Genomic DNA, 121896 nt, shown 5'->3' with positions numbered 1-121896 from the left:
CTTATTTATTTATTTTTTTAAATATAAAATGAGCTATGGTTTCTCTAGATAAGACTCTTATTCCTCGTCTGGGATCATGTAGAGCTCTTTGAAGCTGCACTGAAACTGACATTTGGACCTTCAACCCGTTGGTAACTGTTGAAGTCCACTATATGGAGAAAAATCCTGGAATGTTTTCCTCAAAAACATTCATTTCTTTTCGACTGAAGAAAGACAGGCATGAACATCTTGGATGAAATGGGGGTGAGTAAATGATCAGGAAATTTAATTCGAAAGTGAACTAATCCTTTAAAGCTCTATAATTATAGTTAAAAGCCACCCATATCAATTTATTAATCATTAAAAACTGATAAAGTCTCTTTATATTCTTTTAATTGTTTAAGTGCATTATGTTTGTGTAACACTGCCATCTACTGGCATTGCATATCAAGAGTGCACGTGCAAATCAGTATCTATCAATCTTCAGAAGTGTTACAAACTTGATGTACAATCAGTCGATACAAACATTCAGGCAAATATCAGCTGGCTTCAGTGAACAAGGTTTTGTTTTTAATGCACATTAGGATTAATAAAGTTCCTGATCAATTACAAAATACTGTACATATCTACAGTCACATTTATATTATACCTAATATAAACACAGCTGATGTTTATTCAATACATATCTTTCTGTATTTCAGGTTCATTAAAGCCCGTTTTAGGGATTCAATGTTTGTCTATGTGAAGATGTGTAAATCAACACGAATGGATCACATTTTCATGACTCAGCAAAAGCTTTCTCCCCCTCGGGGGTCTGATGAGACCAAAAGGGGAGGGAAGGGAACCTCCCTTGGTCCATATGTCCCGCTCCAGCCGTCTCTCCATCGACAAAGAACCAGCTCAACCCTGAAACAAACACCATGTCCTCCTGTGGAAACCTCTTCATCAGCCTCATGCTGCTCGCTGCTGGATTCACCATTCTGTGTTCAGCAGGTGGGTGATAAAATGCTTGATGAACTTTGAGAGATCTGCTTTATGTCAGTTTTTCATTATTTAAGCTCTTTTATCAAATGCATATGGGTGGATGATTAATATTTTGGGTCTAGAAACAACAAAGCTAAACCAAGAGACCCTAAATAAATCCGTTCTTATATTTTTAAACTAAAACACAGTGTTCCTACACTGATAGTTACTCTGCACATTTATGTGTTAAACACTTGTGAGACTGATGAAAGCATCATGATAATGATCAACATTAATGCATCATCACTTCTTAAATCACATTATTATCTGAAATTACTTCTTTATGATATTAATTGTGTTTAAAAGCCAGAAACAGGACAGTTTTCTTGGTTTCTAAGGCGTGAATGTTCAGTCGTTTCACCACTTTACATGTTATTCCGGCTACTTCCACTAGAGGGACAGTTGGGAAAGTTCTTGCTTCCAGTCATTAGTGTCAGATGAATGCAGTGGTATGGGACACAATGGATTTGCATGAGAATGGAGTTGCTGAAAGGTCCTGTAACAGAGGTGTTTTCCATCTCTGTCACGCCATTTGCTTTGCTCTGAGCCCTGCTGACTGATTCCACTGAAATCTGTCCCTCTTCCATTTTCTCACCCTGTCCCTCCTCTTCCTCCTCCTAGTCCCTCTGCCCTCTGAAGCCTCAACCATGGACAACAGCACTGACCACAAGAACGGATCCACCTTCCTGTACTTTGCTTACGGCAGTAACCTGCTGAAGGAGCGACTGCAGCTGAAGAACCCATCAGCAACTGTTCACTGTGTGGCCAAACTGAAGGTATCTATCTATCTACTCTTTTTTATTTATCTATCTATCCACATTTTTTATAAATCTATCCACCATTCTTATCTATCCATCCATCCATCATCCATCCATCATCCATCTATCTATCTATCTATCTATCTATCTATCTATCTATCTATCTATCTATCTATCTATCTATCTATCTATCTATCTATCTATCTATCTATCTATCTATCTATCTATCTACTTATTTAACCTATCTATCTACTCTTTTTTTATCTATCCACCATTCATATCTATCTATCTATCTATCTATCTATCTATCTATCTATCTATCTATCTATCTATCTATCTATCTATCTATCCATCCACATTTTTTATCTATCTATTCACCATTCTTATCCATCTATCCATCCTTTTGTCTATCTACTCTTTTTTTATCTATCCACATTTTTATCTATCTATCTATCTATCTATCTATCTATCTATCTATCTATCTATCTATCTATCTATCTATCTATCTATCTATCCACATTTTTTATCTATCTATCTACCCTTTTTTCTATCTACCTATCCACCCTTTTTCTATCTATCTACCATTTTTATCTATCCACCCTTTTTTCTATCTACCTATCTATCTACCCTTTTTCTATCTTATCTATCCTTTTTTTATCTATCCACTTTTTTATCTATCTATCCACATTTTTTATCTATCTATCTACCCTTTTTCTATCTATCTACACTTTTTTTATCTATCCACTTTATCTTTCTATCCACATTTTTATCTATCTATCTATCCACATTTTTTATCTATCTATCTACCCTTTTTTCTATCTACCTATCCAACCTTTTTCTATCTATCTACCATTTTTATCTATCTATCCACCCTTTTTTCTATCTACCTATCTATCTACCCTTTTTCTATCTATCTATCTATCTATCTATCTATCCTTTTTCTATCTATCTATCCATCCATCCATCCATCCATCCATCCATCCATCCATCCATCCATCCACAATTTTTATCTACCCTTTTTTATCTATCTACTATTTTTTTATCTATTCACAATCTATCTGTCTGTCTGTCTATTCATCCTTTTTTCTTTCTATCTATCCATCCATTACTAACTCGTCAACTTCTCTAGGACTATAAACTGGTCTTTGGCAACCACAAAGGGTTAGCGAGTCAGCGCTGGCGTGGTGGTGTTGCGACCATTGAGCACAGCCCAGGTGATGAGGTGTGGGGGGTCGTGTGGAGGATGAACATGTCGGACCTTGAGTCCTTGGACAGGTAGGAGCTTTCAGACCCACAACCCACACTTATAAAGACAAATGAATACCTAATTAGCAGAAGAAATGAATGTTGGAGGTCCTCATATGTTCTTCTGCAGGCAGGAGAATGTGAAAATGGGGACTTACAGCCCAATGGAGGTGTCCGTGTCCACCAGTGACCAGGATTTCAACTGTCGGACATACATCATGAACAGCTGCGTGTATGCGCCACCTTCACCACAGTATCTACAGGTACAGTCTCCTGCTTCCTGAAATAAGTCACAACATGAGGCTTTTATGAGGACTTTAGCTTAGTGGTTTTCAACCAAGAGTCCGGGGGCCACTAGGGGGCCTCAGTAAACTTCCACGCAGGCCTCTAAATGACTATAAATAAGACAAACAAGCATTAAATCAATCTATAAATCAATCTATCTATCTATCTATCTTTCAGAGTAACTTTATAATCTCATGAAAAATATATCTGATCTTTGGCTGCATTTACACTGCGAGTCCTAATGAAATTACTGAATTAAGAAAGGCTTTAAATAACAAATCAATTAAGCCGATTCTGTTTTCCCTGCATCTATTGTGTGTCGAAGCAATTAAAACAACAAAAACAGAAACTTGTGCTTCTCTAAACAGAGTAATCTGATATCATTCTTCAAAACAGAGTTTGTTATTTGTGCTGCTGGCAAAAGGACAATGTTGTGGTGTTTTTTCTGGCGTTTACCCCAGCGCGCTTTGTGCAGTATAAGACAATAGAGCACCACCAGCAACTGGGTCAGTGAGACCACCCTTCACAACAAAAACACATTAAACTGAAGCATCTGGAATATGCACTATAATTTTCATACAAGTGTCTCTGCCACAAAATAATACTTCTATATTTATCCACTGGACATGCCACTTTTAGCAGACGAACTAGGCAACTAGAACATGTGCTTGTTATGGCTTTCAAATAAATCTCTGCTGTCCTGAGCATTTACAGCCTCTTTGTGGAAACACTGTTCTTGTCACATGCACAAAACAATTTGTGCATGTAAAAAATTGTTTGTGACACTGCAGGATCATAATGTCAATTTAGAAAAAAAAAAAATGCTGTTTTATTTCTGTTTCTCAAAAAATCTAAAAAAAAAAAAAAAATGTATCAGTTTCCCTAAATATATGAAGAAGCACAACTGTTTTCAACACTGATAATAAATAGAAATGTTTCTTGAGGCTGAAAATTGATTTCTGAAGGATCATGTGACACTGATCGATGATGCTGAAAATTGAGCTTTACAGGAAAAAATTAAATTTTATACTAAATACACTGCCCTCCAAAAGTTTGGAAACACCCTAGAAAAGTGGGGTTTTGGACAATATTGGCATGAATCCTTTTTAATTTGTGATAATTTTGCACTGATAAGGGACAACACAAACTACGAAAACATATTTTATTACATAAACAGTTAATACATAGAAAATAAACGTCATCAAAATATCCAGCATTAGCAGCTATCTGACCTAAACTGGGTTCTGATTGGTTCATTGTATTCTAAACTTAATTTTCAATCAATTGTTGAAGCTATTAAGGTGTGCTGAGACAAAAATCTTTTACAAACCTGGGCCAAGTTTAAACCAGTAACCAGGCATCACATCTGGCAAAGGGGCATGTCTGACTTTGACATGTTTATATTGACATTAATATGTAATCAAAATGAGAATGATTATTGCTGGTGGTGGATGAGGAGAGACCCCTGATATGATTGGAAAGTGCTTTGGGTGTACAGTAGTACATATGAAAGCACTATATAAATGCCTCATTCATTCATTCATTCATAATGTCAAGTTACTTTCATGTATTTGCACCAAAAATGATAAGGATTTATGCTGATATATTCCAAAACCACACTTTGTCAGGGGTGTTTCTAAACTTTGGAGGGCAGTGTATATTTACACAAGAAATAGTTATTTCAAATTGTAATAATATTTCACAATATTACTGTTTTTACTGTGTTTTCGATCAAATACTTGCAGGTTATTGTGATGGGAGCGGAGCAGAACGGGCTGCCGGAAGACTACCAGGTGAAACTCAGGTCTATCGAAACCAACAAATACGAGGGACATCTGCCTGTGATGGAAGAACTGGAGAAAGCTTTGAAAAAACCCAATGAAAGGACAGATGAGATTCTATCTGATGATTTGCCCTCATAAATGTGTCTATATGCACCCTTATCTGTCTGTAGTCTACAGAATGTACAGCACATCACAATGCTAAAAAACAGGTTAGTTATGTTGTTTATGCAGAACAAGAAAAATGTGCAGTATTCGTAATGTATGGTAGTAAAACAATGAAATTCCATAAAGTCATTTCTTGCCAGCATCAATTGTGTTGTGTTTTTCTTATGTTATTTTCACTTCTGATAGTCATGTGCCAAAACTGAATTAAAACAACATAGATCTGATTCAACCAATCGTATTATAGCATTAGGTCTGGGATTTGAACAATATTCTTATCAACTCATTATTCCCCTCTGACTTTAAAGGGTTAGTTCACCCAAAAATGAAAATTCTGTCATTAATTACTCACCCTCATGCTGTTCCACACCCGTAAGACCTTCGTTCATCTTCGGAACACAAATTAAGATATTTCTGATGAAATCTGATGGCTCAATGAAGCCAGCATTGACTGCAAGTTAATTTACACTTTTAATGCCCAGAAAGGCACTAAAGACAATAGTTCATGTGACTACAGTGGTCCAATCTTAATATTATAAAGCGACGAGAATACTTTTTGTGTGCCAAAAAAACAAAATAATGACTTTATTCAACAATATCTAGTGATGGGTGATTTCAAAACACTGCTTCATGAAGCTTTACGAATCTTTTGTTTCAAAGCAGTGGTTCGAAGCGTGTATCAAAAGCCTTGTTCGAGATGCATCGGCGCTGCGCAGACCGATCGATGTATGACATCAAAGTACCGCGAGAGCGTTTTGGAGAGTCCTTATGCTTTCTAATCACTCTCGCGGTACTTGCCGATTGGTCTGTAAAGCGCTGATGCATCTCAAACAAGCCTAAACTGCCAAAGTCACGTTTTTCAATAAACAAGGCTTTGTTACGTCATAAGTGTTTCAAAATTTCAATGGTTCACGTGACTTTGGCAGTTTGATACACGGTCCGAACCACTGATTCGAAACAAAAGCTTTGTAAAGCTTCGAAAGCTTCATTAAACAGTGTTTCGAAATCGCCCATCACTAGATATTGTTGAATAAAATTTTTACATTTTTTTGGGCGCACAAAAAGTATTCCAGTCACATAAACTGTTTTAAATACATCTTTCGTAGCTTTCTGGACATCTGAAAGTGTTAATTATCTTGCGGTCAATGGAGGAATTTTATCAAAAATATCTTAATTTGTGTTCAGAAGATGAATGAGGTATATTTTTGTAAGAATATATACATCACATTTAGCAGTTTAGTAAAACTTTTCAGAACATTCTCAGAACTTTAGCTAATGTTCAACATTCATTCAAAGTTATCTGGTCTTTAATAATGTTCTCAAAATGTTAGCATTATTTACGTCTTTTGTTTTACCTTAAACGTTCAGTTGAATGTTTACCTAATGTTTTTGTTATGTTACTTGTTTCAGAGTGTTTAGTTAACATTTAAAGTTGGCTAATGTTCCCATAATTTACAAAATGATAAAACGGATTGTTCCCCAGAAAAAAATAAGTTTTTATAGCATTTAAAAAAACGACATTTTGAACGTTATATAGAGAAATAACGGTGTTATAACTTAATGGGAAACGTTCCTAAAACATATTTTTGTTGGCTGGGTTTACCCAAGTGAAAAAAAGTACATTTCTATAATATACTTAAAGTGCTCTATTTTCGTGCACTAATTTTGTACTTAATATACTAAAAATTGTTCTGTAGTACTTCTTAAGATCATCTTAAGGACATCTAAGTGTACTCAACTGTGCTATTTTGAGACAGCATGACATATGAACTAAAATGTGCTTTTAATATACTATCTCTGTATTTAGAAAATGTATTTAGTTACCACTTGTAGAACACCACGTGTTCAAATGTACTATAAGTGGTATCTAAATATATATTTTTAAAACAGAAATAATATATTAAAAGCATATTTTAGTTCATATTTCATGCGGTCTCAAAATAGCACAGTTGAGTAAACTTAGATGTTTTTAAGGTGATCTTAAGTAGTACTAAAGAAGATTTTTTAGTATATTAAGCTACAACATTAGTGCACGAAAATAGAGCACTTTAAGTATATTATAGAAATTTACTTTTTTCCCAACTGGGTACTACAGGCTACTAGTAACATTAAACCAACAGCAAAACTAGACCTCACCACACAAGTCCTACTCAAACAATGTTTACACAGCAGAAATGAACAAATCCTGGGTGGTTTTCACCGATCCGGTCATAGTTCATTTTAATTTCGCCATGGTTTTAGTTTCACTTCCTAGTTCGTATAAGGTGCGGAACAACTAACAACATTCAGTTCAGTCCGTTTAACCTCGCCAAGTTTCTGTAGTTGGTAGCCTCTTTCATTTTCCGTTTTCTTTTGAGTGAGGAGGTCGAGGTGGCTAAACTTTCTTAAAATACAACATAGCGTCATTGCAAAACTGATCTGTCTTCATGAATCTGAGAGGATTTGTTTGACTCGTGCTGATTTTGTTCACACACCGATAATGGCGTGATTTCTGCGGGAGAAGTCCGGTTACACCCTGCCCGCATGTCTGTGAGGAGACTTGCTTTAGATTACTATTAGGGTTGACTAACCAGCTACAGTGTCCTAATGTAAAATGGGGTCTTTCAAGAAGGAGGGGTCTCACCTGAAGCTGCTCACTTCACACCGCGAGCTGCTGGTGGAGCAGGTGAAGAACACACAGTGTATTCTGGACAATCTCCAGATGAATGGCTTCATCTGCACTGAAGACATCGAGATTATACAGCGCAGCACCACCAAAACTGACCAGGTAAAAATGTCTGAAGGTTCATTTAGTTCATTATTAAAGTAGGCCTAATGATATTGCTGATCTAATACTGTACCATTCTGGTGGTAGTACAAAAATATTACAATATTTATAATAAAATAAAATAAAGTATGCTACTTGAGAACTTAAAAACATTTTTTTTTTTTTTACTTTTTTGTTGTTGTTGGTATAATTAAAGGTGCAATATGTAAGAATTTTGCAGTAAAATATCCAGAAACCACTAGGCCAGTGTTTTGTTCACTTGAGTGCTTACAACATCGCAAATGTTTCCAACTATTTGTAAATCGTGAGAAAATTGCAATTTTAAACAAGGCTCCGGGACGTGTGAGGAGTCACCTGTCAATTGCGTCATACCCTTGGTTTCCGTTTTATTTTGTAGAAACCATGGAAACACCAAAAACGCTTTAATATTTACATGTTTTATGTCATATTATACGTTTTAAAAATAATTTCATGCCATTTAACAACACAAGCCATCCAGCATTTAATATGATATTGTAAAATCGATCTATCTTACTGCAGTGTGTAACAGTGTCTCACAGCAGCCGCCGAGCAGGGGCGTAAATTTCATCGGACAGTAGGGGGGGACAATAAACATAACATTTCTCAAGAGCAATTTTTGAAGGGGACACAAATAATACAGCCAAAATTTTACTTATAAAGGATATATGCAGGGGTTAAATTGGGCCGGGGCCGTCCGGGGCTCGACATTAACGCTTAATTTCTTGAAGGGGCAAGAGAAAGAGAGCTTTACTTGTCCTGATTAAAACAACAATAACAAAAATAGTTAGGGAGTCACCAAAACGCAAGCATGATTCTATTACATTTAGTGTAAGTGGCGATTGATAATGGATAATATGAATATTTAATAATAAATATTTTATTAATGAATGATTCAGCGTTTTGAACGAATCGGTTGAATCAAGAATCAGTAATAGCCTATTCCAAAACACCTGCCTCATTCTTGAATGAATCAGCCATTTGAACAAATCGTTTGAATGAATGACTAGGACAGTCACTTGCCGCAACCTACTGCCAGTTCAGTTTCATGTTTAAATTTTCCCAACATTTCTTATTTGTATATTCAAAAATATTTAAAGAATATCATAACATTATTTAATGCAATTTTTCAGTGTAAATTATTTAATTTGATTCATAACAGTCCTGCTTTATTTTTCTTATTGAATTTATTGATCAAATGTAAAAAAAAAAATGAAATAAAAGATGAAGCATGTAATAAGATTAGGGGAAAAAAAATGCCCTTGGGGTAAATATCACAAATATGCAGATATAAATATGCAAAAGCTGACGGAACACTGTTGAGAATATAGCTTCAGAATAAATTATATTTACACCAAAAAAACATCAAATTTTTTCCAGACAACTTTTTTGGTCGGACAAGTTACCAATTTACTTGTCCAAAGGACAATACCCTGTATTCTGTATTGATATGCTCTCCTTTAGGCCTACAGAAAGACTTTGTTATCAGATGTAAGTTAGCTTTGCACACTGCCAGCATCTAGAATGATTTTGATCTGCATTTTAGTGTTCATAGCAGAGGGCTCTGTCGACTTATTTTTAGTTTGTCAATTGATAAGATTTTGTAGGCTTTGCATACACATGTGCACTCCTCGAAAGCCTGAAACCAAATAGCGGACTCACGGAAAAAAAAAAAAAATCATGTTATCATCTTGCTTTTTTTTGTTATGACTAATTACTCAGCGTCGTCAGCATTAAAGCAAAAATAACCACTTCATCCGATGTGTTTGAATAAAATAGCCTAAACAGCCTACTTACTAGAGCTCCTCTCAACTACCGTCTGTCTTCTCTCCCGCCGGCGCCGCCGGATTTCTACACGCACGAGTGTGACGTGCGCGGTGGACCAAACCACTGTGAGGCAAGGGAGGGGTGACTCAAAATGTTTCTAAACTTAAAACGCCTGTTTGCGTTTGTATTGCTTTGCTTCTTACACAATTATTTTAAGGATATATCATGTATTTACAATACTTAGAGTGGTTTTTAATTATATTTTTTTGGGGGGACAGCACTCAGATAGGGGGGGTCATGTCCCCCCCGTCCCCCCCGCGATTTACGCGCCTGCCGCCGAGTGAACGCTCAGAGTAATTTTATAACATCATTTTCAACACACTCAAATGTATCTAATATGATAAACAGAGCTGCGTTACCATACTCATGACCGGAAAAGCAGAAGCGGCACAGGCGACTGTGTCATAATAAAAGTCCCGCTGCTCGTGAGGCGTGTGTTGAGCAATCACTCCAGCTCCTCGTTCAGCTCCACAACACCCTCTCCTGCTCTGCTTCATATTACAGTAACGTTAATAATCACATCCATGAACATGATTTCTGCCCGAGTCCTATCCCGATTTTTTTGCACCAGCTATTTAGATGAAGACCACATGTCCCAAGATTCGGCGCTCAAACTTGGCGCCATCAAGCTACGCCTTTGTTTTGAATAGGCCCAGGGTTCCTACACATTTTCCATTTCAAAATTCCATACTTTTCCAGACTCAAATTTCCAGACCTCCTTCCAAACGATTTTCTGCCATTGGTAAGCCTCGGTCTCCTTTTCTATGTTTTCTTCATGTTTGTAGTAGGGGTCTTACAGTCTTTTAGTGATTTTTAAATTTTGTTTGATTGTTGAAATAAAGTTTTGTATTTAGTATTCACATCAAGGCCCTTCTCTTCTTAAAACTACGTTCCTGTGTGACTTCTGTTGCGGATTAATCTACAAGTACTAATATATTCCCTGTTTAAAAGGGTAGTGACTTTGTTTCCCTTTCTGACCATACTACTCACTACATAGGCGTAAATATTTAATTTGTTTAACATTCTAATAATTCGACACATTTACTTCATAGACATCCTTCTCTGATTTATCCATTCTGTTCTGTTGTAAGTATTTGTTAGTATCAAAACATTTCTATAGAGTAGCCTACACAAGCGCAGTATCAGTTTCCGTAATATTTTAGAAATTCCCAAGTTTATAAACATCTGCAAAGTAAAACAAGGTGTAAAAGGTGATGTGTAGGGGGGTCTGGGGGCATCCTCCCCCAGGAGAAGATTTTTGTGATTTTAACATGTAAATGAAGCATTCTGGTGCACTCTGACAACATAAATGGGAAAAACAACAAGTAAAAAAAATAATAATAAATTATTGACAGTAGGGCTGAGAATTGACACAAATTTCACAATTGAATGCGATTTTGATTCAGAAGCTTGCTTCATTTTGATTTTGAAAATTTTTGAAAATTTGATTTTGATTTGATTACCTTCAATTCAATATTGATTCATTTGGAGCCTATCAGGTCAAGTACATGGCAAATTTCCTCATAGAAAAAAAAATTCAACTAATGCTGTAAATTATACAAGGAACCACAGCTGGTACATCATTATAATAATTGGTTAAAACTGATTTGCAAGCTAGCTACTTTCATATAGGCTAAATTACACATAAGGAAGATTACATACATTTTTAATGACAATTATTTTTCTACTCTTTTTTTTTTTAAATGGTGGCTGTCATGAAACAGATTTATACATTTAATATCGAAGCACATGTTAAGTACAAATACAATGAATATGCAATAGCCTATAGTGCATATATTTAGCAAAATGCTCCTCTTGAAGTTCATTTTTGTAGCTGAATAATGAGTTTTTGGCCATTAAACGGCTTTTCTGAGGTAGGCTAAATGTGATATTTTTACATGCTGTTTTATTGATGCCTTTCTGTAGTTGAAACAATGATTGATCAATTGCATGTGATACAGAATTCAGTAAGTTGTACTTTATCTTTCAACATACCTTTGGATGTTCAATCATGTTTATTTTGTGCTGTAACTAGTAAAGCAGAAGAGATGGCTACAGCGATCTATCACGCCACAGAGCACCAAGAAAGATCATGACTCACTCCAGTCTATGAGAAAATTGTAGCTCATTTTCGATTCTTGTGAGAATCCTGAGACACGCAATCGCCCTGAAAAAACCTCTACGGATCTACACGATTAACATAAATTATGTATTTTGATTCAAAAGAGCTAATTTCACTGTAAAGTGTCTAGTTTGCAGGTATAATAAATTAGAAAACTGAATAGAGACAATAGTCTGGAAACACAAATATTTTTCCATACCCTGATTTCTTTTTTCCATACTTTTCCATACTTTTCCAAACCGCGTAGGAACCCTGTAGGCCTCTAGCGACCTCTAGCAGACAGAAAATATTACATATTGCACCTTTAATAAATAGAAACTCAAAATATTATGTTATCCGAACCACATTCATCATTTAAGTTGATTTGACAAAAGAAAAAAAGTTGTGATTACAAATCATGAAAATAATTTTTTACAGTGTACTTGTACTCAAGTGAATTACTTCTTAAAGGGTAAGTTCACTTCAAAATGAAAATTGTGTCATTAATTACTCAGCCTCATGTCGTTTCAAACCAGTTAGATTTTAGTTCATCTTCAGAACCTCAAATGAAGATCTTTTTGATGACAGAATGCTGTCAGATTGACTTCCTTTGTAACTACCACTTTCTTTGATGCTTCAAAAACTTCATAAAGTGACCGGAAAACTAATCCATATGAATCGAGCGGTTTAGTCCAAATGTTAGGAAGAGAATCGATTGCCTGTTATGATAAACACATTTGATTTAGGATTACTCGCATGTAAACATTGATCAGCGAACATAAGCAGAAGCTCAACCAAACTTGAATAACGCACAAGAACAAACTTCTTCCGGAAACTCATGTAACAGACATAGGCTAGTAAGAGCTGTGCGAGTAAACATCTCAAGAGATGCTCCTTGTTAGAGCATCTGATTTCCATGCGGATGGGCCCGGGTTCACGTCCCGCTTGGAGTGGAAGGTGCGAACTAAAGGGTCAACATTGGAGTAATTTAGTCTTCATTAAATAATTCACTACTAATCAACTCACCTCATTTTTGGACATGCAGGTTCGCAAAATTTTGGAGCTGGTTCAGAGTAAAGGAGAGGAGTGCTCAGCATATTTCACACACATTCTTCATGAAGCATACGACGCTTACATTGATCTGCGGCCTTGGTTTGATGATATTCAGTACACACCATTAGACACTATTAGTGCCATACCAGTGATTAACACAGACCCGAGTGAGTTTTTCCATTTATGCAATTGAATATTTAAGACAATTTCTTAATTATTGTTTTGGTGCACTAACATTTGTGTGCATCGTTGCAGTTAGCAAGTACTGTGAGAAGCTCAGATGTGAGCTGGGAAGGGACACTCAGTTCATCACATCCTACTCTAAAAGTGAGGAGACTCCGTTGGAGGATCTTTACATGGACACACAGATGGAGATCCTGAATGACAGAGGTGAGAGCTTGGGATACTTACAGAGTTTGGATGAGCTACTAGGAGACCAGGGAGTCTTCAACCAGCAGGCTGAGACGATCTTCATCACCGGTGACGCTGGTGTAGGCAAATCAGTCGTCCTTCAGAAACTGCAGAACTTGTGGTCCCGAAGGGAGCTGAAGACTCGTGCGAAGTTCTTTTTCAAGTTCAGATGCAGGATGTTCAGTGCCTTCAAGGAGACGGACGAGATCTCGCTGAAGGATCTGATCTTCAAACACAATTGCTATCCAGACGGAGACCTTGATAATGAGGTTTTCACCTACATCTTACGATTCCCAGAGACGGTGCTTTTCACCTTTGATGGATATGATGAAATCCAAATGGATTCTGACTTGGATAATGTGCCTGAAGTGGTTTCTCCAGAAGAAAAGACTCGGCCGCTTCTGCTTCTCATGAATTTGCTTTGCGGAAAATTGCTCAAAGGTTCTCGGAAGATTCTGTCTGCACGGAGTGGCACCGAGATCCAAAGCAGAGTGATCCGGAAGAAGGTGTGTTTGAAGGGATTTTCACCTGAACACCTGAAGAGATATACAGCTCTCCATTTCCCAGAGAATGAACACAGGACATTGGTGACGGATCAGTTAGACGCCAACCCTCACCTCTGCGGTCTTTGCTCCATCCCGTTGTTCAGCTGGATCATCCTCAAGAGCTTCAAGCATCTGCATTCGGTATACGATAACTTCGAATTGCCAGACTCTTGCATTACACTCACAAATGTCTTCTTGCTCCTTTCTGAGGTCTTTCTTGGCCACTCAACTGCACGGCCTGGTCTTTTAAAACGGAGCACGAGATGTCCCACAGAAACCTTTAAAGCTGGTGAGCAGAAGCTTTCGGCCTTTGCTCGACTAGCCTTACAGGGTATAGAAAGGGGTGGACTTGTCTTCAGTATGGAGGAAGTGAAATCCTGTGAATTGGATGACGAAGATCTTCAGTTTGGCTTTCTGAGGCCTGCTTCGCATTACGATGAATGTGAAGGCTCTGCTACCTTTGAGTTCCTCCACGAGACCCTCCAAGCCTTCTTAGCAGCTTTTTCTCTGGTGCTGGACTCAAAAATATCTCCTGAATCCATTCTAAGGTTCTTCTCCAAATGTGAATACAAGAAGTCGTCTCATCTCTCCTGCTTACCTTGTCTGGGAAAGTCAAGACCCAGAGATAAAGACCCTTTCCAGACCAATTTCCAATTCACCAACTTATTTTTATGTGGTCTCTTGTCTAAAGCCAATGCAGCACTCCTAGAGCATCTCGTTCCACCAGTATCATTGAAACAAAAACGCAAGACGCTCAAATCTTATCTGTCTAACAGCGTCCGGACTCATCTTAAGGGCCTCCCTCGTTATCCATCCACAGACATTGATGGTGACAAGGTGCACGCGATGCCAAATTTCTTGTGGATGTTGCGATGCATATTTGAGACGAACAGCGAGGATGTGGCCAAGATGACAGCCAACAGCATTTCAGCAGATTACATTAAGATTGCCTTCTGTAACATTTACTCTGCCGACTGCAGCGCATTGAACTTTGTCCTCCACCACCGTAGGAAGCACCTGGGAGTCGACATGGACAACAATAACATCAATGATTATGGCGTGAAGCAGCTGAGACCCTCTTTCAGCAAAATGACAGTTGTAAGGTAAGAAAAGCCAGGCAGGGTTTAGCTTTATCCAAAGCTCATTCTGTATGAAGTATGACAATTGAAGTTCCTACCTTTCAGATTTTGTGTGAATCAGCTCACAGACAGCAGTATTGAGGTTCTGGCAGAGGAACTCACCAGACACAAAGTCGTTAAGGTCTTGGGGTGAGTTCATCCGTCCTCTGTCCATCTATGTTTTGTTGTTAGGGTTGTCAAAAGTACTGACTTCGGTACCAAGTCGGTACTGAAATTTAAAAAAATGTTACAATACCCTAGCATATTGAGTGCTGTTGCAGGGATTCTTAAACACTTCTGATTGGCCGTTGTGTTCACACGCTCAACAGATAGGCCTGTGATTGGCTACAATGATCAACGTTTGAAAGCAGGCGTCTATCAGAGGATCCCTAAACGGATGCTTTCAAGTGTGTATCTGTGTAAGCTCTCGGGTTAAGATTTTTGTTGTTTTTTGAAGCGTTGATCATTGTAGCCAATCACAGACATATCTGTTGAGTGTGTGAACACAATGGAAAATTAGAGGTGTTTAACCCTTTTACAGCCAAGTTTAAAATATTCTAGTTGACCGAGTTTGAGTTTTTCAAGGCGACCGTTAGTTAGATGTATCACTTTATTGTTTCAATGGCGACGCATCATTGCTTGTCATGTGACACACCGCAGCCACAATAGCGCTGTATGACTGATGTTTTGCTTTTATTTCATTTTTCCTTTTTATTTAAAATACTGACAAATGTTTAATATTCCTATTGTCAAATATGTGTAAGTGGATGTGTTTTGTTGTTTAAACACCTTTATGATGGTCACATTAGTTGAGATTAGGGTTGCAAAATTCGGGGAATTTTTCAAAGCTGGAATCTTTCCATGGGAATTAACGGGAATATATGGGAATTAACATGAATTAATGTGAATAAACAGGGAATTTGCAAAATTGCAGGTTAGCCTATAACAGGGTATTTAAATGTAGTTGAAAAAAAAAACATCTTGCAGCATAATTTGGGTTAAAACAACCAGATTTAATGCAATTTTAGTTGAATTTTTACCCTGACATTCCTCAATCACATTCACACAGCACACTACTTACTGCAGGGATATTGAGGCCACACCCCCTGCATGCACTGTGCATTCTCCCAGTCCATAACATGCACATTTGATCAAAAATACAGAAAAAAACTAATATATTGTGAAACATAACTACAATTTGAAATAATGGTTTTCTATTCTGATATACATAAAAATATAATTTATTTCTGTGATGTCAAAGCTGAATTAATTGTCAAATGCAGCATAATTTCTCCTGTCTTCAGTGTCACATGATCTTTGGAGAAATCATGGAATGTTGGAAACAATTGTGCAGCTTAATATTTTTTATAACCTGTAATACTTGTTTTTTCAGAATTCTTTGATGAATAAAAATGTAAAGATCAGCATTTATTTAAAACAGAAATCTTTTGTAACAATATACACTACCGTTCCAAATTTTGGGGTCAGTCATTTTTTTCTTTCTTTTTTTTGAAAGAAGTGAATACTTTTATTCAGCAAGGATGTGTGAAATTGATAAAAAGTGATAAAGTTATATTGTTAGAAAAAAATTCTATTTTGAATAAATGCTGTTCTTTTTAACTTTTTATTAATCAGTGAATTCTGAAAATAGTATTACAGATTCCAAAAAAATATTAAGCAACAACTGTTTCCATATGATAATATGATAATGATAATAACTGAGTATCAAATCAGCATATTAGAATGATTTCTGAACAATCATGTGACACTGAATAAATAACATTATTGCTGCAATAAAAATATATTTATTTTACATATTTACTAAATTAGAATTAATTGAATACGAAAAAATAAATAACTTATTTCATGTTATGACTAAACAAAATGTTCTTTTTTGTTTTTATATGACACATTTTATATAAATATTATACATTTATATAAATTTCCCAAAAATTAATTCCCATACATTCTCTTAAATTCCCATAAATTCCCGTAAATTCCTGTTAAGCTTCCAAATTGGAATATTTCCAAAACTCCCCAGGTGAAGTTCCTGTGGAAATTTTCCGCCCCTTTGCAACCCTTGTTGAGATGGGCGCCGACATGTTAGTTTGCGCCGCAGTTCAGAGAATCCATCCACTTCTCTTGAAATGCATGAAAATAAGTTGCCGGTGAAGAGAAAGAAGATTAGAGTAAACTTTAGTTACTTACACAATGTGTATCTGATATGAATAAAACATGTTGTCTAATTATAATGGAAAGGATTATTATTGCCGCTTCCATAAACATCAGTGTGTATTTTACAAACTCTAAATGTACTGTTTTATTAGTACTTATGTGTACGAGTACTTCTGAAACCTAAAATAAACACAATGTGGATGAAAACACTGCATTTGTATGATATATGACAAGTGCTGAGTGCGTCTGTCTCTGGCTCAAAGTCAAAGCGTGAAAGCACATTTGAATTTAGCAGTTGATCACGTGGTGCTCTGAATGTTATAGTCACACCGGTTTGATTGTACGCGCCAAAGGTTTAAAAATCTGCTCAAGTGTGCTCAAAATGCTAAATGTTGGTACTTTTGACAATCCTATTTGTTGTTGGGTTTTATTTAGGCCTCATTCTACCCTGTTCTCTGCATTTACAGCCTTTACAAAAACCACATCACAGATGTTGGAGCCAAACTAGTAGCAAAGATCATTGAAGAATGTCCACACTTGACGACTGTCAAGTAGGTATTACAGGAAACATACCCTGATAGCATGAAGTACGTGTCACATGATCATTCAGAAATCATTCTAACATGCTGATTTGTTAATAGAGCTCATTATCATCAAACGGTTGTGCTGCTTCATGTTTTTGTGGAAACAGTGATACATTTTTTCCTTAGGATTCTTTAGAAAGTATTCATTTGAAATAGAAATCTTATTATAAATCTATTTACTGTCACTTTTGATCAATTATTATTTTTAAAAAATCTTTCTTACACTACCAGTCAAAAGTTTGGGGTATAATGGTTTCCACAGAAATATGAAACTATTTTCAACATGTTTCTTGAGCAGAAAGTCAGCATAATAGAATTATTTCTGAAGGATCATGTGACTGAGGACTGGCGTAATGATGCTGTCAAGTTGTACACATTCTCACTTTTTATATAGAATGCATAGTTTATCATAGTCATATAAGTTTGTTTCCCATAGGCTCGGCTGCAACAACATCACAAGTGTGGGTGGGAAATACCTTGCCAGTGCAATTCACAAGAGCAAATCCATCTTTGACATAGGGTAAGACTATCTCAGGGAACAATTAAACCCCATGTTTAAAATGATGCTGCCATAATATCAAACAAGAATTTGCTCTTTTTTTAATGCAAGTCTATTTTATAGAAACTATCCAAAAACTATGATAAAACTGGTGAAATTAAAATTGGTCAAATTAATTGGTTGTAGAATGTGGGGTAACACCATCGGTGACGAGGGGGCAGATGCGTTTGCGGAGGCTCTGAAAAATCATCCCAGCCTGACCAACCTCAGGTAAGTCTACATCTACAGATGAATTCAGCTCCATAAAATGTCTCCATTCTGATCAATTATTTGTCAAATAAAGAACGAGCCATCTGAGAATGATTTTTGCTTTGCTGTTTAGTCTCTCCGCCAATGGCATTACTTCTCACGGTGGAAGAAGTTTGGCAAAAGCACTGAAGCAAAACGCAAGCCTTCACATCTTCTGGTACAACTGAATGTCATATTTTTTATGCATGTGAAATAAACCTTTTGTTGATCGTTCCCAGATGCATTCTTACAAAACATGCTTATTTTTCAGGCTGATTCAGAACAAAATCTCTGACGATGCAGCGTCAGATATGGCCGATGCCTTCAAATCCAACTCTGCTCTGACGCATCTGATGTACGGACGATTATCCCTCATTATTTCAGTTATATCTCTAAATCTGTTTTCTCACACATTTCACATGTGCAGCATCTGGTATATTCATTTCTGCATCTAATTTAAACGTTTACAGCATTCACTTTGTGCAAATGCAATGATGCAAATACTATTTTCACATGCTTTGCACAACAGAAATTACAATGAAATGTCACTATAATGTATTTATGGACATCATTAATGATTAATTAATTTCTGCTGCAGATGCAAAATGTGTGAAACAAGTTTAACTGTTGGTTAAATTACATACAATAAGGTTCAAAATACAAAGTCACATATTGACTATTAGATCAGGATATCATTTATATTTTAATCAACTTATTTATAAAACATATAGACTTCATGACAAGTAATAAACTTCAGGTCTTTGTGCACAATATATTTGACAGATTAAATAATCTATTCAACTCTCTACAGGCTAATGGAAAACGAGTTTACCATTCATGGAGCCAAACAGCTGTCTGAAGGCTTGACAAACAACACTACACTGAAGGAAGTCAAGTAAGATCTGTGATTTGACCAAAACCTAGAGAGTTTGTATTATTTTAAGGCATAAAAGTTGTAATAAAAGATTATTCTGCCTTCAAAGACACCTTGGTTAAGTCAGAATTAAAATTTCCTGATAATTTACTCACCCATCATGTCATCCAAGATGTTCATGTCTTTCTTTCTTCAGTCAAAAAGAAATTAAGGTTTCCAGGGTTTTTCTCCATTAGTGAACTTCAACAGTTACTCTACATGATCCCAGACGAGTCTTATCTAGTGAAATGATTGGTCATTTTCTATGGGCAAAAAACTCATTTTCTCCTTCAACTTCAAAATCATACAACATCGTTGTTTTACCTTTTTGTAAAGGCCGTTTGACTTAGTCTTTGGATGTTCGCTTTGTAAACACTTGCTCAGTACTTCAGCCTACGTCAGGCATGACCTTTCCAACATGATTACGTAATGCGTGGCACATCGCAGAACAGTGCAAGATGAGCATTTGTGGTTAAAAAGTATATCATTTTTTATTATTTTTTAGAAAATGACTGATCATTTCACTAGATAAGTCCCTTATTCCTCATCTGGGATCATGTAGAGCTCTTTGAAGCTGCACTGAAACTGACATTTGGACCTTCAACCTGTTGAACCCCAATGAAGTCCACTATATGGAGAAAAATCCTGGAATGTTTTCCTCAAAAAACAATTTCTTCTCGACTGAAGAAAGACACAAACATCTTGAATGACATGATGGGGGTGAGTAAATGATCAGGAAATTTTAATTCTGAAATGAACTAACCCCAATATTGAAAAGTACCGATAAAATTGACTTTATTTTAACCAGTATTAGTATTTGTGTGGTTTATTTTATTGCATTAACTTGGCAACATGCTCACGTCAAACTCGATTTAAATTATTGAGTGAGTCGAGTCTATGTTCGATCTTAAAAATAAAAGTTTTATTGGCATCAATGGTTCCTTCAAAAACCTTTAGAATCCACAGAACAAGTTTCTTTGTATTGGAAAAGTTTCTTTAGATTATTAAAATGTTCTGTAGACAAAAAAAAACCCGAAATATATTCTTTTAAAAATGGTATAGTGAAAGGGAACCAAAAATAATTCTATGGCATTGCCGAGAAAACCCCTTTTGGAACATTTGAAGTGTAGTGTGTTCCAAATCATACTTCAAAGGTGTCTTGGAAGGCATCTGCCTAGATCTTAGATCAGAGCCCTAGTTTTCCTTCATAACCAACCTTACACAAGCACATGATGTCTTCCAGTTTCACACATTTCCTGATTTCTTCACAGTATTAAAGGAAACCATGTCACTGAAGAAGAACAACTACTCTTTGAGGGCGACAAGAGGCTTCGCTTCCGCTAAGAAGGAAAAGTAAAACATGTGATTTGAGAAAAGACTGAGAAAAGAAGGAAGTTGGCGTAATGCCACAGACATTGGTTTACTTCAATAACAGAAGCACCATCGGCTGCGAAGACATGCAGGTTTATCACAGTTGCTCTGTTGTGAGTGTCATACTAAAGCCAGAATGAAAGAACTGTGATATATAAATGAAAATAATATCATTTTATATATATATTTAAGTATTTGCTCTGAAATTAGTGACACGTGTACACTTATAATGCTGCTTTTTTTCTGTTTGAGAAATCTTTAGTCATTGTATGCAATTAGATGATTAAAAATCTAAGAAATATGTAAAAATATCACTCTGCTCTCACACACACACACACACACACACACACACACACACACACACGAAGACATCCAGACAGATATTTAAAGATCTGTGCTTCAAAGAGTTTGCTTTTTTTATTTCATTATCTCTGTACATATTTTTTTTTACATATGGAATGTTACAATATCTCTAAATCATTAAAAAAAAAAAAACCTTTATGATCATCCAGATGGCCACTGATAACATACACACACAAACTCCTGTTTGTTTCCTTTGCACCAGCTTCCTCTCAACTGCTGTAAGGATGAAACTAGATCAGATAGATCATTACCTGATGGAGTTTAGTAGCACATTAAACAGACAGAAAAGACACTCCATCTTCTATATCAAAAGCTTTTGACAGTCACTGATCCAGTTGGATGTATTGGGGCTCAGATCTGCTGGAAACAGACATTTGCACAAAACAGCAAAATATGAAAGAACATCATCAAAAAATTAGAAATGTGAATTTATTACTTAATTAAATGATATGTCATAAAAGGTGTTTTGCAAGTTGTCTGGTAAGGCTTTTTTTTTTTTTTTTAAATAGTGGTGTTTCCCATGCAATGTGTGTGCAACGATGCCATCTATCTTCTGTGACCAGAAAAACCAACAAAAGCATCTTCCAGCTGTGCTGGTATGACTGCAACTAACCTGACGTGGACTCGCATTGAAACCGGCTCTCATCACCCTCAACATACATGATTAGCAGCATTTTAAAGCTATTATGGCACCTTTGATATGCTGGGCCGTACTACGGTAATACTCTGACAGTGGGAACACTGCAAAAAACGATTTAATTCCTCAGTATTTTTGTCTTTAGTTTTAGTAAAATAAATATTTTTAAATCAAGGAACATTTACTAGATAAGCAATTTCATTTCTGGGTGAACTAACCCTGTAATATCTTAGGTAATTTTGCATCTCAAGTAAATGTATCTTTATTTAAGAATGATTAGATATTTGCACTGGAAAACGACAAATACGGAGGGGAAAAAATATTTTTGCAGTAAAGTCAAGCTTTCCAATTCAGCTTCAACGGGCCATGGCTAGTCCACAGGTCAAATTCAACATCAAAACTAACCAACTAACAACTCGTATAAACCCAACCACACAAGGCTTCACTTGAGGCTGGTAAAAGCAGAATGAGTGTAAATCTATAATGGAAAAAGAAAAAAAAATCCCTTGTAAAATCTCTGATTAGTAACTCTAAAAAACTAGTTAGCAGCGCGTCTGTCTGAAGCGGTCAAAACCTACTGGAGAACGACCACCTTTCTCCAAAACATTATGATGTGGATCTTGGGAAAAGCAGCTGAAATGTGACCCAGAGTGTTTAAATGATATAAATCACACACATGGCTCTATGATTTAGATCAAACTATATGAACTGCACAAAATAAACAGACTGAGTGATAAAATCCCAAAGACGTCAAAAAGAAATAAAGCTTGTTTCAGCAACTAAAGACAAACACAAAGATAGAATTATTCAGCTCATTCTCAGGTCACATTTCAACACAAATAATCAAAAGAAATTCTGTTTATCAAAGAAAACAGAACCATTTAGATTTGTGACATCATTTTCGTAACAATGCAAAACAGAACATTTTACCGACGCATTTTTATTACTGGAATACAGTGATTTTTAAAATTTAAATCAGCATAAATTGAGAGAAGTACAATGAATACTATCATGAAGTATAAATAATTATACTGAGGGGGTGAAAATCTGTATAATTGTTATGAAAATGTGTTACAGTGTGAAATATAATAAGCTAATTTCTTTGATTTTGAGGTAAAATATGACCTGGGGATTTTGTGAGATTCACCCATTTGGCCTGATGTGGTGCCTGGTTTACATTTCTCATATAAAATGGACGATCATATGATTTAATGCATGTACAATGTGTGTTTAAACATAAAGGAGCCCTAAATGACATCACTGAAGAGTGAATCTCACAAAACCTGTCAAGAAATGTAATTATTCCATCACAAAATCAAAAGAAATAAGAAATTATATTTTGCTTAAAGACGAAGGAGATATTTTAGGACCCTTAACATTTTTATTTTATATTATTACAATTAAAGGATTAGTTCACTTCAGAATTCAAATTTCCTGATAATTTACTCACCCCCATGTCATCCAAGATGTTCATGTCTTTATTTCTTCAGTCGAAAAAAATGAAGGTTTTTAAGGAAAACATTCCAGGATTTTTCTCCATATAGTGGACTTCAATGGGGTTCAGCGGGTTGAAGGTCCAAATGTCAGTTTCAGTGCAGCTTCAAAGAGCTCTACATGATCCCAGACGAGGAATAAGAGTCTTATCTAGAGAAATGATTGGTCATTTTGTACAAAAAATTAATTTGTATACTTTTTAACCACAAATGATTTTCTTGCAATGCTCTGTACCGCAGAACTAGTGCAAGAACTTTCCAACATGATTGTGTAATGTGTGGCACATCACATAGCTAGTAAAAGATGAGCATTTGTGGCTAAAAAGTATATACATTTTTATTTTTTTTTTTAGAAAATGGCTGCTTGTTTCACTAGTTAAGACCCTTATTCCTCGTCTGGGATCATGTAGATCTCTTTGAAGCTGCACTGAAACTGACATTTGGACCTTCAACCCGTTGGCAACTGTTGAAGTCCACTATATGGAGAAAAATACTGGAATGTTTTCCTCAAAAATCTTAATTTCTTTTCGACTGAAGAAAGAAAGACATAAACATCTTGGATGACATGGGGGTGAGTAAATTATCACGAAATTTGAATTCTGAAGTGAACTAATCCTTTAAACTCACCCCTCTGATTTCTCGAAAAATTAAATAAATTATAATTAATTTAATGATAATAATGATACCATCATGGTAGTATTTGATGCACCACATTTAATTTATTCTGATTTTAATAAAAATAACTGCATTACATTAATATTCCCCCAAAACACTTTTTTTTCTTCTGATTTTGACCTGATAAAGCTCTTTCTGACATGTTTTGATGAGATTCACCCAAAATAATGTGTTGAATTAAGGCCCAGATTTGTCTCAAGACAAAACGTTAAATGTTCATATGATTACGTCATCTTACGTAATGATGACGTAAATGATCTTGAGAAGTTCAGACATCATGGAGAACGATGTGAGAGGATACAGCGAATTTTTATCCGACAGATATTGCTACAAGACTCAAAGATGTACAGGACATTCGTCCATCTGGGAATCGAGAGAGAAAATGGCTCCAATGGAAACACAACCGCGTCAGCGTTATGAAAGACAGGGCACTTGTCAGTATGGCTCAGGGCCGACCTGAATCAGGGGTCACATGTCCGTCATATCCAGGTGTCTTTCTCCGAGTCCATCAAGCACTTCCACTGAAGACCATCCGAAACGCAGCCACTTTGGCCCTTGGGATCTGAAAATTAAGGCACTGAGAGACACAGTCCCATTTACCAGAAAGTCTTGCAGAACAATCCAATAATTAACGAGTCAGCTGACCCGGAGTCCGGCCAACCAACTTCTGCTAGATCAGCCTTCTTCACAAGTTTCTGACTGGAAAACTGCAACAGAGGAGAAACTCTCAAGTGTCACATCCTCCACTGTGGTTTTCATGGGACTGTGATGTGGAAAGAATTTCCCTGAATGAGTTTTGGCACGCTAGGGTTTATATGGCGACTAGGGAGAGTCGTGCTACGAGAAGAGAGGGGCGTTCTGGCGTCCTGCTCGGCCTGAAGAGACCAAAGTCACAGTGTCTATGAGGAGGCAGAGAATTCACATTGCTGTCCGCTAGTGGGACAAGTCGCTTCTCACGACCAGGAGGCTGGAGACATGAAACACATCGCAAACAATTAAAGAGTTATAATGATTTAAGGCAGGACACTACAGGTGAGACCATTGTTTTTTTCATGCACTGGTCAGACTAATGCAAAGAAAACATCCAAAATACACATTTAAGAGTTTAGTTTTACATACACCATTTTTATTTTATCTATATTCTGAAGGGTTTACAGAGGGGTTTCTTCATATATCGCCTGATTTATATAACATTTTATTCCTAAAAACATAGTATTTTCTGACTGTTGACAGAATTTTCTGATTTATGGAGTGATATAAAGAGATATCCATGTCGAACAAAATGAAACAAGAATTTTGATTCTGATTTTAACTAATATTCATATTTCTGTTCTGGAAATGTATACAAATTAGTGCATATTTAATTATATAATGCGTCATTTATGTATATTTAAACATAACATCTCAGTAAACTTGTAATACAAAAAATGTTACTTATTGTAATTAATCAACTGGGGAAGTATTTTTTTTTTTACACTATTCACCTGGGGTGTCTTGCCTTAAAATAATAACTGCATGCAGTTGAAGACAACATGAAACTGTTAAAGGATTAGTTCACTTCAAAATGATTTTTTTTATATGTAATATGTAATAACCGATCGTTTCTCTAGATAAGACTCTTATTCCTCGTCTGGGATCATGTAGAGCTCTTTGAAGCTGCACTGAAACTGACAATTTGACCTTCAACCCATTGGTAACAGTTGAAGTCACTATATGGAGAAAAATCCTGGAATGTTTTCCTCAAAAACATTAATTTCTTCTCAACTGAGAAAAAAAAGAAAAAAAAAAGACCAACATCTTGGATGACATGGGGATGAGTAAATTATCAGGAAATTTGAATTCTGAAGTGAACTAACTAATTGAGTCTTTAGTTTTGAACTGTAATGTAAGGTATATTTCTGTTTTTACACTTTTTTCACAGATTCATGAATAATCCATTAATATGAAATAATATCACCATGATATAAAATTATAAAAAAAAATTTAATAGCATATAACGTCACACATAGGTCATATTAAATAAACTGTGCTGATGAATCAATATTACTAGGAACATTTTTTTTAAAGAAGTTTTTATTTATGCACATGCATTTAAATGCCATAATGGCAGTAAGTGAAATGGATCTCTGTGACATTAATAAGAGTTACCTGTGCAAAGGTGTGAGAGGTGCTTTTAATCTGAAGGATGTTCAGGACACGATCGGTTCACTTCAAACCACTCATCAATACAGCTGAAAGAAAGCAGAATTAATATAAGAGAAAAACTCATGTCAAGTACACTTACACACATGTGAAGAGCTTTACCCTTTGTGATAGATGCAGAGGCAGGGCAGGCGTGCGATGGTGTCTCCCTGGACCAGATCCTCCAGACATATTGCACATTCTCCTGCGTCCTTCGTCAGGACGTCCTCTGAGAAAAGACAATAAAGAACACTTAAAATCAGACACTGTGTGTAATCAAAGTTGAATCAGGTTTAGCTCAGTTTCTGGCCAAGGAACTTCCATCACTTTTTCAGTCGTATGTGATTACTGGAAAAGGAAGTTATATATAAAAATAAGTGATTATACTCATGAAAATCAATTGCTATATGAACCTGCAAATAAATGTAAGTTACGCTGCATAAACGCATCAGATCAATGATTTTTTTCTAATTATTACATTACTATTTATTTATCTAATTACATTATCAGATTATATCTAAGCATTTCCATGAAATTTCTGTGTATATCATTCATGATACCTGAAATACTTTGAATTAAAGACAACAATATAAAAACAATTTACCCAATATTTAACTTGTGTTTCATGAATCAGGCCCAACATGTTGGGAGTCAAAGTATCTTTTATAAATGAGCAGTAGGTGGTGCTAAAGACTCATTCCTGCAGAAAAACTGCATAAGATCCAAATCGAAAACTCAAATGATTTCACCTCTGTAATGTGATATATTTCAGCATGAAACGAAATATTAAATGAGCAAAAATGTATTAATTGGATGGTGAAAAGTGTCTGTATAAAGATGGCTGAAAAACATCAATGATTTTGTGATTTTCAGGGGTGGTAACAGATCATCAAAAGATCATTTTTCTAATTTTTTATTTATTTTTTTTACATGCACTGATGAATTATTCATAATAAAGACATGGAAAATATTGAAGTAAATACGATCAAGTTGGATTTCAGGCTGAAAACTGAAGCAAAAATAAGAGCTAATATTTCTCAATAAGCCCAATGACAGCGTTCACTGTTTGTTGGCAGACTGAGGTGAACAGACACCTGTGGCCCTTCTCGCAGGATCATGAGGTGTTACATAATAAACACCTACACTTTACAGTCTGACGGCCCTGTCATTCACACAGCTGAATATTCATAAGTCATGTGACTGATTTATATAAATTTAAACTTGATTTGCATGTCCCGAAAGAACAGTGCTTAAGTTTGAGGTAAGTTCAGGTCATGGTACTTTTAGGACTTTGGTTCAGAGTAAATGAAATTAAACACCCTTGCAACCACCCACAGCAACCTAGCGACCACATAACACCACCCTAGCAACAACCCACAGCACCTTAACGACAACTTAACACCCTAGCAACCACCCACAGGACCATAACGACCACATAACACCCTAGAAACAACCCACAGCACCCTAACAACCACATAATGATCTCAATCACTCATAGCACCCTAACAACCACATAACACCCTAGCAACCACCCACAGCACCCTAACGACCACATAACACCCTAGCAACCACCCACAGCACCCTAACGACCACATAATGCTCTCAATCACTCACAGCACCCTAACAACCACATAACACCCTAGCAACAACCCATATCACCCAAATGACAATATTACACCCCAGGAACAGCCCACAAAACCCTAATGACCACATAACACCGTAGCAACCACCCACAGCACCATAACCACATAACACCCTGGCAACCACCCACAACTCCCTAGCGACCACATGACACCATCAACCACCCACATCACCCTAACGACCACATGATACCGTCACCACCCACAGCACCCTAACAACCTCATAACACACTAGCAACAACCCACAGGACCATAACGACCACATAACACCCTTGCAACCCCCCACAGCACCCTAACAACCACATAATGCCGTCAATCACTCACATCACCCTAACAACTACATAACACCCTAGCAACAACCCATTGCACCCAAATGATGATATTACACCCTAGGAACAACCCACAAAACCCTAATGACCACATAACACCGTAGCAACCACCCACAGCACCATAACAATCACATAACACCCCGGCAACCACCCACAACACCCTAATGACCACATAACACACTGGTAACAACCCACAACTCTCTAGTGACTACATAACATCTTCAACCATCCACAGCACCATAACGTCCACATAACACCGTAGCAATAACCCACAGCACCCTAACGACAACATAACACCCTAACGACAACATAACACCCTAGCAACAACCTACAATACCCTAACGACAACATAACATCCTGGCAACAACCCACAGCACCCTAACGACCCCATAGCACCCCAGCAACAACCCACAACACACTAACAACAACAGAACACCATAGGCAACCACCTATATCAGCCTAACAACTACATAATACCCTGACAACCACCCACAACACCCTAATGACCACATAACACCTTAACAACTACATAACATCCCACCCCACTGCAAGGCAAGCAAATGCAAGTTTATTTATATAGCACATTTCATACACAGTGGTAATTCAAAGTGCTTTACATGAAAAGGAAACAAATGCATAAGAATAAAAATGGAATAAACAGGAAACAAATATATGAGCCCTAATTGCCTGAATCACTAAGTTCGGGGTTCCCCTATCTGATCTAGGTTTAATTGTCGGTTATGTACACTTGCAAACCATGAGCTTTTTGAGATGCTGTATCAAGTTAAAAGAAGTTCAACTTTTAAAATGGGTTCTTCAGTCTTCTGCATTGGTTTCCTCCTGCATCTGACATGAATCATAAGTACAAGACTGAGCGTGTGTTCTGAGATTGCTGATTCAGTATTTGGTAATTGAACAGATGAATGTGATATCTCTAACATGAACTGTGGTAGTCTGTGTGTCACTGCTGCTTCCCACTCTACACCACTCTACATTTCAGTGACTGATGGAGAGTCAATGTTCCTTACACACTGAAAACTGAGCACACGCAACAAAAACATTTATGACATGCAACACGAAACACTCACAATCTCAGTGTTGCATGCACAACTGGATTAATTGTTCAGAACAAAGCAAATTAACTTTAGAGGAAACTGAACATTTTGTGTTTCAGTGTGTTAAAAAATGCAATTGACTCTTTTCATGCTGTTTGCTTGTTATTTTGCTAAAATCTCAGTGCTATATTAAGCATAATGTTTTAGTAATGAGTTCCAAAAGCTTTAAATACCTTTAGTGTGAAGGTGGATCATATCAATATTGATTTGTACCATCATGTAACACTTCCTCAATATTTAATTTTGTGTGTAATATTAAACAAAATATACATAAACCACGATTTTAATAACCAGGCACTTACTAAAAACACTTAAGAGGAAAGAAAAGAAAATTCATGTCTATCTCAAAGCTTGACTATCTGAGGGTTAATGGTATATTCAGCAAACTGAGATCTTAATAGTCTAACTGGAAATTATTATTATCTTATGCTAATATGACTTAGAGTTCATCAGTGGGTGGGAATTCCCAAGGAATAAACATCATAACTTAAACAGAAGTAATGTGACACAAATACCGACCGGATTGGAGTTGTAATATTATACGGAGCCACGCTGCAGCTCTCACACTATTCTCATCTATCAGGACAGTGACGTTTATATGTGTGTCCTGAAATCTTAAAGGTGAAGTGTGTGAATTAATATTGCCTACATAATATGAACTCAAACATTTCTCATAAATTGATTTTATTCATTCATTTTATAGTTCTAAACTCTTGCTGTAAGACTGTTGACTCGTTTGGGTCCATTTTTATTTCTCGTAATGAATTTTAGAAACATCTCAGACCAAGCTAATACTTGAATGAAACAAATCTGAGAAGTCCAAGAGTTTTAAAAGAGAAACATTTTTTTAGAAACCAAATACTGTTTTTATACAGTGTATTTATGCATTACTTCATATATAATTTTTATATTTAATTTAGGTTCAAATGGAATGAAAATGCTGTATTTTTGAGAGTATTCCTGTAATATTAGCACCATTTTGCTGAGTAATCTGCAGGGATGCGTATCAGGGCCGTGAATGTCACTGGGAACGCTGTTAAACCGCCGAGGCTGTGACATCTGTGACACTCGCTGGCTAAAATAAACAAAGTCATTAACTGTTACGTAATACTGGATAAACGTTCCTGCTATGGCCGGCGCATGAGCGGTACACTGGGTCACATGAGACAGCAGATGACAGCGGCGCATGGACTCTGAGCGACTGACCGCATGTGCACAGGGTTGAATTCCCCCTGGGAACTTTCCAGATCTGGGAACACATGGATAACATCGTAAACCAAGAGGCCTTATTAGGCCAATCTCACCTGTCAAGAACAAATCTGGGTCGTTTCACCCCAAAATCTAAAATTAATATGAAATCATATTTTGTATAATTTATAATTGTATATCTTAAATTTATAAAAGCCTTTTGGGGTGAAGCTAATTAAAAACCTATGAAGAATTTGTCCGGGTCACATTTACCCCAAATCAAAAAGGAAAATATACAAAATCCAAAAGAAAATTGGATCATTAAAGGTCCCATGGCATGAAAAGTTCACTTTATGAGTTTTTTTGCCTGCATATGGTCCCCCAGTGGCTAGAAAAGGCGATGGATGTAAACCGAGCCCTGGGTATTTTGCTTTGCATTTGAGAAAATGAAAGCTCAGATGGCCCAATCTGGAATCTTCCTTATATGTCGTCATACAGGAAAAGGTTACCTCCCCTTTCTCTGCTTTGCCCGCCCTTGAGAAAATGAGCTACAGGTGCTGGTCATATAATTAGAATATCATCAAAAAGTTGATTTCACTAATTCCATTCAAAAAGTGAAACTTGTATATTATATTAATTCATTACACACAGACTGATATATTTCAGATGTTTATTTCTTTTAATTTTGATGATTATAACTGACAACTAAGGAAAATCCCAAATTCAGTATCTCAGAAAATTAGAATATTGTGAAAAGGTTCAATATTGAAGACACCTGGTGCCACACTCTAATCAGCTAATTAACTCAAAACACCTGCAAATGCCTTTAAATGGTCTCTCAGTCTAGTTCTGTAGGCTACACAATCATGGGGAAGACTGCTGACTTGACAGTTGTCCAAAAGACGACCATTGACACCTTGCACAAGGAGGGCAAGACACAAAAGGTCATTGCAAAAGAGGCTGGCTGTTCACAGAGCTCTGTATCCAAGCACATTAATAGAGAGGCGAAGGGAAGGAAAAGATGTGGTAGAAAAAAAGTGTACAAGCAATAGGGATAACCGCACCCTGGAGAGGATTGTGAAACAAAACCCATTCAAAAATGTGGGTGAGATTCACAAAGAGTGGACTGCAGCTGGAGTCAGTGCTTCAAGAACCACTACGACAGACGTATGCAAGACATGGGTTTCAGCTGTCGCATTCCTTGTGTCAAGCCTGGAAGTAGTGACACTTTGAGCAAAGAAATCTATTTATAGCACTTTATTTTAATTAAAATATCGATATTTGACAGCGATACGATTCTTGCACAATACTACAATACTAAATTGTCATGAATATAAAAATAACCCAATTTATATATTATATATATATATATATATTTTTTTTTTTTTATGCTGCTTTTCCTTCAATGCTACAAGTAATCCATTAAAATTAAATAAATTTTACTTGAAGGAATTCATGGGTACAATTTATATTGCAAACCAATCAGATTCAGTTTTTAAGATGAACTTTTGACTGCGACACTTGAAGACAACACGCCATGAGTGAGTGTGTGTATGTGTGTGTGTGTGTGTGTAAGCAGAGCTCAGCTGTGGTGTCAGTGTCAGTGACACTGACACAGGCGGAATGTGGACTGAACTTGTGCGGCCCGTCGCACGACTGCAGTGATTAGAACCAGCAGTCATGACATCAGTGACCTTCAGAGAGTGACGGGAACAAACAGAGCCATGGAGAACGCCGGGAGAGACATCGTAAACATGAACGCCTGCTCACACAAAACACACACACACACACACACAGAGGCTGCACGTGCTGCAAATGCAAATATATGAGCCGATCAATATCTATCTTGTACATGCTCAAAGCCATATCATATATGCAATAACTTCTCTATCAAGTCTTTCTGCATTTGCATCAAGTTAAACTTATCTGAATTGATGTTTGTCACTGCAAGTCACTGAAAATGAATGAATTCTTGTTTTTTCATTGAACAGGCCTTTATTTTGCACTTGTTAAGACAAACAAACACAGGGGAAGCCTTGCAGGTGATGTCACTGTAATAGTTCCTCTGTTGTGTCTCTCTGATTGGCCTCACAGCACAGATGATGCCACAATCCACATCACACCCTCATCATGACCCTGCGCTCTTTAACTGGGCACATCCACCAACACCAGATGCAGAGAGCCTGTCGGGATGACTGGGTCATATTCACCCCAAATCAAAAGAAAAATTATGCAAATGCAAAAGAAAATAACATAATAAAAACATTAGTTTCAAGACCTAAGCACATTTAGCCCCCAAAAATGTATTAATTCTCATTAGCGTGATGCAAAACAATTTATTATTTGTATATCACGATATTATTTATTGTACTTCATATTTACGCATATTGTAATTAAATAAAACCTTTGTAATTAAATAAACCCTAAATAAAAATTAAATTATTACCTTTGAGAATAATAGCAAATACAAAAACACTGAAAAATGAAAAAATCTGTATGCATTACCTGACAATTCAAATAATACATTTTCTTCTATAAATCTCGTTATATTCCTCATTTGTAAGTCACTTTAGATAAAAGTGTCTGCTAAATGAATAAATGTAAATGTTAATGCATAACAGTCATGAGAAGAATGAAAAAAAAAGTGAAATGTGCTTAAAAATGTGCTTAATTGTCATGAAAATAAAGCCACGAGGTAAAAAATAAGGGTCCTAAAATGGACAGCTGTTTTATGAAAAATATATTCCGTAACATTTTCCTTTCGATTTTGGGTAGAACCTGGACAAGTGTTCAAGTTTTTTATTGGCCGACCTCTAAATCTAATTACATCGATCAGCTAAACCCTTTAAATAAGTGATTCAGAAGGGCAAATAAAAACAACCCTCAGCATTGTGGCTGTCAACTCTGGCAGATTTTCTTCTATTTTTTCTTTTTGTGTTTGTTTCTATGAGAAAGATGATTATTGATTACCTCTTTATCTCTCTCTCTCTCCTCTGACTGCCGTTCATCTGGGGCAATACTTCTGCTGATAAACAAACCTACAGCTACAACTGAACACTGAAAAAACAACTTTCATTTGCTGCAGTATGTCGTCTATGTTCAGTAAGGCAGGCACCTGCATGTTTAACTGAAGTTGCTTGCAGTGCTGGAGAGCATGAGGAGATTGATCACTCATCAGAGAGAGAAACATGGGAAAACAGCCTGTATTCTTGACTCTTACATGAACAAACAGGGTTCATGACATTCCAAATCAAATCACATTGCAGTAAACCTGTCACTTACAGAATAGACAACTTAAGCCATTCTACAACAAAATTCAGGAAACAGAGCACAGATAGAAAAGCATGTCCACTCTTGACACTCTAAAACAAATTTTTTGAAGTTGTAAATAAAACAGAATTTCAGTCTTTCAATTTCAAAATGTCATAGTTTTCAATATTACTTGCCATTGCTTTGTATTTATTTTACTAGCAATTTCTGAGTGAAATTTATTATTATTATTATTATTTTTTTTTGTGTAGAATTGTAAATAGAACAAAGTTTATGGGAGTATGTTTTATAAGAAAATACCATTTCAGTCTTTCTAATTAAATTTCACATTTAATTTGGGGTGTGTGATGTTTATCATCTACGATAATATCGTAATTGTAATTTTTAACAATTTTTGAGCCGACATTACCAAGTATGTTACTCAGTTTGCAAAAAATGAACAAAAACACATCTTGAGAGTCCAAAACCATTCACTGCGTGAGGAAGCCTATTATAATGCAGTAAGAATCCCGTATAATTCAAGTTATGACTGCAAAAAATATCCCTGTTAATTTTTTTTATATTCATAACATATAGTTAAGTAATATCACACAAGCGAGTGCCGTTTTCCCAAATATCAGGGCATGAGCGCGATTGCGAATGTGATATTGATTTTATACAACAGTTCAACAAACAAGTTAATATTGAATGAGTTACATTTTGGACACAATATTGTATGTTTTTGCTCTGTTTTGCCAACGAAAATAGTTGAAACAAAGCCGGAGAAGAACTGTTTTAAATCAACCATTTTGAACAAATCGTTTGAATGAATTACTCATTATGACAGGGTTAGGGTGCCATCTAATGGTAGTTTTAGATAGGCCTAAACCAGCCATGGTATCAGCGCATAAACACTCCGGAAAATATTGCCTAATTATACATATTGAAAAAGATAAGTATAATTAGGCAATATTTTGCTAAATCCCAAAATTTTTAATCCCCATTTTTTTTTTTGTCAATATTGCACACCCCTACATTTGATCCAATGTAAACTATGAAGCCCTGAACATGACATGCAGGTGAAAAAAAGTAAATTGTGCACACAATTAATTTGTTCCCTCGATTTACTAAATTGTGCGCACAATTTACTATTTCATTCCCTTGATTTGCTAAACCGTGCGCACAATTTATAAATCGAGGGAACGGCTTAGTAAAGCTTGCGCATGATTTAGTAAATCAAGGGAATTAAATAGTAAATTGTGCGTTCAATTCAGTGAATCGAGGGAACAAATTAGTAAATTGTGTGCACAATTTAGCCTACTATTTTATACCTGCATGTCATGTGCGGGGCTCCGTAGATTACAGAATATTTAATGTCATTTTAGAGATTATATGAGAGCAAACTATTGGTCACACGAGGGCAAATGAGTGGTGACCTTATATATGCAGAGATCAGTTATTAGTGCGTTATAAAGTGCGTTCTTGTTTCTTCAGAGAACAGTATAATATATATTTACTGTATTTTAGTAAAATTATGTTTAATTACCTTTGAGACTAAAGGAATTGCAAAAAACAATGAGAATTGAAAACATCAATATGCATTTGTCATGAGAATGTACTAAATTAGCATGAAAATATTGTCACAAGGCAAAACACAATAAGGGTTCTAAAATGGACAGTTTCTTTATGTTTTGATTTTGGGTATGACCTAGACAAGTTTTCATTATATGAAATCAGTGATCTATAAAAGTCATTTTAGAGATTAAATAAGAGCAAAATATTAGTCACATGAGGACAAATGAATGGCAACCTTATGCTGTGATCATGCAGATATTCCTGCATCTGTAACTGAAGTGTGTTCTTATTTCCCCCGAGAACAGAGAGCAAACATCCAGTATTTGATCCGAGTTCACGTCTCGCCGCAGACGTTCGAGTTAAAGGTCACAGGTAGCTAGCAGCGTGGTTGGCATGGTGATGCTATTCCCTACGGCTTAACAAAAGATCAGCAAATTATTCACCCTCTCAGGGGCCGGTTCATCCCGTCTAACCTCCGGAACCGCAGGACTGAGGACTGCATCTGTTAGCATGATCAAGGCCTTTTTTATGGCACGCTTACTGTGAAATCCATAGATCCTATACAGTAATTAAGTCGTGTCGCAGCTGGACAACCAAATTGACGGATCACTAAGCAGGAGACCAGACTGTCCAGTAACCAAGGTAATAAGATGGCCATTAGCATATATGGTTAGAGAGTCATGTAAACAAACAAGACATAACTAAAGTTAAACAAAAACAAGCTTAAACAGGATTCACGTCATAACAGGGGCGAACTGAACCTACATTCTATTTTGTGCATTTCCTGTGCTGATTTTGAGGTAAAGTCTGCTGAGTAGATTTAAACATGATTTAACGATTTGTTAAATAGAGCTGAAAGTGTTGAGAAAGACTGAAAATAGTTTGTCAAACTGCTCAAAAAGAAGTAAACCTTATGAAGCTCATGTCTCATATTTGATACACAAAATTCTAAGGTATCTAAATGATCAACATGATCAAAATGTTGCTAAAAAACCTGCTGTACACAATCTACTACATGCCTTCTGTCATCTAATTGATAGTTTATACTTTTTTTTTTTAGCAGTTATACTTTTTTAGTATAATTATAAAAATGTTACCCTTGAGGTCATGTTTCACATGTCTTTTTGCTGTGAAATCTTCACTGATTTTTATGAAGTAAATGCAAGGATAAATTTTATATTGTTCAAGATTGACACTTACTAAAGCATCTTATGTTTACTTGATTAAATCATGTTAAAATAAGAGCACCGAATATAATCCAATCAGGCTTTTTTCTCGCAGTCATCAAGTTTTGAAACTACAGAGCTTTGATCATAAAACTAAGCATTTCAATATCATCTTACTAAGACATATTGGCAGATATAGAGTGACGACTGATATTTATTTGCATTTTTAGCTGTTTGACTCTGAAGCCCAATATTCAAAAGCCCTATGACTTTTCCAGCTGCTCATGATTTACTGGATAAATATTGAGGATAAGGATTTTTAAACATACATTTTACTCACAATTTTTACCTGATAAAATATTTTAGAGCTTGCCATAACCAGATAAGTGTATATTTATGAAATGTATAAAACATGCCCATGGAGTTTAAATAGTTTCCATGACTTTTCCAGGTCTAGAAATTACACTTTTAAAATTAGACTTCCTTATAAACCAGTTTTTCAAGAATGTGAAAATCCTGGTTCTTCAAAGATAACAAACAGGTTGTGATTAAAAATAAGAAATATCTGGATTTTTTGTTTAGTAATTTTATCTTATTTTCATGCTTATTTGAGCTTATTTTGAATAATTTTAAATAATCTTTAGACTCCTTGGAAGTTTGCAGATGCCCTGGACCTGTTTGAGAACCACTGATCTGGCTGAAATACTTTTTGCAATTAGAGAAATATATATCTGACATGATAATCTGAATTACGCTGACAGAATTACATTGAATAAAACCCTCCCTAATATATAACTTAAACTTACATAAAACAGCTTATAAACACTAACATTTAAGAAAACATTTGTATACAGAAACAATGCAAAATGCTGCACAGGCAGCCTGTGAATCGTTTTCTGAACCGGTTTATTGAACAGAACAAACATATGATTCAATAAAATGAATCAGACTTCCCAAAAGTGCAGTAGACACAAATCTTTTACGTTAAGAAAATTTTTGGTGATAATCCTGTTGCTACTATAACTAAAATTTTTCATAACTTAGTGGTTTATTGCAACAAAGCATGAGATTATTCATGCAACTTATAGTGGCGTGTTCATTTACACAATCACTTGAAACCAATATGAAATGCTCATCCTTCATGTGGCTTGAAATGGCCTGATACATTTGTCAGTTCTAATTAAGTGGCACAGGAAGTACAACAATACGGAAACATCAAAACACGCAGCACACACGCATGCATGCGTGCGTCACGGACTGACCCAGTCAGCTAAAGAGCTAATTAAAGTTGAACAGAACGCCATGCTCATGATAACTCAGAGCGGACAGTTATCGATTTGGACCAGCTTCTCAGAGCCTTTTTTCCTGCCCTCGCAATCTCGCTCTCTTAAGAAGTTGGCGAGGCTGAGGGATTTCCTGTCACACGGCCAGATTCTTAACATGCTGCACAGACTGCTGGGATCCGCTATGGGCTGAGCGAGCTTTCTCTCCATGCTGCTCTTTCATGCAGGTCACGGAGTGACACAGGCCGAGAAATGCAACAGGACCAGCATATGTGGCCACTTTGCATCATGGGAATGCTAAGCTCAAAGGTTCTTGCAGTGTGAGATGAATCAGACATGTTCAAAAATGTCTAGAGTGCAAGAGAACAAAGACACAGCGGTCAAGAGTTTTTAAAACTATTTTAAACAGCACTGTATAAACACAATGCATGAGCAGTAAAATGCTGAGGGGTGATGCACGAGCAATATAAAATTAATGAAACATTCAAGCATATGATTTATTTGGTTTCATTTAAGGTTGTACATTTATAAATCTTGTACATAGTTTTGCCTCTTCCTGAGAAAAAACAAACACATATTCTGCAGAAGTATTTGAAATGTTTTAACTAATCATCTTGTAATGAATGTCATTTCAGTTCTTCTTTCTGAGACTGAATTATCATATGCAGTAAAAGACAACAATACTCAAGTACTGTAAAAGGTTTTGCTACTAACTCAACTGACTGACTTCTCTTCTGTATGATTTCAGTCTCTTTAGGCCAGGGGTCTCAATCACAGAAATGGCCCCCCGCCAATTTAAGATTGACACCTCATGGAGGGCCATATTAACATTCAAGCGAAAGACAGCGCAACATTTCAGAAAATTTACTTTCCTTTGCATTATTTCTCATTTACTTTCATTAGGCCTACTAAAATGTTTTTATACCTATACTATAAATATTTTATTTACCATACTAAATGTAAACAGCAGTGTCTCTCTCATTGTTACAGAGTGTAATATAATTATATAATACTATTTCTAATATAATACTACTAATATAGCCTACTTATAAAATACTATTAATTGCAATAGTCTGGTGCAACTTCTCACATCCAACAAGGTGCATGGAATAAAAAAATGTGTAATTTAGGAACAAAACCAGCTAAACTTGTGGCGTGGAGGGGTCAAAAAAACTGGAGCTATATATATCAACTTTATTTTGCCAAAAATAAAAAGCTCTCATTGTTACATACATTATTAGTTTTTAACATTTAGTGGAAGTATTTTCCCTATGTTAGCTTAAATAACATTAAAATCTTGCACTGAACAACACTGTACTGAACAAATACAATCCCTGAATACATTTGTACACTCTTCTGTTTCTTGACAGACACCTGGCAATACATTTGTCCAAGATGCCGTTTCGGTGGTTTTAAATCGACGCTCGTGACTTAAAGTCGAGTGCTTTTACTGTGATTTAGACAAGCGCGCTCATAATAGAAGCGGCGCGGTTGAGAGCGCGGCTCATGGTTGCATACCAACGACAGACGCCACTGGAGCAAAAGCGCATTGGAAAGGAGAATGCTTATGTGACGCGATATGTGGATGCCCCCATAGAGAGGCGACCTTTTTTTTGCATTTCAGTCAGTCAGTCAGTCAATAATTTAGTGGGCCGGATTATGTTTTATTTTTGAGATTAGTTGCGGGCCGGTTAGAGAGGGAGGGCGGACCGTAAATGGCCCGTGGGCCGGCAGTTTGAGACCACTGCTTTAGGCCTTAAGGGGCCATTCACACAGAACATGTCTTTCTATTCCAATGCGCTACTTTCCCATTGTTTTTCTATGTAAACATGCGCTTGACGGACGTGCATGACCGTTTATAACCACTCCTGAGCGCGTTTTTAGATGCAAAGACGCGTTCTGTGTGAACGGCCCCTTACTGTACATGATTTATGAGCTTCTACAACTTTTGACCTCCTAACTGAACTCCTTTCCACAAACTGATCATACAAACTGATCATAGAAATATATAGAAAATGTATAGATAAAAATGGTAACACTTTACAATAAGGTCTCATTTATTAACAGTAATGTATTAAGCAACATCAACTAACAATGAGCAATATATTTGCTCCAGTATTTATTAATCTTTGTTAATGTTAGTTAATAAAAATAGTCATTCATAGTTAGTTCATGATAGTTCACAGTGCATAAACTAATGTTAATAAATGAAACCGCTTTACAATAAGTGCAACCATAATCACACTCTCTCAATATTCAAAGTGCAAATAAGACCAAATTTTTCTATGATACAGAGCTAAGAGATTGTTTAACTACACTGCCCAGCCTAAAATAGCTTTCATATTGAGATATTTGCATGCATCAGGGAGCTGCTTTCAAAATGCGGGGTATTGAAATTGCATTTGAATGCGCCCACGCGTTTACTTTCACTTTCAGCGATCACGCTTACTCTGTGAATAGGGAGCGGCGGCGACAGTTATCCAACTGAATTAAATTGTATTTATTTTTTTTATGTAAATACAAAGCAAAACGACAGTAGAGGCGTAATGTAAACGGCGCGGCTATATTCTTTCCTAATCATCCTAACCACTCTGTCATGGCAATATCACGAGACTACGTTTTGCCTCAACGAGAAATCTTCACATTTTAATCTCGCGTCACACCCCTAGTGCTCGTGCATCGCAGTTGAGCTGCCGTGGTACACCATCTCGGCTTTTCAAAGGTAACAAAGGACCATTTTATTTGGCCTCTGTTTTAAGTATTCCCATACTTTTGATAATCGCGGTTGTTACGTCCAAGGACGTATGTTTTTGTTTTGTTTGTTTTTCTTCCTGTTCTCTCTCTTTCTCTCGCTCTCCCTTCATCAGCAGGAAGTAATGGCTGTCACCTGGCTCCAATGATCAATAATTGGTTATCCGATGTGATTGGAGGAGGAGAGGGAGCTGTGGGGGATTTAAGCAGTACCAGTGCACAGAGCTGGGTGTGTGTGTGTGGAGGCTGCATCGTGAGGCTTCTTTTTCCAACCCAGAAAGCCTTGTTAGTTTTTTTTTTGATTTATATCTCGTTGATGGAATTGTTTTTCTTTCCCTTTAGTGTCATTGTGTTGACACTTTTTGTTGTACTTTGGTGCTACTAGAAAACCCTTATGTTTTGTAAGTTCTTTTCTTTTGTATATACTTTTGTTATTGTTTTTCCTTTTACCTAAGTTTATCTTGTCAATTATTTGGGGAAGGGTTAGTAGAGAGGTGGGTGCCATTTTCTTTATATCTTGTTTTCTCTTGTTTAAGCTAGTTAGGGAGTTAGCGTATTATTGTATTTTGGTTTCTTTTCTTTTGTAGATTAGTTAGTTTCTTCCTAAATAGTTAGAGGGCTTATGTTTGTTATTTTGGCCTTGTCCCCTCTTGAAGCTTTAATCCTCCCACACTTGTATAATAAATGAACTTGTTTTTGATATTGAGTTGCCTTTGGTCTTTGTTAAAGCCCTTGGGTTGGGAATTGCACCTTGCTGCCTCCACACATCACACCATATTTATTCTGTTACTTGTCCCCTAAACCCTAGACTAGCTGGGGACGTAACAGAATTTGGGGCTCGTCTAACAGGTGGTAACAGATTGTTATCCTGTTTGCAACAGCGTTGAACTACTCCATTGGTGGGTGATCGGATCTTTAATTGGTAAGTGTCCTTTTTCTCTTTGTTTTGCCTGGCTGTTTTTGCTCTTTGTCGTGGGAGGAAAAGTTAATGCTTGGGTTATGGAGTTTGATTTAATTTCGTTTACTTTAGTTCCCACTGTAGAAGTGTATAACCGTTGTCGTAAAAAGGATTTAATCTCCATAGCAGACTTCTTTAACATTAGCATACCTAAAGAGGCGAGTAAACAGGTTATCAAAGAGGAATTATTTGGGGAGCTGGTAGAAGCTGGCATTTTGGCCGCATCAGATGGGCTTTTGGGAAAGAATCTGAGACTGCAGAGATTGCTGGCTTTGATTCTGTTCTCAACATGGACTCAAAAGATTCTGGTTCTGATGCTATATTGGCAATTAAGCTGAAAGAATTAGATCTTGAGTTAAAACGTCAGGAATGTGAGTCTCAACGCATCAGGCTTCGTGTGATAGAAGCTGAGCGAGCGCGGGATAGTGAGCGGCATGGGAATGAGATGGAGGCTCTTAAATTACGTAGTAGGCCTATTCCATCACCTCGTGCTAGACCTTCAGTTTCTTCACCGGTAATGTCGATAGCAGATTCTGCTCAGACCCTTAATCAAAGTTCCTCTGATTCATCTTCTGAGTCACAATCTGATTTTGACGTTAGTAAATATATTAGACTGGTTCCGCCATTTAGAGAGACTGAAGTGGACTCCTATTTCATAGCGTTTGAACGTGTTGCTGCTAAACTGCGGTGGCCTAGGGATATGTGGGCTTTACTTACTTCAATGCAATCTGTCAGGTAAGGCACAGGAGGTTACGGCTGCATTACCTATTGAACAATCTTTAGATTATGATGCTATAAAAATGTCTGTGTTACGGGCATATGAACTGGTGCCAGAAGCTTATCGGCAAAAGTTTAGAGCACACGCAAAAACAGCCAGACAAACTTATGTTGAATTTGCACGAGAGAAAAAGGCACTTTTTGAAAAGTGGTGCCTTTCTAGCAAGATTACTACTTTTGAGCAGCTCCAGGAGTTGATCTTGTTAGAAGATTTTAAATCTTGTGTCCCAGAAAATGTTGTTGGTCACTTGAATGAACAGAAGGTGCAAGTCTTATCTGATGCTGCTGTTGTAGCGGATTAGTTTGTATTGACCCATCGTAATGTGTTTTCTTCTGTACGTCAGGCTAAAGGTCAATCTTCAGTTATGGAGGGCTTAGAACCTTTTCAGGCTTCTGTTCGTTCTGCTAGATCAGAGATGTCTGCTGGAGGTAGACGTAAATCTAGTCCTAAGCGTGCAGGGGACAAGCGGGTCTGTTTTTATTGTCTCGATCCAAGTCACTTAATCTCGGAGTGTAAGGCTTGGAAACAGAAAAGTGTTGTTAAGCCTAAAAATGTAGCACTAGTACAATCTGTACCAGAGTTAAATGATGATGCTATTGTTTACCAGCCTTTTCTTTCCTTTGGCTCAGTTTCTCTTTCACCTGATTCTGAGACACAGCAAGTCAGAATTTTACGGGACACAGGAGCTATGCAGTCACTAATTCTGGAGGGAACGTTACCTTTTTCACCAGAGTCCTATACAGGTAGTGATGTATTAATCCGTGGATGTGAAATGGGATGTGTTAATGTTCCTCTCCATAGGGTGTATTTGGAGTCTGACCTAGTCACAGGACCAGTTGTTCTGGGAGTGTGTTCACAGTTACCTGTAGATGGTGTCAGTCTTATTCTGGGAAACGAGCTGGCTGGTGGTAAGGTTTTTCCTAGACCCATTGTAGTACACCAACCTAGTGTTAAGTTGCCTGATCTCTCTACTCAATTCTCTGCTGTATTTCCTGCCTGTGTTGTGACCCGTGCACAGTCAAAGAAATTTGAAAATACTGTTGACTTATCTGACACTGTTTTCTTCTCTCAGCCTGACTGTGAAAAGTGTGAGCTGAGAGTTGTACCTGAGATTATTCCAGAAACCTACTGAATCAAGTGCATCACCAGACCTTTCTTTAAAGGTTTGTAAGGAGGATTTGATTGCAGCTCAGACTTCTGACCCATCCTTAGTCTCATGTAGGGATTCTGTAGTGGACCTTATGCAAGTGCCTGAAGCTGGTGTAGCTTACTTTTTTGGAGGATGGTGTACTGAAGCGTAGGTGGAAGCCTCAGTGTTCTGATTTGAATTGGCAAGAGGTTCACCAAATTGTTCTACCCTCTGGGTATCGTTCACAAGTGTTGCAATTAGCTCATGAAAATGCTTTATCGGGCCATTTAGGCGTGACTAAAACTTTTCATCGAATTTCCAAGCATTTCTTTTGGCCGGGTCTGAAGTCATCTGTGTCCAAATTTGTGCGTTCCTGTCCAACTTGTCAATTGGCAGGGAATCCAAACCAAATCGTTCAGCCTGCTCCACTTAATCCGATTCCAGTTCTTGGTGAGCCTTTTGAGCGATTAATCATTGACTGCGTAGGGCCCTTGCCTAGGTCAAAGTCAGGTTATCAGTATGTCCTGACCATTATGTGTGCGGTGACGCGTTACCCAGAGGCGGTTCCTCTTCGCACTCTTAAAGCAAGGACCGTAGTTCAAGAGCTCATTAAGTTTTGCTCTATATTTGGCTTACCAAAGGTGATTCAATCAGATCAAGGCACCAATTTCACATCTAAAGTATTTTCACAGTTGTTAAATGAGTTGGGTATTAAGCATCAATTGGCCAGTGCCTACCACCCGGAATCCCAAGGTGCACTGGAACGATTCCATCAGACTCTTAAGTCGATGCTCCGAAAATTTTGTATTGAGACTGGTAGGGAATGGGTTGAGGGTCTACCGTTGATTATGTTTGCTGCAAGAGAGAGTGTCCAGGAGTCGCTGGTTTCAGTCCAGCAGAGCTGGTGTTTGGACACACTGTAAGAGGTCCTCTCAGGTTGATCAGTGAGCAGTTGCTTTCACAGAGTTCTTCACCCATGTCTATTCTAGACTACGTCAGTTCTTTCCGTGAACGACTTCATAAAGCCTGTGAGATTGCTAAAGCTCATCTTTCCAACTCCCAGACTAGGATGAAGGTGCAGTATGATCGTAAGAGTGTGACGCGTACTTTCCAGCCTGGCGAGTCTGTGCTCATCCTGCTTCCTGTCCCTGGTTCAGCATTGCAGGCTAGGGTTCTCTGGACCTTATACGGTAGAGAGGAAGATAAGTAATACCAACTACGTCATCTCTACCCCTGACCGGAAGCGTAAAAGCAGGGTATGTCATGTGAACATGTTGAAGGCTTATGTTGCACGGGATGTGAGTGAAGTGAGTTTTCCTAAGCCAGTGCCGGTGTCTACTGTTGTTTTGCCCTCAGCATATTGCCCCGAGGAAGATGGATTGCTGGCAAAAGATGCTCAAACTTCGTGTGCCCGTTTACAGAATTCTGCTGTGTTGGCTAACTTGAATGCATGCCTTTCCCATTTGTCTGCAAGTGAGTTTGAAGCCATCAGCCACTTGATTGGTAAATATCCCAGCCTTTATGCTGATGTGCCTTCTCAAACTACTGTACTATGCCATGACATTGACGTCGGTAACAGTCAACCAATTAAGCAACATCCTTACCGAGTGAACCCAAAAAAACGTGACCTTATGAAATCTGAGGTTCAATATCTACTTGATCATGACCTGGCTGTGCCTAGTCAAAGTCCATGGAGTTCTCCATGTATATTGGTACCCAAATCTGATTCCACCTTTAGGTTTTGTACCGATTATCGTAAACTTAATGCTGTGACCAAGCCAGATTCCTTCCCTCTTCCAAGGATGGAAGATTGTGTAGACCGAGTTGGTAGTGCCCGTTACGTCACAAAATTAGACTTGCTAAAAGGGTACTGGCAAGTTCCCTTAACACCTCGTGCTTCAGAGATATCAGCTTTTGTCACCCCGGATAACTTCTTGCAATACTCTGTCATGGCTTTTGGCATGCGAAATGCACCTTCCACCTTTCAAAGACTCATGAACAGAGTATTGTCAGGACTGCAGAATACTGAAGTCTATTTGGATGATGTTGTGGTGTACTCCAACTCATGGGAAGATCACTTGATCAAGTTGGACAAAGTGTTTGGACGGTTAGCTGATGCTTCACTAACCTTAAATTTAGCAAAATGTGAATTTGCCAAAGCTGTAGTTGTATACCTTGGAAAGTGTGTGGGACAGGGTCAAGTGCGACCAGTAGAAGCTAAAGTCTCTGCAATTGTTGAGTTCACTACACCGAATAACAAGCGTGGAGTTGAGGCGTTTCTTGGGGATGGCCGGATACTATCGTGGCTTCTGCAGAAACTTTGCTGCCATTGTTTCACCACTTACTGACCTCTTAAGTACATCTAAGAAATTTGTGTGGACATCAGAGTGTATAAGTGCTTTTAATGCTGCTAAAGACCTCCTTTGTACCGCTCCTGTTCTCTCTGCTCCCAACTTCTCATCACCTTTCAAGTTACAGGTGGATGCCAGCGCTACCGGAGCTGGTGCAGTTCTCCTCCAGGAAGATCAAGCGGGCATTGAACATACTGTATCTTTTTTTCTCTAAGAAGTTTTCTAAGAGTCAACAGAACTACAGTACAATCGAGAAGGAGGCATTGGCTTTATTGTTAGCACTCCAACATTTTGAGGTGTATTTGGGTGGAAGTAATGACCCCATTACAGTTTACACTGATCATAACCCCCTGGTGTTTCTTTTGAGAATGTCCAATTCCAACCAACGTCTTATGCGCTGGTCTCTTATTATGCAAGAATACAACATTGATATCCGTCATAAAAAGGGAGTTGATAATGTTGTTGCAGACGCTTTGTCTAGAACTTATGTTCTGGGAAATTAAGACTTGTCCGTAAACTCAATTACAACCTGTTGGCTGTAATCTTTTGTGGTGAGGGTGTTACGTCCAAGGACGTATGTTTTTGTTTTGTTTGTTTTTCTTCCTGTTCTCTCTCTTTCTCTCGCTCTCCCTTCATCAGCAGGAAGTAATGGCTGTCACCTGGCTCCAATGATCAATAATTGGTTATCCGATGTGATTGGAGGAGGAGAGGGAGCTGTGGGGGATTTAAGCAGTACCAGTGCACAGAGCTGGGTGTGTGTGTGTGGAGGCTGCATCGTGAGGCTTCTTTTCCAACCCAGAAAGCCTTGTTAGTTTTTTTTTTTTTTGATTTATATCTCGTTGATGGAATTGTTTTTCTTTCCTTTAGTGTCATTGTGTTGACACTTTTTGTTGTACTTTGGTGCTACTAGAAAACCCTTATGTTTTGTAAGTTCTTTTCTTTGTATATACTTTTGTTATTGTTTTTCCTTTTACCTAAGTTTATCTTGTCAATTATTTGGGGAAGGGTTAGTAGAGAGGTGGGTGCCATTTTCTTTATATCTTGTTTTCTCTTGTTTAAGCTAGTTAGGGAGTTAGCGTATTATTGTATTTTGGTTTCTTTTCTTTTGTAGATTAGTTAGTTTCTTCCTAAATAGTTAGAGGGCTTATGTTTGTTATTTTGGCCTTGTCCCCTCTTGAAGCTTTAATCCTCCCACACTTGTATAATAAATGAACTTGTTTTTGATATTGAGTTGCCTTTGGTCTTTGTTAAAGCCCTTGGGTTGGGAATTGCACCTTGCTGCCTCCACACATCACACCATATTTATTCTGTTACTTGTCCCCTAAACCCTAGACTAGCTGGGGACGTAACAGCGGTCTAGTTTTTTTTGTGATAGAATAGAACTTTCTCCATTCCCAGGAACAGAAGAGAAGAATGTAACAACGTGACGCGTCAACGCATTTCACGCACGTTGACGTATTTTCGTAGTCGACGTAATCGATGACGTTGACGTGTTGTTGCAGCACTAATATATATATATAAATAAAATAGAACTGACCGAGTTCTGTTGTGCTCTTCTGCTGTGCTCTTAATTATCAAATTATCATAAGAAATCTTATAATTTGATAATCTCCATTCAGTTTCACACAATATTAGTTGTTTTCATGCCTTTTGCACAACATTGCGCCATTTCATGCTTTTCATCTTCAGAAAGATCTTTCTTCCTCCCCATATTGCATAAGAACTGTGACTTGCTTAATAATGTGGAACAACCTCTAAGTAGGGTTTCCATAGACCCGGCAAATGATTTTGTCTGAGATTGATACCAATTATCTAAAAAGACATGGATAAATAAACAAACAAACATTTTCTTAGAAAAACTAAAATCTGAATGTTTATTGTACTGAAATCTTACTGATATGTCACTTGCATAATAATTTGGAACGCAGTGTATATATACATACATATATATTTTAGGCTTGCTGCGATAGTCGGTATTACACCGTGTTCAGCCGCAACACCGGTTACATCACTTGCCCACTGAACGGGTCTGCTCAATGCAGCGTAAGCTGAAGGAGAGTCGTCGCACAGATCAGCAGCAGGAGACAGATTTAATTTATCATGGGAGTGAGGAGCTGACTGACAAGACTATGGCTGAAGATTTGGTTTCAAAGCAAAATGTAAAAGTGCCTATTTGGCATTATTTTGGATTTAAACCCAATGCTAATAGGGAACCTGCAAAGGGTTAGTTGTGTTTTTCTGGGAGTTTCGTTTTTCATTAAGAATAATAATTAACCCACCATTCAAGCGATTGCTGCAAATTCGAGAGAGAATGTGAGAATAACAATAAATCATTTTTGAAAAATTGCGCATTGCGACTCATTTTTCCAGCTCGGGTCAAATACCTGTGATTTGGGCTATTGCCCGCCATTTTCACTTGATGGTCCCTCATCTAATGGCACATGATCTGTCAAAGTTCAACTATATCAATAAATCTTAATGAACTAACTGTGTTTGCTGAGAGTGTTTAATAAATGTGGCAAGTGTCTGGTTCCTGACTAGCGCTTCCTTCCAAACGTCTGAGAGCTGAAGTGAAGATACGAACACTACAGCGGTTTATTCATCATCTGCACTATTATGTTCACTGCCAAGTGCTCTGCATGTGGGGCTGTGTGTGTTTGGCCCAGATTAGCAGCAGAGGCCATGTGTTGAGATGGGCCCCGGAGGGAGAGCATGCATCTGGTGTTTGGTACTCTGTGGGCTACGGCAAGAGGCAAGAGATGGATAGACAAACTCACAAACATTCAGAAACACACACAGACGGCCATTTATCTCTCTCAAAAGCTTACATAACTCAAGAACCTGCCATGTTCACCATGTAAATGTTACCCATTTATATTCCATAATCTGACATGTTTCTGAGTGAAACATGATATTGAACGAGAAACACTGAAGGACAGAACTTGATTTTATCCATGAGAAGTTGACTGGAAGGTGATTGTAAAAAATAAAGATTTAAGAGAGCAGCTGAAAAGAAGAGTCGTTTGGAGGATGTTACTATATTTTGATGAAAGATTATGAAGAAAAACTTTTTTTTTAAATTATTTAATGAAACCCGGACCAAAATAACAAGAGTTAAGAAAGTAAATAGAGACACTTTTGACTTCATGATAACTTTAAAAACAACCTTTAATCATTACGATTTACTAATTCCTTCCCTCGATTTACTAAAACGTGCACACAATTTACTAATTCCTTCCCTCGATTTATAAATCATGTGCATGATTTATAAATCGAGGGAACGAATTAGTAAATCGTTTGCACGATTTAGTCTACTACTTTTTTTCCTGCATGTCATGTCCAGGGCTCCGTATAATTAAGCCTATATTTGCTTCCCTAATAAATGTCCTGGTAAGTGCACAATACCTTAGTATGAATTATGTTTATATATGTTTATATTGTGTGTATGTAAATACAATATATGTTTATATTGTATTTAACCAAAATCTTATTTCACGGTATGACATTTTTTTTTTATTCACGATAACGATCTACATTTCAATATAGCTATTTTTATTTATTTATTTTTTTAATTAAAAATAAGAACAAAGCAGCAAACAGTAGGACAAATACAGCAGAGTGTATAACTAAAACACTTCATAGTTTTCACTGTATGAATCAAATATGAACTGATTTATATTAAAGATACAAGTGATTCAGTCATGAGCAGTGAGTCTTTTGTTGTCTGATTAACATTAATGAGACAGCCAGCAGTTTATTATGCTGCTGTCACTTTAAGACCGAATGCACTGATCCAATATACTGACACACATCCGGTTTTCACCCAACTGTTTAAGTTAATTTAAGACATAACCGACTATGTTTACATGAATACTCCACACAATGGACATTATTGTCTGTCTATCTGACCATTCAAGCGCAATAAGATGCGAAAGAGAACTAAATTCACAATCGCATACAGTCTCAGTGAGGTGGCTTTCAGCGTGAACACCAACCACATGGAGTTCGTTTTCACAGCGTATTACCCTAAGATTCATAACCCAATTTTTTTTATTAATTGCAGAATACTCCGTTTTACTCATAAATACGTCACATTACAGACATAATGGATTGGAATACTAGCTATACTGCATAATATTCAGCACACTCCCTATTACCAGCATACTAAAACAAAATAGAAAAACTGAGGATAAGGACATATTACGGAAGAATACATGTGAACAAAAACAGCATGTATAGTCATTATCCACAGAGATTTTTTAGAGACAGACATCCTCATTCACCCAGACCCACTGATTCTCATTCAGTGCTGCTTTATTTGCTGCCTTAAATGCTGTTGTGTTAATGTACTAAAATTAGCTGCTGTCGTCAAAATGGGCGGAAGAATGAGGCAGGGAGCATTTTTCATCCTCATCCAAAAACTCTGTGGACCTTGTAAAGCAGTTTTCTGAGGGCCTCAAAAGATGATATAAGGGTGAGTAATGGAATAAAGCAAAAAGTGGTGTCAAGAAAAGGATTTTTATAAACCATGTTTACTTAGTTAATGTATATTTTTAATAATTTTGTCACTTAGTAAATAATACAACTCTCAATGATGACGGTGACTTTATTACGCTTGACTTTTCCCCCAATGGATGTTCTCTGTCACACAAACCTGGCAGCAACAGCACTAACCGCTGGGAATCTCATGTTGTTTTAGATCAGATTTTTTCCACTATAACATCTCTCAGTTTGGCACATTCCCCAGCTGCACGGAGGACTCTATCTGTCCCGTTGAGTTTATGGAAACTGACGATGCCTAAAAACATGATAAAGGGCTATAAAAACAAGACGACTAAAGGATTCAGAAAGAAAGAGGGGAAAAATTCACGCTCAGGTTGAGTATTATGGCTGAACAGATTCTATACGACACTAACTTTATATTTAATGGTAATTTATTCACCCCCATGTCATCCAAGATAAATTATGGTTTTTGAGGAAAACATTCCAGGATTTTTCTCCATAAAAAAAACCTTAATTTCTTTTCGACTGAAGAAAGAAACATCTTGGATGACATGGGGGTGATTAAATTATCAGGACATTTTAATTCTGAAGTGAGCTAATCCTTTAAGTCCCTTTTAGAGAAAATGCACAAACAAATTTTGAATATTATCAAAAAGCTCTGGAATAATTCGGTATCATTTCAGCTAAATTGCCCAGACCTACATCACCTAGAACCAGGTGTAAACAGTCAGATAGACAAGGACGTCCAGACACGAGTTGCCTAATCTCTGTGTGTTAGTGTGATAAGATACATTACCTTAATAAACAAACACATTAAATATATTAAAGCTGCTAGACTCTCCATAAAATACAAACTAAGCATAAATAAACCTCCTCATCACAGCATGTCACTGCAAGTTTCTGTGCAAGAAACCAACTGCAACCGCTGGAAAATTAGATGTTTGAACATGAATGCATAACACTGCAACAAATCACCAAACCTTTTTCTGTGCAGCCAAATCATTCGGTTTATGCCTGGTAGATTGTGGACTATAAAACAGTGAGACATGGCTGCCAGGTCTTAACATGAGAAGCAACAGGCAGAGATAATTACAGCATTACACTCTCCTCTGGAACCTGAATTACATCCAAACACAATGCCTTTCTTTCTTTCTTTCTTTCTTTCCAGGAGGGACTCAAAACATATTTTCCACTGAATAAGCATTTCACTTGAAGCAGGCAACAACACAAACATTCTCACCGTTGTATGTCACTCTTGGTTTTGTCAAGCACATAACCAGATGAAGGTCCATTTCATCTGAAGAAATAAACTTGGAGCAGACGGGGCACTTGAAACCTGTGGAGAAAAATAAAGCAAAATAATATGAGCTCACAATGCATTTAGGACTGCAACGAAAAATCAATAATGGGCTGTTCACACACAAAATGCGTTTTTGCATTTAAAACTGAGAGGCAGGGCAGAGAAACAGAAAATAAATGCAAGGCGAGTTTATAAAAGTTCAACTTGACACAGCCTTCTAAACACAAGGCACTTGTGTGCAAGATGCTGTAAAAGATTTAATTGCAACAGACAGAGACATCCATGTAGTGCATGTTTACACAGAAAATCAATGGAAAAACAGCACAGTGGATTCAAAAACACATTCTATGTGAACATCCCCTAAAAACCTTAATTTTGAGATGGGTTGTAGTCAGGGCTTGACATTAACTTTTTTGCTCACCAGCCAATGTGGCTAGTGGTTTTCCAAAGTTACTAGCCACCCAGCATTTTTACTGGCCACAATTTTGCTGTTGGGAAATTACATTTTATATGATTGAAGTTGACTTTGGCATACTTAAATTACTTGATTTTGAGTCATTTTACTTGATTTACAAGATTTAAAACACTTTCAAACGCAGATTGACCACCCAAATTAATACTATACATTGTATATATCAGGTATGTACAGTTATTTTTGTTAGGCTATATAAAAAAAGAAAAAAAAGAAGCAAATTACAAATAGTAATTTTATATATTATATATATATATATATATATATATATATATATATATATATATATATATATATATATATATATATATATATATATATATATATATATATATATATATATATATATATATATATATATATATATATATATATATATATATATATATATATATATATATATATTTTTTTTTTTTAGACACATATGTTTATTTAGCATACATGTATACATTTATTTAACATTTTTTGATGTTTGATTAACATTAATGACAGTTTATTTGGGGGCTGCTGAATGCATGGACATCATATACTGACACATATCCAGTTTTTACCCACCTCTTTACGTCCACTTAGCCGTAAGCCATAGCCGACTGTATTCACGCGAGATACTCCACACGATGCATTTTGACATCTGTGTGTGTGTGTATTCAGACGCAAGGAGAACTGATCGCGCACGCGAGCGCTTCTGTTGTGTCATTCAGTGTGATTCCGCCTATCCCGCCTTCACTAACCACAAGTTAATCAATAAAGAATTGTGACTGAATTGTAATTTTGTGATACAACGTGCTTGGCTATTTTTCATTTGGCTGTAGGCTGAAATTATATTCAACCCGCCAAAGTGGCTAGTGGGAGTGGCTGTCTTACCCGCCACAGCTGAAATCTACCCGCATTTGGCGGGTGTTAATGTCAAGCCCTGGTTGTAGTGCCAAAGACTTTTGAGTTTCAGTGTTTATCTGACAATAGTTTTCTCAAATCAAATTGTGTAAGACAGCAGTAGCTGAAAACACCATGAGCATCATGCATGCTTGAGTAGTAGAAAAAACTGAGACATGCAGAACAAGCAGATTTCATATTTCAACAGCGTTTTTTTGTGTGCTTTAATATCCACAGACACTAGTTCATATGGCAATTTGGACCCATTAAGTCTCTGGTGTCCCCAGAATATAAATACCTCACAGATCATTTATTATACCATGTTGTAAATGTAAATTGTAAATTCACACACACTGTGGACCCACATCTGTGTTCAAACACCTTTTAAAAGTGATTTTTGCATAATAGGTCCCCTTTTGGCGTACAGCCCTACTTTTCATTTATTCACCCAAAGTTCCATGAGATTCTGCATTCTACTGTAAATTCTATTTTTATGACTGGATTCTGCAATTCTGTCTGCATTTCTAGCAGAATCATAGAGCCTGTGTGCAGGAAAAAGATGATCAGCTGACTAACCAGAAAAGGTTCAAAGGGCTCTAAAAGACAAGGTCAAGCACGAGACAGAAAGCCAGACAGACACAATAAAGAGGGTTTGTCTTGCGTGGAGTGAGTCGGGTCGTCACAGTGTGGGCAGCTGAAACACAGAGGCTAAATACAGCTGAACTATGACAATATGAGACATTCTCTGAGTCTGGATGAACACACTCAATGATATGATTCACTGGCAGCTGCACCGAGAAGAGGTCTGATGGTGTCTTGCGACACCACTGACCCACGATGACCTTGTGACAAAATTTTACAGTCGCTTGAATGCGACATGCATTGCGGGTGTTCTGCATAAACGTGCTATTGAGAAATAGGAGACGTGAATGACAGCTTAACATCTTTCACAGTCAAGAAAATGGCTATGTGGAGACAAATATACTAAGGCATCATTTTCTCTTTACTGAACTGCTAAATGAGGACCTTACAGAATTTAAGACATTTTTACTGCAATAAAACTGAAATCTTTTTATAATTAGAAAAATAATAATTATTATTATTACGATTACCATTTTATTTTGATGAACTCTGCAGCCCCATTTTTTATTTTACATTAAATTTAAACTGTTTTTTAAAACAACTTACAAACCCCCATTTAGAAAACCCTGCATTAACAGGTCACAGTCCTAAAATGGGTCATGGACGGCATATATATAAACAATGCTAAATGCAAATAATACAATGCAACAAGCCATTTAATCATTCATAATTATTATAGGTTAAAATGCAAGAGTGAGATATAGATATCAACCACTCAAACAAATGTGCATTTGACTGACCTCATCCATATAACTATTAAAGATGACATCTGAGCTCAGTTATGGCAAGATCACTCTACATAACGTTTGGCTGGATTTTGCCCCCGGATCACAAACCACTCGTTGTAGTCGCTGATGCTCTTTAAGTATTAGCAGGTATGTCACTATTTTTGTTCAGCATTTCATTAAGTTATTTAAGGCATTGGTGCTCCTTTAAAATAATAATAGCTTGTTAAGGGAATCTTTAATTCTCAACCAGAATCATATATACATGCCTTACACTAAACGTCTGTCCCTGAAGAACATTAACAAGGCCTGAAACGAACACTAGTTGAGGATTGGACTGAATTGGCTAAACGGAGATCATAAGCGCACTTCAGGCTATCTGATTTCTCAGAACAAAACCAGGCTAGAGTAGAATGAGTCAACAATGTTTACCTGCGCCAGGAACACAAAACCTGCTTTAAACAGCAGACAAAAGCAAAGTTGAAACCCGACTCCTGGCTGTCTGCTCTCATTACAGCTGTACCAGTGTGTAATGACTTCAACAACTGTGGCGCGTTGTACAACGGTCACTAAGTGCTGAGCATTATTTACTGTAAACTATTATTGGTGGAGGACTCCTGAGAGACAGCCATCCTGCCACAAAACATGGCCGAGTAATAGTAGCAGTTACCCCTGCTGGTAAATGGGTAAAATCTATTGGCTTCATCCCATGGCTGAGAGAACAATAACCATAAAGAGACCCCCCTGAAAGGACCCAACAGAGGATGTAAACATTCAAAGCTGTCACAATCAAGTTTTTCATGTTTATCTTGTTTGAACATCTGTTTTCATGCAAGAAAAACTTGCATGCAACAATTTCACACTCTTCTGTGCATATTGCATAATACGTTTGGGCAAGCTACAGTGCATCTCTTTTGCAGACTGAATTATAGGGCAAATAAATTCGGACAGACTTTACAAAAAAATGGCACAGATCAATGTTTATCTCAACACGCTCATCATGATGATATCCAGAATTTTAAGTGATGCAAATTTGAATTTAACAGAAATTATTTTTAAAATTAATTAATCTATATTAGATGCACCAAAATTTTGGCTACTCAAATTTTTTGGCCAAAACAGCAATTTTCGGTTGAAGGGCCGAAATCATTGACTGAAACAGTGACATTTAATTAATGCTTTTCCAATGGTGCATTTTGAACTTTCAGCATCTATTTCGTGCACATAACATGGATAAACTGCAACAGTTAAATGCATCAGCTGCGTGGACTCTAGGGCTATGCTGACAATATCGATTTCCCGATTTGAACTATAGCCACCGTCGCCTTCTCAGACTCGTCGCTTGTGCTGGTTGCCAGAATGAGGACATGCAACAGGAACGAGCGCAACGGACAATGGAAGGCAACAAGCCTTAAACTCTAAGTTAAAGAGTTGATTTATCCATGTTTTAATACGCCTCTAGACAGAGATTTTTAGATGGATGCCGAGGCTTTTTAGGTTGGGTAGAATCTGCGATCTCTGACCTAGTTTGTTTGCTGGCTTCCGAGTCTACTATACGTTGTGTTTTCCACAGCCTGGGGTGTCGAAATACTTTTTTGGCAGGGGGCGGGATCACACAGACCAAAACAAAAACAGACATTCCGATATGGAAAGCACATTTCAACGTAGAATAACTGGCTGTGGCATTGGTTTTTGAAGAAACAAGTATGTGAACTTAACATGTTTCCTAAACACATTGTGGTATTTTTGTGCTTTAGTACTGTAAAAAAAAAACCCCAACAAAACAGCATTTTAAGCTTTGCACTTTGTTACTTTTAATATAAAACAAAGTTTCAACTTTAACAATTTTGAATGCATGCATGTATGTGTGTGTGTATGCTGAACTGCTCATCTTATAACAATCATTTCTTCTACTCAGATCCCCAGACATATGTAGGCCATATCAGACTGAAGGCCATCTATCGGTGTAAAAGCATAACATAAGAGGCTTAACAGAGACCTGCTGGCCGTATGTCCCGCTGGAGCGTTAGGCAGCTGGACAATCCCGCAGTCAACGGCCTGTTTACCAGATCAGCTACCCATCACCATGCATTCAGAAGGCTAAATCCAAAAGTGAAGGAAGAGAATGGCCAAATATTGTGGTAGATTGATATATTGGCTAGGAATACTACGGACTACTATATTGACTCATAAAAATAAATGCTGGGCCTGGAACACAACTATAGACAAAACTTGGATACGTTCATGAAAGTAAGAAATGAAGAGAAGTAGAGATCTGTTATAGTAAATTGCTCCAATGCAATCTGTCGAACAGATGGGTGGAAAACAGGCATTCATTTTAAATGTGTTAAATAAAGAAAAAGTGCTTAAAATAGACTGATAAAGACTTCTGTTAACCTGCTAAAGAGCAAATAATCCATTTGTAATGTTGACAAGTGAGTTGACTTCAACAATAAGGCAATTACTGTCAGACTGCAAATTACACGATACAGTCCGCAATTGATGTCTAGATACACCTCATCACCATCATTTGTTTTTCACTAGACACGAAAAACAACTATCTGGTTGGTCTGTGCATCACCATCATCAGGCTCAGACATCTCATAGCTGCAGTAATAAATAAACACACAAGTCATGCGGCTGACACAGGAACTTCAGCGAGGTGAAACACACACAGGCTGTGTTGCTAAAGGACTATTGAAGTCAACGTAAAAAAAAACAAGGTACTGATGACATCAGCAGGACAGAAGCATTGTTTCAAAGGCTGAGAAAGTTATTGTATTTTGATGGAAGATTATGAAGACAAACATTTTCATCTTTAGAATGTGCAGTAAAGAATAATTTGTAATAAGGAACATGAATTAATAAAGAAAAAAGGGTCACTCCTGATGTTGATGCTTCTTCCTGAAAGCAGAAGTGTTTGAGTGCTGATCTTATAAAACAATGCACAACAGTGGAAGTGGTCTATATTAAATCACGAGATAACCTGAAAAAAAAGCTGATAAACTTTGAAAAATTCATTAATCCATTAACAATAAAACCATAATTATATAATTAAATTATATAATTCTGTTTTCTTCCAGAAAGCAGAATAAATCTGTGTTTGAGTGCTGATCTTTATAGGTGTTCATACAAATGCACAACAGTGGAAGTTGTCTCTCTCTCTATATTAAACCATATAAAGACAAAAAAGAAGCAGCTAAAATATTGTACAATTCATTATTCTACAGTTCAACCCATCAACAGTTAACCCATAATGAAACTCTTATGACAAGCCTCAGTACATTCACATCGCAGTAGTTGCATTTGTCATTTTTCTTTTGCCTAGAAATACAAGACAATAAAAACCTTCAACGCTGTCATAAAAACTATAATGTCGCTTATTAAAGTCCAGTCAGCAAGAACGTTTAACTTTATAAGTGCAGTCCGGGTTGGTAGTTGGCACTACTAGTCCATCTACACTTCTCATCTCAGTTTTATTGATTGGCACCTGGCTCTCCTGCTGGACAAATCCATTTCAGTAATCACGAATTCAGTATATTTCAGAGCAACTGAGCAAAACAGACGGCATCTCTCCCAAAGAGATTAATTCTCTTCACACAAGCAGCTCTGTGAACGCTCTCACTGGGAATTAATGAGTGTGTCTGCGGAGGAAGTAGAGTAAAGCAAAGAGGAAGAGCTCCTCGGGGAGAAGCGCACGAGAGTCGTGAATTATGTAAAGACTGCATTCTCACTTAAGGTCTCTCTCCTGGGAAAGGACGGAAGCTGTTGATTTTTGCAGGAAACTACCATAAATCAACACTGCTTTTGTCATTTTTTAACAAGATGGACAAAATTTGTCACCAAAAAACTCATTCAGTTTGATCAAAATTTCAGTTTTACCGAATGACACTTGGTTATACCAAACTACAATATTTTCAAACAATGCTAACAGGCTGATATCTAGCTAGCTAGCAAAAGGACAATCAAACATTTTATATTTAGTACAAGTTTTTAAATTATTACAACAATTTCCATGTTTTATAGCTGTTGTACTGAATGACCTGATGTTTTTTTAAATTAATTTTTCAAATAGTTAAAAGACATTTAGTTACTTTGCTTCACGACCATGTAATCCTTTGCAGTTGTCTGAATGATGTCACATCCTGTCACATGATATTGACCACATGACTTGATCCAAAATGGTCCCTTCATATTGGTTACTCTGAATGACATCAATGAAATAAATTTTTCCAGACGTCCTTTCTCATAACAAAGCAGCGAGTTCTGCACATATTTTTAATATCATTTTGCACTATGTTGAGATATGATGTTATAAAATCATACCAGAATAAAAATATATACATTTAATACATTTTAAGATGTTTTAAATCACAAATTACATGGCTGTATTGGCTTTTGGACGGTTAAACCAAATGACCTTTTGACACTTCAAAATCTTTAAAATACCTTTATATGTAGAATATAATATAATTAAAACCTTTTGGATTCAATAAAAGAGATCTAGTTGTACTACCTTACATACTTTGGATGTCATATCTTTGTTTTTTATTATTATTAAGGCCTTTGGACAAAAAAAAAAAAAAAAAAAAAGACCCATCATGTCATTGACCCATATGAGAAAAAGTCTGCTAAATAAGCTGTGTTAAGATAGAAGTTGAAATAACACTGAATATCTGTTTAATATATGCAGAAATGTATGTACACTGTATCAGTCAAAAGTTTGGAATAAAGAGTTATTTACATTAAATATTAATGCTGCATATATTTGATTAAAAAAACAGTAAAAAAAACAACAAAAAAACAGTAATTTTGTGAAATATTTGTACTATTTAAAAGAACTGTTTTCTATGTAAATATATTTTAAAATATAATTTATTCCTGAATTTTCAGCATTATTACTCCAAATCAAAATCTTTTTTTTAATTGTAATAATATTTCATAAATAATAACACATACATACATATATATAATATACATATATACATACATACATGCATACATAAACATACACACACACACACACACACACAGACATATATATATATATATATATATATATATATATACATATACATATATACATATATATATACATATACATATATACATATACATATACATATATGCATATACATATACATATATGCATATACATACATATACATACATATATACACATATACACATATATATATATATACATATACATATACATATATATATATATATATATATATATATATATATATATATATATATATATATATATATATATATATATATATATATACATATATATATATATACATATATATATATATATATATATATACACATATATATACATATATATATATATACATACATATATATATATATATATATATATATATATATATATATATATATATATATATATATATATATATATATATATATATATATATATATATATATATATATATATATATATATATATATATATATATATATATATATATATATATATATATATATATATATATATATATATATATATATATATATATATATATATAAAATATATATACCAAACCCCATCTGACCTGCATAACTGCTTATCCCAGTGTTCATGTGCATTGTACCTGGAAATCAAATGTTATTGAACCCATATAAACCTACTGAGAGTCAGATAAACAATGCAGTAAAAGTGGACAATTTACTTCTTGTTTTGTTCTTGAGGCATAAAATAAGGAACTGGGAACTTTCAGAGTGGGTGTGCAGAAAAGATGCACTTGCACAGCCTTTTTAATGCAGCTCAAATGCTGAAGTGTGTAATTTGTGTGCATGATCAAATGCAAATACCAAAAAAATGCCTGATATCCAAAATATTCTCCATATCCATCATTGGTTGGTCTAATAGATAGCCCCGCCCCCAAACTCGCCCCACTGGATCAGATCATGTTGTGATGCTCAAACAAAAATATATATGTTTTGAAAGCATCACAGAGTCACAGTTTTTCATTTAGGAAGCCAAATTAACCATGCGTTACTTGACTCTGACCATTAAGCTGATGAACAAGTTTTTTTTCCACCATCATTATTTTAAAAAAAATAAAAAAATTCAGCTTTACACAAGAACCACAATTGAAAGTTGATTCTCATGCACAGTCAATAAATACAGTATACTATATATGCTGATGGTAAACAATAGAGACTGTGTTCGTTCATGAGGTGAGGCTAAAGCTTAATGTCTCCATTGTGTCAGGTGTCTTATTAAACCTTTAATCACCACATCTTCTCTGACAGAGATCCATGTCTCTGGCAGCAGACGGTATCTCATCAGCAGCGGCGGCGTCTGCGCAGGATCTCGCGCTCTCACCGCGTGTGTGTGTGTGACTGACGTAACCAGGCTAAAATTAAATCGCTGAGACAATGACGAGCACACAGGCAGGAGAACTCTGGCTAGACAAAGACAACAATACCACAGGGTTCGGCCTGCAATTTCCCTTTTCATCCACAGTAAGGAAATTGATCAAGTTTGAGGGAGTATAAAGAGAGCTGATCTGAGGACATCATGGTCATCATCAACAGATGTCTGGGCAAAAACACAAACCTGGTTGATATTTATATTAAATAGAGAGAGAGCAAGAGAGCAGTTACATATAGTAGAATATTTATTTTATATATATTTTTTTTACCACTAAGGTCTATTTATATAAGTTTTATAGTATATAATACTACAATATAATATACATCAAAATCAGCAATAATTGACCTTTTATGACCATTTTCCATTCTTGATTTTTGAGGCTGGATCACACTGCCCTGACAAACAAAGATTTAAAGGGAACCTATTATGCCCCTTTTTACAAAATGTAATATAAGTCTCTGATGTCCCCAGAGTGTGTCTAAAATTTTAGCTCAAAATACCCCCACAGACCATTTTTCATAGCATGTTAAAATTGCCACTTTTGGAGGATGAGCAAAAACAAGCTGTTTTTGTGTGTGTCCCTTTAAATGCATCCTGGCCCACTTTCAAGAAGAGGGCGGAACTTCAAGAGCTCATGCAACAACAAAAGAGGACAATCTCATGCACTAAAAATGTCAGAAGCAGTGTTTAAGTCTTATATGTTCGAACTGGTGTCAGAGAATATATACTGCTCAGTATATATGTCACTGTCAATATATGTCACTCAGGATGGAAACTATGCTGATTCCATCAGCATTCGTTGGCGGGGCCTGAAAATTAAAACTGCTTGTTCTGAGACACTGCTTATGATTTATGGGGAGTGGGTGGATTTTTATTATTACAGGGTGGCTGTATGTACACTGAAAAAAATGATTCTAGCTGCTTGCTCAGTTTATTTAAATAAAATAAGTTGAACCAACACAAATCTTTAGTTTTTTACTTAATTGGCATTTGCACTCAATTGTATTATGTTAAATGAAATTAAATTTGCAAAATTTGCTTGAGTCATTTATGTTACATTGATTGAAACTGGGCAGTGGATTTCTAGTTCCCAGCATGCTTTGCATAGGGCTAGATCAGGACAGTAAATGTTGAAATTAAGTGCTGTTTAATGTTTTTTTTTTTTTTTAGGAAAGGGAAATACCTTTTAAAGTTTGATGTTCAGTTATATTTGACATTTAAAAGATTTATGTTATGTCGATTTTTATGAGGTTACCATTATGCTGAAGTGTAGACCTTGTGGTTAGGCTATGGGTGGCTACATGAAATAAATCTATGTTGTTCTCAACAAGCTTTAACTGTGCTAAAGCCAGTGATGAGAAGTTCTTAATCTGATCATTACTTGCATGCTACAAATGTTTTGCAGAAAACTTGAGCAACTCTGCACAAGGGCACCAGTCTGAATTGCAATAGCACTGGTCGGATCAACTAGAGTGAATTATGTTCAGGAAACATTCACAGAATACGTCAAATGAAACTGGTATGATCTCATTCAATTAGGATGAATTTTACTCATCAGTACAATTAACCTAGCTTAAGTTCAAATAAATCAGTTCAACTATGTGGAAATAGGTGTCATAATTGAATTAAGTTAGACCAACAAGTTATTTTTTTGAGTGTACACACACTGCCAACACACATTTATGTTCAAACACCATGAAAGTGAATTTTGCATAATAGGTCCCCTTTCAAGTTCTAAAAATTGAGTTAATTTTCATAGTACATCATAATTAAAAAAAAAATAAAATAAAAGAATTTCATAGGGCCCTAATTTAAAGTGAGCTGACCTACTGCCGATGATAGTAAGCATGCTACATTTTGACAAGTTGACAAGAAAATGACATTAATACACAGAACTGAAATATAAGGTGAGGAAGGCGTTCCATTATACACACACACACACAAACAAACACATGTGAAGGTTTTCTGGGAGGTTTTAATCTGGATTGTGCCCTATAATCCCTCTGGCAAATGGATTTCAGCACAGCAACAGCCCCATGGAGCACGTCTACAATACTGTATGCTAGGGTTGCACGGTGTACCGGTACTACGGTAGTATCGCGATACTAAAGCTTCAAAATACTGGCGATGCCATTGTATTTTTCAAACGGTAGTATCGTCAGTACCGTAAGGAATGTTGTATGTGCGGCAGGTACACTTCAATTGAACATGCGTGCCTGCAAAAACATTACAAGAGACTGCCGTTGACTGTCTGCTGTGCCCTGTGTAGTAAATGCTCTGTAGAATTAGCGCCTTATTGTTTCCTGATGCTTCAGTTAATTTTGCAATGAGATAAAGTTGCGCTTGCACGTTGTTGTTGTCATTTAATCTGGAGGAAGGGTCTGAAATTCACTTAATTAACATCATAAAATCTTTATATAAGACTGAATTCTCGCAGTTTTCCGTTGCTCATTTGGCCACTTCTGGAAAAGATTAAATAGTTTGTTTCTAGAAACACGACAAACACGATTCAGACAAATGCAATTCCATTCATCAATAAGTTATAGCGGGTTTGCTCTCGGTTCTTATCAATCATACCAATCGTGATTTTTTTATTATAAATGTATTATATGTTTTAATATAGGCTACATAGCCTACTGCTCTCCAGTCAGGGTTAGATATTTCAAGATAGGCTGGCAAAAATGCTCCTGATAGTTTGTGACACGAGCAAGAGCGCTGTTTTTGTTTCGTTTCTAAATGAATCTGTTTTTGAACAAATTGGGCGAGTCACTGACTCACTAATCCATTCATTAAGACAGTCATTTGCTTCGTTCTTGAATGAATCAGCCGTTTTGAACGAATCGGTTGAATGATTCATTGACTTGATCATTAACACTTGCTGCCACCTACTGGCGACTTTAGTCTCCCATCTAAAAGTAGGTCTATTCTATCATTTTTTACCATCTAAAAGTAGGTCTATTCTATCATTTTTTACCATCTAAATGTAGGTCTATTCTATCATTTTTTACCATCTTAAGCACTTATTGTAAATTAAATTATCACAGACAATAAACTAGACTTGCTGTGTTTGACAGAAACCTGGCTAAAACCAGACGATTACATTACTTTAAATGAATCTAGTCCTCAAGGTTATGATTATCGACACAATCCTCGACAGAAAGGCAAAGGGGGAGGTGTTGCTGTAATTTATAGTAATATATTCAGAATCATTCAAAAGAATTTCAAATATAATTCCTTTGAAGTGATGGTGCTTTATGTAACATTATGTAAGTTGACATTTGTGCTGGCTACTGTATACAGGCCACCAGGGCACCATACTGACTTTATCAAAGAATTTGCTGAGTTTCTATCAGAGTTAGTACTGGCTGCGGATAAAGTCCTTGTTGTTGGTGATTTTAATATCCATGTAGATAATAATAAAGACGCATTTGGATTGGCATTTGCAGATATTTTAAACTCTATTGGAGTTAAACAACACGTGTCAGGACCCACTCATTGTCGTAATCATACCCTAGATCCAATACTGTCGCATGGAATAGATATTGATGCTGTTGAAATTCTACAGCAGAGCGATGATATATCAGATCATTATTTAGTCTCGTGTATAATACAATTAGCCAAGGCTACAAAACCACCACCCAGCCATAAATATTGTAGAACAATCACATCTGCCACTAAAGATTGCTTTATAAATAATCTCCCCGAGCAGTTTCATCGCCTTAGTATACCTGACAACTTAGAAGAACTCGATGCTGCAACAGAAACTATTGGCTCTCTCTTTTCCAGCACATTAGATGTGGTCGCTCCTTTACGTCTAAAGAAGATTAAGGAAACGAGATGATGAGCACACTCGGGCTCTAAAACGAGCTGTTAGAAAAGCTGAACGTAGTTGGAAGAAAACAAAACTAGAAGTTTTTCGCCTTTCGTGGAAAGAAAAAATGATTGAGTACAGAACAGCCATAAGAAATGCTAGATCTACTTATTTTTCAAATCTCTTAATAGAAAACAAACATAATCCTAGGTATTTATTTGACACAGTGGCTAAATTAACTAGAAACAGAGATTCAACTGCTGACATTTCCATAGAGCACAGCAGTAATGACTTTATGAACTTCTTTACTTGCAAGATTGATAATATTAGAGAGAAAATTATAAACATGCAACCGTCTACAGTTTCTCTTCAGACAGTGCACTGTAGTGTCCCTGAGGTAAAACTAGAATCATTCGCCGCTATAGGAGAGGAAGAATTATCTAAACTTATCAAATCATCAAAATCAACGACATGTATGTTAGACCCAATGCCGACTAAACTACTGAAAGAAATGCTTCCAGAGGTCGTAGGTCCACTTCTTGATATAATTAATTCATCTTTAACACTAGGACACGTGCCAAAAACCTTTAAGCAGGCTATTATCAAACCTCTTATTAAAAAACCTCAACTAGATCCGAGAGATTTAGTAAATTACAGGCCAATCTCGAATCTACCTTTTCTGTCAAAGATACTAGAAAAGGCAGTTTCAACACAACTGTGTTCCTTTTTAGAAAGAAATGGAATCTGTGAGGATTTCCAGTCAGGATTTAGACCATACCATAGTACTGAGACTGCTCTCGTTAGAGTTACAAACGATCTACTCCTATCATCCGATCGTGGCTGTATTTCTCTATTAGTGTTATTAGATCTCAGTGCTGCTTTTGACACTATCGATCATAACATTCTTTTAAAAAGACTTGAAAACTATATTGGCATTAGTGGAATTGCTTTGGCATGGTTCAAATCATACTTATCTGACCGTTATCAGTCTGTGGTAGTTAATGAAGAGATGTCGTATCGATCACAGGTTAAATATGGGGTACCACAAGGCTCAGTATTAGGACCGTTGCTTTTCACTCTGTACATGCTGCCCTTAGGAGAGATAATTAGGAAGCATGGTGTTAGTTTTCACTGCTACGCTGACGATACTCAGCTCTATATTTCCTCGCGCCCTGACGAAACCTACAAATTCACAAAACTAACAGAATGCATAGCTGACATTAAAAACTGGATGACAAGAAATTTCTTATTATTAAATTCAGAAAAAACTGATTTCCTAATCTTTGGACCAAGAACTTCCTCACGAAAAAACCTTGAATACTCTCTAACACTTGACGGGTGCTCCATTAAACCTTCGTCCTCAGTTAGGAACCTGGGTGTGCTCTTTGATACCAATCTTTCATTTGAAAGTCATGTTTCTAGTATCTGTAAAACCGCCTTCTTCCATCTAAAAAATATATCTAAATTACGACATATGCTCTCAATGACAAATGCGGAACAGTTGGTTCATGCATTCATGACCTCAAGACTAGATTATTGTAACGCTCTACTGGGTGGTTGTTCTGCTCGGCTTTTAAACAAACTACAGTTGGTTCAAAATGCGGCAGCTAGAGTTCTTACTAGAACCAGAAAGTATGACCATATTAGCCCAGTTCTGTCAACATTGCATTGGCTCCCTATTAAACATCGTATAGATTTTAAAATCTTGCTACTTACTTATAAAGCTCTAAATGGTTTAGCTCCCCAGTACCTAAGTGAGCTCTTAATGCATTATAGTCCTTCACGTTTATTGCGATCTCAGAATTCAGGCCAGTTGATAATACCCAGAATATCAAAATCAACTGAAGGCGGCAGATCATTTTCCTATTTAGCACCTAAACTCTGGAACAATCTTCCTAGCATTGTTCGGGAAGCAGACACACTCTGTCAGTTTAAATCTAGACTAAAAACACATCTCTTTGCTCTTGCATACACATAACACATTATCAATACATTAACATTTTTCAAATCCGTTAAAGGATTGTTACGCTGCAATAATTAGGTCGGCCGGAACCGAGAACATTTCCTATAACACTAGATATACCTGTACATCAGAACAAGAATGGCATCTACGCTAATATCGGTCTCTCTGCTTATCCTGAGGTTTGCCGGGTGCTGGATCCAGGCCGTATCCAGGTCAGATGGAGAACCTGCGTCTGGACCTGACTACAACGTAGCCCAGGATCCCCGTATCCGCTTACATATATTTATATATAATCGATTTTTAATCTCTATAATAAAAATGTACAATTCAGATTTTGATCTCCATATACATTTACATATATATATCTTCCAAGGGGTTTTTTCCCTCCTAGGACTTTTTTCCCAGTGCTAGCATGCTGGGTTTTTCTCCTAGGGGTTTTTTTCCACCCCTAGAAGTCAGCCGACATTGGCTTAATGTAGCACCATCTTGTATATGTTACATATTACCACGCTTGTTTGTACAGTTTTAACCACTTCCCTTTTTTTCTGTGCTTCTAATATGTAAAGCTGCTTTGAAACAATTACCAATTGTAAAAAGCGCTATATAAATAAATTTGACTTGACCATCTAAAAGTAGGTCTATTCTATCATTTTTTACCATCTAAATGTAGGTCTATTCTATCATTTTTTACCATCTAAATGTAGGTCTATTCTATAATTTTTTACCATCTAAAAGTAGGTCTATTCTATCATTTTTTACCATCTAAATGTAGGTCTATTCTATCATTTTTTTCCGCCAACATTTTTATTTCTATATTCAAATTTTATATTTGAAACATTAATATCATAACATTATTTATGCAATTGTAATTGAAGTGTAAATGCATAAATGTTACATCGTAATGTCAGTTCATACAGCTTCTGTGCAGTGCTAAGATGAATTTTGTTTACAATGATTCATTTGATTGGTAATAAAAGCCTGTTATTCATTCTCATTAATGAAGTAGGCTATTCAGAGAAAAATCTGGTCTGTTTTCATGTTTTTTATGAAAGTTTGGTTCATTTTGTATACTGCATGGTATCGCGATACTACTTGGTATCGTGATACTTCAGCTGGTATAGTATCGTAAGACATTTTTATGGTATCGTGACAACCCTACTGTATGCTTTAATGGCTAACAAAATTAATGTATACACAGATATTGGATGCCAGTCATGTCTGAATAGGGTTGCAAAGGGTAAATTTCCGGAAACTTTCCACGGGAAGTTAACCCGGGGAATTTTGGAAATATTCCAATTTGGAAACGTAACAGGAATTTATGGGAATTGGAAATTTATATAAATGTATAATATTTAAATAAAAAGTATCATATAAAAACAAATATAAACATTTTCTTTGGTCATACCATAAAAAATTTATTTTTCGCATTCAATTAATTCTAATTTAATAAATATGTAAAATAAATATATTTTTATTGCAACAATTGTTATGTGTTATTTATTTCAGTGTCATAATCCTTCAGAAATCATTCTAATATGCTGATTTGATACTCAGTTATTATCATTGTTGGAAACAGTTGTGCTGCTGAATATTTTCTGGAATTTTTAATACTATTTTCAGGATTCACTTAATAAAAAGTTAAAAAGAATAGAATTCATTCAAAATAGAAATCTTTTCTAACAATATCACTTTAATATCACTTTTCTTTTATTTAACAATTTCACACATCCTTGCTGAATAAAAGTATTAATTTCTTTGAAAAAAAAAAAAAAAAAAAAAATCACTGACCCCAAATTTTGAACGGTAGTGTATATTGTTACAAAAGATTCCTATTTTAAATAAATGCTGTTCTTTAATTTTTTATGCCCAACTGTTTCCAACATTGATAACGGAGTATCAAATTAGCATATTAGAATGATTTCTAAAGGATCATGTGACACTGAAGACTGGAGAAATGATATTGAAAATTCAGCCTTGAATCACAGAAATAAATTATATTTTTTTATGTATATCAAAATAGAAAGACATTATTTTAAAAATTGTAGTTATGTTTCAATATTACAGCTTTTTTTCTGTATTTTTGATCAAATGTGCATGTTATGGACTGGGAGAATGCACAGTGCATGCAAGGGTTGGCCTCAATAGCCCTGCAGTAAGTAGTGTGCTGTGTGAATGTCAGGGTAAAAATTCAACTAAAAATGCATTAAATATGGTTGTTTTAACCAAAATTATGCTGCAAGATGTTCTTTTCAACTACATTTAAGTACCCTGTCATAGGCTAACCTGTAATTTTGCAAATTCCCTGTTTATTCCCATTAATTCCCGTTAATCCCATATATTCCCGTTAATTCCCATGGAAAGTTTCCAGCTTTGAAAATTCCCGGAATTTTGCAACCCTATGTCTGAAGTGAATGTACACAGGTGGATATTGTCAAAAGATTTGATCTGTGCATTAAGACCTGCAGTGTAAACACAGCCTATATGGTTTCTATGGTATTTGTTAGGGATGCACCGATACCATTAATTTCTTTTCTTTTTTGGCGATTTGGCAGTTTTCCAAGTACAACACAGTGAGACTAATGAATGTAGGACAGCTTCTTAATTATTACTCCAATAAAAAAAAAAGTAATCATTTTTATGTGCTTGTCACAAACTTCAAGCACAAATTTCACAATGTCCAATAACCTTCAAAGGGCATAATTACCAAAGTCATAATAATAATAATAATAAAATCAAGTCTTTAATCTGCTTTTTAAAAAGTGCTAAACTAATACTACAGAACATATAACACAACACTGTGAACCAATGTAAACACAACTTAGGGTGACCAGATTTCTCTTGTGGAATACGGGACAAGTGGGCAAATATATATATATATACACACATTCATTTAACATCTTTTGTTGTTTTATTAACATTAAAGACAGACAAATATTTAATTAGGCTACTTTCCCTGTAAGATCGAATCCATGAATTTAATATACTGACACATATCCTGTTTTCACCCACCTGTTTACGTCTACTTAAGCCATAACTGACTGTATTTACGTGAGATACTCCACACAATGGACATTTTGACAACTATTTGTGCATTTGACCATTTAGGCACGAGGAGAACTGATCGCACACCGTCTGAGGGAACTGGGATCGTGCGCAAGAAAGAGAGAGCGTGCTTCTGGTCTGTCATTCAGCGTGATTTGCATGCCATTCGCAATGTGTTGGTTGTCATCAGTAATTCTGAAGTATTTCCACATCCCTGAGGTTGACATTGTTTCTGCTAATGCTGCCGGTGTCTCTGTGCACGGAAAATTCTGTCAGTTACGCCACGTGAGGTATCGGTCTTTGGTATCAGGGGTATTTTTACGAGTACAAGTACAAGTCCAAGTACAAGTACATGAGCTTGGTATCGGGCCGATACAAATATTGGTATCAGTATTGGTGTATCCATAGTATTTATGAAAAATAGTAGCCTGAATAAATTTTTACTATAAATACAAATGCTATAGGCCTAGCTTAATAACAAAAATACGTATTATTCCATTACTCCTTTAATACAAGTCTACATTAGTAATATAATAATTAAAATCAATATGAATAAACCACATTTTGTTCTAATTATTGTTATGTTATAGTCCAACCCTAGGTGAGAGACATTATGCACTTTCATAGCCAGAAAGAAATAAAATTAAAAAAATAATTATAGACCTCTGATACACATAAAAACCCGCATAAGGGGTACGTTTGAAGGTTAGTCCTATTGATGGAGAGGCCGATTCAAGTGAGGGTCCCGAGGAGATATTTATAATTCATAAAGCTGTCAGCACTGCCGAGCAGATGGACGGGAGAATAAAACGGGTGTTTAGTGTAAAAAAAATGTCAGTGGCGTCCTACTGTAAATGATCGTAAACATGCTACATTTTGACAAGGTGACACAACGTCACCTCATATGGTTGAATGAAGGCGAGGAAGTGGTTACCCTGATACGCACACACACATGAACTTTTGGACAACTAAAAGAGAAATTTATTTGCAATTTTTAGAGTCAATGTAAATGAGAATGGACACTCATTTACACTAAGTATCATAAAATGAGATTTCTCTGCTCTTTCACCCAGCCCTAGATAGCACAAACCTAATGAGGTTAAACATACAACTGTGTATTCTCTGATTCTCTGACTATAGAAATGAAAAAACTGAGGAAGAGAAAGTAACCTATTCAAATCACCTGATAACAGCAGGTTATCTGCAGTTCCTGTTTACAGCTTAGACAGGAAGTGACCATCTAAAAAGCACGTTAAACAACCAACTGCAGTTTTCTTCTTAAAATAGCATTTAGAGGCCATTCATTCTGAAATCAGACAGAACTCAAACAGTATTTGGACAGAATTAGTTTTTCCCAGAAGAGGAGATAATTTGTGTTTCACAAATGTACTCTGTGATTTCAATCTAGTCAAATCGAACACATCTATGGTTTTTCTCCTCACACAACCATGACTGAACTTACAGACCAAATTACCTACGGTCTTTGGGAACTCTTATCACATCTAATCATGTCTGGAAAACCAATCAGTTTGAAGAATTCTACTTCATGCAAATTATAGGTGATGTGATGCAGCAACTACCAATGGGAGAGCAGAGTTGAATATCGGAACCATTCTTATAAAGTTAGTGAGACATAAAAAAAAAGTGGACTTAAAGGCCTACTGAAGTGCCTTGAAACACGCAGCATTATTCAATGTGTTGACATAATTTCCACTGAAACAGGAAGACCAGGCAGGACATATTGAACAGCTCCTTCCCCTTTTTAAAATAGCCAATAGCGTTTCATTTATATCATACCAGAGCCTTTGAGCTCGATAAAGCCTCAGTTTCTAACCGTTTCTCCTCCTAATCTCCATATCGTTTTAAAATATAGCATTCTGTGCAGAATTCAAACGGGTCCGATACATTTTGTGGTCTGAGCTGACTCGCGCATATGATCTGCTCTGTGCTCTTTTGTCTCTGGGCCAGAGCAGACCATGCTCACACTGCGGTGGTTCGTGTGACAATAATGCAAAACCAGTCATAATTCGTCTAGTTGTTTGATTGTTCGTCTTAATCGTTCCCCTATATAGTGCCCTATGTGCCGTTCACCATGTAGAAAGAAGTAAATGACTATTTTTCTATTAGTAGAATAACGTTAGTGGACTTGAACTTGAAAAATGGTGTATTGACATCTTTCCACTGTTAAAACATACCTTCTGATTCTGATGTTCATTCATGTTTATTTCATGCAATAACTAGGAAGAATTGATCGATTCATGTGCTTGAACTGAGGCGCTACAGTGATCTGTCGCGACACATTAAAGAGCCACAAAACATTGAATTTCTTTAAAAATTACACATTTTGAAAGCTAAGACTTTGACAATGCACTGACAGACAAGACAGAGGAAGTTGCTTTAGTATGAAACGGAGTCCTCTTTGCACCGCGATGTAATGCAAACAGGTATGCACTGCTTTGCTACACCAGAAAAAAAAAAACTCACCACCATCTAGTGGACTGAAAAAGAAACGGATTTTATTATTCTATCAAAAAGTTAAATTCTCATGTGCAATTTATATAATAAAAGATTGAAACATGGCGTCTATGTATCTATAAAGTATTGCCATGGAAAGTATTGCAATACTATGCTGTATCGATTTTTTTCCCCCCACCCCTAGTTTGATCAAGGTCGGAGCTAAACACTGCAGGAAAGTGGACCTCGAGAGCCAGAGTTGAGAACCCCTGCTATAAACCAACAGCACAGAGACTGTGACAGGTTCCCGTCATAAAAGATGCCTTGAAATTAATGAACCAACTCTATGAGGGATGAATGAAGAGAAAGCAGATTTTTTTAAATCATGAAGCACTTCACCTGTGAATCTGAGGATCTTGTGAACGCAAATGCAGATTAGATGGTGATTATTCAGCAATCAGGAGTCGCTTGAATGCAGCGAACCTGCCATAAAACCAAACCAGCGGGAAACTGAGAATCGACTGGCGATGGCATCTAATGCCATATGCAGTAAGTGAGAGAGACGGCACACTCACTTTCTCTAAGTGCTCAATTAACTAGACGGCATGAGCCTGTCTGCACGCTGCACATCTAAAGGCACAATCTGCATTTAGAACATTCCGTTTGCTTCATTCATCTGGCCAAAATGTCACTCTTACTTTCATCTGAAAGGTACAAATCCAACCCATGGGGTGCAATTTGACTAAACTCAAGATAACAGTCGAAGGTATAAATCATAACCTAGTCAAGAAGTGCTCTCAGAGAGACGCATAACAACAAATGCATACTGCACATACTATGCAAATTTTCAGCATGCATAGAATACCTGGATGGCCTACTAAATTTGCTGAAATAAGCAGTAAACGGAGCCTTTATTAAACATCCCATTTTTTTGTCAGATTAAAATGTGCATAGTTAAAGGATTAGTTCACTTCAGAAGTATAATTTCCAGATAATTTACTCACCCCCATGCCATTTAAGATGGACTTCAGTTACCAACGGTTTGAAGGTCCAAATTAGTTTCAGTGCAGCTTCAAAGAAATCTACACAATCCCAGCTGAGGAATAAGGGTCTTATCTAGTGAAACCATCAGCCATTTTCTAACAAAAATAAATATTATATACTTTTTAACCACAAATGCTCGTCTTACACTGCTCTGCAATGTGCGATGCATTACGTAATCACGTTGGAAAGGTAAAGCGTGACGTAGGCTGAAGTACTGTGGTAGGGCGAAAAACTCCATCCTGTTTTCTCCTCCAACTTCAAAATCGTCCGTCATTGTTGTTTTATCTTTTTTTGTAAAGGGCGTATGACTTAGTCTTTGAACATTCACTTTGTAAACACTGGATCGGTACTTTCGCCTACATCGTGACCTTTCCAACATGATTATGTAAAGTGTGGCGCATTGCAGAGCTCGTGCAAGATGAGCATTTATAGTTGAAAAGTATATACATTTTTAGAAAATGACCGATCGTTTCACTAGATAAGACCCTTATTCCTCGTCTGGGATCGTGTAGAGCTCTTTGAAGCTGCACTGAAACTGCAATTTGGACCTTCAACCCGTTGATCCCTGTTGAAGTCCACTATGTGGAGAAATATCCTGGAATGTTTTCCCTCAAAAACCTTAATTTCTTTTCGACTGAAGAAAGAAAGACAAACATCTTGGATGACATGGGGGTGAGTAAATTATCAGGAAATTTTTATTCTGAAGTGAACTAATCCTTTAAAGGGGACCTATTACGCAAAATTCAATTTTGCATGGTGTTTGGCTATAAATGTGTGTTGGCAGTGTGTGTACACAACCACCACTCTTTTTTTTTTTTTTTTTTTATTCCCATAAATCATAAGCAGTGTCTCTGAACAAGCTGTTTGCAGGTTCCTGGCAATGTGACGTCACATTAGCCACAGGCCCCGCCCACGAATGTTGACAGACACTGCCATTTTAACATAGAACTGCCCTGAGCAAGTTCACTGCAAGTTGTACACAGTCCGCCATTGCTGCACTGACGAGAACATCTCCCGAGCGTTTTAGGTGTTCTGTAGCTGGATAGATTAATCCACATAGCCCCTGAAGATGAGGTGGATTAATTTTGTTTTAGAAGAAAATGCTCCCTCAACTCTACCGAAATTCGTTTATGTCTGCGCGAATCATTTCACACGGGACTGCTTTGTGAACGAATGTCAATACAAAGGGACACTACAAAACAGAGGCTGAGCTAAAAATCTGTTACTCAAGGATAGATCAGTACAAACTGTTCGTGATCAAGCTTACAGTCTCCAGAGTGATACTGGATATGGCAGTAATGAAGTTGAGAGCACTTTATTACAGTTCATCAGTGTTGATTTACGGATATTAAAGTTTACCAGTTTATTAAGCACCACCCGAAAAGGCATAAAGTCTTTATATATTTGTTTACTGTTAGTTGTAACAAGTGTTTCTGTGTACTTCGCTGTGTATGTTGATGATAATGCAAGGGAGAAAGAGAGAGTTTATATGGATAATATTTTAAAACACACATGCACTGTTTTATTAAGCTCTTATAGTGATTTCTAGAGTGAAAACAGACGCTTCATATTTTGTGTGAAGTACAATAAACCTTATAAAACTCTGTAAACAGGCTTGTACTAATATAGTGGATAAAAACAAGATGACAATACAAGTTATAACTGTAATTAAACTAAACTATACCCGTTCTATCTCCATGCAGCATATATTCTCCGTTTCTGACATTATAGTACGTCCTGACTGACTTCTGACACCAAAGAATCAGCTCTTGAAGCTCCGCCCTCTTTGACCAAGCGCAGCAGCTCATTTGCATTTAAAGGGCACACATTGAAACGGCGCATTTTTGCTCACCCCCAAAAAGTGGCAATTTTAACATGCTATAAAAAATTATCTGTGGGGTATTTTGAGCTAAAACTTCACATACACACTCTGGAGACATCAGAGACTTGTAAAAGGGGGCATAATAGGTCCCCTTTAATTTTACATCATTGCAACCAATAATATCCTGTATTACCCTAGCTGAAACAGTAGAGCATTGTGCTAGCAATGCCAAGGTCATCGGTTTGATTTCCAAGAACCACAGGAACTGATCAAACGCATACCTTAAATGCAATGCAAGTCACTTTGGATAAAAGCATCTGCCAAATGCATAAATGTACGCAAGTTAAGATTAAAAAAAAAAAAAAAACAAGGAACTGTATATATATGCTGTTTAATAAGATTAAATCACTGCCTTTAAGATGCTCAGATGATCTAACCGCTCATGCATTCACAACTGACAGTCATGTTCGATTCCGTTCTCCTAACCTTATGGCTATGAGGATTTCAACATTGTTAAGGCCTGTGGAGGAACAAATCAAACAATCTTTATAAGAATAACAGACATTGTGCAAGAACACAACGTGGTGCGTTACAAAATAAGATACATAAAATCATAAAAATGAGTGTCGCAACAGAGCATGAGCAGCTCTTCCTGTAAATGACAAGTCTATTTAAAGCTGCAAGTCTTCAACAGCATTTTCATTTCTTAAAATCTACTTTTGCTGTGATGTTTAGTTCCCTATATGAGTAGTGTGCTTAAATGCATAGTGTCTGGTACAAAAAATGCTTTTAATTGGGTGACAAATAATGAGTATATACACACACAGAATGAGTCAAGTAACAGAAAAGTGGCCTTCTTGTTTCAGGAAATCTAATTTCAGTTCAAATGCATGATTCGGATATAACCACCACTGATTAATCTGGTACCAATCCGCTGTTGTTTACTCCCATTATAATCGTCAAATCTCATGCAGATGCACCAGATACTTTATTTGCCTGCCCATGAAAAAATATTTTACTGATTTTAACTAGTGATTATTCATAATAGCTCTGCTGATGTTGTGTCAGTGTCCTGAGGTCATGGATACGGTTACAGTATGAGGCCTTATATCCATGGCAGAAAATATACATATACATTCCCACAGCTGTTCCTCTTGAAAATAAACAGATCCATAGTGTCAGTTCTGCATCGGATTTTGATGTGTCCTCTTCCTGTTTATGCCCTGAGGGAACCGGCTGTTCATTTGTCCCTTCTGTCCTACAAGTCACTCAATAGCAAATCTTCCAAGGTGGTTCAACTCCACAACCACAATGATTTTCTGGAGGAGGACAAGTTGTAATTTGATAAAGAATTTATGTTTTGTTTTCCACTAAAGAAATAACAACAAAAGGGTTGGAAAATGACATGAGGGTAACTAAATAATGACAGAGTTCATGACAGGGCTCAGAGCTCTACAAACTCTAACAAGCAATAATTTTCACGCTGCCTGTATAATAAACCTCCATATGTACAAGTGTCTCAAAAGACCTGCATCTGTGGTCCAAACTTTTTACTCTGCAAATACCTTCAAAAAGAATGTGGAGTCAGTCATGCCTCAGCAAGAGATTCAAAACGATCAGCACGTGTTAAAACAAGCCTGTGACAAGACTCTGTAGTTGCTGTCAAAGCGCAGCACAAATATGAAGCAGTACTATAGTTGGGTGAAAAAAGAAAAACAGCTTTCAGCCTAGTGACTAAATTAGGGTGCTTTCACACCTGCCTCATTTAGTTCGGTTGAATCGTACCAGAGTTCGTTTGCCCCTTTGGTGCGGTTCGTTTGGGCAGGTGGGAAAGCAGCAATCGCACTCGGGTGCGCACCAAAAGCGGACCAAACAAGCGTACCGAGACCTGCTTGAAGAGGTGGTCTCGGTACGCTTTCAAACGAACTCTGGAGCGGTTCGCTTGAGATGTGAAAGCAATCGACCCAGTTAACGGACCAACGAACCAAATTATATCATTTCATAACGGAAAATATGATATAAAAATCAGTAATGTCTGATTCTGTGAGTGAGCACATTATTTACAATATCTGAAAGCCAACGATCGCCTCTGGTGTGTAATTACACTTCTCCGTGCGAGAATGCTGTCCCGACGAAGTCTCAATTCCCGCTCTGCTTCATTATAAAATTCAAATGGTCTCTCTCGACAGACACACGGACAACAGGTCGCCTACTAGACAGCGCTGGGAAACCCAGAGATGGAGAGAGAGAAAGAGCGCGGGTTTGAATTTGCCGCAGCAAATATGAATTAACTGCGGGAGAGACGGCTACATTTATAAAGTGTTTGTGTGTGTCTGGACAGTTACAAATAAAGCCACAATAAACTCATGGAGCGAACTTGTCAATCATTATTTTGATGGATGACGCAGAGAAAATTCTGACCAATAAGAGGACAGTTTTACTCCCATGTGACTTACCTTAACGCATTTTGGTACGCTTTGAAATTTTGCCATGTGAAAGCGAACCGAACCAAGAAAAAAAAGCAACATTGTAACAAATTTAGTCCCTGTTTCGGAACAAAACAAGCGATCCATAGGTGTGAAAACACCCTAAGGCATCTTGACATTTATTTTCTCAAATTCAAAATGATATTCATATACATTTTATTGTTGATTTAAAAAAAAAAAAAAAAAAATCCATGGACAATTTGTGTGTCAACTACCCACATATGACTTAAAATGTCGTAATGTTGTGAGCTGGTTGGTTGTTTGAACTTCTAGTGTGAATCTCACAAAAAACTGTCAAGAACATTTTTGGGTTTTATTTCACCAGAAAATAAAGTAAAAACAATAAGAATTTATATTTGATGTCAGTTAAGCATACTCCCTCAAATTACCAATTACATTTATGCATTTGACAAATGCTTTTATCCAAAGCTACACTGTAAACCCTAACACTCAAAATAATTAATTGGTTTGAGAAGGACAAACTAAAATTAAACAAATTAGTTCAGTCAAATTAACTTTTATGAGTATTAAGCACTTTCTTTTTCAAGTTCACATAACAGATTTATTTTAAGTAAACTGAACTGTTTCATTGTTTTGAGTTTTATGAACATCTCTTTTAGTTTAGATCACTTAAGTTTAACTGAAACTTTGCTGGGATTTCTATTTCCCAGCATGCTTTGGCCATGGGACTAGAAAGGGAGAGTAAATGCTAAAATTAAATGTTATATAAAGTTTTTTTTTTTTTTTGTGCAAGATTAATGTTAAGTGGGAGAGTGTTATACTAATTTAGAAGAGTTTCTGTTTAATGTGGGTTTTTGGAGAGTTACCATCATGGTGACGAGTGGTGCCTGCGGCTTGGTTTGAGAGAAAGTATATTATATGCTTTGTATTTCTGCACTGTATTCAGCAAATGCTATACCATGCTATCATTAACATATTAGCAAGTTAGCATTTTCTGAATTAGCTTGTTGTAGCTAGCTAAGTTTACACTAATAAAAATGTTTATATTGAGGTTACATGATAATTTTAAGTTAAATATATGAATTAGCGTACTCAAACATTTTAAGTTAAGAATAATTCAAATGTATGAGTACAAAACAAAAATCTGCAAGTTCTGTTTACTTAAACTTTGAATTTCTTAACTTAAAAATTGAGGCAACTGATTTGCTGAAAGTTTTGCTAACTTATTCGGGTTTACAGTGCATCTACACTGCACTGAAGTATAGGCTATATTTGGTCAGTTTTGTCCAAAAATGTATTTGCATTTGCAAAATATCTCTACATCATCATGGTAGTGTGTTGATTAATGCCTTTAAATTTATTGATGATGTAAATAATTTTTAAAAAATCTGTTCAAATATTTTTGAACTAATATTATAATTGAAAATAAATGCAATGAAAAAATAATGAGAATCACTTCTGAGATTAAGAATTACAAAAAATATGTAAAACAACCAGACATTTATAATAATGAGAAATGTAATTAAAAACTAATGAAATTAACCTCACAATGCAAATATATGTCACAATTATTTATAATTAGCGCCACAAAACAGATTGTTTCAAAGCAGCTTCACAGTAAATAAGAAAAATTATGCAAAATTCATCCAGTGCTTCCCACACATAGAATTTACTTATACACGTATAATAACGGCCGCCCAAGTATATTTGGAGACACATTTTTGCTTTTATTATTTTTATCCTCTTATACTTTTATATCCGCGCAAGATAATGAAACCATCCGCGATCGATAAACTAGTCGTTCCGTAAGTGCTCGTTATGTGTGCGTCAGCACTGTTTACTCCAGTTAACATTCCCACAGGCGCTGCATTTTGCAAAGTCACAAGGGGGCGCTGTTGCGCTTTCTACAAGCTTGCGCAACAAAGCTTCAGGGTGCTTCTCAATATCCCTCCTCATCTCCTCGCTCCTCCGTCCTCCATCCTATGACCCGGAAAACAATCGAGCTCAGCCATCTTTAAGGACATCTAAATTCTCTAATCGCACCGCGAGGAGGCGAGGAACGAGGAGTGAGGAGGCTTTCCTGAGGAGTCATGAGCGAGGATACACAGGTGCATCCTTTGCGGAACTCTTTCTCATCGAGTAATCTGACACACACATAAATTCTCTTCCCCCTTCTTATCTATCACAATAATTTAAATGTATGCTTTACTTTTACAGTAAAGTAATCTCATATATTTCAACTAGGCATCTTGCTTTATTAATATTTTATTTTTTTAAATAACCAAACTTTAACAACAAGTGAGTAGATCCCTCGAGCGCAGCTGATGACGCTTTGAAGTGACGCTAAAGGGAGCGAGGATTTATCATTTAACTTGATTCAATTCCTTCGTCCTCTCGTCTTTTCCTTGCGTCCTTCCCTCGCATCCTGGAGGGGTGGAGCTAAGACGCGAGGAAAGGAAGCAAGGAAAGGAAACGAGGATGCACAAATAAGAATTGAGAAGCACCCTCAGACTGCTTCAAAGTGATTTTCAATCAATGAAAAGCGCAGATTTATGCCAAGCGATTGCTAATGAACTCAAGTTGATGAATTATTACAAAGTCTACTTCATGGCTTTTATATAAAATGTTTTAGACGATTGTAAGAATCTGAAGGATCAGCCTGCAACAGTACAGACATTTCAAAATAAGAGTCCCGGTGTATTTCGGGCTTGTTTGTAATTAAAAGTCACACGCTAAGTTTTTTTCTTTTTCTTTTGGGCATTATTGGCATTTTGGTTACACTATAAATTGTATTTAATTTGATTTCCATTTAATTCATAGTAAATTATTGTAGTCTCCCCCACAGGAAGAAAAGACTAAGAACATTATTTGACACATATATTATTAATTTTATAAATTTTACTAGTAAAATCTGTGTCCCATTCACTGAGAGAGACACTATATGACAGCAAGGAGAACATAGGAAAAGGTGAACCATTTAAATGCTGTAATTTTGCATAATTTACATTATTAGTATGTAATTAAATGTAATATGCTATGTAATTAAAATTAATTTCAATTAAATATAAATACTGTTAAAAAATAAATAAATAAATAAATAAATAAATTTAAAAAAAAAAAAAAAAAAAATCACACATTATTTGTTTGTCACATGTAGTAGCCTAGACCATTTTTGTGCCGTGGGTAATAGGATGATTTTTCGCCAGGCTACCACCGCAAGTATATTTCAAACCTGTGGGAAACACGGTCATCAAATATTATTTTAAATGTATTTTTGTATTTTGGAGTGAAATGTAACCTGGGTTCACCCTCAAACCCTTAACTAAAGAACGTCCAGAAGAAATTGAGAAAGGAAACTCTTCTGGAAACCGGGCTGCTGAAAAGGTGGACATCACCATTTAGTTCTACTGAGCAGCAATGCAGTTCATTTAAAGAGCTGATATGCATCTCACAATCACTACTCACTGCATCAATGATATGGGCAGTGCGTGAAGGCCTTGGACAATTCCCTGTCTATCTGATTTAAAGCTATCTGTTAGAGACGCAGTGAAAAAAGAAAGACAGGACTGATGTCCACGTCACATGTGCAGGACACAGCAGCAGGATGGGACATTGGCTATTGATTACTGGATCGATGGGCAGTGTTTGCGCATGCAGGTAGACTTCATAAAACATCCATCCGTGTGCGATCTTCCCGACGACCCAGTCAAACAGAATCTATGGCATGTGAAATGAACCGTGACCTGCTGACTCAGAAACATCACCGGCTGCTAAAGAACACACTGAGAAGGACAAATTTGAACTGAGCATACAAAGGTGACAGTAGAAATTAGTTAATAAACAGAGATTGTGCTACACTGCTTATACAGCATTAGATATATTTGCATATTAGCAATTTTGCATAATCAGCATGCAAGAAATATAGGCTGAAACTGCTGCTTGCAAGCGTGAATGACCGTTAAAATGGGATAGTATACCAAAAAATGAACCATTGGACCCCACTGATTTTAACTGTATGCACACAAAAACACTTCAGGCATTCTTCAAAATATCTTCTTTTGTTTTCTGTATAAGAAAGTCATACAGGTTTGGAATGGCATTAGCGTGAGTAAATGATGACAGAAATTTTCATTTTTGGGTGAACTATCATTTTAAATGTCCCAGAGGCCTTATGCATTGAGCGTGTGTGTGCATGTGTGAGATATAATGCGTGTGGCACAGAGATTGTTGAAGATGGAAAGCTCTTTGAGCAGCGAGTGGAACGGAGCCAGTCCTGAGAATAATGCAGAAGGGAAGGGAGGCGGTTTATCCATTAAGAAGTGGAGTTTGAACTGCTGCGGCAGCACACTGGGACAAACCATCCAACACGACTACTGACCCATTCCCAAACATGTTCAAGTTCAAGCTACGCTTAATGCGGCGTTTCCCCGATGTCAGCCGATTCCCACTGAGAATATTTCTTTTGCTCCCACTCTCTGCACTAGTTATCTGGTGATATTCATTACATGCAAAATTAATTTCTGAATAATAGTTTTAAATAAGTTGCAGTCTGAACTGACTCACAAAAATAAGAATCAAACTTAGCAACTCTAAAGGTCCATTCACGGCAAGAACAATAACTATAAAGAATTATAATGATAACGATATTAGCGTTTATTGTAAGCATGTGCAGCAATTTTGTCGTGCCATTATAAAGGGGAACTTTTATGCAAAATTCACTTTTATATGGTGTTTGAACATAAATGTGTGTCTGCAGTGTGTGTACACAACCACCCTATAAATGGTAAAAAAGGTAAAAATCCACCCACTTGTTTTATATTCGTAGGGCTCTATGAAATCCGTTTTATTTTTTTCCAAATTCCCTTTTTTCCGCTTTCATTTTTCTGGATTCCGTTTTTTTCCATTTTAAGTTTTTGGACTTGATTTTAATGGTTAAATAAAACTTTAATAAATCAAAAAGTGTCTAATTAATTGAATTCTTAAAAACAACAAATGTATTAAATTAAAAAATGTATTTTTATATATATTTTTCTGTTTTTCAGAAATCCTGTTGCATATTTTATTTTTTCTGGCAATCAAATGAACAGATAACATGAATTTATCTTTTAATCATGAAATTAAACTTTTTTTAATCAAAGTGCTGCACAACAGAGCTTTACTGTTTAAAACATGGAAGAAAAACTGAGATTGTTCCTTAAAAATATAGTTTTAATAATTTATTATTATTATTATTATTTAAGTGAGTTAGTATTAGTACAACAGTATGTTTCTGTCAAAACAAACTTTTATTTTGACAGGTTGCCAAGACCTTTGAGTTACTGTGTGTTTATGGTATGCCGATAGATTTTCTCAAATAAAGCGATAAAATGCTGATGAAGTGATGAAGTGACTTTTGAAGATGAATTTTGTGCGTACATGAGGCGATGAAAACACTGCGAGCGTTACACGTGCTTCAGTGTGTGTGTGTGTGTGTGTGTGTGTGTGTGTGTGTGTGTGTGTGTGTGTGTGTGTGTGTGTGTGTGTGTGTGTGTGTGTGTGTGTGTGTGTGTGTGTGTGTGTTAAATGAAACCGCACTTCTGCACCATTCATTTCAGAGACACACAAACATGCAGGATTCATATTTAAATATTTTTTTTGCAGTTTAATATTCACAGACACTATATCTGGTCTTTATCGCGATTTAATTTAAGTGTACAGGTCTGCTTTTTATTCATTCATCAAAAATTTGACAAATTCTGTGACATTCCGCTTTATATAGTAAATTCCGTTTTATGAATGGATTCCGTGATTCCATCCGCGTTTTCTGCATCGCGGAAATCATAGGGCCCTATATTCCCCATAAATCATAAACTGTCTTAAAATGAGTCCTTCGTGTTTTCTCTACATTGTGATGTCAATCACACTATTAGCTTAACTAACTATTAGCTTAGATCCTCCCCTGAGTGAGCAGTACACTGTACACCATGTTAATCTCCTTGCTAGAGTCGGTACTGAAATTTAAAAAAAATTTCAGTATTGACATCCCTACAGACTATGATACTTTTCCATTGCTTTTCTATGTAAACGCACTAAACGGATGCGTTTGCACGTTGCGCTTGCATCTTGCACAGGAAACAACGTTCTATAAACACAGCGAAAGGTTGAAGCGAATGTGCGCTGTGAGAAACGCATACTTTGCTGGCTTGCAGTGTGTTGTCTCGCCCGCCAGTGTTTTCCTTACAAATACTATACAAACGCTGCCTCAGTTATGTCGTTATGTCAATCTCAAATGCTGATGCGTGCTCTGTGAAGAGTGCTCGCGCATGCGGCTGTGCGTGATTCCGATTTAAGTGGTTAAATGTACTTGCGTCTCAAAATGCTTTTATGACGCAAAATGAATGTAAACCGTTATGTCTTAAGGGATCAAACAGACAGGACAAACCACATCTTCTATTTCAAAAGAGATCTGTGCATTAGCGTGAATCATGGTGTGAATGCAGCTTATTAGATCTCCTGCTCTCTATGATGTCATCATAATAATCAACAGTAAACCTGAGAAAGAGAAAAATCACAGCTCTTGAAAGGAAAATGTTCAGATACTCGTAAATACTGAAAGCAATATTTGTTAATTACTTGTGATGGGTTTTTTTTTCCCTTTTCTTTTTTCCCCTCTTTATTATTTACTAGCTTTTCCCCCGATTTCACCGATAAGGCTTAGGCCTAGTCCCAGACTAAAACGCATTTTTGAGATGTTTTAACTGAAAACAACTTGCACTGACGTCTTAAAATACAATGATTTATTGCTAGTCTTTGTTGAATAATACAGAAGATAAAGACCTTAAAAATAATTGCATATTAAATCGCAATCGCAATATTGGTAAAAATAATCGCAATTAGATTATTTTCCAAAATCGCTCAGCCCTAGTGTGAACATGCCTTAACTCTGTTTTAAGTTAGTTTAAAAGTTTAAATTTGCACAAAATTGCATAAGTTTTGGTATTTGATTAAAATTGAGTGTGAGTGCCATCATTTTATATCATACATACAAGACTGATGATAGATTTTTAAAAATATTTTGTCAGGTTTCAATAAACTCTTCCATTTTAAAAAAATTTGATTTTTTTTTTGTCTAATGACAATATCTTATGTGCATTGATAAACACTTTGCACAAGCATGTTCTCGGTGTCAATATTAATAACGTAATATTTATAAGCCTGATTGGTATCAGATGATCACAGTATTAAAATATTTATCATCCAAATTAAACCATGCAATAAAAACATTAACTTACACAAAGTTAACTAACTTGCATTCAAAAAGCATGTCTTAAGTGAATTTGCTGGTGCTTTGGACATCTGTGATGGTCTGAATTCATATGCAAAATCATGCAATGGAGATACAGTATGCATGCTTTAATTTCCTCAGTCACACACTGTCCATCAAAACAACACTGGGCAAGGCCACTGATGCGGCACAGTGTATTGTGAGTCATTTACATAAATGAAACATCAACTGACAATTGGTCAACTAGTAAAAATTAGTACATGTGGAAGCCTAAAACATATCAACTACTGTAAATATGCCAACATGTGCTGCCACTGTCAAAACAGAAACATTAGTGCACAATAGCAATCATTCACCAGCTTGCAGGCGAAGCCGTTCCGGTAAAGTGAGCCACACAAAGCCAGTTGAGTCAAAGTCAAGTCAGAGAAATGCAGAGAGCAAAGGGGAGCCACAACAAACACTTCCTGGCTTCCATTTAAAGTGAGAGTGAAGCAGAAGGAAGGAAGTGTGTGTATTTAATGTACACACCATTTGGCTCGCTCTGTGTCTGTGTGTGTGTGTTTTACTGAGTGTGGACAGTATGAACATGCACCACCTGTCAGGTGTCCTGAGTTCATGCATGACCGGCAGAGAACGTTTTTTGAAACCACAGTGATGATGAACTAAACGGCTGGTTCTGGTTTCATTGGTGGTTTGTGGTTTGGGAATGGTCTAGATCTCTGTCAACAGATTTGTAGGATATCATTAGCTTTAAAAGACAACATGAAGCACATGGTTGACTAGAAAGCAGATTTAGTTTGTGTGATAACAGCACACAGTGCATTACAAATATAGTTTGGAAACTTTTGAAATTATTGGATAAAAGTGCTTTTCTAATTCTATTGTTTTTGTATGTTATGTGTACGTTATGTGTATGTTAATTGAATGAGAACAACTGAACATGCACGTGCTACGTGAAACTCACTGAAGTCTATGGAATCATATTGTATTCAAAATTTAAAGGGGTCCTTGACTATATCACATCACTTTTTTAACTTTAGTTAGTTAGTGTGTAATGTTGCTGTTTGAGCATAAAAAACATCTGCAAAGATACGACACTCAAAGTTCAATGCAAAGGGAGATTTCTTTTACAGAAATCGCTTTTTAAGGACTACAAAAAACGGCTGGTAGGGACTACAACAAGCTTCTTCCTGGGTTGGTGACATCACAAACCCCAAAATTTACATCGAGCCACCCCCGAGAACAAAGGGGGTGAGGCCATGTTGGGCTGCTTTAGAGAAGAGGAAGAGGTGTTGTAGTAGAGTGTTGTTGTCATGCCGTCATTTTACGCCGGACTGCTTCACAAACGAGGGTCAATTCAACGCTGGATTTGCACAAAAGATGAACATGACGGCACATGCTAGTGGATGAGTTGAATCAACTCCACAACAACTACATAAATTTATCCACTAACCATTCAGAAATGTCCAGTTTCATTTTAAAAGTTGTAACTTCTTCCTGAGTTTGAATTTCTTCCGGTTTGAACAATGTAAGGCTGAACACAGTAACTGATAATCGTCATTTTGGCTGCGTGAGATTCTCCAGCTTTGTTGTTGTTGAGCAACCAAAGCACGAGCTGTTAAAGCTCTGCCCTCTTCTGCAAAGGGGGCAAGGAGCTGCAGCTCATTTGCATTTAAAGGGACACACAAAAACGGTGTATTTTTGCTCACACCCAAATATGGGCGGATTTGATAAGCTATGATAAAATTCAGTTTATATTTGTGTTAACTAGTTGTGCATGCAAATAATTAACTCACAGAAATGAAACGCATTCACTGGAAGTGATACTCCTCTCTGACGTCAGCTTATTAATAAAAGTGCTTTCTTTCTTTTGTGTCAAAACAGCAAGTTCTCTTTCAATACTGTTATGTCAATATTACACTGATCAACAATGAAACATGCAGAACTACACTGGTTTCTCTATACAGTTCTCCTTTTAAAAAAAATCTCTTTTTTACACTATAAAAAGTCACAGCAATTAAAAGTAGTAGTTCAAACAGAGGTCTAATATGATCATGACTCAACAAAAAGATTTTGCCTCCAGGTTTGATACAAATTGCACAAATGGAAAGTCTGTTATAGGCAGGATTCCCCCGTGCTTTCTGATAGTGTCAGTCTCACATCCCCTTTAAAAACTCCCTTCTTGATCTCATCCACAGTTGGTTAGAAGTCATACTCAGCCAACGTTTAAAGATTAACTTCAAATCACCAGTAAGAGCCTGTTACAGAATTAAAGTTCAATCCAGGCCACAATGACTGGGGAAATTCCATCCCAATAACTGACGGCCTCACCTGCCTTTCCACTGGATTTGAATATTCCAGAATCTGTGTGTAAGAAACAATGAACAGCCAATACTAAACATCAGCAGCAATCTCAAGACAACATGCATAGGCCATATTTTACTTCAATATCATGAGAACAATAAATAAATAAATAAAGCAATAAAGCATTGCTTTATTACACTGCGCAAACCAAAAGTAATACTGCCCACCGAATGAAGAAGGGTTGGCTCTCCATAGAACATAAAATATTCATTTTACTTTATTTTTTGTGTTCGCATTTATTAGGAAAAAACAATGTTATGGACATGACCGCTCTGCAACCGGCACAGAAGACTACTTTAAAACTTTCACAGACACCTCAAGCAGGAATTTAAACCACCACATGTTGATATCTGGGATACCAGTATGGTAAGACTGCAGAAATAATATTTATACTAAACTTTATATAACTTTAGACCCTATAGGTCTATTGCAAATGGTTATGGATTATTTCTCATGTTGACAAGCATGCGCGGTTCATGTGCGTTTTTGATCCGCCACTTACATCGAGGTGCTGCAGTAAACTGTCACAAGCCGTATTAAAGAGCGACATCTCTTCTTTTTTTTTTTATAAAATCAACTGACATTTTTTCAGATTAAAAATAACAAAGCATGAAGATTATTGCAATTACTGGATATGTTGTGATATATGGTAAGCCTGAAACAGAGCACAACAATATAAAGAAGCAAAGTCATATGCATATGATTTATTATGAAGCGTTCGTAACGGTCGCGTCTGTAATGCTTATTATGGCTGTTCAGAGCAAAGTATATAGATGATTTGTTGATCCGAATAAGCATAAACATAATATAGCTTTTAGGGCTGTAACGATATGCGATATGAAACCGAAATCGCGATACGCAGGTCCACGAACCTGTATCGCGATGTGAGAAGGCAGAATCGTGACACACCCCTTCCAACTCCCAGAGTTATCCTTCCTGTCCAGATCCAATGCTACCACATTTTTAAATTACTATAAGTATTAGGGGTGTAACGATTTATCGTAGATGGTGCGTCTCAATCAGCGCTCTAGTTCAGTAAGTGTTTCGGGCACACATTGAATCTTGCAAGCAGGTTTAAACGTTTCTCATGTCAGTCTCTTGCATGGTCGCGTGAGAAAAGTCGTGGCTTTCTTTCACCGCAGTGCACAGCAATAGCTGTGCTCACAGAAAAGCAAAAGACGCTTGCGATGCTTTGCTTTAAGAAGTTCTGTGGGGCCGTTCACATATTGCGTCTTTTCCGCGTGCAAGTCAGTTATTATTTTCAAATGTAGCCGCGCAGCAGGCGCGCTCATAATGGGATCGACGCGCATGCAATTCTCAACTTCTCAGAATGCCGCAAGCGCACCGCAGGTCGTGTGACAAGAATCAACTGATCAGCTATGGCCTTTCCGTAACAAAACATCAAAAGCTCAGCCGAACAGCTGATCATAGCTGTACAGGGTGGTTTTTATATCTTATCTCCATCAATATATCTCGTAGTAAAACTAATGCAAGGGCTAGATATCATTTATCCTTTGCAGAAACATCCTGATCCTCTTTGAGAGCTTAGTTCATGGTTGCATAGCAACAACCGACGCCACGGGAGCGCAAGCCCTTTGAAAGAAGGAGAAGCGGTGCGGCCGCGCCTTCCACGCGTTTTTAGACACGATATGTGAACGGCCCCTATTCATAATTCTAAGTTCATGTTAAATTTAACTTTTTTTTCAGTGACAGACAGCCCTATTCAACTGTTAATTTGAATACAGAAGGTTTTTATTAAAATTTTATATTTATTTATTTTATTGAAATGTGATCTTGTATGTACAACAAGGAAAATTATTGAAATTTGTTAATGTTTTTTTAATAAATCTTGTTTGAATTTCAGTTTCATTTTGTTCAAAATATCGAGATACGTATCGCATCGTGAACTCCGTATCGAGATGCGTACCGTATCGTGACCTGAGCGTATCGTTACACCCCTAATAGCTTTGTATATAAAGTTTCAAGTTATTTAATTGTTATATGACAAACTTAATCTTTAAAAAGTTACAGACATGACAAAGCACTGAAGCGTTGTGACCTCTTAATTACAGCCCTTATAAATTCAACAGGCAGTGCTGTTATGACAAAATGAGTGTATTTATTTCTCAGGCATGTCTCCATCTCTATGCACAATGCTTATTGTTAAAATAAAGTTTAAAAAAGGGGGTATTTGATCCTTTTTTGAAAGCATGAAATATGGTTGGTTGAAAATTTAATTTAAGCAATGTTGCTTGCCTCATATGTGGTGGATAAATTTCTGTTAGAGCACATTAATATACTGTATTACAGACCTAAAGGGACAACTTAAAAAGGGTTTTGTTCTTTTGGTAAAAACTTCTTTTTTTTTTAATACTAAGAATGACCTTTGCATGGAATTGCCCATAATTTTTGGCCTGGAGACATTATTTTACATGACATTTTGCCTCCAAAATCATGCATATGGACATTTTACTTTTAGGTATAGCTTTCCTGTAGCTCAAACTGCAAATTATGGTGCTAGCAACTGATAAATTGCATGAATTGAAAAAAATGAGAACTACGATTCAAATGTGAAAAGATAGAGAGCGATAATGAGAAGTGTGAGTCAAATGTGCACAATGCAAAAGAAAACATGTTGATGTGACCCTGTTCTTGACCATTTTCCTGAGAATAAGCCATTTAAATAGCATGACACCGCTGTTTATGAAACATCAGATTACTGAACAGGTTCTCAGAAACACAACAACAAAAAGACCCGCATGACGACTGAACTATCCGGAAATAATCACCGCTCACATGCATCTCTACACCTGATCAGAGAACTTCCTAGCCACAACCACGTTCCTCAGAACAGGCTGCAGTCTCTTACCACCGTTGCACCGGCATGTTACCATGCATCTGTATAAAATAAAAAAAACATCTGTTGTGCAATGCTGCACATAACTGCACAAATATAGAACAGATCTTTCAAAATAAAGCCTTCAATAAGCTCGCCAGATTGCTTCAACCAATAATAAACCAAAACATATTCCTTCTTCACTGCTGTAAACAAACCACTATTTAGGTTGGTTTAACCCAACAGGCGGTGATGTGACCTAGTGGTTAACTAAAAGGTTGAAGGTTTAAAGTCCACAAGGGTCGATCCATTAACTATTACCATTGTGAACTTGATCATGACATAAGCTGGGAAGCTGAAAAATAACAAAAACGACCTTGACACTTACACTTAATAACCTCTCAAACTTATACACAGTTCACTTAAGCTATACATAATTGCACCAATATAAATATAAAAATGTTGACGTCAAACTTCATGGATATTGAGTGTCAACTACCCATATTTACAAGAATTAAGACAGGTTATGTATGTCGTATCAACAACCAATAACTATCTTTTTATGTAGCTGAATTTAAAATAAATAAAGACCAATCTTTAAAAAAAAAAAAGTTTGAACTTGTAAGACACTCTTAAAGGATTAATCCACTTTCTAATAAAATTTCCTGAAAATGTACTCACACCCATGTCATCCAAGATGTTCATATCTTTCTTTCTTCAGTCGAAAAAAAATTAAGGTTTTTGATGAAGACATTCCAGGATTATTCTCCTTATTGTGGACTTCATTGGCTTCCAAACTGTTGAAGGTCAAAATTAGTTTCAGTGCAGCTTCAAAGGGCTTTAAATTACACCAGACAAGGAATAAGGGTCTTATCGAGCAAAACGATTGGTCATTTTCTAAAAAAATACAACTGTATATGTTTTATAAACACAAATGATCGCCTTGCAAGTGCTTCCGCTTTCCGTATTCTTCAAAAAGCTTACGCTGTATGTCCTATGCCTTCCCTATTCTACTTACGGAACGAACGTGGCGCCAGTTAATTTTTTCCGTAAGTAGAATAGGGAAGGCGTAGGACATACAGCGTAATGGTGCGTTCACACCAGACGCGACTTGAGCGAATAAATTGCGCTTTTCGCGTGTAGATGGACGCTTGAACATTTTGAGTTTACTCGCTTCATGTGTGCGTGAAATTCACTTCACAACAGATGCAAATTCGCGTCATGAGGGGGGCTCTCCCGCTCTATTATGTGTCCCAGACTTCCACTTCTTTCTGCACACTAACCGTGCGTTCACAACGCCGCTAGCGTGAGCGTTAACAGTCGCCTTGGCCTCCCTGCCAACAACACTGTACTGTTCGTTCAAACCGCAGCCGACGGGAGGGTCAAAGTAAATGACAAGTCGCGTCAACCAATCGGAAGCCTCTCAAGCGAGGACCTCTACATTCCAATTGGTTGCCGCCGAACCGCGTCATAGCTCATTACCATAAAGTTTACCTGATTTCAACTCTCCTCGACACTCTCACCGTCCAAGACGCGCCGCGCCGCTCTCGCCAGAGCTCACCGCCGGCTCTAATTGAAAATTAATGATTAGCGTCACTTTGACACTCTCGCCGCCGGCGGTGTGAACACACAGTTACTCTGAATATACAAATCATCAGTGGGAAAGTAGTTGTAAAATACGACGAATAAGATAAATTTGCCAGCTTTAGTTTGTAGTCTCAATATATATATAGCTCAAATTGAGTAAAGACCTTTTTTTACAACTTACTAGACTGTCCGACCTCCTCACTCACTTTCTTTCAAGCAAGATCCTTTTTATTCCTGTATCTATAAAAGTACGAAGATGTACAGCGACGATGATTTTGTCCTCCATGTTGTTTCGGATTTTTTGTCTCAGCTTGCTACATTACGTCACTACTAGAGCAAGCTCCTGATTGGTTAACGTTGCGCGAATTTTCGCCAAAGTTCAGATTTTTCAACTTTCGCGATTCGCCCGAAACGCTCAATTCGCGCCTTTGCATTGACTTAACATGTAAATAACTTGCGCTTAACGCTTCATTCGCGTCTGGTGTGAACGCACCATAAGCTTTTTGAAGAATACGGAAAGCGGAAGCACTTCCAAGGCGATCATTTGTGTTTATAAAGCATATACATTTTTTTTTTGGAAATGACCGATCGTTTCGCTAGAGAAGACCCTTATTCCTCGTCTGGGATCGTGTAGAGCTCTTTGAAGCTGCACTGAAGCTGTAATTTTGACCTTAAACTGTTTGGGGTCCATTGAAGTCCACAATAAGGAGAATAATCCTGGAATGTTTTCATCAAAACGTTCACCAAGACGTACACATCTTGGATACTTGGGTAAAGTTGGTTTTATATTCGCACATTCGGACATCCGTTTTCAATAGCTTTGTTAATCACACTACACTGGACATTCACAAGTAAATACGGCATTAAAACAATACTTGCCTATTTTGATCGACTGTGAAAAATGTTGTAAGTTGACAATCGCTGGTTGTCAATATCATGTCGCTGCTTAAAATTCGCAAACATTAATTTATTGCACATTTATTGGAAAGTCTGAATTTATCAGAATTCAGAATGTGCGAATATAAAACCAACTTTACCGAAGTATCTTGGATGACATGGGGGTGAGTGAATTGTCAGGAAATTTTCATTCAGAAGCGAACTAATCCTTTAAAAATTTAAAAGTTTCTTTGTTGCCATTGATCGCTTCATGAAGAACATCCATGGAAACATTCTATTATGTTTATAGTGGAAAAGGGTATTTTTAGATTATTAAAATAAAATTATGAAAAAAATGGCTCCAAAAACTGTTCACTGAAAGAATGGAACCCAAAATGGTTCTATCTATGGCATCGCTGCAAAAATCCCATTTATTTCAACAGTTTTAACAAGCTGGTTAACTGGTTGATGCTCAGGTTGACTAGAACTTGTAGGAACTAGAAAACTGTTCATTTAACGTTACCTCCGAAGAGATGGGGCGACAGGTGAGCAGGTAAAGATCCGATCAACAGTCTCGGAGTGCCGGTTGACCGCTCTCTCTCTCCGCCGTTCTCCTCCGGTGTGCTGTTACCGGACTCTTGAGAACTATAGGCTCCGGAGTTCGGTATATTAATGGTCGACTGGGGTCGAGCGCCCGGGCCACCGGTGCCACCCCCGACGGAGCGCGTCCTGGCACCAATAGAGGCCACTGCCGCTGATGATGAAGACGACGATGATGATGATGTAGCACCTGAGGTGCCGTGCGCGTGATATCTCATCGCAGCCGTTCTGCCGCTGCCGTTACTCGACGACGTGCCCGACGGGAGATCCGAGCCCGAGTACGCTCGCGTGCGCCCGTTGGCAGCGGGACTGCTCTGTTTGGCGCCCATGCCAACCTACACTTCCCTCCGATTTTAATTATTAAAGACAAACAAACAAAACTGACAGCGGTCGCCTGTTACATTTGACTCGTCCAACGTCACGCGCGCGTCAGCGAAACTTTTACGAAGGCTTTTAAATCGCTGTCAGCGCGTTCGCGCGTGAAGTTGCGGGTGCCCGCGCTTGTTTTTGCCTCATGCGCTGTTGTTTTCTAACTAACGTCCTCTGTTCCATGTTGTGCGTGAGAAAGTAACGCTCTGAAGCGAGGCTTTCCTCCTAAACGCCGCGCCGATAGCTGTTGTGCTCGCGGGGGGCGGTTATTACACAAACTGAACGTGTGTTTAACTGCCGTACGTGCAGAGTGCGTAAGCGAGTCGGAGGCGGGGCTTTCCGGAGACGTCATAATCTAGGGAAATAAACCCTAGCTGGGCTGGAGAAAAGCGTGGTTGTTGCCCCATTAATATTTTATTCACAACAAGACCAAAAAAAGTCCGCTTTAAACTCTTGCACAATATATAACCAGTAAATTTGACTGTGTCTAAAAATATGTTGATGTTCCTGGTAGCTACCTGTACGTTTTGTGGTCGTGAGGATGAAACAATAATGCATTTATTCTTTTCTTGTGAATTAATTCATAAGTTTTGGTCATTTTTTCCCCTTCCATCTAGTTAAACACCATATTTTTGCCCAAACCTTTCATTTAAAATATATTATTTGCTACGATACTGACACTTCCAACAAGTCCAAGGACTATATCCTCAATTTTGTATTGTTTTTATTTAATTTTTTATCCTTAAATGTTTTCAGGCTCACTTCCTGCTCTCTCAGATTTTTTAAGACTCACTTCTCAAATAATTTTGTTTATCTAGTAATAAAAATATGACAATATAACAATATGAGATTTTTTGTAATGGTTTTACTGATAAGGTTTAGTTTGCTTTCCACTAATTAATGTTTCTGTTTATTTAATAATTTATTATTTTAAGATTTTATATATATATATATATATATATATATATATATATATATATATATATATATATATATATATATATATATATATATATATATATAATTTAAAAAAATAATATATATATGTGTGTGTGTGTAAAATATATATATATATATATATATATATATATATATATATATATATATATATATATATATATATATATACACCTATTTTATCAAGCTTTCAGAGTCTGATTAGGTCAACTGTGAATGACTGATTGCATGATTTTTTTGGTCTTATGTTTGGTTGTTATTTTATGTTTGTATTCATTTTATAATTATCTTCTACTTATAGACAGCACTTTGGTCCATTTTTATGGTTTTGAAAGTGCTTTACAAAAAAAAATGAGTTGAGTATAAATTACTTTTATTTATTTCACTTGTTTACCCTTTTTCTATGCATACATGTATGTTCTTTTTCCTCTTATTTGACCATTTCTTTTGATAGTGTTTCATTTGCTTTTGTTTGTTAATTTTAATTTCTATTTCTTTAATTAATACAAAAAAACTAGTGCTTCCTCAATATGCTGCTTTCTCGCACACTTGTCTGCTGTTGTTGTCTATTTTATGACATGTTTAAACCTAAAGTTAAGTATACAGGCTCAGTTAATTAATGCATTTATGTCCGTATTTATATTCCTGATTATTCTGATTAGGATTTGTCCTAAATTTCAAATCCAATTTTCATAGTGCTTTATTGATATGATTGTATTTTATTACCAAAGCATCAATACACACAATAAAAGGTAGTGACCAAATAAGGTGCCAATAATGTTAATAAAAATAACATAATATGTTTTGGAAATCAGTGTGAGACATAATAGAGGTTGTTAAAATATAAAGGATTTATGAGTTACAATATAATACTGAGCTATAAAAAAAATCAACATTTTGATTTGCAATTTGTTTTTATCTGATGTTTGTTTGTTTGTTTTACATTGGACCTTGAGTCTGCAATATGATGATGATGATGATGATATGATATCTGAATAAGGTGTTCATCTAAGAAAAATAAAAAATAAATGTAAACAAACCTAAAACTATATCATGGCTGAGCAGACAAGATAGGTTGTATCAACATTCACATAGCTCATTGTATAGGCCCATATGAGACTGATTTAACACACACAAGCACAGTTATTGTTTTTGAATGTGTATGATTATCTTCTATGCATAATCCTCCATAAGTCTGCATGCAGATATTGTGTTTTTTGTCCCATCTGGAGACGTTTGCATGACAGAGTGGACAAGGAACCTCACATCCATAAGAGCAATATGCAATAACCCTGTGTGTTCATGCCAAAACAACTCACTGGAAACACACTTGAGTGAATGTACAAACATTCCCACAGTGAATTGTACTCTGAAGTATTGAAAAGTAAACTTCTGCTTTAGAAATAGTCTGACAAAGTAAACAGACTTGTAGGGGAGGTTTTCTCATTATTTGAGTTTTTGTTTATAGACTGATCACTGACCACGTTCACACTCGAGTTCGTCCATCTTTAGGGATGATTGTATCTGAAATGTTTTGCTTGTTTGAGGTCATTGTGATTACTGAGAATCTTTACAAGAATGAAAGACCATTGTGAAGACTATTATTGTACTTATTACATTAAAACTGTAAAAGTAAAATTCATGTGATTGGCTTGTTGGCTCAATAGATTCACAAAGATTCAGAACATCATCTGAAAAAGAAGGTCATGTCAGAGGCATGTTATTGCATTGTCAAGTTATTGCATTTTGACGAAAGATTACAAAGATAAACATCATGCACCGATGAAGCATTCACAATAAAACCAAATATACAGCACAGATTTCTGAGTTGGAAACTGTTGTGTGAAAACTCAGAGAGCTGTAAAGAGGAGAAATGAGAAGTGATGAATTCATGCATGAATTTGCACAAACACTCACACTAACAAATGACCACTCGGAGAAAAACTCTTACACATTCCATCAGAATCAGATTAGAATTGACCAGATCAAGACAGTGACGTCCAGCAGAATGCATTAGACAGACTATGCAAGGTCAGAGGTCAAACTTTGGCTAATGTTCTGTCAAGGTTCTCTCAAACTTATGAACAAGTAATAATATTTAAAGGGGTCACAAATTGAGAAATCAACTTTTCCTTGAGCTTTTGATATATAAGAGGTCATCGTACTATAAGAATATATAATATTCAGAACTGAAAACTTCCTCGTTATTCCAGTAAAAGCTTTTATTTACACCAGGCCCACGAACGCCTCGTCCCAGAATGTGCCTATCATAGATAGGTGAAACTCCGCCTCCACAGAAGAAATCAACGCCTACTTCATCATTGCAACGTTAGCCCCACCCTCTGGTGTGTCAGTTAGATGAGGAGGAGAGAAGAGCGATACAGGACTAAAGTAACATTACCTTTCAAAGGATCCTAATGCCAGGAATATGGTTATTTATTTTCAACAATGTGAATGTCTCAGTTGAGCTTTATTTTTATGTATTCGATACATTTCACTGTGGATTCTTTGGTAAATCAATCGCATTTCGATGCAGACTTTGCAAACAGACTTTCACGATATGAAATTGATAGTAATGCAACAACATGTCAGTAACTGTGTCAATTCTAATGCCTGATCTGATATTAATGATTCATGTACAGTCAGATGATCTTTGTCTGTGTGTCAGTAAATCAAACCAGTGACTAAACGCTCAACTTCACCTTGTTTCTCTTAGTAGGATTAAAATAATCTGTTATTTAAATGGTGATTAAATTATATATAGAAAAGAAAAAAGAAAGAACGATCCCTTTACAATTGCTGGAGCTTATCAGTGACTGAGTTCTGGACTAAAACTAAAGTAATAATCAACGAATCTCTTATTTACAGTGTGTTTGAAACACTTTACAGTTATGCTTTCGTTAGTGTGCAGAGATTGAGTTTCAATGATGAGATCACTGCTTTCATGCGCTCAACAACATATCTGCGATCGGCTACAATGTTCATCTCTGCAACCTTTCATGCCACGATCTAATTATAATGCCACAGATCTACACTTTTCACGATTAGTTAACCTTGAGAGCTGTCAATTCACCTTTATTTATATAGTGCTTTTTTACAATGTAGATTGTGTCAAAGCAGCTTTACATTGATAACTGGTATATAATTTTGGCTGCACAGCAGCTCTTAAAGAATAGTGTCAATGCAGGCAGATCAAAGCACTGTTGAATATCAAATGTCAAGTGTCCCCAACTAAGCAAGCCAAAGGCGACAGCGGCAGCCAAACTCCAACAGGTGACATCAGGTGGCAAACAGGTGGCAAATAGACTTCTGTGTTAAAATGGAGGAAAAAAACCTCGGGAGAAACCAGGCTTATTCGGGGGACCAGTTCTCCTCTGGCCAACAGTGCTTTGTTACGATTCAGGTTGCTATCATAAGTCCGATAGGATTGCAACATTCAAAGTATTTATTCCAGTTCAATCCAGTTGAGGATCGTATTCATAATGATAGCTGTAATAGTAAAAACATGCGGAAAGTTTTTGAGTGAGTAATACTTAGCTATTTCAAATGGAAAGATGTTAGCCAATCACAGCAGTGGGCGTTTACACTGAAGTCTCACAGCAGACACGCCCCTTAAAACAGAGCGGTCGATTCAGAGGGCTAAAATCAGGGTAGGAAAAATGCCTTTTATTTATAAATTATGACCATTTTTGATGTAAAAAGCATACTAACATTATAAGTGCGCCCCAGGAAACATAAAACAATAAACCAACGCAGTTCAACTCTCGGGTGAACTCTCAACTTTTCCACTCTCTCCTATTGCTGTGCATTCCTGCGGGAAAATGTGGAGGAATTTCCTGGAATGTCAGAAGATTCCAACAAGCTGTACAAAATAGAGAAATTTATCACAATAACCAAATGCATTTCTAAAATGGCTATACCTCAGAATAAAACTCTAAAGATAATGCATTTCTGCTGTTACATGGATGATTACAAACGATTTTAATACGCTATTCGAGAATTATCTTCGGGTATGTAGGGCTTGACTCACTGTACTCAAATTTCTGCATTTGGTGTGAGATGTAATGTATCAGAAGTGTTTGAGAGACATCTGATCAGTGTTTGACCTAAAGCTACTGCTGTAATTAAAGCACAAAATGTGTTTAATTAAAGCCACTGATGGTTGAACTTGAGTTAACAATCATTCTTAAAACTGCTTAATTTAAAGTTTAATAATTTAAACAGGTTTCAGGATGGAAGTTTCAGTTGGCAAAAAGCTATATATTATATTTGTGTAAAATCAAAAATCTAAGTTATATAATGAAACAGTCAACATTTTTTTAGCTTCAATTTTCTGAACAGTTTAAATCCAATGAAACAATAATAGGCTATTATTAATAATAGAATTATGACTTGAGTCACTCTTGAATTTTATTAACTTATATTACAGGAACCCCATATGAATTCATAATATTAAACATAGCTCACGTTATATTTTAAAGTAAAAACCAAAGCAAGTAACAAGGAATCAGATAAAATATAAGACGATATTGCCGCCTGCTGACCATTAGTAGAACTGCAAAACAAACGTGTGCACTATTTAAAGACATAGTTCATCCAAAAATAGAAATTCTGAAAATATGTACTCACCTTCATTACAAACCTGTATCAGTACAATCTTTACAAAATTATAACAACAGACAATGTAACAGACATTGCTAATCGTTTTGCACATGTACTGCACATATTGTTATGTAAATATCGTTTGTTCCTTAGCAATGTTACTTAGTGGCAGATTTTATTTATTTGCTTTATATTTGAGAGTAAATGTAGGAGTGGAACAAAGATAAATAAAACCATTTCCTGTAAAGAGAGTTAGAAAGAGCAGCAGAAAGTCAAGAAGTTAAAGTGAACATGAGAAGTACAGTGTTTCCTTTCAAACTCTTACAGTTTGCCCTTTAACCTATTTATATCATTCTACAATGTTTCATCCATCAGTAGATGATTTACCATGCAACAGTGATTCAATACTGGTTATAAACAACATTCCCTGAATTTTGATGCATAAGGCCAGAAACATACCATTATGCAAGTATGAAAAGAAGCATTCAAAATCAAATACTTGTAAACAATATGTTCAGGGCCTAAGGATTGTTGTTGTTAGGCCAGTGTTATTTTAGCGTCATTGAGATACAACTGTAGTTTCTTTTCATATTTTGAATTAGTTTTTATATTTTCCTTTTTTATTTCAATTTTAGTTGTAGTAATTTTGTTGTGCATTTTCATAATTTTGGCAACTAGCTAAAATAAAATAAGTTTAATTTCTTTATATTTATTTTATTTCAGTTAATGTTTATTTCAAATAACACATTTTTTATGGTTTCATTTTAGTTTTATACCCTATGTTAGGCACGTCATGGAGGAGATAAAATGCTAAAACAGATTAAACACACAAACAAAATGTTTTAAAAGCATCTCATTGTCACAGTGTTTCACTCTTCAGATAAATGAACCTATAAATATCTCAATTATAGTGACTGCATATTAAATTGGCAGACAACAGAGTATGTTATTATTGAAAAAAAAAACTATAATTCACTAAAACCTTTTAATTTACAAAAGTGAAACAAAAGCAAATTGGTCAACTATTTTTAATGCCATAGTGGTAAAACTCCACGACCATATTCAGCGGGGAAACACATTAAAGGTGCAGTAAGCAATTCCTGAAAAAAACACTGTTGAAAGTGGACCAAACCCAGTGTTGGGTCAGTTACTCAAAAAAAGTAATCCACTACAAATGACAAATTTAAAATTGTAATTTGATTACATTACTGATTACTACATGTCATAGCTGTCAACCCTCACGTTTTTTCCGGGTTTCTCACGTATTTGCGCTCTTTTCCCGCTGCCTTCCCGTTTTAGTATTTTCCCGTAAAATATCCCGTATTTTTACGCTCTGATTGTGTTAACTCAGAACACGCAACTATCTGTGTCTGTGAAGTGGCTTGCACTTGACCACGGGCGATGCACGTATACATGCACCAAACGCGTTTTTCTGCGCACATGGAGTTTCTTTGAAAGGCTTGCGGGAAATGAAGTATATAAATTGTAATGGACATCGGGAGAAATAGGAACACGGGGGCACCGCGATGCGACTGCAAAGGGCACTTTCACGATCAAAGTGCACGCCACTGATAAGCATTGTAAATGCAGTATTACAGTATACACATAGCAATTAAACGCGCAGTTCTCCTCTCGTGCATCCTCCTCACTGGACGAGGCAATATCTCTTTTGTTTCGCTTTCAGATATCTCTTTTATAGATGCCATCAATGCTTTTACCTTTCTAGATGTATTTACCGAAATCAAAACAGTCCATAAACTATAAATCCTCTTCAGTCAGAGATCTACGGAGCCCCGCACGTCACCCATAGGAGAAAAAAAAAACAATCCGTGCCGACGGTTTTGCAATCCGTTCCCTCAGTTTATAAACCGTGCTCACGGATTCTTAAACTGTTCCCTCGGTTTAACAAATCGTGCCCACGGATTAATAAACCGTACCCACGAATTTCCAATCCGTGCGCTCAGATTTCGCAAACCCGTATCCTCGGTTTTTAAATCCGTTCCCACAAATTCATAATCCGTGCGCACGCTTTCACAATCCGTTCCCACGGTTTTGTAAAAACTGCCGGATTTGTGGCCCCGCCTCCAATCTTTGCCGGCAGATTCAACCAGGCCACCTATTTAGGTGCGGGATGCAATAAACTTTATTTTACTTTATTTTACAAAATGGAGAATTTCCTGAACTTCCATTCAGAATTCATTTGAGAATTTCTGTTATTTTTATCTTTTAAAGTCCATTTTGGGTAAAAGGCTTAGTATAATAAAACCACCAAAACAAGTCTTCATGTTAAGACTGAATAGTACACAAACATTTCTAAAACTGTAACATTTTTTTTTTTTTTTTTAAATAAAGCATTCATTCATTATTTTATGATAAACATACTGTCTTAAGTGCACTCATTTATAGTCATAAATAAAAAAAAATAATGAATGAATAAAAATAATTAATAAAAATACATTTAAATAATAAATACAATAAATAATAATAATAGTTGTTGTTGTTATTATTATTAGCCTATTGTTACATTTAGAAGAAAAGAGGAACAAAGAAATTAAAAGTCAGTCATAATACACAATGCCAGGTTTATTGGGCAATAATAATAAAGTGCTAGATTATAACAAATAAACACAAGATTTTGAAGCACATAATTCTTATTAAATCATTGTATTCCGCTACCCGTTGCTATAGAGAATCACTGCAGTTAATATAATTTGATGAATAATACACAATAAAACAATAAGATTCATTAACACGTACCTGGCCCAGGTGAAAAAAAATTCTATAGTAATTTATAGTAAATACTATAGTGTTTTTTTTAACCATATATAGTGAAGTACCTGAATTAATTTATCGTGGTAATTCTATAGTTGCTGTGATAATATAACAACTATAGTAATATAAACAATTACTTTACCCAATATTCAACTAAGTTTTCTACAATATACACTGCAGTTTACTGTAGTAAAGTAGGCCTATACTATGTTCTTCTTCTAAAATGAATCCGTGAGTACAGTTTTTACAAAACCGTGGGAACGGATTGTGAAAGCGTGCGCACGGATTATGAATTTGTGGGAACGGATTTAAAAACCGAGGGTACGGTTTTCAAAATCTGAGCGCACGGATTGGAAATTCGTGGGTACGGTTTATTAATCCGTGGGCACGATTTATTAAACCGAGGGAACAGTTTTAAGAATTTGTGGGTACGGTTTATAAACTGAGGGAACGGATTGCAAAACCGTCGGCACGGATTGTTTTTTTTTTCTCCTATGGGTGATGTGCGGGGCTCCGTAATACACCATCGACCTGTTCTAAAACATTAGCACGCTTTGAACAATGGTTTGGAGATCACGTGTTTCTCCGTTCGAGAGCTCATTTCCGTTGATTGTTTACGAACGAAAGCTCACAGAAACGTGAAAATGAAAAGGGTCTCATTTGAAAGAAAATATCCTAAGCTAAAAGATGATATAGTGTTACTGATTGAAGCAGCCCTTATCAAAAGTGCGGGGGTCGATTTCTGTCTTTTCAAAACTGCGGGGGTCCTGACCCCCTGTCCCCCGTGCCAACGTAATAATCGTGTAAAAAAAATAACTTATTTTGGGGATGGATTCCGGGAAATCTCCCTTATTTTCAGTGTTCAATGTTGACAGCTATGCTACATGTAAAAAGTAATCAGATTACTAATTACTTTACATTCAAGTTACTTTGAAATCTACAAAAATACACCACAAACTGAAACTCATAGTTCTTACTGTAATTCAATATTGACTGAAAAATATTACAGAAGTATGAAAACAGCAACTTGACTTAAAAATATTCGTTAATCATCTATAGGTAGCTTATTCATTCAGACGTAATCATAACGGTCGCCTGCAGGTGCCCAACGACCATCTGTGAGTGTGAGATTCTAACAAATGAAAAATAACTTTAATAAAACTAATAAATATATGAAATATTGTACACTTGTTAATGTGTTTATTTCTGTTTGCAGTTGTTTTTTATAGTATTTAATGATTATGAACACAAAAGAGAAAAAGTCTCTATCTATCTATCTATCTATCTATCTAAAGAGACATCCGCTCTTGCAATGTGTGATCTAACGGAGGGGTGTGTTTGTTTGGGTTGATTTCAAATATCTCCAGTGTTCAACAATAATTTTCAGAAATCTCTTACTGCACCTTTAAGAGCATTTTGATGTGCACACAATAATCCTCTCACGTCCCTACTGAGGATTTCAGCGTTTCTTTGAGACATAGCAGAACACAAATATGTTTTAGACAGGTTCCCCTGAGCGGTCTGGATCACCGCAGGCCCTCAGCTGTGCTTCAACACAGACAGATTGAACATATGATGAGATCTGCCTGTAGGATACGACCAACCACTAAGTCAAAGCAGCTGCTGTGAGTGATGCTGGACGCAGAGGTGGATATTCTCAGAGGTGCGGCGGACACCAGTGGCTGTAATCGAAAGAAACGAGGATGTCGGGAAGAGACGGTTCCGTCTGAGCTGAATGAGCGCTGCCCGGCTCAGCTGGACTGTCTGCTGCGAGGAGCCTGGGGAGCTGGATGAAGATTTGACGCCCCGATGAAGCCAAACTCAGCTAATCAATCAACACGCCATGGGAAACAACAGCCAGTGGAGCCTGACAGCTGCTGCTCACAAGAATCAATCGCTAAAGTTATACCTGTGTGTGGAACTCCTATTAAAAAACTCTCATCCTGTTTTTCCCTTCTAACATAAAATATTAAAGGGGACCTATCATACAAAATTCACTTTTACATGGTGTTTGAACATAAATGTGTGTCGGCACACTATAATGGTAAAAATCCACCCACTCTTCTTTTTTAATCCCCATAATTCATAAGCAGTGTCTCAGAATAAACTATAGCTTTTGTGACATCACAAATTATTGTGTTGCTTTCACTTTAATACACAGATCTAATATACACATGTGATTTCTTTAGTTGCTGTTTACGTTCACAGACATAACTGACCACATTTATGTAAACCTTGAGTGTTTTTGACATAAACTTGTGTGTATTTGACACTAACATGTGAAAGTGAACTTAGTTTAGCACTCACGGGACACGTCGTCTGACATCCAGCTCATGTACGTGTTCAGAAAACCATATATCAGAAGTTTAGACTGATACTGCTTTAAAACGCGTGGAGATAATAAACTTTCATGATGATGAATTGCTGTGTCACATGAGCTTGACTGCTTTAGAGATGATACTCAAAACCAGACAGATGTTTTAAGTTTTTGGCAGAGTATCTGAGGCATGAGTTACACAGGCTCCGCCCTCTTCTGGATAGGGGGTGGGGAGCAGCAGCTCATTTGCATTTAAAGGTGCAATATGTAAGATTTCTGTCCGCTAGAGGTGTCTAGAGGCCTATTCAAAACAAAGGTGTAGCTTGATGACTGCAAGTTTGAGCATGGAATCTCACATCACAGCCGGTGGAAACAACTGGGATAGGACTTGGGAAGAAATCATGTTCATGTATGTGATTATTATCATTACTGTAGTGTGTAGCAGAGCAGGACAAGTGTTGTGGGAGCTGAACGAGGCCGCTAGAGTGAATTGCGCAACAAACGCCGCAAACAACATTTATTATGCCACAGTCGCCTGCGCTGCTTCTGCTTTTCCGGTCATGAGTATGACGTAACGCAGCTCTGTTTATCATATTAGATACATTTGAGAGTGTTGAAAATGATGTTATAATGTTACTCTGTGCGTTCACTCGGCAGCTGCTGTGAGACACTGTTACACACTGCAGTAAGATAGATCGATTTTACAATATCATATTAAATGCTGGATGGCTTGTGTTGTTAAAGGGATAGTTCACCAAAAAATGAAAATTTGATGTTTATCTGCTTACCCCCAGTGCATACCCCCAGGTGACTTTTTTTCTTCAGTCGAACGCAAATTATGATTTTTAACTGCAACCGCTGCCCTCTGTCAGTCAAATAATAGCAGTAAATGGGAACTTCAACTATAACAGTAAATAAAACTTGCTTAGACAAATCAAAATTAAAACGTGACGACACATTAATGTTCTAAGACACGAAACGATCGTTTTGTGCGAGAAACCGAACATTATTTATATAATTTTTACCTCTAATACACCACTATGTCCAACTTCGTTCAGCTTCCTGTTAGTGAGGTCAAAAAACGCGTTGTGATGACGGAAGTGATGTCTCGCCCATATACTTCAATGAGCGCGAGACATCACTTCGCGATCTGACCATCTCTAGCCGGAAGCTGAACGAAGTTGGACATAGTGGTGTTTTAGAGGTAAAAAATTATATAAATACTGTTCGGTTTCTCGCACAAACCGATCGTTTCGTGTCTTAGGACATTAATGTGTCGTCACGAGCCGCAGGGTTTCATTTGGATTTGTTTATGGAAGTTTTTTCGACTCTTATTGTTCAAGTTCCCAATCACTGCTATTATTTGACTGACAGACGGCAGCGGTTGCAGTTAAAAATCATCATTTGCGTTCGACTGAAGAAAAAAAGTCATCTACATCTTGGATGCCCTGGGGGTAAGCAGATAAACATCAAATTTTCATTTTTGGGTGAACTATCCCTTTAAATGACATGCAATTCATTTTAAAACGTATTGTTTAATGGAGAAAATTCTGTATTACTGTTACTAAAAATAAAGCTGCATCTGATTATGATATGTTAGCTACTTCACAAAATGTGTTTTTCTCTGAGGCATGGTAAAGCATGGTACTCGCAAAAAAAACAACAACGTGTTGAGTTATATAACAATGATTAGTTATCTGTCTATAAACATAACCAAACAGTTGTTCCCTTGTCTATTAAAACATGTAAATATTAAAGCGCCTTTGGTGTTTCCATGGTTTTTACAAAATAGGGTAACGCGGATATGATGCAATTGACGGGCGACGTACTCCTCACACGTCCCGGAGCCTTGGATAAAATTGCAATTTTCTCACGATTTACAAATAGTTGCAAAAATTTGGGATATTGTAAGTACTCAAGTGAACAAAATATATAATGCTGGCCTAGTGGCTTTTGGATATTTTACTGCAAAAATCTTACATATTGCACCTTTAAAGATACATGCACGAAAACAACATGTTTTTCCTTCCTCTCATAAATTTACAACATGGTATAATGAATGATCTGTGGGGTATTTTGAGCTGAAACTTCACAGACACATTCTAGGGGACATCTGAGACTGGGACACTAAGAACAGAGTCATTCATGAAGTTTTTTCTGTACCTGCTGACCTACAGGATCTCTAAGTTCAGTCGCCAGCAGGTGGCAGCATTGCTTCAATGTGTTTAGCTCAGGTGCTCATGAGAAAATCCCTTTAGCAACAGATGAGGCAGAGGTTTACTACTCCAGCTGCACAGGTTCAACATGATGTGAATGAACACATGGAGTTTAATTTGCTTCATTTGCAAACAAATGATTAAACAAAAAAACCCTGGATAATTTCTGTTCTTATCTGTAAAATAATTGTGCTTGTTTTGAAATATTGAAATATACTTCAACTGAATTAATTATAACTTATATTATTAATTAATTTTAATGTAAATACATGAAAATTAACATGATGGAAATAAAGAGCTAAAGTTACTCATTGAAGTGAGTGACTGATGGTTCATTTTCACATTTAGTTTCTAATCTCTAATTATTTCTCAGTCTGAGAACTAAATGAGACCCAGAGGTCAGATGTAAACTGGCTCCTCTGAGGGACGTGGATCGGCGCTTCAATACACCAGGTATGTGGGAGTTTTGGGAATTGAAGTGGAACAGGATTAAAGTTCAATTAAAACCCTGATGATCTCAGATGACCCCATTAATTCTTCAGCATGCATCTGAGCTTTTGGGCTCAAGACCCCTGATGAAAAGCAAATATAATGAAACACACTGTGTGTCCTCTGCTGCAGTCTCTGATGGATGGGTCAGGAGGGCACTGCGTTGACAAGGTCACACACACACACACACGTTTTCAAGGGGACATTTCATCGACATGTTTTTTTATACTATACAAACTGTATCTTCTATCCCCTAACTCTAAACCTACCCATCACAGAAAACTTTCTGCATTTTTGCATTTTCAAAAAGCATAACTTAGTATGATTTATAAGCCGTTTTCCTCATGGGGTCAAAAAAAAGAAAAAGAAAATGTCTCCACAAGGACAAGGATTTCTGGTATTGACATCTTCGTGGAGATATTTTGTCCCGATAACATAGGGTAGGCTATACCTAAATCACACACACATCACACACAGTATATTAGTCTCATTAAAGATTTTTATATGGAGGTGATGATAAGTGCAACCCTATCCAACCCCTAAAGAAAAAAAAACAAGATTAATCTTATGTATACATTTTAAATATAAATAAAAAAATAAATATATTTACACATATATATTTACAAATATTTAATAAAATATTTTAAAAATTTTTTTTAGAATGAATTAGTTTATGATTTTAAATAACTACATTTAAATAAACAAGTTAAATATACATATATATATGTATATATAATTTATGATTTAATTACATATTAATAAACAAATATTTTTTTATAAAAAAAATAAAAATAATATATATTTTTTTTTTTAAATATTAGTGAGGGCATACCATTGATGATTTTTATATGGAAGTGATTTTTATTTGCTAAAGCTCTATCCAACCCCTAAAAAAAAGAAACAAGTTTTTACAAAAATGTAATACATTTTTTCAAATACATATTTGTTTTTAGAATGAATTGGTCTGTTTTAAAATAACTACATTTTAAAAAATATTACATATATTTTTTTTTGCAAAGTTTAAATAAATGTAAATAAATTAATATTTAAAAGTATTTTTAATATTTTATGTTTTAAATAAATAATAGATATATACATCTCAAATCTTAAAGATGATAGATAGATAGATAGATAGATAGATAGATAGATAGATAGATAGATAGATAGATAGATAGATAGATAGATAGATAGATAGATAGATAGATAGATAGATAGATAGATAGATAGATAGATAGATAGATAGATAGATAGATAGATAGATAAATCATGGCTCAAAAACATGGTGTCCAAAACTAGGTATGTACCCATGAGCAAAGATGGCAGCATTCAAGTGGTATACTTTAAGTGATGCATGCACCAGGAAATGCCATGCAGATGAATGGGAATGACAGACAGATCTCTCCAGGCATTATAAACCTCAACCGTGCATTAAAGACTCAACCATGAGCCACTGAAGTGCTGCAGCAGATGCCCACGAATACTGTCACATTTCTGGGCATCTTCTGCCTCACTTCAGCTTTGATAAGCTCATGGTTGTGTTGTTTGTCTTCTGTCGTCCGGTTTGTCCCGCGGCCACGATCACTTCCCTTCATCAAGAAGCCTCCAGCTGCAGATGACTGACAGCTCCAGTCCTTTCTGTATGGAATATCAGTCTGCAGTCACTCTGGATTCATCCAGGAGACTCGCTTTACAGTTTTCTACAGTCAGTAGGAGTGCTGTAGGAGCACTTTCTCAATACTTAGGTCACTTTTTCAAAAGTATTCACAGAGTGAGCATAACAGCTAAACTGTGGACCATTTATCAATGCATTCAATTACTGCTTTCAAATTAAATGAATTCTTGTCTCACTCAGAGACTAACACTATGGAGCCCTGCACATGACATGCAAGAAAAAAGTAAATCATGCGCACAATTTACTAGTTCGTTCCCTTGACTTGCTAAATCATGCACATGATTTACTATTTTGTTACCTCAATTTGCTAAATCGTGCTCACGATTTACTATTTCATTCCCTTGACTTGCTAAATTAGGCTCACTATTTACTATTTCATTCTTTCGACATGCTAAATTGTGCACAATTTACTATTTTGTTCCCTCAACTTGCTATATCGTGCGCACAATTTACTATTTCGTTCCCTTGATTTGCTAAATCGTTCACATGATTTACTATTTAGTTCCCTTGATTTGCTAAATCGTTTGCACAATTTACTATTTAGTTCCCTTGATTTGCTAAATCGTTCGCACAATTTACTATTTAGTTCCCTTGATTTGCTAAATCGTTCGCACAATTTACTATTTAGTTCCCTTGATTTGCTAAATCGTTCGCACAATTTACTATTTCATTCCCTCGATTTGCTAAATCGTTTGTACAATTTACTATTTCGTTCCCTCAATTTGCTAAATCGTGCACACAATTTACTATTTCGTTCCCTTGATCGTTCACATGATTTACTATTTAGTTCCCTTGATTTGCTAAATCGTTTGCACAATTTACTATTTCATTCCCTTGATTTGCTAAATCGTTCGCACAATTTACTATTTAGTTCCCTTGATTTGCTAAATCGTTCGCACGATTTACTATTTAATTCCCTCGATTTGCTAAATCGTTCGCATGATTTACTATTTAGTTCCCTTGATTTGCTAAATTGTTTGCACAATTTACTATTTTGTTCCCTCGATTTGCTAAATCGTTTGCACAATTTACTATTTCGTTCCATCGATTTGCTAAATCGCTTGTACAATTTACTATTTAGTTCCCTTGATTTTCTAAATCATTCGCACGATTTACTATTTCATTCCCTCGATTTGCTAAATCGTTCGCATGATTTACTATTTAGTTCACTTGATTTGCTAAATCGTTTGCACAATTTACTATTTAGTTCCCTTGATTTTCTAAATCGTTCGCACGATTTACTATTTCATTCCCTTGACTTGCTAAATTAGGCTCACTATTTACTATTTCATTCTTTCGACATGCTAAATTGTGCACAATTTACTATTTTGTTCCCTCAACTTGCTATATCGTGCGCACAATTTACTATTTCGTTCCCTTGATTTGCTAAATCGTTCACATGATTTACTATTTAGTTCCCTTGATTTGCTAAATCGTTTGCACAATTTACTATTTAGTTCCCTTGATTTGCTAAATCGTTCGCACAATTTACTATTTAGTTCCCTTGATTTGCTAAATCGTTCGCACAATTTACTATTTAGTTCCCTTGATTTGCTAAATCGTTCGCACAATTTACTATTTCATTCCCTCGATTTGCTAAATCGTTTGTACAATTTACTATTTCGTTCCCTCAATTTGCTAAATCGTGCACACAATTTACTATTTCGTTCCCTTGATCGTTCACATGATTTACTATTTAGTTCCCTTGATTTGCTAAATCGTTTGCACAATTTACTATTTCATTCCCTTGATTTGCTAAATCGTTCGCACAATTTACTATTTAGTTCCCTTGATTTGCTAAATCGTTCGCACGATTTACTATTTAATTCCCTCGATTTGCTAAATCGTTCGCATGATTTACTATTTAGTTCCCTTGATTTGCTAAATTGTTTGCACAATTTACTATTTTGTTCCCTCGATTTGCTAAATCGTTTGCACAATTTACTATTTCGTTCCATCGATTTGCTAAATCGCTTGTACAATTTACTATTTAGTTCCCTTGATTTTCTAAATCATTCGCACGATTTACTATTTCATTCCCTCGATTTGCTAAATCGTTCGCATGATTTACTATTTAGTTCACTTGATTTGCTAAATCGTTTGCACAATTTACTATTTAGTTCCCTTGATTTTCTAAATCGTTCGCACGATTTACTATTTCATTCCCTCGATTTGCTAAATCGTTTGCATGATTTACTATTTAATTCCCTTGATTTGCTAAATCGTTTGCACAATTTACTATTTAGTTCCCTTGATTTGCTAAATTGTTTGCACAATTTACTATTTTGTTCCCTCGATTTGCTAAATCGTTTGCACAATTTACTATTTCGTTCCATCGATTTGCTAAATCGCTTGTACAATTTACTATTTAGTTCCCTTGATTTTCTAAATCATTCGCACGATTTACTATTTCATTCCCTCGATTTGCTAAATCGTTCGCATGATTTACTATTTAGTTCACTTGATTTGCTAAATCGTTTGCACAATTTACTATTTAGTTCCCTTGATTTTCTAAATCGTTCGCACGATTTACTATTTCATTCCCTCGATTTGCTAAATCGTTCGCATGATTTACTATTTAGTTCCCTTGATTTGCTAAATCATTTGCACAATTTACTATTTAGTTCCCTTGATTTGCTAAATCGTTCACATGATTTACTATTTCGTTCCCTCGATTTGCTAAATTGTGCACATGATTTACTATTTCTTTTCCTCGATTTGCTAAATTGTGCGCATGATTTACTATTTCTTTTCCTCGATTTGCTAAATTGTGCGCATGATTTACTATTTCGTTCCCTCAATTTGCTAAATCGTGCACACAATTTACTATTTAGTTCCCTTGATTTTCTAAATCGTTCGCACGATTTACTATTTCATTCCCTCGATTTGCTAAATCGTTCTCATGATTTACTATTTAATTCCCTTGATTTGCTAAATCGTTTGCACAATTTACTATTTAGTTCCCTTGATTTTCTAAATCGTTCGCACGATTTACTATTTCATTCCCTCGATTTGCTAAATCGTTCGCATGATTTATTATTTAGTTCCCTTGATTTGCTAAATCGTTTGCACAATTTACTATTTAGTTCCCTTGATTTGCTAAATTGTTTGCACAATTTACTATTTTGTTCCCTCGATTTGCTAAATCGTTTGCACAATTTACTATTTCGTTCCATCGATTTGCTAAATCGCTTGTACAATTTACTATTTAGTTCCCTTGATTTTCTAAATCATTCGCACGATTTACTATTTCATTCCCTCGATTTGCTAAATCGTTCGCATGATTTACTATTTAGTTCACTTGATTTGCTAAATCGTTTGCACAATTTACTATTTAGTTCCCTTGATTTTCTAAATCGTTCGAACGATTTACTATTTCATTCCCTCGATTTGCTAAATCGTTCGCATGATTTACTATTTAGTTCCCTTGATTTGCTAAATCGTTCGCACAATTTACTATTTAGTTCCCTTGATTTGCTAAATCGTTCACATGATTTACTATTTCGTTCCCTCGATTTGCTAAATTGTGCGCATGATTTACTATTTCTTTTCCTCGATTTGCTAAATTGTTTGCACGATTTACTATTTCATTCCTTCGATTTGCTAAATCGTTTGCACGATTTACTATTTCGTTCCCTCGATTTGCTAAATTGTGCGCATGATTTAATATTTCTTTTCCTTTTTTTCACAAATTGTTTGCACAATTTACTATTTCGTTCCCTTGATTTGCTAAATTGTGCGCAAGATTTAGCCCACTATTTTTTTCCTGCATGTCATGTGCGGGACTCTGTAAAACACAGACAAAACTCTATGTACCTGTATTTACACATATTTATATGAGTTTTTCAAAACCTTAATACAAAACTAAATAATACAGCAATTTGCTACAGTTCTACAGTAATACAATGAAATATATTCCAAATCTAAAAAATGAAATACTTCAAAATCATTAGATGTAGTTGAACACTTACACAGTTGTTAGTCTTTTGATTACCATTATTACAAAAGGAAACAATTTAGAAATAATTATGTACTATAATGTTAACATGGACCATGTAACATAATACTGCAGTGAATTCTGAACAGTAGAAAAGAACTTTTGCAAAAGAAAACATTGCATAATGCCACCTGTTAGTGTTTTTAGGTCAAAATGTGTTTGTTGGTTGACAATCTTAGTGTTATGGAAGAATGGATGATTTGAGTGTGTCTGGTAGTTTAAGTGCATTTTTAATGTGAAATTTACTGCTGTACCAAGCTAAAGTTTGTAAGGAGAACTGTGTGAAGAGTTTTGACCTAAGTATTGAGAAATGGGTCCTTGCAGTTGTAAAAAAAAAAAAAAAAAAAAACCTGTAAAACGGTGCTGTTGGACAATCTGGAGTGGAATGTCGGGATTACAGGTTCCAGATTACAGCGATAACAGCAGAGAAGATTTTCACATTATCAAAGAATTAATATATCTGTCTTTCAGGGTGAACATTCTTCACAAACATCAAAAGGGCGAAAAATGTGCTTATTAATTGCCCGGAATTTTTCTCTGTAATTCCAAGTCAATTTAGACTGAGATGTCAATCAGGCGGATTAGGCTTGTTTGTCGTCGCCGTGGCGGCGACTGCCGAAAAATGAATAAATAGGCAGATTATGTGATCTGAAATTTGGACTGATTTCATTACAATTTCATCATGGCCTCGTCTCAAATCTCTAAATTGCTTATTAAGCCGGATTTGAATGCTTGTTCCTCTGTCAGCACTTCAAATAAGACAGATATTAGGGCACTTGCTAATTTTTTCAGGCATGCAGGAGGGAAGAAATGCTATGCTGTTTTACCTTGGTGCTTTGTGAACACACACACATGCTGGGTTTTCATGTTTTATGGGGACATTCCATAGACATAATGATTTATCCTCTAAACCCACCTTTTACAGAAAACTTTCTGCATTTTTACATTTTCATAAAACATCACGTATATGATTTATAAGCTGTTTTTCTCATGGGGACCCAAAAATGTCCCCACAAGGACAAGGATTATGGATATTACCATCTTATTGACAAAATGTCCCCGGGTTTACCTGAACCACACATACACACACACACACACACACGTTTGATGCTCAGGGCTGCTGCATTCAAAGGTGAGTTGTGTTTATGGCTTAGAATCATGTTTGTTGTTAAATGAATATTTACATTAACTCACCATCACGTTGTTCCAATCCTGTATGCTGCTGTTTGTTCTGTGGAGCACAAATGAATGAGTGAAAAACAAATTTAAGCACCATTAAAACATCATAACTAAATGACTCATCATGCGCTATATGATGCTTAGTGTAAAAATCTTACTCTCTGTTGCTGCTCTGAAATTTCATCCACATCCAGACTCAAAACGCCTGCATGTTGCACCAGGTTTGATGGCAAACACCTTTGATTCTTGCATGTGCGGAAGCAGAACTCGCCCATTTCAGTCTGAGCAGAGGATTTCAATAAATAACTAAACAGGCTCGTTAAAGTGCATATTATAATTAGCTACCAGAATTATAACACATGCAATTAACCAACATTTGAAGCAAACTCTTTCGCCCCCTTGAGAACTGAGGTTTATTAACAGGAAAAACAAGCACTTAAAGGTGCAATGTGTAATTTTTTTGGAGGATCTATTGACAGAAATGCAATATAATATACATAACTATGTTTTCAGTGACCTTACATAATGAACCATTATGTTTTTATTACCTTAGAATGAGCCATTTCTGTCTACATACACCGCGGGTCCCCTTACATGTTAAGTCACCATTTTGCGCCGCCATGTTTCTACAGCAGCCCTAAATGGACAAACTGCTCTACAGAGTGCGTTTGCTTGACTGGCTACTCTCTTTTGTTTCAGACGTTGACAATTTTGTCCTGTGTTGGCCACCGTCTCTCTTTTGCAGTTCGCAACCTCACTGCTAGATGCTCCTAAAAATTTACACACTGCACCTTTAAATATCTTTCACCAGGACCCAGGGTTATTATTGTTAAATAAGACTAAAACTATGCAAATGGAAATAAAGCTGAAATAAAAATAAAAAATACATATTAGATGAAAAGCCTTTTGAAATTTAAAATTTTTTTAAATGTTGAAATAATTTGAATCACTAAAATTGCTAACTGGAAATAAATAAAAACTGAAAATGAAATAATTTCCATAATGTATTTATTTGTGTATATATATATATATATATATATATATATATATATATATATATATATATATATATATATATATATATATATATTTCATATATATATAAAATAAAATTACTAAAAAAAATAAAAAAAAAACGAAATAGTAATTAATAAAAGTATTTAAAGGAGACAAAGGCATATAACAAAATTATTAAAAAATTAACTAAAAATAAAATAAACCTAAATAGTAATTAAAAAATATTAGAAATGACAAAAGCACATAAAATTATTAAAAAATAAAACTAGTATTTAAAAAAAAAACTAATAAAAATGACTAAATCAAATAACATAATTAAATTCATATTAAAACTGAGGACATAAAAAAAGTCAAATCAAAATATTAATAAAAAGTAATAGTATATAAATAATATTTAAATAACACTGCCATGTATTTGTAATGCATTTATAAATTCATTTACATTTATGAACTAATAAAATATATACTTTCAATGCAATGTACGTTGCTTTGGATAAAAATGTCTGTAAATGTAAATGCAATGTGTATGTGGTCGATACAAATCTAGATATGCTTTCCAGGATGAATCGATAACTTGAGGGCGCTGGAGTGTACAGTAATCTGAAGCACAGTGGCAGGATACTAATGTATTGCCAAAGTGCTGGCATGAATCAAAACCCTCTGAGGTCCAAATGAGCTCAAGCTGCTGCAGGCGCCAAGATTTATTTCATTGCTTTTCAATTTGGAGGGCCATTTGTCCGTCTCTCAACGCCTGCAAGGCTGCTGTTTATTTTCTGTCTGTCGGAAAGATCGCACGTCCCGCAGGGCAGGTGAAAGGGGCCTGTGTCTGGTGGCCGAGTGGCTTGTGGGCACTGTCGTCCGGACGCTGCATTTATTAACACCAAGATCGTGGCTGTAGGTCCACATTTGGATTGCAATAAGAGAAAAATGGGAGCTCCATCCAGACTCAACACTCAAAGCTAATCATCGTCACCTCGTGATTACCTCCCACTCTCCATCCAACGCCCGTCTCAAACACCCGACCGAATGTACGGTCCACCCAAAAGCCACTGATCTCCTCATTTGCCTTGACTGATGGAAAACATTAAGAACATGTTGAAATGTCATGTTACTCTTCCACTCTCTTTGAGCTCACAAAACCAAAAAATGGTGCCAAACTTCAGAGGCGAACCCTGCCAAGAAGAGAAGATGAAAAATACATACTTGCCTTCAACTTAAGAATATTTAGTTCACCAGAAAATGGATGGCTTGTGTTCAACGGTGTATGAATGTTTCTTGTCTTTCACCTCTTTCTGTAAAACACAACATTTGCTGTGCCACTTTTCAAAGTCTGTAACTATAACGGACTGTGTTTACATGAAATAAAGGTACACTATGTAACTTTTTTGTTCAAAATAAAAAAAATGCCAAACAGAGGAGAGTCTGTGGGTAAAAAGAGGATGCGACAGAGCTCAGAGATGGTGAGGGATTTGAAATGTTATAAAAGGGTGTCAACAGGTGAGTAAGGTATTTTATTGAACACTAGTTCATTGTAAAGCATTGTCTATTGTAAATGGTCATATTCATCCGCATAGTCACGCAGGGCCGAAGCTCAACCAAAACAAATTTCTTCTGCAAAATGCACATGGTTTTGTTTTTTTAACTGATAGAGGGCCAAAAGTTACATAGTGTACTTTTAAAAGAAATATAATTATGAGGATTTTGACATGATTATAATTAGTTAAGACATAAAAATGTAAAATGTAAAAAATACTTTGAAAATAAAACCAATCCAAGTTTAAGGATTAGTTCACTTCAGAATTCAAATTTCCTGATAATTTACTCACCCCCATGTCATCCAAGATTCAAGTATTTCTTTCTTCAGTCGAAAAGAAATGAAGGTTTTTGAGGAAAACATTCCAGGATTTTTCTCCATATAGTGGACTTCAACAGTTACCAACGGGTTGAAGGTCCAAATGTCTGTTTCAGTGCAGCTTCAAAGAGCTCTACATGATCCCAGACGAGGAATAAGAGTCTTATCTAGTGAAACGATTGGTTATTTTCTAAGAAAAATAAAAATGTATATACTTTTTAACCACAAATGTTTGTCTTGCACTGCTCTGAGATGCGCCGCATTACATAATCATTTTGGAAAGGTCACGCATTACGTAGGCGGAAGTACCGCGGTAGGACGAAAAACTCCATCTCATCTTCCTCCAACGCCAAAAATCCTGACATAATTGTTTTACCCCCTTTTTTTTTTTTTTGTAAAGTGCATTTGACTTAGTCTTTGCACATTCACTTTGTAAAAACTGGATCATTACTTTCGCCTACGTCTCGCGTGACCTTTCCAACAAAAAAAAAGTTTATAATTTTTTTATATATATATATATATATATATATATATATATATATATATATATATATATATATATATATATATACTATATTATATATATACTAAAATACTAATATATACTAAAAAAGTATAGAATTTATTTTTTTTTTTTTAGAAAATGGCAGATCGTTTCACTAGATAAGACTCTTATTCCTCGTCTGGGATCATGTAGATCTCTTTGACTGACATTTGGACCTTCAACCCATTTGTAACTGTTGAAGTGTACTATATGGAGAAAAATCCTGGAATGGTTTCCTCAAAAATTCTGAAGTGAACTAATCCTTTAAACACTTACTAAAAAAGATAAAATATAATATTTTAAAATATTTATAAATAAAATATTAAACACCATCAGAGAACCATGAACATGCAAATGTGTAGTTAAATTATTGAAATATTAACTTAAATTCTCAGGGATATTTAGTTTAGTTTTATATTTTGTTATGGAACCTTTAATGTAAGAAATAATATATATATATATATATATATATATATATATATATATATATATATATATATATATATATATATATATATATATATATATATATATATATATATATATATACAACAGTTTTGTTGTATTTTGTAATGCCTCATTATATTGTTGTTACTTCTCTTCTTTTCAATAAATTTGATCATAAAAATATGTATTATTATTATGGAGTAAAAATATCAATAATTATTATTATTAATACTTATATTTAAATATTATTTATAATTATTTAATGTATTTAAAATAAACAACAATACATAAAATATTAATCACTCTTACCCTTTAAGGGTCAGATCACCCAAAAATGAGAATTACCCCATGATTTACTCACCCTCAAGCCATCCTAGGAGTATATGACTATCTTCTTTCAGACGAACACAATCAGAGATATATTAAATAATGTCCTGGCTCTTCCCAGCTTTATAATGGTAGTAAAAAAAGGATGAGGGTTTGAAGCCCGAAAAAGTGCAACCATCCATCATAAAAGATATCCACACGGCTCTGGGGGGTTAATAAAGGCCTTCTGAAGTGAAACGAAGCATTGTGTAAGAAAAATATCTATATTTAAAACTTTAAAACTAAAATAACTAGCTCTAGACAAACAGCCGTACGCATAGATTTACGGCGAAAGAGTGAACTCTGACCCGACATGTGACGTAATGACGAATGCGGAAGCTCAGAGGAGAGAGCAAATCAAAACACCAGTCATGAATAAGAAGTCTAAAATGAGAAACTTTAAAGAGAAATGTCAGAAGATTTCGATATAAGAGAAGAGGAGCTTGAGTTTGTTGCCCAGACCTTGTTTAAACCACGAAAGGCATCAAAGATTGCTCTATTCCTACATCGTAGCATAAGGATATTAATTAATATAACTCAGACTGTGTTCGTCTGAAAGAAGATAGTCATATACACCTATGATGGCCTGAGGGTGAGTAAATCATTGGGTAATTTTCATTTTTGGGTGAACTAACCCTTTAATTGTCTTGTAAAAAATCTTGTATTAAGAGAAGAATCAGATATGAGTGTTTAGATGTTGCACAGATGATCAGATATGTGTTGCATTTAAAACTGCATTAGAAAGTGGCCCAAATCAGATGCCAAAGCTAAGTGTTTCTGCTCTTTACGCATGTGCAACAAGACTTGACGTGTAAAGCGTTCACAGAGTCAATGGATTCGGCCAACACTACTCCTGTGTGTTTTATCAGAGCTGGTGTAAAACGCAGGGCGTTTCTGTAAATGTCAGTCTCTTGGCACTCACGCTACAGCAGATGGGGAACAAAGAGGAAAAGGAGAGATGAGGATGTCAGGAACGTCGGCCTGCGCTTCTGCCGTGCTCCCCTGATGAATGAAGATCTGGAGTTTTGTACAGTTGGAGCCAAACTCGGCCGATGAACTCCAGGACATGCCGTAAATCACTCAGGAGGTCATGAACTCCACCAAGATTCAATTACTCTCATTTTGATTTCTTTTTCTCTCTGTCTGTCAGGGTGAGAATCAAAACACAAATGAGATCTAATCAACGTTTCAATTGTTTCTAGACAGCAAGATTCAATAGAGTTTGCTGAAGTCTCCAGCTTTCAGATGTTTCTCCTGAGATAAAGAGTTATCAAACTGATTTTGATTCAAATTGTTTCACAAATATCAGCCACAAAACTACCTACATCTTCTCAACACAAAGTTCAAACCTAAAGAAACTTGGGACAGCAGGATATTCTGAGAATGCATTGGCCAAACTCCACCATTAGGGGGCACAATTCAGTAAATAAATAAAAAAACCCATCAAACGCCATTGTACAACAATGAGACATCAATAAAAATGGCTGCCAGCAGCCTATCGAAACTCAGAAACCTAATTTTAATTCTGAGCCAGTGTTATTTTCGTATCATTGATATACTACTATGGTTTTTGTTAAGGTCCCCCTGTGGTGAAAATCTAGTTTTTAATGTTGTTTATATGTCTATGTGGTGTTTTTAATATGCTTTCAGTTTATATGCTTGTGGTTGAAATCGCTGGTGGGCTTTAGCATATCATTAACAATGACCGTTTTGAAGCAAGGGAGTCTTGCAACATTAGCAACACAGCAGCTGTTTGATAACGTAGTCAAGCAAAAGGCTAATCATAATAATTACAGTTATATGTCCGACATTGTAAAAAGCAATACCACTGCGCAGCGTTTACCTCAGTAAAGCCGCCGCGCACACACCTAACGATAAATTCGTAAATTGATACTTATGACTAATCGCGCTCAAACGCATCCAGTCAGAGCCAGTTGCGTTCAGTCTGCGATTACAGTCGGTGTTCAAATTCCATGTGTAAGTATTTAAATCTGCTTCAGTCGCAGGAAACAATCACTGTATGTTGAGCACAGTCTTAGAATGTTTTAGCTAGTCGTTAAATGTGTGCCCGGCTTAAGTTGACCGGGTGGATCTCTGAGCTCATGCGAGTGAGTGGAGGCGGGGCTAATTAGCATATTCATAGATCCGTGTATAATAAATGAAGCAAGGGTGTAGAGCTGTTTTAAGGCATTTTCACAGGAAAAATAAAACATTTAAATACGTCATTTTGGTGATCACAGATGAGTTTTAAGAGATACAATTATTGACTTCAGGGGGACTTTAATATCTTGAATTTTATTTTATTTTTATAGCCAATTTTCACTTTTCACTTTATTTTGACTTTGTCTATATAGTTTTATTAATACTTTTTATTTATTGGTTTTAGTTTGTATGAAATCAAATAAGTTTGTGTTATTTATATTTTATTTTTATTTCTGTCCACATTTATTTTATTTCAAGTAATGATTTTTTTTTATTTTTTTTTTATGGTTTTAGTTTTAGTTAACAATATTAACCCTGTTCTAATCGTCATAAAATTCTGACCAAAAAAATAATTTCTTTGGCAGATATTAGTCAATTTGTCAGGTGTGACCCATAATGCCTTATTGTAATTGTGATGTCCAGTATTTTATTTCATACTGTTTTTATTTTCTTTTGGCTCCTACAGTATTTTCTCACAAGCATGAATGAATGAAACATCAATCCAGCTGAAGTTGATTCTTTAACGAAGCATAATGGAAGCATTCATTAGGACTCCTAAGCAATGAAAGAGCAACATCTGAGCAATAACATTTTCCTCTAGGTTTGTGTTTTCTGTCAAAAGCTGGTGGTTTGAAGAAGTGATCTGAGCTTCTTTAAATTTACACATCATCTGCATGTGTGTGATCGATAGATAGAAAAATAGAGAAGAAGAAGGAATGAATGAAAAGGAAATGTGTGTGTGGTTTTCTGCAAAGCTTGTTTATAATTCATAATTGCTTTGGCCTGGGGACGTGCCAGCTGTATGAAACCAGTTCCATCTGTTGGAATCACGCATGCGAGGTGAGAGGCGGAATACGCACAGGCTATAAATGCAGGAAAGCGTGCAGACAAACTTATGCTCGCAATCATGCATGCGCACATATGTATAAACATGCACATTCTGAACACACACCTTTAGGGCATCTGTAATACTGCTCATTGCTCGCAACGCTCTTCAAGTCATGGTCGGGATCAAACACAACGCTCATGAGGCACAACACAGGAATGTATTTCACAGTATTGTGATGGTCCGATTTTGTTCAATCAACTACTTTTTGTTCAAAGATTTTGTTCAATCAACTACCATAAGAGATAACATTCAATGGTTTGAGTTCCAGGAAATGCACAAACTGGTCAAATTTGACACCAAGATGATCGCTGTCCTTATGTCAAACAAACAGAACTCCTCAGAGAAGCACAATTGGTTTCAACAGACTTCGGCATTGGCAAGTAGCCAAATAGAAATATGCATTTGAATTATGCATGCGATGTCTTAAAATGCAGCTCACTATGTTTGAGAACAGATCCTCTGTGTTTCACTGATCTCACTGGATATTTGATTCTCTCCAGTAATTCCCATAATTTAATGAACGGCTCTTTTTCATCTCTCCAGCCGACCGTTATCAGCCCGGCCGCGGCTGTATTTATTCGCTGCCTTTGGCTGTGATATTTCCCCATAATGATTCCGAGAAAAATGAAAAAGCCATTTCATATTTCTCCAGCCAATGCAGGACATAAACTTGTTTCCTCTGATCTGCATTTGAGAGGTTGAGTGAGCGCCAGTGGGAAGAAGTTTCGGATGAGAAAGAGGCCGAGCCGTTTTCAGTGTAAATGTTGATTCCAGGCATCTCCTACCCTTTGACCCCGTTCTTCTTTGATCTCTGTACCAAGAGAAAATGTAAATGAATGACGACGAGGACGGCGCTCACTTCAGTCCAGTGTAATCCAGCGTTTGTCTCTTAGTGATTGTGAAATGATTGGATTGCTCATCATTTTGTCATCTTTTAAGCAAGCATGTGTTGTACAGCCAAAATAAGCACTCATCAAGCTTCAAATTGGAGTAAAGATTGTCTTTGGTGTAAAGAATTAAAATGTAGCAGTTTTTCAGTTGTTTGTTGGTAACTTTACTGGGAATTGAAATAATACATGGTTTAAGAATGAAAATCTGACATTTGCTGATGCAATGTGAGCGATTCAAATGTAAGACATAGAGATTGTTAAAGAATAGATGTTGTGATTCTTGTTTTTTGACAAACATCAGAAGTTGATATG

General features: G+C 36.3%; 3 protein-coding genes across 3 annotated transcripts; 2 read left to right on the top strand and 1 right to left on the bottom strand.

The window, feature by feature from the left end:
* The first annotated feature begins 539 nt into the window (after nt 1-539).
* On the top strand, nt 540-5616 carry ggctb (gamma-glutamylcyclotransferase b). Its single transcript, XM_067411248.1, has 5 exons — nt 540-972; nt 1624-1778; nt 2890-3035; nt 3136-3268; nt 5036-5616. The coding sequence occupies exons 1-5, from the start codon at nt 900-902 to the stop codon at nt 5210-5212; spliced, it is 684 nt and encodes a 227-aa protein (XP_067267349.1). The 5' UTR covers nt 540-899; the 3' UTR covers nt 5213-5616.
* A 1744-nt stretch (nt 5617-7360) lies between these two features.
* On the top strand, nt 7361-23385 carry nod1 (nucleotide-binding oligomerization domain containing 1). Its single transcript, XM_067411220.1, has 11 exons — nt 7361-8003; nt 12995-13169; nt 13258-15061; nt 15143-15226; nt 17719-17802; nt 18272-18355; nt 18521-18604; nt 18717-18800; nt 18894-18977; nt 19434-19517; nt 20807-23385. Exons 1-11 carry the CDS (start codon nt 7830-7832, stop codon nt 20877-20879), a joined length of 2814 nt encoding a protein of 937 aa, XP_067267321.1. The 5' UTR covers nt 7361-7829; the 3' UTR covers nt 20880-23385.
* A 1312-nt stretch (nt 23386-24697) lies between these two features.
* On the bottom strand, nt 24698-93449 carry znrf2b (zinc and ring finger 2b). Its single transcript, XM_067411233.1, has 5 exons — nt 92731-93449; nt 51511-51606; nt 26379-26484; nt 26223-26305; nt 24698-25041 (listed from the first exon to the last, which is right to left on the bottom strand). The coding sequence occupies exons 1-4, from the start codon at nt 93134-93136 to the stop codon at nt 26248-26250; spliced, it is 666 nt and encodes a 221-aa protein (XP_067267334.1). The 5' UTR covers nt 93137-93449; the 3' UTR covers nt 24698-25041; nt 26223-26247.
* Nucleotides 93450-121896: the final 28447 nt, after the last annotated feature.

Source organism: Chanodichthys erythropterus, chromosome 2 (genome assembly GCF_024489055.1).
Source record: "Chanodichthys erythropterus isolate Z2021 chromosome 2, ASM2448905v1, whole genome shotgun sequence".
Taxonomy (NCBI): domain Eukaryota; kingdom Metazoa; phylum Chordata; class Actinopteri; order Cypriniformes; family Xenocyprididae; genus Chanodichthys; species Chanodichthys erythropterus.
The sequence above is the reverse complement of the archived record's forward strand: the minus strand, read 5'-3'. Positions and strand labels throughout refer to the sequence as shown.

Coding starts and splice junctions, on each gene's coding strand:
- znrf2b (XM_067411233.1), bottom strand. CDS start 93,136: ATGGGCGCCAAACAGAGCAGTCCCGCTGCCAACGGGCGCACGCGAGCG. Junction 51,607..92,730: donor GTCGCCCCATCTCTTCGGAG/GTAACGTTAAAT, acceptor TTTTCTCCACAG/GTTTCAAGTGCCCCGTCTGC. Junction 26,485..51,510: donor ACCAAGAGTGACATACAACG/GTGAGAATGTTT, acceptor GTCTTTTCTCAG/AGGACGTCCTGACGAAGGAC.
- ggctb (XM_067411248.1), top strand. CDS start 900: ATGTCCTCCTGTGGAAACCTCTTCATCAGCCTCATGCTGCTCGCTGCT. Junction 973..1,623: donor CACCATTCTGTGTTCAGCAG/GTGGGTGATAAA, acceptor TCCTCCTCCTAG/TCCCTCTGCCCTCTGAAGCC. Junction 1,779..2,889: donor ACTGTGTGGCCAAACTGAAG/GTATCTATCTAT, acceptor CAACTTCTCTAG/GACTATAAACTGGTCTTTGG.
- nod1 (XM_067411220.1), top strand. CDS start 7,830: ATGGGGTCTTTCAAGAAGGAGGGGTCTCACCTGAAGCTGCTCACTTCA. Junction 8,004..12,994: donor GCACCACCAAAACTGACCAG/GTAAAAATGTCT, acceptor TTGGACATGCAG/GTTCGCAAAATTTTGGAGCT. Junction 18,356..18,520: donor AAATCCATCTTTGACATAGG/GTAAGACTATCT, acceptor AATTGGTTGTAG/AATGTGGGGTAACACCATCG.